The 139,094-nt window shown below is 51.8% G+C and overlaps 5 protein-coding genes across 13 annotated transcripts in view; 4 read left to right on the top strand and 1 right to left on the bottom strand.

The window, feature by feature from the left end:
• The first annotated feature begins 32,529 nt into the window (after positions 1-32,529).
• On the top strand, positions 32,530-36,205 carry CUNH1orf174 (chromosome unknown C1orf174 homolog). Its single transcript, XM_044452364.1, has 3 exons — positions 32,530-32,608; positions 34,171-34,689; positions 35,438-36,205. Exons 1-3 carry the CDS (start codon positions 32,594-32,596, stop codon positions 35,561-35,563), a joined length of 660 nt encoding a protein of 219 aa, XP_044308299.1. The 5' UTR covers positions 32,530-32,593; the 3' UTR covers positions 35,564-36,205.
• A 1,831-nt stretch (positions 36,206-38,036) lies between these two features.
• DFFB (DNA fragmentation factor subunit beta) lies at positions 38,037-48,943 on the bottom strand. 2 transcript variants are annotated; one of them, XM_044452362.1, is made up of 7 exons: positions 48,807-48,943; positions 46,496-46,622; positions 44,954-45,142; positions 44,670-44,749; positions 43,034-43,204; positions 40,768-40,946; positions 38,037-39,444 (listed from the first exon to the last, which is right to left on the bottom strand). In XM_044452362.1, exons 1-7 carry the CDS (start codon positions 48,939-48,941, stop codon positions 39,225-39,227), a joined length of 1,101 nt encoding a protein of 366 aa, XP_044308297.1. In that variant the 5' UTR covers positions 48,942-48,943; the 3' UTR covers positions 38,037-39,224. The 2 variants fall into 2 exon arrangements, with proteins under 2 accessions (XP_044308297.1, XP_044308298.1); XM_044452363.1 differs by having other exon boundaries at positions 40,846-40,946.
• A 2,161-nt stretch (positions 48,944-51,104) lies between these two features.
• On the top strand, positions 51,105-87,553 carry CEP104 (centrosomal protein 104). Of its 3 annotated transcripts, none has more exons than XM_044452332.1 (22): positions 51,105-51,173; positions 53,423-53,553; positions 54,956-55,129; positions 56,372-56,510; positions 57,610-57,672; positions 58,199-58,275; positions 58,389-58,557; positions 60,163-60,321; positions 61,886-62,122; positions 63,870-64,073; positions 66,699-66,866; positions 67,435-67,608; positions 69,278-69,454; positions 70,387-70,593; positions 71,680-71,796; positions 72,118-72,154; positions 73,582-73,663; positions 74,280-74,388; positions 79,555-79,693; positions 80,793-80,860; positions 81,746-81,842; positions 82,989-87,553. In XM_044452332.1, exons 2-22 carry the CDS (start codon positions 53,441-53,443, stop codon positions 83,123-83,125), a joined length of 2,847 nt encoding a protein of 948 aa, XP_044308267.1. In that variant the 5' UTR covers positions 51,105-51,173; positions 53,423-53,440; the 3' UTR covers positions 83,126-87,553. The 3 variants fall into 3 exon arrangements, with proteins under 3 accessions (XP_044308267.1, XP_044308268.1, XP_044308269.1); XM_044452333.1 differs by having other exon boundaries at positions 51,109-51,177; XM_044452334.1 differs by lacking the exon at positions 51,105-51,173 and having other exon boundaries at positions 53,429-53,558.
• Positions 87,554-90,103: 2,550 nt separating this feature from the next.
• LRRC47 (leucine rich repeat containing 47) lies at positions 90,104-100,262 on the top strand. Its single transcript, XM_044452313.1, has 7 exons — positions 90,104-90,793; positions 92,652-93,107; positions 93,550-93,666; positions 94,798-94,913; positions 96,016-96,118; positions 96,866-96,955; positions 98,649-100,262. Exons 1-7 carry the CDS (start codon positions 90,104-90,106, stop codon positions 98,883-98,885), a joined length of 1,809 nt encoding a protein of 602 aa, XP_044308248.1. The 3' UTR covers positions 98,886-100,262.
• Positions 100,263-121,039: 20,777 nt separating this feature from the next.
• The window catches only part of ZNF362 (zinc finger protein 362), a 38,580-nt gene continuing 20,525 nt past the window's right edge, over positions 121,040-139,094 (top strand). The window contains exons 1-2 of one of the 6 annotated variants that reach the window (XM_044452341.1): positions 122,673-123,283; positions 137,366-137,594. Coding sequence is in view for 1 of the 6 variants with exons in the window: in XM_044452340.1 (XP_044308275.1) it covers positions 122,823-122,836 (14 nt within the window). In the remaining 5 variants the exon portion in view is untranslated. The other 5 variants (XM_044452343.1, XM_044452345.1, XM_044452344.1 and 2 more) reach the window with 5 other exon arrangements.

Here is a 139,094-nt window from a genome sequence, read left to right as displayed (position 1 = left end):
AATTGCCAGCTGGAATGGAATGCAAACAGTTCAATGAAAGGAGGATCCAAAAGTGGATAATCTCCCCAAGAGTCCTGCTTCCCTTTACACCTTCTGCTTCATCCTCTGCCAGTGACAGTTGACAAGGGAAGGAACATGTGAGCACGGCGTTACTGCAGAGCAGAAGATGGTTCTGCTCCCTTCTCTGCACATCTGGACTGAGCTGCACTGCTTGTGGATGGGTGACAATGCACAGCAACTAATGTGCAGCCCTGGCAGTCCTTAAACCTGGGAGCAGGAAAGCAGTTTTGAAAATCCCTTCCCTGCAGAGCCCCATGTGTCTATCGCAGCCGCTGGGACATTTTTCCTCATTGTTCAATTGCCAGGAAGGGAGCCATTTCCGGGGGGGGGGGGGTTGCAACGGGAGAAGAAAGGGTTCCCTTTCCCCTTTCCACATACTCCAGTCTGTCCACTCTTCCCAAATGTCCCTCTGCATGGGAATTAAGCTGAAGGGGCACTTTTCCCCGTTGTTTTGGGATAGAAAATTAATTGAAGAATGGATTTTATTGTTGACAATTCAGATGAGAATTGGCTGGCTGTCCTTCCAGGGAAAATTCAAACGAGCCCGAGCCATGCTCCTCGATCAGCCCGTAGCTGTGCAAATGCGCATTTTAGGCAGATTCCGGGCCTGGACTTTTCAAGCGCCTGCCCACACCCGTCTGCAAAGCATTCGCCGATCGCTGCAGGCCTCGGTGGGCACAGCAGGAAAGGGGCCGCCCAAGCTGTGCCAGCTCCAGGAGGCCGCGGGGCCGCAGGAAAGGCCCGCTCGGGGTGGCGCTGCCTCCCATCCCCGTGGCCCCAGCTGCTCTCGCTCTTCCCGGCTCCCACCGGCTCGCTTGCCAGGCAGAGGCCGGGATCGAGGGGGGCAGGACCCCTCTGCGCCTCCCCCTCCCCACCCGTGTTGACTGGACCGAAGGAAGGGGCAGGTGAACCAGCAGCTTGCAATGGGGCAGAGGAGGGGCAACCCCGGGGGCTCTTGGGGCTCAGGCCATTGGCATGCTGCATGTTGTTGTTGTTTTTAATGTGTTGTGGCTTTCCCTGTGTTTTTATCTCGCAATGGTCAGCTGCCCAGGGGTGCTGTGGCACAATCGGGTGGCATACAAATGTTTCAAAGAAGTAAATGGCCAGGCCATGCGCACGCTTCCTGCCAGGCCTAGACCGAACTGCAAAGCGCCCTGGCTGGCTAGAACCCGGCATGCCCTGAATGCAGGCCCACAGATCCCAGCTGTCTTTAAAAAAGCAAAACAAGAGGAAGGAGGGAAGTTTGAATCAGGAATGCTGAGCCAGAGATAAGAGGAAGCTGTACTGCCATGAGATAGGTGAGAGAGAACTGCTTGAGGATGGTGGGTGGAGATGAGAGAGGAGAGGAAGAGAAAGACAGAGTTTACGGAAAAATCATACCAGAAAATAGTCTGAGAAGCTCTTCTAAAGAAAACTGTAGAAGTCAGGAGAAAGATACGACTGAGCATCAGAAGCCACTTGGTTCTAATTGCTATCAATTATGCCACTCTACAAACTTGTCAGAATACGATAAACAGGCTTATTTCCAGGGGAGAGTTTTCAAGATGCCCACAAACACATGGGAGGACTGAATATTCCAAATACAATTCTTTATTGCAGCAAAACAGTCTTGGTTACTCTGCTGGGCATTGTTGGAGAATTCGCCAGGAATAACTCCTGGGCTCTGGACTGAATAGATCTTGAAATAGCTGTTAGATGCTGGATTCTGTCAAAAAACAAACCACCCGAGTTTAAGAAATAAGCCATTTCTTCCAGCAGAAGTGTGCGTGGGAGAGAGTTTGTGCAATTTATTAGTCTCCTACTATCTCCAATGACACCCATGATCTATCATACCAATTTTAATTGGAATAGAGGCCTAGGAGATTTTTCAGATTTGGGCAAACCGGGGCCTTTATAGAATCCATGATTTATATCTAAGCACTGGGATTATTCTGTACAGAGAGACTGGGCTGCTGAAGGTTCGAATACATCTGCCAACACATGCGCATTAACCAATGTTTACAATTAAAACACCTTCTCAGCGGGAAAGCGTGGACCGAAATCCTCACACAGAATACGAGGCATAATGCCACAATAATACAGAGGGTTCTGGCTAGTATGATATGCCATATTTTAACATTAGTGCAGGCACAGGATAATTGAGAACTGGGATCAGAATTCTCATCACAGGCACACAGCAGAAATAAATGATTAGAGAGAAGGACAAGGGTTCCTTACTCCAGGTGTGAAAGAGACACCTATTAAGATGCTTGGCCGGGGCTCTCTAAGCCTCAAAAGTTGGAGCAGAACCTGCAGTGTAATCACTGAGGGTCATGGCAGATGCCCTTCAATGTTTAGATTCTGTTTCGATTCTGGATCCAGGGTGGACCTGTGCCCTCTTTTACAGGCACCCGTCCTCTGAAGGCCATCTTGACTGCACTCAGGCCAAGTCCATTCTGAAGATAAAGCTAAGAGGAGGCAGTAGATACTATCTCCACTGTATTTCTATACTGGCCAATAGCCAAAGCTCTGTGGGCCATTTGCAACCATTGATAAAATACAATATGCAATATAAAGAAGAGGAAAAACATCATAAAATTTCACTAGACGTTTACACTTAAGAAATTTAACTTCAATAGGTAAGATGGGTTCAGGCAGCTAGGCTGTTAAAAACAGCGGATAAGAGAGATATTTGGAGCTGTCGAATGCCTCAGCATAGAGGGCAGTCTTAGCCTCGTCCTGAAAGAATAGTAAAGTCATTCCATAATTTGGGGGCCACCACACAGGAGCCTCCCCTCCTTGTTGCCACCAACTCAGTCAGACTTGGAGTCAGCACTGAGAGAAGGGCTTCTGACATTGATTGCAGTGTCTGGGTAGATGGTGGTTGAAAGACGCATTCTGGTATTGTGGTCCCAAGCCACGTAGGGTTTTATAGGTTAAAACCAGAACTTTGAACTGGACTTGGAAGCATATAGGCAGCTAATGCAGGTGGGCCAGGATTGATGTTCTGTGCTCAGACCTTTGGGTCCCAGTTATTAATCCAGCTGCAGCATTTTGCACAAGCTGCAGCTTCGGAACAAACATCCAGGCAGTCCCATGCAGGCTGCATTGCAGTAGTCCAGCTCAGAGAGCACTAGAGTCTAGATGAAACTAGGCCACCTGTGTCCAGAGAGGCGCATAGCTGGGCCAGGGAACCCCAAGCGACAAATCTGCTTCATCGAGAGGCGTGCAACCCCCTCCAGGACAGGTCGGTCCAGTCAGAGGGGCACCCAGGCACAGAATGCCTGGACCGAGTGCCAGCTGGTTAGCCCTCCTCCAGTCCACAATCACAGCCACACGCTGGCTAAGCACATCCCAGCCCAGGCTGCCGGGGAGGAAAAAGAAAGACCATGCTGAGGGTGGCATACTCCAAAGCTCCAGGTGGTCCCACTCAGCAGCTTCATGTAGGTGTTGAGCAGCACAGGGGACAAGACGGACCCCAGAGGAGCCCCACCCTGCAGAGCCGAGGGCCGAGGGGGGCTTGCCAGCATCCCACGTGGGCAGCAGAGGGCTCTGGCCTTCACATGCAGTTGCAGACTGATGCCTGGCCCCCGCGAGAAAGAGGAGGCTGGACCTGCTGGCGTGACTCTTCTTGCATTCCCCTGCAAGACTCAGGCAGAGGCGCTGAGCTCTTTCCAGCCCGCAGTGGAATCCTTGGAGCGGCTCTCCACGAGTGGGCAGAGTGGGGACAACGGAGCCAGGCAAAAGGGACTTGCCTGGGGACCCTCGGATGGTCCGTGTGGAGCGCGCGCCTCAGCTCCCCAGTCCCCAGGGAGGAACCCCAGTTCCCAAACCTGCCTCATGTGAGGCGTTTTCATCTTCATCTCCTGATTAAATACCCCCATTCTTCTGGGCTCTTCAAACTAAATGTTTTATTTAAGTGTGTTTTAAACACACACCCATACACTGTCAAAAGTAATCCCAAATTGACTTCAAAGCCAGTTTCTCAAAACAAAATGAATTTCCTTCCCTCTGGATTAGAGCTGCCATCCATCAGATATTTTGCATGCTCATTCACTCTATTTTGCCTCAGGTTCAGTATTATAATGTATTATAATATGTGATAATGCTGAGCACTTTCAAGTATTCCAAGTGCTTCAAAGACATTATCCCACCATAATCCTTACAATGGTTTTTCTAAGAGCACCTGGTGAATTTATGAGAGGTAAGATTCGAACCAAGAAGTTGATGCCTAGATCAAGGATTCTGAGCGAGCAGTTGGGGGTTAAAGCATTTCATGGCCTCCACTTTGACCCACCAAGAGCTTCTAGGCTCAGCTTCCAAGCCACCTACACCATCTGTGCTGCCCATGGTTTATGGGACATCTCAGGTCCCAGAGGCAAGTAGAGACCCCTTGAATCACCAGAAAACCACATCCCCCAATGGCCCAAACTTCACTAGCTTTGCACAGTCCTAAAAGGCCAAAATGTCTTTCCAAGGTCTGAGCTACTGGCAGGAAATTCTTTGAACTAAAGTACACTCGTATCTTTTGCATGTTGGCCTCACCCCTTTGCTTTCAGCTGAACCTCCATGGGAATGAGACCCCTGGGAACTTCTCAGAAATCAAATGCAGCCCTTGAGATGAGACATCTTCCCCCTCCAGCCAGCCAAAGCCCCATTCCTGCCTCTACCCACCCAACAACTGTTTCTAAACTCAAAACTGGGCCATTCTCCTTTAGAATCTGCACATCATTATTTTTGCAAGTGAGCAGTAAATACACTAAAAGTTCAAACTGTTTGTAGTCTGCATGAATCTGTCTCCGTTAACGCATCTCCAGGAGCCTGGCTTGATTTTCTGACAGACTGGGGCACATCAATCTGCATCAGGGAGCTCCCTAAAGATGCTAAGAACCTGGGCTGCTCGCTTCAGCCATTCGCCGCCAGCAGTTTTAACCTAAACCGTTTAAAACAAATAAAGCCTCGTTCGCAATTCAGCTTGCATCGGAATAGAGTCTTCCTGAGCTCTTTGGGCTTCTCGCTTTGAATATATTGAATTTAACTATTTGAAATGTGAGCTTTAAGCAGGAATGAAAGTGGTCAGCAACAAGGTGGCCTTAGGGGTCTCGACCCAAAGGTGGGACAGAGGGCATTGGCCTCCTTAGCTGCCTAATCCTAGCCAGCCCTTCCTGCTTCTGCTGCTCTTCGGACTCCACACGTGCCTGATCGCTGGCCAGGCTTCGCGCTGTCTCTGTGGATCAGTCTTCGTGGGCAGCACAGGAGCCGAGGGAGGCGTGGCTGAGGCGTGGCAAGGGCCCCCCTGTGGCTCACAGGCAAGACCACCCGGAGCTGCGAGCACCTTGTCTACCTGCCATTCGCCCGGCCCAGAGAAGGCTGGTGGTGAGGAGGAGGGGAGCTGGGGAGCTGCATTCCGAAGACCAGGGAATTCTGGGTCTCTGGGGAGCAGGTTGATGCCCTCCCACAAGATGGGAACTCTGCTTCAGAGCCAAAGGCTGAGCAGCTGCCCAAGAGTCACACCAGAACAACCCCTGTGAGGAGGAATGCTGACACGCAAAAGAAGGCTCCTCATGAGTAAAAGATGCTTCCTCCTCCTGGGTCTTCTCAGGAAGAATTCCTCTTTGCAGTTGCAGAAAAGAGAAAGCATCCAGAGGAAGGCAGCAAACATGATCCAGGGCACTGCCTGCCACTGTGGCACAACCACATTGGCCAGAAGCTCGGATGGGGCAGGCAGACAGGCAGGGACCCTGAAGTCCGCTGAGCGGCGTGTCCACACCAGGCAGCAGCCCGAACGGTTAAGGAGCTGGAAATAGAGTGGGCTGCAGTTCAGCACCACAGATGGAGGCTGAAAGGGCGAGCTTGGGCTCCCCTTGCCAGGCACGCCCAAGGCCACAAGTGGATGCACCACCCCAGCCACGCATGATTTCCCCGAGTTTCACAGGAGCACATCAGGAAGAAGGTGAGCTAAAGATCAGGGTTGTGTCTGAGACCAAACATGGCAGCTCTTGGCACAACACGACAACAGGGGCTCCCCTGCCTGTGAGCTTCCTATGAGCATGGACAGAAGAAATGTGTGAGCCAGCTCAGCCTGGGCTTGTTCAGATTCTCCAAATTCCACCTGGAAGCTCATTCCAGCTCTTGCCTGCATCAGACTGTGATTGTTGTTGTTTTTCCCCTCTTGCACAAAAGTCTGTACATATTTCCATGTGTGTTTCTCCAAGTGCACAACTGTATCAATCATGCACATTTCTGGAGTGCAGTTTTCACCCATTGATCAAAGCATGTCTGTATGCATTTTTCACAAGCACACGTTTTCCAACCTATTTTTCAAAGGTACCCATTTTCCAGCACAATTTCTCATTGCTGTTTTTCAGAAATTAGCATGGTGCTCTTGATTAGCTATGGACTCCAAATGTGGGTTCTGTCCAGCGCTATGTGCGGTTCTGAAACAAGCAAACTGGATACCTTCTGGTCAGATCAAATTTCTGGACCAAATTCTCATGCCTCCCGAACAGAATGTTTTTAAGATGGTCCGGTTCAGCCTTCCCCAGCTTGGGATCCTGTTGTTGTTTGGTCCTCGTTATTATGTCAGTATTTGCCTTTTATCGTACCTGAGGAGCTAAACTTCTACAAAAGAACAAAGCACAAGGAAATCCTCCCCACGGGCTTTCAATCTAGTGATATAGATCAGCGGGTCTTTGGAGGAGGTCAAAGGGAGCAAGATCCCCTGCCTTTTTGCACTTCCCGGTCCCTTCTTGCCAGTAACCAAGCCATCCCTATTTGTTTGCTCACCTCTGACTGGAAACAAGAGGGTGAAGGGGGAAATTAAGTTTCAGGCTGAATCCATGGAGGAAGTAATGAAATTGCCAGAGGTGGAATAGAATAAAGCAAAAGCAGCAGTGTGCCTGGTTAGAGAATAAATGTTATTTGGAGCAGGTCGATCAGATCCTCTGCGGGTAGCTTTGCCTGCAGCTCTCTTTAAAAGTCCAGCATGACAACCAAGGTAACAAAAGCAGCACAGCCCTCACGCAGAACTCATCCCCTCCCCGTAATCGCCCGGCGACCATTTAAACTGCCAAATGCTGGATAGAAAGCCACAGGGGTGATGGAGGAAAATAAAATAAAATAAAATAAAATAAAATATACACACACATGAAGCCCTTGAAAATGTCTTGTTCTAAGAGCTGCTGATCTCTAAGCTGCAGTTACCGAGAGCTTAACAAATAGCATGATTTCACGCACCATGAAATTCCAAGGGGTTTTCCGCTCAATCCATTTCCTGAGGGATCTGCTTCCTCATTCTCTGTGCAATTAAGATCGGCTTCCTTTACACATACAGGGTTTTTCTTTCTCTGCCATCCTTGTTGTTCCATCACCGAACCTCTAGGTGGTGCTGCCGTGCAGCAGAGTTGCACAACTACACTAGCACTGCACTGTGCCCTTTCTAGATAGTACCACATTCTTCTCAGTCTAAGGAAAGTCACAGAAGTGGTTGCAAAGCACAGGGAAGGCTGTACAGGGCACCTACAAATGATGAAGAGCCAGAATCCCAAGCACACAATAAATACCTCAAATACAGAAGCCCTGTATGTGCCTTGCTATGGCCTGTGGAAGCTGCCGCCACTGCAAACCTATTCAGTGCATTTGGGCAACAACTCCACAGTCTCTGACTACTGGCTATGCTGGCTGGAATCCCGATGTGGGGAGTAGTCCAAAACTCTGGAAGGCACACTGTTGTCAGCTACACACATTTTCCTGGGAGTATCTTCCCCTCAATTCATCTGCGTAGATGCGGCTTATTTCTCCTTCGGGTTGCCTGGCACAAGGACAGGCCTCCCCAAGCTGGCATTGTTCTGCTGGGTTGCCACCCCCGCAATCCCCCACCAGAACGAGGCGCCCAGCACCACTGATACGAAAACCCAGACGAAAGACAGCACCTTCATTAAAAGGTAATATAAAAACATATGGATGAGAAACACAGTTCAAAGCACAAGCATAAGCGAAAGCACACCAGCCCGTTCATAAACCCTTCAGCAAGCCGTGTGCAGAACCTGGGAGCGGTCCCAAAGAGAAGGCCCTGCAGATCTGTTCTGCGGGTGGTTGGCTGCTGCATTTCTATCCCGCCTTGCCTCCGAGCCGCCCAGGGCAACCTGCGTGGTCCTTCTCCTTCTGCCATGTAATTCTCACAACAGCCACCTGAGCAAGGCGAGGCTGAGTGTCGGTGGCTGTCCTGAGCTCTCCCGGGGAGGTCCATGGCTGAGCAAAGACTAGAACCCAAGTCCCAGCCAGCAGGCTCACCCCCTCTGGCTCTTGCCCAAGCCCTAGGGCTGAGCGGGGCCTCTGCCCTGGCCCAGACACAGCCCAGCAGGCAGGCCTGATCCATCCTCCTTGGGAGAACATGTATTCCAGCAGATGGAAGCTCCCTTGGGCGGACCTGACTGTGCAAAAGGGAAAAGGACTTTCTGGCCAAGGAGAAGGTGGCTGCTGCCATCGGTCTTGGATCACATTCTAACCCTGCAAGAGCGTCCCAAGCATTATGTGGATGCGAATGCTCTCCTTCCACACAGGCACTGCAGCTGCCGACAGGGCCTCGTGCTCCCTGTGGTGCCTTCGCATAAAAAGGGGGCCATCTTGACCTTTCTGGGACAACAGCGAGAGAAAGGCAGTATGCTTGATAAATTTCCACACAGCCAAATGCATCTCATTTGACTTTATTGCCCTTCTTGTGAGGTCAGCGTGAGACCGGTCCCTCTGACCATGCTTAATGCAATGCTGCAAAGTTATCTCACACACCTTCTTCGAGGGAAAATGAAGGCGTGTTTGGACAAGTGCCAGCCACTCGAAGGAGAAATCGCTTTGCGGGGCTGCATTAAGCTCGCATCCGATTTGTTCTAGAGCCTTTCGCTTCAGCCGGAGAGTCTCTCCCAGAGGCTTACGGAGTTGCATAAGAAGACAATTCCTGCCTTCCCACTCGCTACCTAAAAGATGCGATGCAAAAAGGAAAGGTATTGGAAAATGGAGAGCGTTAGGCACCAGTCCTTGGTTTCAAGATTCTTCTGGCTTTGTTGGCTGTGGGATTGGAGAAGTTGTGCAACATGTCTTGGAGGAGGCAGGATGGAGAAAGACGCTCTGTTCTTTTCTGGCATGAACAAGAGTAAAATGGGAATGAGCCCTCAGCCAGCACGCTTGGGGGGACCCAACATGGCGCCTCCGCTGGCTCTTGCTTTCAGATGCCTCCATGCCCACAGCTGCGAGGGCCAGGCAGGGTGCGCTCTGCAGGCAGGTGTGGCTGCCAGGGGCGGCGCTGCTGCCGCGCTGTTTCCTGAAGAAACCCCAAGTCCGGTCCCAGCCTGAGGCTGCTGCCGCAGCTGCTGCACCTATTGGATCTCAACCTCTCCCCCAACCCCGTTGGCGCAATGAGGAGAAGCCGCTGGGCCCTGGGGGGGTGTGGGGACAAGGCAGCGTCTCAAAGCAGGAGGCAAGCAGCCGCTCAGCTGCGTGGGCCCAGACGAGGTGGGGAAGGAGGACCTTCTAAACCTCACGGATGACGCTGACCTGGGAGGAGCCGAGGTGTGCCGGATGGTTGCCAAGCCTGAAGGAGGCGGTGGGGTGGGGGCACAGGCCCGGCAAGCAGTGAGGGGGGCTCAGCTTGCTCCGTTGCCCCTCCCAGCCCGCCGCCTGAGACAAGAGGCTCCACGAACCTCCTGGCAGGGCCAGCCCTGCCCACGCTGCTGCGTTCGCCCTCTCCTTCCTTCGCTGGCGCTCGCTCACACATGCCTATACCTCCCCGAAACACAGACCTGTCCCAGTCCTTGCTCTTCACCCCTGGTCTCAGCAGAGGAGCCTGGTGCGAGCACAGACCCCGCCACACCCTCGTGTCAGGCGCTTCTGCCGGGGCTGCAAGAAGTCGCCAGAACTCCAGCCACCCCTCTGAGTTCCAGGCTCGCCCAGCTGCAGGCCTTCCGTTGGTCAGGGTCACCGGTTCAGAGGCAGGCCGACCAGGCGACCTCCTTCCTTGGCCTCCCGGGCTGCCCCCCGCCAGCCCCACAGAGCAGCAGGAGCGTGTGACTGGAAAGGGCTGTCTGGCAGCCCGGGTGCAAGGTGCTCCCCGTGCCCTTTGCCGCTCCACGGACTGGCAGGGGGCTGCACCCCCTCTCCCCCTCCCTCTTGTGCTCTGCCGCTGTTCTAAGCACCAGGCCCTCCTGGCAGCCCTCAGCAGCATCCTTCTCTCTCGCCTGACGCCCACCGCCCCTGGCTAGCCCATAGTGCAACCAGGGAAAGACTGTGCCGCCCTTTGCGGCCTGGGGCTGCTGGGAATCACGAGCAGACGTCACTCTCTCCCCACTTGGGGCCGGCTTCGATAGGCATAGCGGGAATCCGAATGGCGCCTCCCTCTCCAGGTGGGCTATCTCTTCCTGCTAGCAAAGACTATCTGGTTGACATGATATCCATGTGGACGTGTGTCACGGCATCGCACTGTGTGTGTTCCTGTTGGGCAGCAAGCCCTGTGGGCCCAGGCACGCCTGATAACGCCCCACAAGTCTTGACGGGGCAGGTTCCTTCATCTGCTGGCCTCCTCCTAAAAGACAGGTGGCGCCGTGGCAGGAGTTGGCTGTGAGTGAAAAGCGAGGCATTGGACTTGGTTCATTCTAGTTTCAGGTGTTTCTGCTTACTGTGCTCTTGCTTGCTTGCCTTTTTAAAAGCAACTGCCTAAGAGATCAACAGCAAGCTCCTTCCCTTTCTCTGGGTTTCCAAGGAAAGTTGCAGGGACTGAGTTGAGCACGGCTTTCTCAGAGCAGAGTTAATGCCATTTAATTGTGAAAGTGAAAAGATGCATGATTTCCTCTCATGTATTGCAGAGGTTCTGCTAAATTGCAGCACCACCTGGAGGTTATATAGCAGGAAAAGCAAGAAAGGAAACTGCACCTTTGGATCTCAGTTCTGTGACAAAACAAAACAGATCTGGTGGACTAACGGGCTCAGAACCAAATGCTTTCAGGATGCTGCTCCCTCCATTTCACCCACTCTGATTCCAGAGGCATGCTGGGAGTGGGGAAACGGGGCTGCTGGGCCTCCTGGCCCACTTACTGAAGCTGAAAATAGAGGGTGGCGAGAGGAAGATGCTCCCTGCAGTTCCCACAGAAATGGCAGCATTTAAAAGCAAAGAGAAAGAGCAGGAGAAGAAAAATTCCTCCTCACCATTAAGCTATTTGTGGTCCCAAAAAGCACACCCCCATTCTGGAGGCATGAAATGATCCCTCTGGGTGAACTCTGGAGGTGGGCAAAACTAGGCCAGGCCCGTCCTAAAGGTAGGCCCTTGCTGGCCTGCGTGGAGAAGGGCACACTGCCACGGTGAGAGCCAGTCACTACACGGCCGCTGACCCAGATATCCGCTCCCTCCTGCCGGGAAAGTGCCCTTCTCGCAGATGTCAGGGATGGATGCAGGCTTGGTTGAAATGTTCTCTCAAAGAAAATTGGATATTAGTGAGGAGAATCAAGGACCCTCAGCTGTGAAGGGCAGGGAGGGGAATGAAATCCTGTCCAAGAGGCCTCCTCTGGTCTGCAGAGTCCTTAAATTATGTGCCATAAAATGGAGAAGGCGATGTTCACCTGTCACGATTGAAGAACCAGCTGCCAAGGAGAGAGGGCGGCTGGCAGGCTCTGACAGCTGGAGGTGCATCTTGGCGGGTCAGAGAGACGTGGATCCACCTAGCACAGAGCGCCGTTTCCCAAGCGGATGGCCAGGAACCCCACACAAGGGGCAGACCGGCACCAGCCTCTCCACTTCTTTGTCTCGTGCGTCTAAGACAGAACCTACCTCGGGCATGGAACTCAGAGGAATACATTTTCTTGACGTGTTCTAGCACAGTGAGCTCCGTGGTCTCTTTGGCCACCGTGGCCCCCACAACACCCCCCTGGTGGTGCCATGAAGGACCCCTCAAGACAGAGCACTAGAGGCTGAGAATGCTTCTTCCTACAGTATTGTAAGACCGGTCTTCCGAGAAACCACTTCCACTTCCCTTGCTTAACTTCCATAAAGCAGGAAAATAATTCTAAGTGCATCAACCTCCGGGAATATGGAAGACCATTTCTGTTCAAAATTTATCTGTGTAATAACCTCCTCCCCCAAAGAAATGGCTACTGGACATGGCAAAACATTGGTTTAAAAGACCTATCCGACAGATTGCACCACCAGCAGTTAGACAAATTAGACAATCCCTCATTAAAGAGACGCCGTGATGTCCACTAGACGCAAAACGGGGTTTTGCTGCGTCAGATGCAGCGATGGCTCACCAAGGCAGTCGTGAGGCACCAAAGCAATGACCCCCTGATCGGGCACTTTGCGGTGGGGCCACGGCTGCTTCCCCATTCTCAGATTTGCCCGAAAGGAGAGAGGACCTCAGCACAGGTAACTGAGCCAATCCCGCCCCTGCAAGCAACACACATGTCCTTTCACACATTCACACATACCTGAGACGCCAAGGCTTCCTCTGTGCTTCCCCGTATCCTGTGCTCAGCTTTGCAAACATTAAGCCTTGCTCCCCAACTCCCTTGAAAAGTCCCCGGGCACGTGGAAGAACACACTGCCCTGAGACATTGTGAAGGGCAGGGTATAAAATACAATCAATAAATACATCTGCATTGTCTTATTTCTTATTATTCCTTGTGTGGCCAATTGGTGTGAATCGATCCCCACAGCAAAAGAAAGTCTACAACACCAAGGAGTCTGTGTGGCACAGCAAAAGCCAACCTTCTGCAGAATTTGCAGGTCACAATTATAGACATCTGACTGTGTTGGAACCCGTTGTGGAGCTTGCTGACATCCCGAGACGCAACCAAGGCACAGATCATTTCTACTCGGTGGGACCGATTGAGGAGCAATTCTGGCAGGTGGTGTGAGCAGCCCGGCGTGGCCTGCCAGTCAGACCCTGTCCACCCAGGCCTGCAGCGCAGAAGCCTCCCTCCTGCAGTCCACTGCAGGCCAGACCCACTGGCGCTGCACAGCGGCTGCCCCGGTGGGGCTGGGCGAGCCCCTGCAGAATCCATCCCTCCCGCATTCACAGGCATCCTCTCGTGCTCAGCCTGGTCTTGGGAAGGGGGCTGAGCTGAGACGCGTGGCAGGACGCTAGTGTAGCCGGCAACCTTTTTCCGCGTTGGGGGCAGGAGCACAAGCGACTGCTGTGGGTTACGTGGGGGAGGGATGTTCCTTGCATGGTTTGTGGGGTTCCCTGCCTGGAGGGCACCCCGTGAACCCTGAGCAGGCTCGCCAAGGACTGGGGCTCAGGGCTGCTGCAAAGTGGACCGGAGCCCGGGGAGCGAAGCCAGTGAATCCGATGCGTTCCCAGCCCAGGGCACATCGCTCGCACACCGGGTGCCATCCTGTGGGACAGCAAGCTGCCCAGGTGCCTAAACAATGGACAGCGGCGAAAGGAAAGACCATTCCTGGGCAGCCGACAGAAGGTGGGGCTGGGAGCACCTCCCACGGCCCCAGAGAAGTTTCTCTTCCAAGGCAAACAGCAGGCATGCTGGAGCCATTTGGGGTCAGGGTCAGGGCCACAGCAGGAAGAAAAGCAGCACTGGCTGCTTCTCCTTTGGAGTGCCGTCAGGCCCTGGGAGGCTCATCTGCCCTTCGCTCTCAGCCCTGGGCTGCTCCCCCTGGCCTCCCGCGTGCCAGCGCATCCCATGCACAGGCCCGGTGCAAAGCAGCTGAGCCAAAAATCCATGCCAAGCAAGCACCACGGTCCTTGCAGTGGTTGCCCCCTGCCCCTCCCCACTTGAAAACCAATGCAGAGCCCAGGGACAGAGAAGCGGGTAGGGGCTGGAGAGGCAGCCCCATTTTTCTGGCCCCTACCGCTTTGCTTTTCTGGCAAACCCAAATAATTTTGAAAGTTTACAATCTTGACCTTAAAAAGCCTGCAAACCAGATGAACCAGCCTCTCCTTTTTTGCCCCCCCCCCCAACTTTTGTCTTGTCTTTGGCTCTGATGAAGAGGAGAGAGCAGAGAAGGAGATACAGAGCCATTGACTGTCAAGAAAAATGACTCTCATTGTTCAACAATTTCACCTTGAAATTGCTCACTGAATACTTGAAGAGAGAAGAGCAAAGGAGATTTTCTTTCCTGGTGGCAGATGGTTACAGCCACCTCACTCTTCTGTTTGCAAATCCCCACACACCAAAAGACAGCAAAACTCACACCGGACCATCAACGGAGGAGGACGGCATAATGCTTGCAGAACAGGTTTTCCGGCACTCTCGCAGGCTCTGCTTCGCCTGCCCAGGACTGGGCCCTGATTACGAACGGCTCTGTGGGTCAGAATGAGCCTGGCTGGGGAGGGTGCTGGCTGGCCATCCCCTGCAGAGTCGCCATGACACAGCCATCCCCTAGTCCTTAAACTGATCCTGAAACTCTTTTTAAAAACATTTTCTTCACTCTCCCGAAGTGAAGGACGAATGTCCCAAGAGATAAACCCTAAATGGAGACCTCCTTCTTGTCATTCATGTTTGTTCCTCCGCATGTCGTGAGCAGAGCCGGCTGGGGCCGGGGGTCAGACTAGATGGCTCGGGAGACCCCTTACGACTCGCGCTGTTTCTATTTTTCTATGTTCCTCCACTCCCATCAAATGCATTCCTCCCCTTCTGCACGGATCTGGGGTAACCCTGACATGGGGCCACATCTCGTCCTGCCCAAAGTGTCCTCCGTCGTCTCCCTTGGCAAGAGACTGGGCAGACTGGGTGATTTGTGTAATTCGGGTACTACAACATTCCCTTTACAGGAAATTGCCCTTCCAAGGATCCCCTGCTCTGCACCCATTCTTTGCAGAGACAAAAGAAGGATGGAACAAAAGTCGGTACCCACGGATGTGGCTTTCCTCTCTTAAACGGACAAACATCAACCATTGGACAGACCATGAGTCCAGCTTGCCCTGCGATAAGCCAAGCAGCTGGTGGAAACAAGACCACCTTATGGGCAAGGGGAACTGCCTCTGGTTCTGGGGGAGACACTTCTGCACAGCCAGGGCCAGTGGAGCATGGATGTAAGATGATAAGCCCCATAGTCTGGCATCAGATCAAAAGAGTGGACCAACTGAGTAGCATCCATCATGCCTGCCATGTCCTGCCAGCAGATGGTACCTCCCTGAGGGTGGAGCTAGCTGTATTTGGTTGGGAAGAGAGGAGGAAGACGCTGTTTGGAAACGCTGTTATTTCCTTAATTCTCTACACTGATGAATACTCTTTTTGCATTAAAAGCTGGCCCAAGTGAACATAAGAAAGACTGTAGGCGGACACTTCTGGTTTTGGTTTATTTAGAAGAAGAAAAGTTTGGGGAAAGAGCAACTCCCGACACCTGCTGCCCTTGGGTCCAGTGGGGAACTCAGTCCCATTGTTGTCCTGAGGTAAGATTTCCGTGCCAGTCCAAGGGAATTCCCAGTGTGGAACGCTGAGGTGCTGTCTTGTCCTTCTCTTTTTCAAGCATCTTAGCAAGACTCATGGGTACGTTGGGGCTGCTGGGAAAGTTGCTGAAGGACAGGACTGAGAATAGTGGCCAAAGGCCAAGTGTCCAGTGCAGCAGTCTCAGAGACCGAGACGCAACGGGGCGCTCCAAGTGGCCCATCCCTTGACAGAAACAAGGCCCGGTAACCTGAACCACCAACATCTGGGAGGAACTCAGGGGAAAATATCTTCTCTAAAACAAGGATCAACTAAGAATGGTTCGTTGTGTCTGCTTTCAAGCGATAACATCCTTTGTCCACTCCAGTCAAACTTTCACTTGCCTAAAGAGAAACCAGACTGAAAAACTGAGGAAGAAATTCGGAAACTAGTATCTGCAGCTCAAGCAGCCATGCTTAAGACTTGCTTTAAAAAAAATCCATTCACCAGAATGTGCAAACGAAATGGAGCATGGAAGAAGCTGAAACCCGGGGTGTGGGGGGAGCAGGGGCATCCATCTTTTGCAGGGTAGGACCAGGATGGAGGGGAGGGCAGGGGAGAGGAGGGGCAAGGCAGAATTTGCAGGTTGGGAGGAAGCCTGGTGGAGACATCCCTGATGTCTCGTTTGACCTCCGTTCTGGCTAGCAGATATTTTTGGCTGATCAGGGGAATAAAATACGGACAGCTACGTACCTCTCCTGGAGGGCACATGAGAATGGAGAAGGGAGGCGGTCCTTCATATGGCATACCTGATGCAGGGGCCCCGACACCCCGTCATGGGGCAGGCTGAGTGCTGAATGCGAAGTGTCCCAGATCCACACAGGGCAATGCTGGGCAGGGCTGGAAAAGACACCGCGCCACCCAGCACCGACTCGTGCGTTGGACAGGCAGCGTCCCATGTTCATGCAGACGGGACATCTCTAGATCCACTGGAAAACACCTGCTCTGTGTGCCAAGGGGGCCTGATTCAAGCCCCGTCACTTCCGGGTGAGGCTAGGAGAGGGTCCCACTGGGAACGGTAGTCTCTGTCCATCAGTGCAGAGATAAGCCCTGAGCATCTGAGGGGGGTCCAGGGCAGCCCACTGGGGTGAGGCCTCGGGGCTTTTGCCTGAATCCCTGGGAGGTCCATCGCCCTGCAGCCCAGCAGGACTTTCCAAAGTAAAGGTCTGGGCTGGTGTTTTGCCCACAGGGGCTTCACTTCCCTTGAATCATTCTGCTCAAGGAGTTTTCCTCTGAAGTCAGACGCTCTGTGGTCCCTGTCCACACATCCCTTTTTACAAATGGGAGTGTCCCTAGGAAACAAGGCCCTTTGCAAACTTTAGCTTATATGCAAATATGGGAAGGTTGGGGTTTGGTTTGATTTATTAGTTTGGCTTGGTTTCATTTGATTTTTTCCCTGTGGGCCTGAGCTCACATTTTTTTAAGTTCAGCATCAAGGTTTGCCCCTGCTAAATACAATGACCTGGCACGCCACAAGGCACCGATAAAGTCCAGACTGAGAGTCAGAGTGGATACACTGCCCCACTGACATGGGCCACCTGCCACAGCGGGTCCCCTTCCCTATTTGACAGGTTAAAGTTATGTCAGGTCAAGGCCCCATAAGTACACCTGGAAAGGCAAAAGTCCTTTTACAGGACTGTGGCGAGCTCAGCACGAGCGTTGTTGCGGAAATTGTCTCATGGGAAGACGTTGTCTGAGCAGCGAGCCAAAGACCCTGCAGGCAGCCTTGCCTAAGCAGCCACACTGCTGGCCATGGGGCGAGTTCCACCCCTCCTGGAGGAGCTGGCTGGAATGCCAGCAGGCCTTCTCCGCATTCTGCAGACAGGCTGAGAAGGTGCTGGCTGTGCCGGGGCTCTTCTCTCCAGGCTGCTCTTTCTGCTCAGAGGAGGAAAGGGCACAGGGCTGACTGTCCTTCCCGGAAGGTAGCCTGCTCTTTGCCTTCATCAGGGTCCTACCCTGCTCCTACCAGCGCTCCGCGTGCACTAACCAAAAGTTTCCCAGCACAACCAGCGCCTCCTCAGCACGCTGGAATGTCAGGTGGGATGTGGAAAGAGAAGCCGCAGCAATTTCAACCCAGCACAAGGCTGGCTTCCAGCTGGCACGGCAACAGACATTCCAGGGATCGGAACACTGATTGAGACATTGAGATGGATTGGAGGATACCGAGCTCGTCACGCTGCAGGGACCATTGAGTCAACTGGCTTCTGCTGCAGACCTCTGGGGCCATTATTATCATTAATTATTGTTGTTGCAATTAAGTGAAACCACTAACATTGTTACTGGAAACTGTTGATAAAAGGCTGCAGAAAAGCGGCTGTTAATACATGAGCACAATTACATAACAATCGACGAATGACGCTCACGTAAAGAAAACCGTCCGCATGGCGCAAGGATCTTTGCCGCTTCCAGAGGCGCCCGGCTGCCTTCTCCTGCTGGCACAGCAAAGGGTTGCGGAGCACCAGCCGGGAATGTCCAGTGAAGCCTCTGCAAAGCCTCTGAGGGCAGCGCGAGCGCCCAGTGCACGTGGCAGGAGCTGAGCGAGAGTTGTGACAGGCACGCGGTCTTTGTCGCTCCCTCGGACTTCGCACGCAGGCGGGGGACCCAGCGGGAACCAGGGCCAGGGAGAAAAGGAGGCTGCGTGAGGTTTGCTGAAGGGCAACGGTCTTTTTGAAAAAGCAGAAGTGACAAAAATAAAGCCCTGGCCAGACCAGCAAGGGCCACGTTGGCCCTGCTGCTGTGGCATGTTTGCCCTTGGTTGGAAATGTGAAACAGCCCAAGAGGGCAGGCAGGGAGTCCAGGGTGAGACCCTCTCTGCCTACAGGATCCTGGCTAGCTGGTTTATCTGGCTAGCCGTGGCCATGGCCCCCAGGTCCGATCCCAGGCAGGAGCTAGCCCAGAAGAGCAGGCCTGTGGGCACATCAGGAAATCTGGGGATCTCCAGAGGGGACAATTCAAAAGTGGTAAAAAAGGGGGTGTGGAGAGGAATCGTGCAGCTGGAAGCCAGGAGCAAGAGGCAGGGAGGCAGCAGGCTCACAGCCAAGGTGGGGGCTGAAGGGGGGGCGCAGAGATGGAAACAGGGAGGCCAAAAGGAAGAGAGGGGAGGCTGCCCCAGCATTGTCCAAGGTTCGTGTTTATTCGTTTGTCTGGAAGAGAGCCAGTGGTGCGATTGCCGGGCTGGGGACCCGGGTGGTCTCACTGGGGGACTTTGGCCCAGTCCTTGACCCACAGCCCAACCTACCTCACAGAGCTGTTGTCCTGAGAACAGAATGGAGAGGAAGAAAACCTTGCAAGCGCTAAGTTTTCTTAGGTGCTTTGAAAGAGGAAGAATGGCAGGATATGGATGGGAGGGAGGGAGAAGGAGATGTCCCTGGTGCCAACCAGGGTGGCATCGTGGACCTCCAAGCTAAGGGATCCCATTAGCTCCTATCAGAGGACGTGGACCAGGAGGATAGGGACTGTGGTCCAGGAGAGCAAAACACCCCGTTGCTTGAATGAGTTGCATTTCCATCCTGCCTTCTCCTCTTGCAAAGAACCGAGGCCGCTTACATGGCCTCCTCCCCACTGCATCCTGGCAGCAACCTTGCCTAGCAGCCTGGGCCTAATCGTCAGAGCCTGACCCACGACCCCCGGGGGCGTCGGGATCGAGCTGGGTCCGGCACCTCCGTCTGGAGTCGCACCGCACGGCACACGCACACACCTCCGGGCTGGAAAGGTGCCTTTGAGCACAGCCGCCCGCTGGAAATGTTGCGCTGGCCTCCCTTCCTGGACCATCTCTTCTTCTTGCCACAGCCCCTCCGCCGCCGCTGACCTGTTAGGTGGAAGGAGACCCGGCTGGGAGAGCAAGAGGAAAGAGACCGGAGGCTGCGTGGAGGGAGGTAATTAATCTCGGGAGATCAGCCACAGAGATCAGATTGGGTGGATTTGCTTCAACTAATTAAGAGGAGGAGAAGTCGCCCTCCCTGGGGGCTGAGATGGTGCTGGCCCAGCGTGTCTGGCGTGAGGGTGCCTGGGGGAACCCATGCCTTCCTTTTGTCCAATGGGAGGGGCAGAAATTTGCCGGGCCGCACCACGTTTTTCCAGCTGCAGCTAGTCCTGAGTGTGGACTAGCCCAAAAGCTGCCACGTGTTTTTCAAGGGGGCAGGCAAAGCAACCCACGGGCGTGCCACATGGAATTGCTTGGCTCGTTTTTAGGGGAAAGGTTCCTGTGCAGTTCATGTGCACAGGAGGCTGCCTGGCACAGCTCTGCATGAGTTTCTGTTCTTTGCTTCCTGCCAAATAGCTTTTAACGAGGAGACCACTGTGTCTCTCTGCGCCGTATCAGTTGTACCTGGGTGCAGAGAAGCAGCTCTCCGAGGAGGAGGCTGTGTGCATGTCAGCACAGATCAGCTCTGACCCTCTTCAGGAGCATAGAAAGGTGGTTTTGATGGTCCTTCCTCCTTTGGAAAGAGGAAGGAGGACCAGCATTTGCTCAAACTGGGGGCAAGAACGGGGGGCCTGAGAGACAAAAGGGCCCATGCAAGTTCTTCCCCCATCTCAAAGTCCAAAGTCTCTCTCCTGAAGCTTTAGCTACTGGCAGTGATTGCTCGGAGCCAGCGTTCACTCTTACCTGGGCCGTCCTTCTGCCTTCAGCCCACCTTCCAGAGGCCTCTCAGAAGTACTCCACACCTGAATCTACACTGAAAGTCCATCTTTTCTGGTGTCACAGTTCAAAGTGCTGCTCCCTCTGACTTGGGGAAGGGGCCGTCTATCTGATCAATCGGGAAAGGCAGTGGACTCATGTGCCCAATGTCAGTGGGGCAGTGTAGCCACCCTGAGTTTCAGCCTGGAGATTAAGGGGGCTGTCCGTGGTGCTGATCCCTGTTTGAAGCGATTCCATACTGTAGACAGCTCCCGCAGACAATGGTGGCTCCAGCTCCACAGCTCACTGGCCTCGGCCTCTTGCCTTGGGCAGCACAAAATGAAAAAGCCCTCCATACGGCAGCTGTGCAGCCCATGCCTGGGGGGGGGGGGGCTGCAGGTCCCAGCCCCGCAGGAAACACACGCACACACGCACATACGTGAGAACGCTGATCTTGTACACCAGCGCAGGATGCTGCTCTCCTCCGTCTGAGCCTGCGCGTGTCAGAAGAATCTGCTGGGGAGGTATTAAGGCTGAAATATCGGAGTCTGTCCTTCTCCTGGAACATTTACGGGGTGGCTCCAGGCCCCAGTAAAGCTTTTAGATAAATTATTCATTATAGGATTCAGACAAAATGCCAAAGAAAACCACACCCACCGGGGGAACGCTTTTGCTTTATTACCCCTGAAGATTGCGTCTCGGCGAGCCAGAGCGCTATTAAGTTGGCATGCAGTTAATTAGGAATTGGGGGGAGGGGAGCAGGGGGACAAAGAGTCCCGAAGATGGACATTGATGTTCCCATGTTTTCCTTCCCCCAGTCCTGTTTCCCAGGGAGCGGGACTGCAGGAGCCTCCCCCTGATAAATCACTACCCCATTCACAGTAGCAGGAAACAGAAGAATCTTTCTGTAGCAGCAAGAGCTGCAACGTAATGTTGCAGCACGGAGCGTTCCTGTCCAGGCCACTCTTCCTCCTCTGTGCCCCAAATGCCATGCTTCTCCGCAAGGGCGAGGCTGCCTGTGGCGACCCGGAAGCACTCCCCATCCCTGCTGGGCTGCTGGGCTACTCTCCGCCCTCGAGGGCTTGGGGGAGGATGGCGCCTATAACTCCGCAAGCCCCTGGTTTGCCCCTTCCTCCCTCTTGGGTGCGACTGTGGCTGGTCTGCGCATCTGAGGAGCCCCGTAGCAGCAGGCTTTCCACGGCCGGCCGTCTCCTTGAATCTAAGCCACGGCCTGCGGGGCAGATGACCCTGAGAAATGGTTGCAGGAGCCGCAAGCTGAGAAGGGCCTGGAGGTCATCCAGCCGGACCCCTGTCTGGTTCAGAATCTGGGATACTGAGCTGCCCAAAAGGAGCTTCTTCTCAGGGGAGGGGCTGGACTCTGGGGTCCTGATCCTAGCAACACTCCGCTTTGGTGCATGGGCTTTCCCAACACGCCTGTGGGCATGCAGCCACGTGGAACCTCACCAAGGACGGTTCAGAAAACGTGGTAACCCGCATCGCAGGGCCGTGGGTGAAGCATGGGCTATCGTGAGGTCTGAACCCAGGCGAAAGAAAAAACCATGGTGAACAATCGCTGTTTACAGCCCGGTGGTGGACCAGGTTCCCCTCGTGCATCGTCTGTGGCTAACAAGCCAAGGGTTCTTAGTACAGCTGGAGCAGGCAACACGGGGGGGGGGGGGTCAGCAACAGCCCGCAGTGCGACAGGAACCCAGGGGTCAACAAGAGACCCCACACTCAGCTCCTCAATGTGGTCACACAGGTGCTCCCTAAACGTGCGGATGCGAGATTGCAGGGACGTCACCTTGCTGCATTCTTAAAGGCTTCATTTAGCAGCTTTTCCCAACTCTGGGTCCACAAGTGTTGTCAGACTACAACTCCCAACATCCCTGGCCATTCTGATGTTGTCAGGAAGGGTGCTGTAGCCCAACAGCCTCTGTGGGAATTCACAGGGTGGAAAGGCTGGTTTGGAGTGCGGACGGATCAAAAGGACCCCGCTGGAAAGAAACTTATCCCCTTATGTGGCTGGATGAGTCATAACTCCCAATGCTCCCGATCCTGATCTCCGAACCAGAACTCATGACAGAGATGCAACGGGCACCCTCCTTGGAGGAGGTAACTCTCCCACATCTCAGCATCAGGAGAGCTCAAACCGCACCACCAGTAGGGTCAGGGAAGCATGATCTGGCTGAGACTGGATGGAAGAAAGCAGTTCCAAAGCAAGTAATCATGCAAAGAGACAATGGATCTCCCAGCACCCATTAAAAACTCCCTGCCCTGTGAGGAGTACATTCTACCGCAAAGGAGACAACCAAGGAGCAAGAAGGGAAATGGAGATGGGGAGCAAAGAGGAAGGAAAGCAGGACTGCTTCTGTTTCCTGCACTCTGGTTTCGTTCTGGCCACTTTGTGCTGCGGGTAAGAGGAGCTCGGCTCTAGTCCACTTGCAAGACTCCAGGCTGCAGGTGTTTGTGGGAAGGCTGTGCAGTTTGTGGAGGAAGGATTTATCTCACAACCTCCCAGGCACCCCCCCACACACACACACAACTCCCTTGCAGGACTCCCTGTGCCAATTTGGATATTGCCAGGTTGCTACCGCTATTAGACTTCTGGGACGATTTCTTTATCGAAAGTGCTTTGATCCCTTCCTGTAGTCAACAGAAACAGCAAAGAAAATAGCTCTTGGGTCAGTGTACAATCAACCGAGATAAAATACAGCCCCTCCCTGCAGGCCTCCAATCTGCAAACTACGTGTGTTCATTTTAGCACTACGTAGCGGCTGCACAGCACAAAAAGGGACAGCAAACGCATGACTGCCGGAGGACATGACAAGCCACACGCAAGACCTGAAGCCAGCCACGCTAACACGCCGCGACTGGTTCACCATGAAAAACCGTGGCTTGTTGTTGCAGCTGGGATCGGATAAAATGATAACACACAAAAACAGCCTTTCATGTCCCGGAGGTGGCACCAGTGTTCCAGACACCTTGTAATCAGAGGAGAATGACTTGGAGAGAAGGGCTTGGAGTTGCACAGATAAGATCACAACTGACTCAGAATAGTTCTGTTTCTTGCAGGAATGCACAATGGTCCAATTGTCCCAGGTTGCAGAGCGTCTGCGAGATTTGCAAGCAGGGTTTTTTTTAATTTTGTGTATTTTTGTACAAATTTAGATGCTGAGAAGTATGCAAAATTTTTCAAAACACAGATAAAAATGTATCAATTTGCCAGACAGTAAAGCTGCTTGGGCAAGTGAGGCACCAATTTCTCTCTCCAAGCAGAGCATGAAAGACAATACCTCTTGCCACAGATTTTATAAAGTCTCCCTCTTCTGCTGCAGGGGCTGTTGTCTGCACACGGGTCCTAAGCACCACTCCTGGGAGCAAAGCCGTTTCAGTCGGGCAAACAGTTTTGTCCTCACAGTGAAAGCAGCCCTTCTCTATGGAAGGCCAGGGAAGGCAGCCGTATGGCACTTCCCAGACGCTGAAGGCTCCTGCCTTCAGGAAACTGTTCTGACTGTCGGATGCTGGGAAAGCTCATGACACGCTCTGGCCGCACCTCCTCTCCATTCTTCCAGTGTAGTCCATACAATACGCTGGTCTTCCAGCCTTTATGCCGGGGGGCCCAACCTTTGGGCTTCTCTGGACCACATTGGAAGAAGAATTGTCTTGGGACACACATTAAATACACAAACACTAACGAAAACTGATGAGCAAAAACAAAAAGTCTGTGCATGATTTTCATGATATCGGCCATCACAGGTAAGCAAAAAAGGCTTCACTTAATACTCCTAAGGGAGCACACATACATCTATTTTACGTGACATTGTGCCATGACATTGTCACCTACAAAGTTCATGCTCGAGAACCACACAATCAAGTTACCAAACAAATTGAAAAAAATCTCATGATGTTTTAAGTAAGTTTACCATTTTGTGTTGGGCAGCATTCATAGCCATCCTGGGCCGCATGTGGCCCGGGAGCCGCAGTTGGACACCCCTGCTTCAATCTGCATACTGTAGTGCTAACACAATACCTGTCTCAGAAGACAAAGCACACCCAGCAGCAGACTTGGGGGCACAGGCTGCCACTGGAGGAGCCAAAGGCAAACCGAGAGCCGCCATCACATCCCTCTGCAAGAATGGTCCCAATCCACAAAACTGCATCTCCCGTGCTGCCCCCTCCGGGCAGGTCAGCCTGGGTGGCTCTTGACTTGCTCAGATTGCCCCACCAAGGTGGAGCATCTCTTCCGAACTGTCTTGTGCTGCCTTGGCTGGCTGCGGGTGCTTTCTAGGAATGCGTCGCAATTTTGTGGTCCCCAGAGCACCATCCGTGGTGCATGGGTCCGGGGGGGGGGGGGTCCATATGCTGCCATTGCTTTGCTGAAAACAGTCCTGGAAGACCTTGAATGAAAGGGAGTCCTTGGAAAGGGGACTAAAGCAATGACATGGGCCCACGGCGTGGAAATGACACCAGAAAGAATGGATTGCTCAGATTTGCTACGCTTCAGGGGCCTCAGCAAGGCAGTCCAGTGATAGTTTTGGACACCTGCAACGGAGGATGTGCAGAGGAACCTCTCTGGCAAAAAGACGCTCACCAGCTTGGATAAGAAGGAAGGCTTCTGGCAAGTCGCCCTGGATGGGAAGTCTGCAGAATTACGTACTTTTGGCACCCCTTCGAACAGGCTGCCCTTTGGCATCAAGTCAGCCAGTGGGGTCTTTTAGCAGAAGAATTATGAGCATTTTGGGGACATCCCTGGCATCAGAGCGTTGCTGAGGACCGGATCACTGAAGCCTCCAGCAAAGAAGAGCATGGCAAGGAACTCCACAGCAATTTGGTAGAGCATGAAAGAGGGGTGTTGCATGTAACAAGGTCAAAATTCTGTTTTTAGCCTGTGCTGTCAAATTCAAGGGCCATGTTTTCTCTAAGAATGGCGTGCAGCCAGGGGTCAGCAAGCCCTAAGCAATCACCCAACCCGGGAAGTGTGGCAAATTTGCTTCGGAAGGTCATCATGAGGTGAATTTCACTCCCTAGATTCTGCTCCATCGACCCAGAGTTGGCATCGATGCTCTCCAACACTAATCACAGCACAGCTTTTAAACTGGGGTGCAATTTCTTTAAAAAATGGGAGTATTTTTAGGCAGGAAAATTTGTGCAAAATATGGCCAAAGTTCCTGCAATTTGCATAAAATGGGGCTACAAGTTGCTCAAATTGTGGCTGTATTTCAAGTGACCTCCTTTAAACAACCTTTGCAAATTGTAGGCTAATCTAAGAGCAGGAAGCTGCCAACCTCCCTCCCCAGCTGGACCCACTTTTGGCCAACCATGTGCCACGTTCTTCAGGGGCGTCCATTCTGTCAAAGCTAATGGTGAAGCGTGATGTGAGCCGTGGTCAAAAGATAGTATGAAACCAGTAATTTCTGCTTAATTATTTTCCCTCTGCTAATCTGGCATGCACACTTCAAACTTGACAGCCTCCTTATCACTGGGTATCCACCCTGGGTTTCCATCTGAACATTTAAGGTGCTCTCTGTAGTACTGACCCCCATCCCCAAAACAGCTTTGCGGGGATAAATAGCTCCTAGAAACTTTAGGCTGAAATTCAGAGTGGATACACCATCCCACTGGCACTGGAGTCACCATCCACAACTGACTAGCCCAATTTCTAATACTCAGAGCGGGGGAGAAAGCTTTCATCTCTGCTTTCTCCATGCTGTGCATTCAAGTGCAGGATTTTGACCCAGCCGAAGCAAGCTCCATTTTCACATTCTAAGGAGCTTCTGATAAAATAAAACACAAAGGTTTAATTTCAAGTTTTACAAACTGTGTCAAGAGTGGGGAAGACTCTAAAACATCCATTGTGATTCTGATAAGATAAAAATATACCATCATTTCTGTGCAGAAATTAACTGTAAGTGAGATCCAGAAAGGTCATTAAATCAGGGACCATTTTCAAAAGTCTTCAGCGGCTCTTGTGTTTCTGCACTGTAAAGGTTTTCATAAATGCGAAGCAAGAAATTGCGCAGCCGTTCCGTCGAGAGCAACTGCCAGGGCAAGACGGCTGCCGGCAACTGTTTTTGTTCGATGATTAGTTTCGTGTTGCATCTTGGCCAAGTGTAGCTGTACAAATAAAGAGCTGCTATTTCTGCTTTTATCCTGCTTTTTGTTAGAAGGATGCCTCTTTCTAGTGCTCTGGGGACTTTTTAAACCCGTCCTAGCCTAGGGCAGGGGTCTCCAACCACAGGTGCCCACGGCCGAATCCGAGAAGCCACCACAAAGTGCTTCCCGCGGATAATTTGGCTAGTCGTGCCGTGGAGCTGGCTAGCAGAGAGGGGAGAGAGATAGTGGGGCTCGAGCCCGGGAATAAGGGGGAGGTGAAAGGGCTCCCTCCCTCCCAGCCAGCCCACTCCTTTCCCGTCAGCACCGTCCTTTGTTCCGGCTCTCTCTGCCTCTCCTCCCCCCCAGCCTCAGCCTCATTTTCTCTCTCGCTTCCACCTTCCTAGCCACCTTTTGCTCCTTCCAAGCATCCGCCGTCCCCATCCTAGGCTGGTCCTCCCCCTTCTAGCTTTGCTTGCGCCCTCCTCTTTCCACCGTTGCTGCTGTCTCTCCTCCCTCTTGCTGAGCAGCTGAACAGCAACAAGAGTTCGGTGCCTTGATGTTTTCCACGTTCTGCAGAGGGCGTGGATTGAAGGTCTGGATGGGCACCGTGTTGGGGCTGGCAGTTCGGCATGTCAGAATCTGTCCCCGCTGCATCATTTTAATTCCCCTTCATCCTCTTTAAATAAACTCCCAACAGGCACCTAGCGCCACTGAGCTGCCTTTCCAAGGATCTGTGCACATTTCATGTCAGTTTGATGTTGGTAGACATTTAATAAACTTGAGCATCAAATATTCATTCTGGTACAGCAGCTTAAGTAATTTTAACTTGCCAAAATCAACATTGCCCGTTCATTTTTAATGAGACTTCTGTAAAACAGGTTTCTTGGTCATTGTCAAGTGTGTGTGGCAGAAGGATACGCTTGCGCAAAGCAGAGGTGCGCTTGTCGAATTCCCCAAAGGAATCGAGCTCAATAATGCACGATGTTTACCAAGAGGCCCTCTGCCTCTGGAAATGGCCGCTCTCCAGGCCGGGCTGCATGGACGCGGTGCACGTTTGAGGGGGGCCCTTTGCTTTCCCAGCCTCTTGGCGGACGACCAGTCAGGCGAGGAGGCAGAGCAACTCAAGCCATCGCTACACTCTCGTTGCAGCACCCACAGAAGGAGCAAGCCAGGTGACCCCGGGGCTGCAGCAGGGGAGAGCTGACAGCACCTGGGCCGGCTTCGCCTGGAAAAGAGGCAGTTAAGGAGGGGCGCGACAGAGGGGCACCCAGGGCGGAGAAGGTGGAGAGGGGGGCTGGCCTCTGCCTCTCACCACACTCGGAGCCGAAGGGGGCATCCTGGGAAAGGGAACGGCGCAGGGGCCCAGAGAGGCAAAGGAAGGCCTTCTTCTCACAGCACAGAGTCGAACTATGGGACTCACTTCGATGAGGTTTGGTGATAGCCACCAATTTGGGGGGCTTTAAAAGGGCATTGGACAAATTCATGAGGAGGTGGCAGTCCATGATTACTTCCCTTGCCGGGCATCTTGTGTGGACCGTGCCGGACCAGGTGGCCCCTAGTCTGACCCAAAGGGGCTCTTCTGACATTGTTACAAGGAAGCCTACGTTCCTCCCATAATTTAGCACACTGATGTTTTCCACTAGATGACAGCAAGAGTCCCTTCCAAGGACACAACTCCCCTGGGAGTTTAGTTAACAAAGGAGCTTGTTTCTGGGAAGACCCACCCCTTTTTAAAACACCATGAATCTTCTGGGTTCCAGGTTTCTTGTTTTCCATTTTCTAGTAACAAAATGAAGACAGGCTGTGTCCTCTTTGCCAGCATCAGCTGCTCCTTGAAAAGAATCATTTTCCCTGTGGATGATGGATATCGGAAATGGGTCACTGGGTTGCCTTCCCTTTTAGATTTCTGGCATGGGCCAAAGACTGGGGGCATTTTAACCCTTCCTCCTGGGTCAGGCCCTTCAGCTTGTCCTGCCTCTGCCTCTGCTGTTCCAGACAGACATTGGCAAGAAAGTACATTAGTAAAGCTTTGTAGGAGACGATGATGACGAGGGACGGTTTAAACTGAAAAGCAGCTGCGGGGAGCATCAAGCACGCCGCCCCTTTCCCTCTACTCAGAGTCGCAGCCTCTGGGGCTGCTTCTAGCTGCCAGGACTTCATGACACGCTCTGTGAATCTGCCTGTCTTTCCTCAACTTTTTCCAGTGCTGAGCCATCATCTTCTCCCCATCACTTCCCAGCTCCACAGCCGTCTCCGCAAGCGGCTCTTCCATGCCAGTGCAGCCTGGAGAAGGCGCTACTGAGCTGAAAGGCCGTTGATGGAGGAGGAGGGTTTTTCCTGCCTGGATTCATACCCGGACCTCACAAGCCCAACACACCGCGGAGGCTTTGGTCCCAGCCACGGGCTTCTTTGCCAGGCAGCGGGACGGCATTGAAGCGACCTCATTTGGCCTGGCCTAGACTCCAGCCCACGGGAAAGCAGCCACGAAGACGCAGCCCAGTCAGGTGTGAAAGCCTACCCTGCACAATGTGGAGGGAGCCCTGGCCTGGGCGCACCCTCAAGCCGGCTGCTCTCATTCTTGGCGTGCAGCTGCCCCCAAGCGGCCAAGAGGAAGAAAACGGAGAGCGCAGCTGAGTCGCCCGCTCTGAGCTGGTGCCCGGCATCCATTTCAAGGCGGAAGCAGGGCAGCACGCGGAGGGACGCAAACCACAGACAGATCCACCCGCCTAGTTACATGGGTGCTCCCTAAACGTGCGGATGCGAGATTGCAGGGACGGCACCTTGCTGCATTCTCAAAGGCTTCATTGAGCAGCTTTTCCCAGCTCTGGGTCCACAAGTGTTGTCAGACTACAACTCCCAACATCGCCGGCCATTCTGATGTTGTCAGGAAGGGTGCTGTAGCCCAACAGCCTCTGTGGGAATTCACAGGGTGGAAAGGCTGGTTTGGAGTGCGGACGGATCAAAAGGACCCCGCTGGAAAGAAACCTATCCCCTTATGTGGCTGGATGAGTCATAGCTCCCAATGCTCCTGATCCTGATCTCCGAACCAGAACTCATGACAGAAATGCAACGGGCACCCTCCTTGGAGGAGGTAACTCTCCCACATCTCAGCATCGGGAGAGCTCAAACCGCACCACCAGTAGTGGCAGGGAAGCATGATCCAGCTGAGAATGGTTGGAAGAACGTAGTTCCATAGCAAGTGATCATGCAGAGAGGACTTTTTAATATATTTTTATTTGTTTGTTGGATTTGTATCACACTTTTTTCCAGTGAGCTCAAGGCAACTTATATCATTCTCCTCCTGCTGCTCCCAACCTTATCCCGCAACAACCCTGTGAGGCAGGATGTGCTGAGAGCCTGTGACTGGCCCAAGTCGCCCCCAGGCTCTGAGGCTGAGCAGGGACTCGAACCCGGGTCCCCCAAGTCCCAGCCCCATGCTCTTAACCACGACCCCACCCTGGCTCTCTTAAGGCTGTGGGCTCCTGCTGGCATGGGAATTCTATCAGGCAGAACTAGCAATGAATTCTCAGCACACTTGCCAAACACAATTCCCCTGGAAGTTTTTGAAGAAAGGATGAAGTGGATAAACCAAGATGAAGGTGTGTCCAGACGGTAGTGAGAATGGAGTCCCTACGCTTGAAGGGGGAAGCTGGCCAAGGGCCCTTGGGGTGGGGTGCCAGGAATACGTTGGAGCACCGACCAGTTGCATAACTGAGTCCAACTGAGTGGAGACATTCTCTTTGTGACACCCTGTTCAAGTGCCTCGTATTAAGAAAAATGAAAGCGAGTTTGGAACAGTGGTGCACAATAAAATTGTGTGAAATTGGGTAAAAGTGCACCAGAAGCTTTGGAAATGGTGAGGAAAGCTTACGGAGAAGCTGCGCTATCATCTGCACGAGCGCACCGACGGCACAAGGTGAGAGATGCTCAACCTGGACCCTTCATCTCGACAACGCACCGAGCCACAGTGCTTTGGCTGTCAGAGGGTTTGGCTGAGAAACGCACCACGGGGCTTCCCCACCCACCCGACAGCCCCGGCTGGGCTCCTTGCGACTTTTTCATCTCCCCAACGATGAAGAATGAGTTGAAAGGACGCCGTTTTGGTCGTGTGGATGACATCCAAAGAGCCACGATGCAGGCTCTGAACGCCGTCCCACCTGAGGACTTCCAGGGATGCTCTGAAGAAGGGAAAAATCGCTGGGTGCATTGTGTATGCTCACAAGGTGCGTACTTCGAAGTAGACGATGTTCAATTGTAAAATGGTTCAGTACAAGAATTTTAAAGATATCATTCTCATCACTTTCCGGACACACCTTGTACGTTCACTTGTTTCCAGGTGGGGAACCTCTGGCCCCCAGGTTGCATGCAGATGACCAGCCTCCCCATCCAAACCAAAGGATTTCCCCAGGCTCTGCCCCCCACCAAGTTATTTCCATTCTGCACTCAGTCCGGCTCTGTTGGAGCGAGCTGAGCGGAAGCTGAGGAAGGGGGATGGCTGGATGCCAGCAGCTAGCCTAGCAGGGAATGATAGGAGTTGCAGTCCCATGGATCTGGAAGGCCCCCGACTGGGGACAGGTGGTGGAATGTATGTGCCCATGCTCAGGGCAGGCAAGCTGAGAGGGAAGAGTGGCTTCTGTGTCTCATTTTAATTTCTTACCTTGATCAGGAAAATCACATCAATCTGATTATTCATACTTCTTTTGAATAATGTAGTTTTTATATCTCAGACTTTGCTCCACACATACCACACGTACGTCATTTTCTCTTTTGTGCTGTAGCAATCAATTTTAGGTATGTTATAATGAAATGAATGGACGGATGCATAAATGTCTCTTATGAGAGAATGGCTGCTTTTTCTTAAAAGGGGACAGGGCGATTCTTAACAACCGTAATGAGAAGAAAAGAAAAGCACTGCAGATAAAGGCTATCATCAATCAACTTCTCTCCTTCGTCCTTCAGAAAGAATAACCTGGCCAATGCAAATCCACCGCTTTATCCCTGTTTTGGAGAGAGCAGCTTATGACAGCCCCAAAGTGCCGTTCACTGCGGCTGTTGCAGGCTGGTTGCCCATCCTGGAGAGCACTGTGCAACTGCCAGGTAATACCATCCAGTACTGTCATCCTCTTAGTGAAGGTGGGAAGGCTGGGTTGTGGCGGGGGCTCACGACAGCCCTGTAAGGTAGCTCAGTGCTAATCCTTCAGGCCAGAGAAGGCTGACATGGAATGCCAGCCAAGGTTCCCCTCTCCGTGAACATTCAGGGAACGTATCTCAAAATGCAGTGAGGATCAACCTCCTTCAGAAGCCCACCTTGGAATCCTTCCCAGTCCAGCAACAGTGCTAAGTTGATGCAAAAGCCATCAAGGGATGGTTTGCTCTTTAATAATGAGTGTGGGAGGCTTTCAGAAAAATTAAATACTAATAAATGATATTTAAATGAGCTTTCCCAACCCTCCAGATGTTTTGGACCAACCCCGACCAGCTCCAGCCAGCAAGCCAATGTTCAGGAATGCTAGGAGATGTGGTCCAGAACTTTGGAAGCACACCAAGCGGTGTGGGGAAAGTCGCTTTTAAATAAATGAATAAATGCGAATTTTCAAGGGGGTCGCCATCTTCATCTGTTACAGTACATCAACCAAACTTCTAAAATTTAGAAGTGCAGTTCTATACATGTTTGCATAGGGAGTTCCTGAGAATGCCTGGGAGTTGCTGAAGTTTTTGCCGTTCAAAAATGTATAGGGCTACATCCTGCGGAAGTGTAGGAACCCCTCTTTGTAGTTTCTTTCTTTCTTGGAAGGAGAGCCCACGCCCCTCCTAAAATGTTGGATTTCTTCCACTGATTTCCATGAATTGCTTTCCTTTGGAGTGGAGGGGTGTCGAAGGATAAGGTCCTGTTGAGTCTATGGTGTCCCTCTACAATTTCATGACTCTGTGTTCCATACTGTTAACAAACGTCAATTGCCCTCTACAAGGATGCCCTCTCTGCCCTCAGTGCAAGCAGTCAATGGTCTTGTCTATTGGTTAAAAGTCCGAGGAGAACGAGACAAAATGCTTTTTATTCCAATGACAAGGTTCCTAACTGGAGTCACAGCACGAGAGGAAGCAAAGGACAGCTTCTCGACCGAAGAGGTGCGTCAATTTTCGTCCCTGAAAGGCGTGCCCTGAACAAAGATGGCCGCACGCTTCGCCTCTCGCACCGGCGCAGACGCCATTTTTCGCAGGGAGGGGGCGGCGTCACTTGCCACGCAGAAAAATGGTGGCTTTGGCGTCACAAAGAGGCAGCCGCTGCTCCCCATTCCTCGTTTTGATTGACCATCTTCGGCGGAAGCGCCGCAAGGGACGCGGAAGTGGCTTTGCGAGCAGCCGGAAGTAGGTGATGGTGCCTGGTGGACCCGACCTGGTTGGGGACCAGCCGCCTATTCCATGCGGGCCCGGAGGGTGAGTCGCTACCAACCCCGTCCTAATTTGCATATGCTAATACAGTGAAATCCATACAGATTGGCACCCTTTAATGGGGCGGGGCTGCTGGTGACGTCGACGCTTGCGTATGTCGATCTAGGCAAATATATGCAAAGTGCGTGCAAATTGTTTATGGGGCGAAATAGTAATTATTCTTAGCGTTTACTTACTCCGTTCGATTCCTTTCTCTTTCCCTTCTCTCCATCCCTCCCTCCCTTCCAAGAAGTGCAGGGTAATCACATGGGACACACAACAACCCTGTGAGGTAGCTTGAGGGAAAGCGTGGCTGGGCAAAAGCTTTCCTGCTGAGTCAGGATCCGAATGCGGGTCTTCCTGGGCCAAGTTCAGTGCCCTTAACTGATCCTCACACAAGCACATTGAATTACAACTCCCACCATCCCCAAGCACAGCCATTGGAAGGCACCATGCTTGGGGGAAGGTTTTAGTGGCTCTGCTGACTGGGTGGTGGCAGTATTAGTCCAATGTGTTTGGAAGGTTCCACATTTGGGGAAAGGACTACAATTCCCACCACCCACAATCAGTATAGCAGTTGCTGGCTGGAGCATGCAGGGAGTTGTAAGTCTTTTTTCCTGTCTAAGACTGCACCCTTACAAACACCAATTCAGAAAATCAGAGCCAAAGTTAGTGCAAAGCATAATCAGTGCAATTGTACTGATAAAAATGAAACATAACTTAAACACAAGAGAATACAAAGTTTATGTTATGTAGCCTTACATGGCAATTGGAGAAGGCCCAAGAAGGGAAGCCAAAGGCAAAATAATGTGGGTGGGAGTGTGCTGATGTGGTTGCATGGCTTCCTTTTGTGGCCAGCAAAGCTCCAGAAGCAAAGCCCTCGAGACCAACAGGGAAGACCTGTGGCAGGACAGTTTGTGGCCTTCCAGATTTTCTGGTCTAACACTTCCATCAGTTCTAATCAGTGCAGGCAGCAGTGAGGGGCCTGGGAGCGGGGGGGCAAAACAACTGGAGGGCCGCAAGCCGTGCACCTTTGGGCTAGCCCAATGGCACCTTGCGGGTTGGAGAACCAAGCCAAACCGAGTCCTTTCTATGCCAGCTTCACACACTGGAGACATTCAGAAAGAACCTGGACAGCCATCTGAGGTGGTGTGACTTGGTGTCCTGCAACAGCAGGGGGTTCGACTCGACGGCCTTCATGGCCCCTTCTTCTATTCTATGATTCTTTGTTCCTGTAGTGGCCTGCCGGATGCATTTGTGAAGCCCCCAGGAAGGATGCAAGCGCAGTAGTGGAGAGGGATGATGGTGTCACCCCCGTGTCACAGATGGTAGCGGTGAAGCAGCTGAGAAGGGAGTGGTTAATGATGTGGGGAGAATTCTCCCATCTGTTCCAAACGATTAGCTAAATTTTCAGTGAACCTCCTGAGGAAGTGAGAAGCAGCCACCACCTTGGCACATGGTACCTCCCTGTTTTGTCCTTGCTGCATGGAGGGTGCTAGAAGGTGCACTTTCTGTGGTTCAGCTTGGCTTGAAGTAGCAGCTGGAGGTTCTGTTGTTCCTTTCAACAGGGTCTCTCCCACAAAACAACTGAGAAACGCCCTTCCAAGAAGCTGAAATGTGAGAAGAGAGGTCTGGCAAAGGTAGAGCTCCAAGGAGCTGACATTCGTGGGAGCACCAGCTGTGCCCTCCTCTTCAAGGAGCCCACTGAACCACCTCCCTTGGAAGCGAGTTTGCCGGAGCGCCAGACAATGCTGCAGAATGAAGGGAAAGTGATTCCCAAAGCGATGGAAGAGGCGCTGGGCAACCAAGGCAGTCCCTGCACGAAGCCGCTGGAGCCGGGTGCCAGTGGCCGCTTCCCAAAGGCTGGTGGGGAGCCGCTCTGTGTCCAGAATGCAGCGGAGCAGGAGGAAGAGGAGGAGGAAGATGAAGAGGAGGAGGATGGGGCTGGATTGTCTGATGACTCGGAGATGGAACCGGAGGACGTGCAGCGCCAGGTGATCGAGGTCGACAACAGCGCCTTCTTGAACGAGGACAGCAACCAGCCACTGCCAGTGGACCGGTTCTTTGGCAGCGTGGCATTCATGCAGGTAGAGTTGCTGGAAGAAAGGCTGGGAGGACAGGGCCGCCTTTCGCAGCCTGGGGCCCACCAGGTGTGGCAGGGCAGAGGTGACGGGGCAGGATATCTGGAGGAAACCAAGTTGAAGAGGCTTCCTAGAGAAGGCACTCCAGTGACCACCCCAAGGCTTGCTTCCAAGTAAGCCTCTACCAGAGCAGTGCTCTTCCTTCCTTACATGCGCAGCAGTTGTTTTGCTGGTATTGCTGGGCTTAGAAGGCACCCCGTATGCAGAGAAAGATGCCATTACTATATCCTGAAGATCCTATGAAACTAGGTGTCTCCTGCCTTTATAGCACAGGGCCATGAGGGCTAGAATGCTGCTGCTCTTCTTCAAATGAAAATTGAGATGTTTAGAGTAGTTGGGGTTTGCGCCTGAAGCAGACAGCATGTAGAGCAGCCCACGAGGTATGCTGGCTTTGTTTGGATCTCCAGAAGGGTTGGGACAGCATACGCCACTCTCTCCCCCCTCCCCGCTTTATTCCCTTTACAACAACCATGTGAGGTAAACTAGGCTGAGAGAGCATGAAGTGTTGTCTGAGCCCCACTGAAGTCCAGGCCTCTTAAACCCCAGTCGCCCTGAGAGCAGGGCAGTGCAGTTGTTTGAAGCAAATTTGCTCCGTGTGGAAGGGCTACTAGCTGTAGGCTTAATCCTTGCGGTAAGAAGTCCTGAGTCTTCTTTAGAGCAACTGATTGTCGTCATCAGGTTGTTTCTTTTCCAGGACCTCCCAGCTGCTCCTCTGACACGGGCTCTTACCAGTAGGCGGGAGTTCAGGAAGGCACACTTCATAGCCAAGGAGGAGGAGGAGGAGGAAGAGGAAGAGGAGGAGGAGGAGGTGGTCCTTTGAGGACCAAGCATACCTTGTCACCTTTCCTGTTGCTGTATCTGCTTTCCCAGCACAATGACAACCACCTCCGTCTCTCATTGCCATGGCATCTTCTGGAGGAGTATTTCCTTCCTGGACAGGTAACCATCCCAGTCTGGCACTCAGGGAACCGGCAAGGTCCAGGAGCCAAAGACAACAGGAGAGGACCCCTCGCCCCCCCACACACACGCACGCACCCCATGCCTGGCTCATGGGAAGGCTGCCCAAGTCACGGTTGCTCACAGTGGGAAAGGAGACGCCAGCAGCTGCCAAAGGCAGTGCGAATTCTCCTCAGATTCTTCCCTGCGACTTCTTCTTGGACCTGGAAGTGCATTGCCGACTTGGCCCCTCCTTGTCAACCGGCTGTGTGAACTTAGTCTGCACCTGTCATAATCTGGAGCAGCCTGCGGGCTTTGGGACCACTGGCATTCGGTCGCGCTCATAAACCTTCTCACGGGGCACCGGAGAGATCCTTCGCCAGGATGTGCTGGCTGCAGTTCCCGGCCCCACAGCCCTTCTTTCCAAAGCAGCAGTGATCCTTTTCAGTTCTTGGACTGCTAGTTGTCAGGTGAGCGCTCACGAACCTTTGTAGAAGACTAATTAAAAAGACGGAATGCGACTGTCGTTCACGACCCAAGATAATTCTTTCCTTGGTTTCTGGCCTTCCTTGAGGCACCTGGTTTAGTTGGTTTTCCTTAGCTAAAGGTAGTGGTTGGACAATTCTCAGGTAGTTTTCATTTGTATGCTGCCTTCGAATTTGCAGAAATTAACAAAGAGGAAGCATATGATGAACCCATCATAGGTCAGGGGGTTTCAAATTCTCCCCCTCCAAGGAGAGCAGTCCCAGTTGATCCACCATGGAACCCGAGCATTTCACTGAGCACTGCGAGAAGTGAAGGCCTCAGGAGAGTCCTTGGTGAAATCAAAGGTGCATCAGCTCAGAGTGGCCCAGCCTCAGGCCCTCCAGATGGTTTGGACCCCTTTAAAAATCACTGAATCATCTATTAACTACAGTGTTCCATGAGTTGAACAGTATATTAAAACAGGACACACAAATATGAAAATGCAAAATAACCATGCAGAATTAAACCAGCTACAAAGAAAGAGCTACTACTTGAAAAGGTGGCTTTTAAAATGGGACTACAGTTCTCCTCCTTGTTGACTTTTGGCCATGCTGGTTGGGACTGATGGGTGCTGCAGTCCACACCTCAAGAACAGCAGGCTGGGGGCGGCTGCCTCTCCTTTTCCCCGTCCAGTCCTTGCAGCATGGGGGTTTCCTCACAGGCAGGAGCCAAGAGGCGCCCAAAGGCGTGGGGACTGCAAGACCCCATCCAAGCAAACAGGCAGGACTTTCTTCTCCCCGCCACCCTCAGTCCACACGCATGGAGTGCCAGCATTAGGATCCACACGCTGTGGGGGAACAGGTGGGGGCGGCAGCACAGAGAAACCCAGCACTGTGGCTCGCAGGTGTGGCGCACACCTTCATCTGCCCTCTGCTCGACAGCCAAGATGCGGCAGAACAGGTGCTAGTTGGGCCTGGGTGAGGAGTCTGTTAGCCTTCGAGTTGGTGCTGGATTCCATCAGCCACAGCCAGCATGGCCAATGATCAGGTTTGGGCCTCCCCTCCCAGCAGCAGCCCTCACTCTGAAATCTCTCCTCCCCAGAAGTAGGCATTTAAAAGGCCTCCCTTGGCACCGTTTCTTCTCCCATCCATGTTTTAGAGAACTAGTCTGGTTCAGACAACACTTCAGGCCACGGTGGTTTGTTTTACCATTGTTGTCTGTCATGTTGTCTGTACCTAGTCATGACGTTTTGCCATGATAAATTTGGTCTTTAGAAACCATGGTATGATACAATGGTTTGCCCATGGCTTACCATGCTGTCTGAACCCAGAATCATGGTTTCCATGGTCCCAAAAAGTCCCCTGCAAAGAGTGGTAACTGCAGGAACCACTTCAGCCACCTAGCCTCTCTGTGTGGACCAGTGAGGAAGAGGCAGGTGGCACACGCAGAGAGCACCTTGGGGCTGAATTTCAGCCGCAGTGGTTGATGGGATACCTGCCACAGAAGGCGGGAACCATGATAAACTCCTTGATTTGTCAGACTGTGGTGAAGAAAACACAAACCTGTGAATGCTGCCAACCTAGGAGGTGGTCTCTGCAGCATCCGTCCCCATCTTCTCCTCAGACCTATTTGCACGGAGACCAACCAAAGGACGGATGAGATACTCAAGGCCCTGGAGCTACTGTGACCTGTGGCAAAACTTGGGAGCCGCCGCCCTAGTTGCGCATCGGAGGGAGGGAGGGAGGGAGGTCAGGATTCCGCTTCTGAGCACGAGGTACAAAGAATTTTTGCCATCCATGCTTAGATTTCCATTAGAATTTGTAGATTTTTACGTTGTGCTTGTTTGCATTTCACCATCTACGTTGCAAGCATAAAGTCCAGACATCTCGAGAGACTGCAAAAACACTTTAATAAAATGTAAAACATCTTCAGTTCCTGAGGACAAAACTGGTGTGAGACCAGTGAATTCCATTTACTTACTCTTTGGTAAGGAAGCCCTCGTTGGCCATTCCACAGCCAACCTGGGACTCTCCGTCTGCGCAGAATACAATTTTCACCATTTCTAGACAGCAGAATCACTGAATGGGCTGGCCGGGGATGATAGGAGCTTGAGGGGAACCACGGCATGCCACTGTGTCAGCAACAGCTTAAGTTCTGCCCATCAGACAAGTTCTGGGGCAAGAACAGCACAACCGCAGGTGCACTTGTGAATGCCCTTCAGCTCACTGGGGGTTCAAGCTTCTGGCTGGGAGGCCCAGAAGATGCTGATACGACAGTGCATGCCAAACCAGCAGTACGTGTCCACGCGGAGGCACCAGGCGCTTCTCGTTAACACATTCCGAAAGGCGACCGCACTGCATTATAAAATTACTAAACTGCCTTTGGAAGCCCAAGAATATGGCTGTTTTCTCCTCCACACGGAAAAAGGTTTCTGTGAAGTCACTGTTTTCAGAAACGAAGATGGAGAACCACGGCGTCCAAATAACCATGATCGGTTCTCCCCGCTGAGAGGAACGGAGCCCCCAGGGCACCCCTCTCTGGGGGAAGATGAGCAGCCGCACTTGCAAACGCCGCACGCAGAGCAGGGGATCCACCACAGAGCAGGACTGACCTGGCAGCAGGGCCCCCCACCGCTTCCCTGGGCACCCACCGCTTCCGCCAGGCGTGTGAAGCACTGCCCTGAACTGAGAGCGGGAGGGTGGCCCGTCATCGCATCGGCTGTGAGGGAAGTTTGGCCTTCATGGAGAGCACAGGAGGCGAGCCGGGCTTTGCGAGAGGTAGAAAGGCAAAGTCAGGGTCCGGCGGCTTCTGCATTCTCCGAGGTGGGCGATGGCCGCCGCCGCCACTAACACAGGTAGCAACATACTGATGCGAGGATCAAAACCGTAACGCTGGAAGGCCTCACCGGGGAATGCGTTGCTTGACACGTGGGTGACGGCAAAGGCGCAGAGGGCTGGCGAGGGTAAGGGGCAAGAACGCCTGGACACCCACCCGGCCCCCCACGTGAGGGGCCTGCAGAGCTGGCCAGCCCACCTCACCTGTCACCAGCCCAGAACCCGTTGTGCGGCCTCCCGGAGGCATCACTTCCGGATCCGGCGGGCCTGCTTCTGTTTGCGGTAGATCCTCTTTTTGTCACAGCTGAGGTTGTGGGTGCCTTTCTTGTGGCAGGCGACGTGAACAAGTTTCAAGTTCTCTACAGTGAACAGCAGGCGGTAGAAATATTCCCAGTCCACTTCCCTGCCCTCGCAGCCCTCAATGGCTTTGGCTAATGTTGGGAGAACCATCCGTTTTTTTTCGATTCTGAAACGGAAACAGAAAGCAAGGCTGGAGCCCTAGGAGAATTTGGAAAAGCAAAACTATTTCCCTGAGACCAGAGAAATGCTTATTCCGTGGAAAGTTGGGTAGGAGGACTGTAATAATCCATATCCTGTGGATATTGTGCTGCAAGTGTTTTTAAGCAAGTTTCTAGTCCTCACAGCTTCAAGCAGTCTTTAAAATGTGTGCCTAACACCTAGTTTATATTCCTGGTGGCAGAGGAGAGGTTGGTGGGATTTCCAGCAATCAGAAGGCTTAGTTAAGGCCACTTTGCCAAAACTACCAGAAGCGAGTCAGTTACAAAAACGAAAGGAATATGGGCACCTCTGCAACAGGCTAAACATCACGTCAAACTGCCCAGCTGTGGACTCACCTGACAGTCTCCCTTGGAGACAGAATTGCCCATTTGTGGCTACAGCCTTAGGAAGAACTCAGCTAGTCCGTAAACAGGTATTCCCATTTCTTCTGATGATGGAAACTCCATCAGAATATCGTGACTAGTAATCGCTCCAAAATCTAACTCCCCCGCCATTGCGGCATCTTGCTGCAGAAAGTTCCCTTAAAGGCGCAATCTGCTTCTTCAGACAGAGCAAAGCCACTCCCAGAATTTCCTTCCCAGGATCTCTTTCTCTAAAGGCTTTAAAATATCAAACAAAGGGCTGAATATCCACAATTAAGTCTGGGACATGCCAAGCGATATAAACCCTCCCCTGCAAATGGAAAACGGAGATGGCCGCTCCCTTGCCTCATAACATTTACCCTTTTACACTTCAGGCCGCAAGCGCATGCGTGCCTAGGCAGAGAAAGGGCCTCCGACTCGCAGCGTGGCCAGGGACCGTCCTGTTTTGGCACCTTATGGGCGCGCAGCATTTTCTGGCTGAGGAGCACAATTTAAAATAAATGAGAGGAAAATGCACTGGGTCCACGCCTTGCCTGATTTTACCAGCCCTTTGTTTTCCCTCGCTAGGAAGGCGCTCAGCACCATTGGGTTGTCCCGGTTTCCCCTCCGTGCTCGCGTGTTGCTAACACGGTGCAGGACCATCGGAGGGACACATCAGGGTCCCTCCAAGACGGGGATAGGCCGGCAGGCACGTGCAGTCCCCCACGCCGCACATCCATGTTTTGAAATGGGCTCCGCCCTGGCCACAGCCAAATTTGGCCTTTTGGGCATACCCAGCTGCAGTAGGGAACCAAAAGCTTGCGAGCCATGTGGGGCTCCCCCCCCCCTTGATTTTAGGGCCCCCAAATGCAGCCTGCAGCAGGGCTCCAGGACCTGAAATGGGCCCCTGAGCTCCAGCGCTTGCCTACCCCTGCTCCACGACAAGGGAAAGGTTCATTTGCTCAATCCAAAGGTGACGCCCTGTTGGCTCAGGCCCTGCAACATACATGTGATCGAGGTTCCAGGTGCTGAAAAGGATGCGGCTTTCTTTGTTCCCATAGGGATTGATGGAGTGTCTGCCCTGGCAGCCGGCAGCGTCAAAAGGCCCCTGGGGAGACACAAAAGCAGGCAGCCAATGCTGAAAGCACACTGCGGAGGAGGAGGAGGTGTGGGAACACACAGGTGCTGCCGGTGTGTGCGCGCGCATGCATGCACTATTTTTCTATACTTAGTCCATTTTATTTTGTAAATCCCTGTAAGCAATAAAGTAGCTCATCAGGAAGTGTGCTGGATTTCCAGCTGCAGGGAGTTTTGTTCAGGTGTGGCACATGCAAGGGCTCTTTTACCCAAGGGTCAGCATATCAGGTAGCTTCCCCATCCTGGTGCTTTCCTGATGGTTTGGATTCTAACTCCAGGCATGCTGGCTGGACTGAGGCAACATTCTCTGGAGGTTACCGCCCAGTCCCTACGGAGTGGACATTTCTCTCAGTGACTCTTCAAATGCTTCATAAGTTCCCATCAGCAGATTTTCCTTATTTATTTATTAGATTTATATCCCATCTTTTTTTTTTTTACAAAGAATTCAGCAGCTTACGTAATTCTCTTCCTGCTACTCTCCTTCACCAACAACAACCCTGTGAGGTAGGTTGGGCTGAGAGTGACTGGTCCAAAGTCACCCAGTTGACTCCATGGCTGAGTGGGGACTCAGACCCTGTTCTCTGGGGTCCCCCGTCCTGCAGCCCTAACCACTGCACCACATTGTCTGTCCTTATGGCCACCACCCGTGGGCCTGTCACCATGCAAAAATGGTGGATATGCACACTTTAAAAACAAATTGTTTACATTTTTATTATTTATTTATTTAAGATATTTATATGCCCTCCTGTCCTAATTTCTCAGCCCTCCGTGAGAGAAATTAGGAGGGTGGCTACTCGGAGAAGGGCTTTCTCAGCGGTGGCGCCTAAGTTATGGAATGCGCTCCCCAGAGAGGTCCGCCTGGCGCCGTCGTTATTTGTTTTTCGGCGCCAGGCTAAGACCTTTTTATTTAAGCAACATTTTAAATGCTAAATACAATTGAATTTTATCTGGCCAGGGCGGCTTATTTTATAATGTGTGTTTTAATTAAGATTATTTTATATGGATATTTTAACTTATTGTTTTATCTATGTTGTAAGCCGCCCTGAGGCTTCGGCGAATGGGGCGGCATAAAAATGTTTTAATAAATAAATAAATAAATAAATAAATAAAAGCCTCAAGACGGCTTACATAAAATATAACATAAATAAATTCCCGACCCACACTGGCTACAGTTAAAAACATAGAAAAGACAATATTAAAACTTATTAAAATGTTGCTAGAATAAAAAGGTCTTAACCTGGCGCCGAAAAAAAAATAACGACAGTGCCAGGCGGATTTTTGATTATGACTTTCAAAAATCAAAACAAAACCAGACATAAAATTAAAAAATCAAAACTTAGTTGTCTTACACGGTATTGCATGAATCTGTTCTTGTGAATACATATGTAAGGCTTATGTCTATTTTAGGTAATATGCTACTAATCTTAGTAATAATTATGCATAATTTCAACAAAGGCAATCCAAATATCCCTGTATTTTTTCCACCTGTAAATTTCATCTAAAAAACCACCTGTTCAAAAATGGAAAGCTTCATGAGAGAGAAAGCTTTTTTTTTAATGATGCGAGAGGCCTGCAGTCTTAACCAGTGTAGGCCAGAAGCCTTACCCTTGCAGGGGAAGGGAAACAGTCTTCTGGTGGGTTTTTTTTTTTAATGGGCAAAACCAGTCAGTGGAAATTCTGAAAAAGCAGGTTTGGGTCGAACAGTCGCAGAAACTTCCTAATGGTCAGCAGAACAGATTGCTGAGGGGGGCAGCAGGTTTTCCTTCACTGGGACCAGGTGGCCCTCGATCTCTGAGAGGCTGGACAAGAAGATCTCTGAGGTGCCCTTCACCTCCAGGATTCCGCGGCTGCACACTGCAAGCGCACTTCTGACTGCGCAAGCACTTTCCGCTGGTCCAGAAATGGCACATACTGGCCAGAAGTGACTGGATTTGGGAGGGGTTGTTCTTTGTCTCACACAGGAACACTCTGTGCAAGGACTCCTTTTGTAGCTCTCCCCACAGCACACAGAGCATTGCTTTTCCTGGGAATCAAAGCTTTGTGCACCTTAAAACTTACCTGACAAGAGAACCAGCCCTCAGGTGTGCAAAGGCAGACCTTCTTGCTCTCACTTCTGTCGAAATAGCAGCCATTGTACCTCTCCAGCTTCAACTTCTCCAGCATTGTTTGCACAATCTGTTTGAATTTTGCTTGGACGGGAGGGTGGATGGCCGAAGCGTAGCTGCTGACCTTTGGGGAAACAAAGGCAGGTACTGAGTGCTGGGAGGTTCCAGCCCCCTGCACTGCCCTAAGCCAGCATGCGCCCACCCTCTGCCCTCCAGGGCCCCTGGGAAGCCCCCAGGATTGCTGACTTCCAACAGCGCCGGCTGGGAGCTGAAGTCCAAAACATCAGGGTGAAAAGGCTGTCCTAGCAGGCCTGCAAGCTGGCTTTTAAGAGCTTGACTGGGGCATCAGACTTGTAACCCGAACACAATGCCACAAGTGCCAAGTCCTCCACGCAGGAAAACGACACCAAAGGCATCGATACAAGATGGGGAATACATGGCTCAACAGAACTGAAAAAAGAAAAAGACCTTGGAGTAATTGTGGTCAATAGGCTAAACATGAGCCAACGATGCGATGCAGCTGCCAAGGGGGCAAATGCTATTTTGGGGTGCATTAGCAGAAGCATTACTTCCAAATCACAAGTAGTAGTAGTTCCCCTATACTCCTCACTAGTCTGACCTCGCCTGGAGCACTGTGTCCACTTCTGGGCATCAAGATTTAAGAAAGATGCAGGCAAATTAGAAAGGGCCCAGGGGAGGGCAACAAAAATGACCCAGAGTATGGAAACCATGCCCTGTGAGGAGGGACTGAGAGAACTGGGCATGTTCAGCCTTGAGAAGGGAAGGCTGAGGGGGGACATGAGATCCTTCTAGAAGGACCTCGAAGGCTGTCTCAAAGAGGAAGGTCAAGGTCTCTTCTTGCTGACAGCAGAGTGTAGGACACGGAAGAATCAAGTCAAGTTGCGACAACTCAGATTCAGGCTGGACATCAGGAAAAGCTTCCTCGCTGTCAGAGCAGCACGACAGTGGGACCAGCTGCCTAGAGAGGTGGGGGGCTCTCCCACACTGGAGACAATCAAGGCAAAACTGGGCAGCCACCTGAGTGGGGTGGTGGGACTTGGTGTCCTGCAACAGCAGCGGGGTGGACCCAATGGCCTTCATGGCCCCTTCCAACTAAACTATTCTATGAATCCATGAAATCAAGTCATCAATAAAGGCAACCAAAATCAGAACAAACTGTTCCCTTGGATAAGAAATCGGACTCCCCAAAGCCTTGCTGAGAAAGAACTCCCTTGGCCAAGCTTCAGGCCAGCAGGGATGAGGAAACAGAGCAAGCTTCTCCAGGGAGGTCTTTCTGGGGGGGGGGGTGCCCCCCCAGCAAGGCTCCATCCTGGAGAAGCACCTGCCCTATTCCAGATGCTAAAGAAACTCAGAAAAACAACTGTCATGGAAGATCACAAAGGTTCTGAAGTGCAGGAATCAGATTCGCTGCAGCTCCTTGTCTCCTCAAGGAGCAAATAGCAACGGATCGACGTACAGACCGGAACAGCCAAAAGGGAGCCTTGAGCCACGCGACCGTTTAAAGCCTTCCAAACACAAGGCTGAAGCAAACTGGCAGTGGCACCAGCCCTTGGCGCCAAGAGCATTACCTCTTGCACGTAAGCACGGATCCGGCTCTCACAGCTGTAGCGCATATAACTGGACTTCGTCTTGAAGCGAGATTCGACCCCTAGAAGAGACAGACATGCCATCAGTCACCCTCAGACTTCAGCACCCCTGCTCTAGACCAGAGTTCCTCAGCAGAGATGGAGACTCTTCCAAACTCTGAGAGCAGGAGAGACCCAGCTTGAGCTCCTTCAAGTCTCTAGTCCTTATGGAGGTCATTCCTGAAGTCCTGACAAACTGGAACACGAGGGGTGCCTCTGGTACTTGCCTTCAAACCAGCTCTCATCTTCATCTCTGGTTTCTGCAGAAATATTTTCACTGAGATTCTGAATAAGGTCTGCCAGCAGCTTCTGCCTCCCAGGGGCTTCCTCAGAGGAAAGCAGTCCCCGAGCCGCTTGAATAACGGCGTCCGCCTGGGTGGAAAACGCGTGAAGAAAGCGCTGGATCTCACTCACATCTGCAGAATGGGGGGGTAGGGAGGGATTCAAGATGGCAGAGTTTTTAATTATTGCTTTATTTATTAGATCTGTATCTCGCCTTTTTTCTTGTAAGGAACTCAACATGGCTTGCATCGTTCTCCTCCTCCTGCTTAGTCGTATCACCAAAAAACAACCCTGTGAGGCAGGCTGGGCTGAGAGTCTGTGACTGGCCCAAAGGTACCCAACTGGCTCCATGGCTGAGCTGGATCGCCTGAGCCCCAGCACATGACACCACAGTGGCTCTCTATTATTATTCAGCAACAGCTATGATTATAATTAGCAATAGATCCAAAGCATTTCAGGTAAATGTTATTTTTAATAACATTTCGCTTGTTAACTTGTTCTTCAATAGGGCTACTGGGGAAAAATGGCATTTTCATTCTGCTGTGCTTCATGTTTCTATAAACTGTCGTGAACAGCCCAGAGGGACTCAACTGTTGGGCAGTGTAGAAATGAAATGAATTAATAAATAATCTAGCCATAATCCTTCCAACAACCCCGTAACAGAAATCAGAATGATGTCCTTTAGACAGAGAGCAGGCGGATTTCCCGTGTGGGCACGTTCATGGCGCAGGTGACAGTCAAACTGGAACCAACCCACTCCTCAGTTCGGACTCCAAACCACTGCGCTGCACCAGCAATATGATTTTTTGAAAATTAAGTAAGTGAATTTCACTGGGACACAGCAGGCGCCCATCACAAGAAAACACCTCAAGTCAAGTCTAAAACATGTTTGTGCTTTCCACACACCTGCAGCTCACCCCTTCCTGCTCAGAAGTAGATCCTACAGAATCTTTTCCATCTTTGCCTTTAAGGCCACAATCCCATGCTAGGTGAGAGAGAACTTCCCTGCAGTTCCCAGAATACTCAGCCATCACGGCTGGCTGGCAAATGCTAGAAGTTACGCAGACAGAAAGGAGTCCTGCACGCATTGCATTGCAACTTAAATCCCCTTTAAACAAGTAACAGAAGAAAATACCTAGAATTCAGCCCACTTGTGCTAAATTAGAAAGAGGGTCCTTGTCATTTTGAGCTGACCTTCCACTGGCTACTGCGCAGCGATGCCGTGGCATGATCACGAATATTCTGACAAATGGGAGGGCTCACGGGAAGGAAACCTGAACATGTAGAGCTGATGGGTACCTCCGAGATGGCAGAGAAGCACAGGCCACTGAAGGGGAAGGACTGGATGCTATCGCTAGAAAAAGGCCGGAGGACGTCTGCGCCCTCTTCCGGCAGTATGGCCCCGGTAACAATTTGGTGTCATTCCTGACGAGAACCGTGAACCATTTGCAAGTAACAGGACAGAGAAAACCCTCTGGCGTACTTACACCCATGCCAGTCCTCTCCTGGGGCTAACAAGACCAGCTCTGAATTCTCTGGAATTTTCTGGAAATAGTCTTCCGTCACCTCTGTGCCGTCCTCGTACAGACACAACCGAGAGCCAGGAAGAGGCAGCTGTTGGGGGAGTCACGCACGGAGTCAGGTGCTGGGAAGACCCCGGGCTCATCAGAAGTGGGCCCACCGACCTGCCCGACAGACCACCTTAACTGAGAGCACGGTGGCACCCTGCAAGTTTCGCTCTGAACCGGGGGTGGCAAGCCGCAGGCCCCCCCGGCTTCCCAGGTGGCCCTCCATGGGTCTCCCCAGGGCTCCATCCCCCTTTTCTCCATGCTGCCTCCCACCCTTTACACAGCTTCCCCCTGCTTCTAGAGGTTGAAACGCCCCTCCTAAGCCTTTGTTTCTGGCAGGAAGAACCGGAAGCTGCAGTGGGCTGCCATCGGTGGTGTACCGGCCCCAGCCCTTTGGCCTTCGGCTCCCCCTCCATGGGGGCGCAGGCCCCAAGAACTCCGCCAAAGCCCTTGGGCTGTAGGGGAGCCCCTAGCTCTGCTCTGAGCCACATCTGCAGAAGCAATGTCGGAACCAGTGCTTTTTTTGTCATAGAACGCACCGCAACAGAGTTCCGGCACCTTTTTTCGACAGATTTTCCAAGTTTTAAAAGTAACTTTTGAAAATTTGATGTTTGGTCCACACGGATTTGAATCGCCCTGTAAAGCATAGCAGGTTGGGGGCAAAATCATTAAAACGGTGCATGCGGGCTGCTTGTGTGTCGAAGCCGATGCATCCATATTTCGTCTGCGCTGGTTGTGATGGTGCTGCTCAGCTTGTGATTGGTCATGTGGTCACACGATGAGTGTTTACTGCGGGTGGCAACTGTTACGTTTCGTTACACAACTGATGTGTGTGGGTGTGTGTACTGTAATTGACTACGTGCAAAAGGTAAATAATTTCATGAGTTCCAGCACCTTTTTTCTTACAAAAAAAGCACTAGTTGGAACTGATGGCCAGAGGTCAGTAGTAAAACGAGTTTTTTCGGTGCCAGCTTGCAGGGTGAGCCCAAAGGTCCAAGGGAAAGGTTCCTGCTGCATCTCTGGACCGCCTCTCCCAGCCGGTGCAAATAATTCTGAGCTGCACTGCATAACGGATGGTAATGGGCGATTGCAATGGCTACCAGTTGCTCCCCAGGCCCAATTCAAGGTGCTTGCTATGACAAAGTCCTAAATAGCTTAGGGCCTGGCTACCTGAAGGTCCATCTCCTCCCATATGAACCTGCCCATCCCTTAAGATCAGATCAAGAGGCCCTATTAAAGTATTTATTGTTTATTTACTGTTATATGTATTTATACCTTTTATTGTAAGCCACCTGGAGACCTTTGGGTAGTAGGCGACTGATAAATGGAAATAGCGCACCTGCCTAAGCGTGCACAAGGCTGCATCGCAACAACCTTGCAAAACGTGGCTCGGGACAAGCTGGGCAACCTTTCCGGGCCCTGGGCCTGATCGCGAAGGGTCTCGGAGATGCAGCAGCGTGCAGAACTGAGGTCCCGTCGTGGCATTTTCTGCCTGGCGTAAAAAGCAGCTCAGTTCCGTGCCCGCTCTCCCAGGAGTGAAGCCCAGCGTCCTGCCTGCGCGGCCAGCAAAAGCGCACCCTCGGGATAATTAAATCGGTGCTGAAGCTCTCTGTTGCACGCAATGGATAAAAACCATGATCAGAATGTTTCTACAGGAGAGGAATGTGTACAAGATGCCGCGCTGGAGGAAAAACGGGAGCCGATCCGCTTCGCCGCGTTTGCACGAGCGGCGCCGCTTCGGCCTGAGCGGCGGCGGTGCCGGGAACGGTCCGTGCTGTGCAAGGGCTGCGGGCAAGGCGAGCCACGCACCGGCACAGGCGCTGGGGAGGCTCGCGGTCACGGCCAAGGCCGCCGCTCCTGCGGAGACGCGGCGGGAGCCTCCTCCGCGAGGGCAGCTCCGCCGTCCATTAAGACCCGCGCTCAGGCTCCTGCAGACAGGCCCCCTGGGGGCGGGGGGAGCTCATTGGGGCTGCCACCCAGCATTTAGCAGTTTTAAATCTATTAGAATTAAATTTATTTGCATAATAAATTGCGTTTTTTACTCGGGTTCTACAGTTCCCGGCCGGCGCGACCAGCAGCAACCGCAGCAGGGACACCCCCCCGCCCCTGCTTTGCTCCCAAGCACGCGCGCGCCCCCGCCCCCCGCCCGGCCTCCCGGCCATGCAGTACCGTGCCGCGCCGCCAGGGGGCGAAGGCCGCGCGAACTCGGCACTGCGCGCCCCCAGCCCACCTGCAGGAGGAGGCAAGCCTTGGAAAGCAACTCCCTCAGGCCCCTCGCCGCCACCCCGTATTTTCGGCCCGCGCTGGGTCGGCGGATTTTGAACCCCTTGGGCGCCATAGCGCCGCCAGCGAGACTCGAACCCATGTCGATCGATGCCGTCCTCAGCCTGACAGTCGCGGGCGCTTATTGGTCGCTGGTGGGGTCCATCAAAAGGAGGCACCGCCTCCGTGGGCTTAAAGGAACAGTGCCTCATTTTTAGTGTTCAGTATTTATTCCGGTCATGAAGAAGGAAAAGCTGAAAAAAATATATATTTCTTTACTCTCTGTTTGGCGGCGCGGCACATTTGTATCTTACGGAGACGCCTAGCTTTTTTGCCCGTTTTCATTTTCTAAGCGCATGCGTAGAAGCTGGATTTTGTCGCTTCCGAGAGAAACCTTTCCGGAGTCTTGAGTGCGCAAGCTCAGGAAATCCTTGCTGTCGCCCTGTTGGCGCATGCGTACTAAGCCATTCCGGAAACAAGCAGTACCAAAGGACAAGGGCAAAGAAAAGTCCGCACCCAGCTGCACGTAGAGATATAACATGTAGAGTGATATATCCTCAACCTTGGAATTGTCAGTGGCAGTCAAAAGACGGAGTTTTGTTTTCCATATACAAGAATAAAATTAAGTGGTCATCTAACTGCCTGGTTAAGGCAAATTAAGGGTATAGTAGTGGAAGCCAATGTAGAGTAACAGTGTGGCAGCAACTGGAGAGCCTCAGACAAAATCTATGAGGCTTACTGGCTAGGTAGCTTAACCTGCTTCACAAGGTTATTACGATTAAAAAAAATGGAAGCAGGAAAGAACTGCCCAAACCACTGTGAACTTCGTGGTGGGCTTTCACCTCACCTCCTAGGAAGTGAGAGTGACTTGCACATTCTAGATTTGTCCAATACTTTCTGCAAGTGTCTACCCGCAAGGAAAAATAAGGAGCAACAAGATGGATCCACGCTCTTCCTAACCCTTTTGCTGTTCTACACATTGTCAGTCTCCTTATCAATGGCGGGAATGGACACTCGGACCCGCAGGGAAGACTGAATCGCCTTGAACCCCAGCAGTTTTAATGCTGAGTTCACTTAGGCCCCTTGCAGTTTACTTAGAACACCGGGTAGTGGTCCTCAAGCCAGCTACAAGGTTTTAGAACATACACAGAGGGTTTTATAGGTTCCGAGTCACATGTACAAGCAGGGCAGGTGGTGATGAAATAAGGGGTATACAGTGAAAAAGAATGTGAGAGCTCTGCAGAGGAGATTTAATACAATAGCATTGATTACAAGAGATTGACTTAACGATTCAGGAAGGCAAGGATTATTGTAACTCTTAGCTGTGAGTCTGAGCATGCAAATTATGGTGATTGCAGTGACACTTTAAAAAAACTTCTCTGGCCTTATAGGTTTTGTTGCTGTTAGCACAAGAATAGATGCTCTCAGGCTGTGAGTTCCAGTCTCTTAAAGTAACAGCAGTGCTAAAAGGTAACCTGGCCTGGAATTCTGCTACTTTCTGAGAAAGGAGCACAGGTTTGATTTTATAACAAAGGCACATATAAGCAACCTTTTTCTACCAGGTTTTACTCACAATTTCCCAATAATATAAAGAGTTTTCATGTTTTCTGTTTTTAAAACATTATTTTTAAAATGAAAAGTAATGTTTTAAAATGAAAAATGGAATGCACTGATGCCATATTGCAGCATGAAGAGGGAGGCAGCTGCAGCTGACAGAAAATGGTTTATGACAGTCCTGCAGGAGTGTCCACCAGAAGCAGGAGTGATGCTGGAAAGCTGGCTTAAATTTTCAGCCTAAAAAATTACCTTACCGAGCCTCAAAGATCATTCTCCTTAAATTACCCCCATCCCAACCCAAAACTGCGGCCAGTTTCTCAATATTCTTACATTCCATCTCTTAATGCCTGTTTAGACAGAAATGACAGCTACGTTGGAAGCTGTAGACCTTTCTTCTATCTAAACATATAAAGAATTGCAGTCTAAGTTCACCAAAAATGAAACTATGATTTCATATGAAAGACCCAACTCGACATATCGCAAACCGCACGTCTAATTGCTACGTTTTACTTTCTCTGTATATTCTTATAGTCCCCCGGAGATAAGGAGCAGAAAGTGGGCGGGGAAGCACCATAGATGAAGGGAAGCCTAGAGCGACAGAGTCTGGCGGCGATCCCCTCCTTACCGGAAGTTAGGCTTCCGTACGTTGGCTGCTCTAGGCAAGGAATTGTTTTGTTCCTTCCGCTTCCTGTCACTACGCCGCTCTGAAGGCGCTTGCGCAGTAGTATCCAAGCGGTTGCTAGGGGAGCAGTGGCCTTAGTGATGGAGCCGGAATGAAGTAGGTAGGAGGGATGGATGATGGAAGAGCGAGAGAGAGGCCGAGAAGGGGGAACAGGGAAGGGGGGGCGCTTTCCCCTCCCCAGCTGCCCACGATGGGGGAGGAGTGCCTGCGCCGCCTTGCTCTGCGCAAACAGCGCCCCTCCCCCATCCTTAACGTGGGCGAAATTGAGGCCAAGCGGGCGGGGCCATAATCGGGGGTCGTGGTGGGGGCGGAGAGAAGCGACCTTCTCCCATCGAATGAAGCGCAAGCCCTTATTTCAGGCTTTCCCCAGATCTGATCGGCCGCCCTCCAAGTCTTGGGAGTCCAACTCCCATCATCCCCAGGCAGTATGACCAGTGGTCGGAGTGGCGATTGTTGAAGCCCCAGAACATCTGGAGGGCCACGGAAGGCTTCTTTATATATATAAGTTCACATATTGTCTTCTGTATTTTCTCAGAAGTCCTGTTGAGTTAAATGGGACTCGCTGCCAAGTAAGTAGGTCCTGGATTGCAGCCTACGGACACAGCCGTAAGCAATTTACCCAGAAAATGCCTGTAACGCCCATTAGCCTCAGCCAGCATCAGCAGGGGTCAGAGTGATGGGAACTGTGGTCCTGAGGCACCTGGAGGACCAGCAGGTTGGGCCAGCCTAATTTGTGCACACACTGCATGATTAATGCCGCGCCCTGTCTATTTCCACTCCAGAGTAAAGCCCCACTGATATTGTTCTTTTTTTGCCTGTCAAAACTTGCATGGAATTGCACTTTAATTTGTGAAAGTGTTTGCTACAAGGCATAGCTATTCTGGTCCTTTGGTTGATAGATTGCTTTCAAAACATCTTCTGTTTGTATGGTCAGTGTTTGACAAATGAGTACATGAAAAACGAAGAGGAAGAGCCCTGCTCTGCCCAGAGCAACTATCTCAGCTTCTCTCACTGCCAGGGACTGACAAAATTGCCTACTAGTGTGGAGGTGCCTGTAGTTCCCCATCCTGGGGTAGGCAAGAGCCCCCATCTCTTACGGTGTGTGGGGAGGATGAGGGCTAGTGTTAGGGAGAATTCATAGAGCAGCAAGGGGAGGAAAGTGAGTGAGTGCGGAGCGATGGGAATCCCCTGAGCAACCTGTGACCCTCCAGGTGTTTTGGCACAACATTTTCACCATCCCTAGTCAGCAGGGCCCCTGATGGGGGCTGATGGCAGTTGTGGGCCAAAGTATCTGGAGGAACACAGGCTGCCCGTCCTTGAATTAAACAAATGCCACCTTATAAGAGGTATAAGCAAAGAGGAGACTAGCCTGTTGTCCCTTTTCTGCTGACTGGGACTGGATGGAAGCCCCTGCCCCAACCCCCATTTGTATAACATCCAGTAGTTGAAAGATTCCGCCCCTTTCCTACAACGAGAGATGCCCCCCACCCTTCCTTAGCACCCGAGAAGCCCATTGTGGCTTTAGGTTGGGTTTAAAGCATGATTAGGCAAATCTGTCCTTGGAAGTAGATAAAAACTTGAGTCCTGCTAATTCTGAAACAAGGACCTATGAATGACAGCCTCCCCCAACCTGGAGCTTTCTAAATGTACTGAATATAGTTCCCATAATCCCGCAGCCAGCATAACATGTCTGGGATTGGGGTAGGGTGAAAATTGCAGATTCAAAGGGCACCAAGTTGGGTAAGGCTGATTTATGGCCTATTTCTCATCGGGCATGAAGATTGTGGTCACTCTCATGCCTTGTGTGTTGTGTTTGCTGGTTTGTTTGAGAGGGGAGTTGTTTTGATCCCAGTATCTGCTCCTTGGAAATCATGAATGTAGAAGACAAGACTGTCAGTGGCTACTAGTTCCCATAGCTGTATGCTACCAGTACTATGCCTGTGTAGACCAGGTGCTGGGGAACATGGGCAACAGGGTGCTGTTGCATCCATGCCCTACCTACCTCTGGGTTTCCTGCTTGGCGACTGTGTGAACAGAATGCTGGATTAGAACAAGAGAGCAGGAAACCTCATTTTCAGGAACAATTGCTGCCACTGGATTTTGATGGGAAATACAGTGACCAGAGTGCAGGCCATAGAGGTGGTCTGTTGCCCGCTCCCCCTGCAGTCCATCTAAGTTGCTCGCCTCTGGACTAGATGGGCTTTTGGTCTGATGCAGCTGCACTGCTCTCGTGTTATTAATTGTGCCAGTAACCACTGCAGTCTTTACTTTTTAGAAATCTGTAATTTTGCAAAACACACCGTGTGTCCTAAAAGAACACTGGGCTGCTTTTCTTTCTCCACCAGTTAGTTCAAGAGGGCAGGATGCCGCACAAGATTGGGTTTATTGTTATAAGTTCATCAGGACACGAGGATGGCTTCAGTGCAAAAGAACTGATGGTCCACGCACCAACCGTCAACGGATGGAGGTCACCAAGGTACTGTAAGTGAAAGAAATTTTGGGGCGGGTTTATCCTGTTGTGGATACTGGCAGGGTCATGTCCCTGCAGTGGCATCTGTAAGTGGTCATGTAGGATGGGAATTACAGAAGTTCTGGTCCAGCATACCTGAACTTCGGGGAAGGCGGCTTTGCAGTCTTCTCCCAGTCACCGTTCTCCTTTGCTGGCTCTACTACAACCCCCAACTGCATCTCCTGACAGTGTGGTATAGTGGTTAAGAGCATGGGACTGGGACTCAGAGGATCTGGGTTCGAGTCCCCACTCGGCCATGGAGCCAACTGGGTGACTATTGGGCCAGTCACAGTCTCTCAGCCCAACCTACCTCACAGGGTTGTTGTTGCGGGGTTAAGATGGAGGAGGAGAGATAATGTAAGCTGCCTTGAGCCCTTTGTAGGAAAAAGGCAGGATATAAATCGAAAAAATAATGAAATAATAATAAAATAATAGTTTTGGTAGGCACAGACCATCAGTACATGTTCATTGCTCATTGGAAGACCCGCCTCTTCTCCCTGGTCTTCTCTTAAATATAGACCATCAGTGGTAATATGTAGGGCTTGTTTCTGTTGATTGTAATCAGCAAACTATTTTTATGGATTTTATTGAAACATTTTAATGGGTTTAAAAAAAAACATTTCCACTTTAGGTGGCTTTTATCTTGTACTCCACTTGACAGTGTACTGCCCTTAACAGTGGCCTAGGAATAATTTTTGATGGATGGATAGCTAGGCAACTAAAAAGATGTGTGCTCTAGAACTGTTGAAAGCCATTCAGCCAGCTGGTCCTCAGTGACCATTTGCAGGCAATCTCTTCCAGCAAAAGTTGGCAGTTGCTTCACTTTGACCTGCAAAAGCATTTTCTGGAGCGTTCTTCTCACCTGAAGGCATTACCATTGTTGGATATTCATCAAAATAATATGTACATCATGTTTTTTATAGGAAACCATTGATACCTTTTCCAAGATGGTGCTTTGTTCTTGACCAGTTGTCTCCAACTTCTTGTTTCTGGAGTTAATATGTAGACAGTTAAATGAGGAGACATTCTGGGACTTGCAAGTGGGAAATGAGTATAAGGAGTATAACTCCTTTAAGCCTGGGCTCAATTGGATTATCTTGATCAAGTTATAATTTGTATGGTAGCCTGCTTAACAGGGCTGTTTTGTTTGCAAATGTATAAGCAGTTTTGCACAGTATTTTTCTTTCATTCCATCTCTGTTTCTTTGTGAAATCCTCACATGAGAAATAAGTTCAGTACAGTAGTGCATTTAGTTAACAGAATTAAAAGCAAAGTCTGTCTCTCTGCATACTCCTAACTGATTATCGTGTTCAACATGCAGCATAAAGAAGCAAATTCTGATTTGGGAAGCTTACTTCTTTCGTTCCAGACTCTGCCAGTATCCCCAGGAAATCGTCCTTCAGATGGTGGAGCGATGCAGAATTCGGAAGCTGCAGTTGCTGGCACACCAGTATATGATCTCCAGCAAAATTGAATTCTATATCAGCGAAAACCTGCCCGAGTACTTTGCACCGTACAAGTCAGAAAGGTTCCGACGGCTGGGGTGAGCATTTGGACGTTAGTTGGGACCTAGCTGTGGTGAGCTGTTCTTGTGATGCTCATTCTAAGCTGTAAGCACTGAGGGATTTTGTGAATTTGCAATTGAACACTTTCCGTATTGTGTTGTTTCTATCACTGTATTATTGTTCTATGGTTTATATTGATTTTGCAATGTACAAAACCCCAATAGAACAGGTCTTTTCCTGTTACAAATATAATGAAAAATATAGTACAATATAATGTATTCCACCGTTTTTCCCCTAAGAAACCCAAGGCAGCTGGAGTCACTTTAAGGCTGGAGCTCCCCCAGCCCTCGTGCAAGTCACTTTTTGCTGTGGGAAACAATTGGTAATGTTTATTGTTGTTATTAGTGGGGCACATAATGCATCCCCTTCCTCGTTCATTTGAATCAGATAAAGCTCCACCCTTGGAGCTGGGAATCAGAACTCTGATCTGCTGCTCCCACAGCATGAACGGTGCTAGCTGCTCTCTGATGTCAGGAAAGCGGCCTCCGAGCGCAGCTGAAGGGGGCACCTCGGGGCTGGAGCGGAAGGCCTTGGAGCAGCCAGGGCATGAGGCGTCCTGCAGCCGCTCCAGGCTCTTTCCCTTCCAAAGCAGCACTGCTGGATGGCGGAGTGGGAGGAGCAGGGAAGGGAAGGTTGCCTGCAGCGCTTCCTGCTCTGCACTGGACGTGCAGGAGCCTCGGCATTCAGCAGCCCCTGCTCCTCTAGCCAAAGGAAATGTTGGCTGATGGAGAGCATAACCCGAGCGGTGTTCTGTGCGTTGCCCCAGCCAGGCAGGCCTCAGCACAGGTGTTTCCAGGCTGCTTTGCCTAGGATAGTGCATGAAGGTGTCTGCAACGGAAAAGGCCATTTCTACCGTAGCACCTTAGAGGTGCTAGCAGCATGGAATAGACCGAATGTGTTTGTACTCTTTTTGTTCTACTCCACAGCCACCCTGCCTGCCCCCAGAAGACCGTTCCTAGGGCAATTTCATGCAGTCAAAAAAAAACAAACCAGCCAACCCATGGGATCTTCCCACACGCTTACAATTTAAAAATGCCAAAAGGGCTTTAGATGATTTAATGTATGTTCACATGTTCTGTCTTCCTTGTAAACTGCCTTTAGATTTATTGAGTGAGAAGGAGTATATAAATATTACTACTAATAGCCACAGCCTTGTAATGTCAGGGTCTGTTTATATGTAACATTTCCTCCTCTCTCCCCACCCCACCCCTGCTTCCCAGTTATGTGTCTCTCTCAGATAACGAGAAGACTGGCTACAAAGCTCGAGAACTGAAATCGGTTTACGTGGATGCTGTTGGCCAGTACCTAAAACTGACATTCCACAAAAACTATGTCAATAGATACAACTTGTACAGCCAGGTAAGCCACCTGGAAATGTTGCAGGAGGTGCTAGATGCAGGTGGTTCACCTGTCCAAGGCATGGCTTCCATGGAGCATTCCACCCTGCTTTGCATTCCAGGTCAAGCTGCGTTGCACACCCCTTGAGGCTGACGCTTGCTCTAGGCTGCTTATGTATGTAAGCAAGACCTCCCCTGCCCGCACCACACCTATTCAGCAAGGCCTTTAGTGCTCGCCTGACCCACAAAGCTGCCATCCGGAATTTTCTGGCGTGGCCTTTTCTTTGCTCGCTTCACCATCAACCTGAGGAGACCTTCATGATCAGGGCCGCATTTCGAAGGACTTGTGGCTTGTCAAAAACAGGGCTGTTTTCATAGGATGAAAACAACACAATGGCACCCGTCCTTTCCTTGTCGGATGATCTAGCTTTGTACAATTTTACTGGTTTTTGGTGAGGCAGTTTGGGTGTAGGCCTTACAGAAAGGTGGGGCATACATTGTAAACAAGCCGTCCAGAGACTTTTTTTTAGTAATGGGCGGCATAGAAAAAGTTTAAAAAATAAAATAAAATGAATATGACCATATGAAATAGGTTAACTGGAGGAAGCTACATGAACGGGGAGCAAAAAATAAAAACGAGCGAGTGAGCATAGTTTGGAAATTCTGGCAATCCACATTTTTAATGTTATGCATCTCCAGTATACTTCATTGTTGGAAAATTCAGAAAAGGAAAAAGTTCTTGAACATGTTTGTTAATGTATGTATTTTTGCTGGTGCTGTGCATGGAGGGGAGGGAAATACTGACTGGAATCATTACTGAACCGTTTCCTTCCCTGTGGATTGTCCGCCAATCACTACAAGGCAGATTCTTCTGTTTTGAGGAAGGCTTTCACTATCCTTTCCCCGGGTAAAATCAAAATGAATTCCACAAAATAGTTAAGGATGGTAGAATTATTCTACATAAGAACTGTAAGTGAAAAATTGGGGTTCTTTTGCATGGCTAATTCTTCTCACAAAGGCAAGCTTGCCTTGGTGTGGAAGTTGATCTATTCTTTTTTTAACCTCAGGAGTGCAAAGAACCTTGCTCCTCTCTCTCTTCATTTCTCATTCTTTATTTTTAGGTGGCTCTTGTAGCAATAAACATCATTGGTGAGCCTGCAGACCTCAGCAATGAGAGTACTCACGTAAGTGCGTGAACACAGGGGCGCTTGATCCTGGCTTGGCATCCCAGCGCAAGCTGCCACTTTAACTCAGGATGGCAGGAATAGATCCTTTTATAGGAAGGGAGTGGGCCGGCCTGGAACTCCTTGACTGCGCCTTTGTGTAGTTCCACCTACCCGAGCCTGGAGGCATCCCAGCTTGTAGTGCAGCTCCCCTAATCCCTGGCCAAGCGGACTGGGATGCTGGTGCTCCTCAAGGAGAAGCTCCATTGTGGCAGACCAGGGCATCTTCCCCAGCCACTCCCAGCCTTCCCCGGTGCCGGCATCTGCCAAGGGCATCCGTGTATTCGCAGACATGCCCTTGGCTGCTACAGCACAACGGGGAGGCCCATGATCTGAGCATGCTCAGCAGAACAGGACCCAGGATCCTTTGCAGTGCGCAGGGATTCTGTGAGCGTGAGGGCAGACGTCATGCAAGTAACCAGTGTTCTAAGTGGCTGCTCAGTGTTCGTAGAGCAAACTGTGTGCCGTTCCCTCGCTCTTTTGACAGTCTTCCAGGGAGAAGCTGATTGACCACTACCTTCGGAACAACCCTGATGACTCAGCCTTAGATGGAACCACCAGCGGGTAAGCAGGTCCCCTTGTCCTTGTGGCCGCGCTTGCACCCCCGCCCCCAAGCGTGCATTTGCTGGGAACGTGCCACATCGTAGCACAACTTCCCTTGCCGCTGACTTTCCCAGGAAGCCAGATTCCATTTCCCCCCTGGACGACCTGGCGTTCGACATGTACCAAGACCCAGAGGTGGCCCAAATAATCCGTAAACTGGATGAGAGAAAGCACGAAGCAGTGCGCCAGGAACATTACGATCACGCCAAGAAACTCAAGCAAGCCATTGCAGACCTGCAGAAGGTAACGCGAAGCTGTGGCGAGGCAGCCTCCCCCCCGGCCCCTGGGGAAGGGCTCGCCGGTGCAGCAGAGCAGCAGTGAGCTCTGTGGACTTTGCCGTGGGGGACCCAGTGATTCTGGGAGGAAAGGGAGGCGGTGTCCTAGGAGGGATGATTTGAAGCACCATCGCGTAGATCATCGCGTAGCAATAGGGTGGATCAGTGCCCCCTGCCGCTCTGGTTCTTTGGCTTGGCAAGTCCAAATTTCCCAGAGTTCCAGTAGACGGGGAAATGAAGCCTGAAAGAGATTCAGTTCAGAAAGTATTCCGCATTATGACGAGTGATCATTCACAGTTCAGTTGTTGCCGATAACAGAAACAGCACAGCAGTAAGTAAGCCGATTAACAGATGCATTGTAAGAAAAATCCTTCATCCTAATTCAGGCCTCTGGCAATAAACTTAATCAGGAAGGTTGATTCTGTTGCCAGAGGCTTGTATTTAATTTTCCTGAGACCTCACTGTTTGCAATTCATTTTCCCCATCCCCACTGTATATAAATATATGTATGTAATTCCGCATAATATAAATTGTTCTTGTATCAGATGGCAAGCTATTGTCAAAGAAAGACAAGATTTCGTTGCACCGGAATAGTCTTTCAAGTGCCACAGATTCTTTGTTGTCTTGCCTACAACAAGGCAAGTAGCTGTGATGTTCCGTGGCAGCAAGAGCAGTCCTCACCTTGGTCACTGCTGGAGTCGCTCCATAGCCGAAAAAGAAGCCTTTTTTCTAAACTGGAGAAAGTTGGTTAAGGGGTATGAGTGATGTTTGTTTCTTGTTTTGATTAGTCCTTTCACATTCTGCAGTAGGACCCTTGCTGTCTACGGAACGGTCGGCATAGGCACCACCCTGTGGCATCTTCAGGACTCTCAGATGTTGTGTGGCCGAGGTTTTCACATCAGCCACCCATCCTTCATGCCCCTGACGGGATGGTGCCTGGCCCACGACGGCTTATGTTAGTCTCTGAGGTGTCACAAGGCCCTTGGTTGTCCTTGTGTTTAGTCCTAACCACAGAAGCCCTCCTAGGGAAGGAGGAAAGCTAAAGCAAGAGCAAGGGGAAGCAGGAAGCAAATGGCCCTCGGCACCCTAAATTAATTTCCTCTCGTTTAGAAAAGGGTGGGACAGGGGCTTCTCCAGCTTGGGGGCTTATCTGGGAGTGGGGAAAACACCATGGAACTCCGCAGCCTTCCCTGTCTCGGCACTTCAGGTGCTCTCAGGAAGAGAGACAGGTGGAGAAATGGGCAGATTGCAGAACCTTCCTGCGCTTGACTCTTTCCTCCTCTGCTCTCCAGAGAAGGGTTAAACTATTAAGAGAGTCTTATGACTAGTGGGGCGGGTTAGAAATTTAATGAAATAAATACATGATAATATAAATATTATCCGGGTTTTTCTTCCCTGAGCAAAGAGGTGAACTGAGGGTGGAACAAAAGTGCCTCCATTTCACCCTCTTCTCACTCAGTGGGGATGGGATGGGTCTGCAACCCCTACCTGCTGTGCAGGGAAGGGCATTCCTGAAGAGCTGGTGGCTCCTGTCCCGGGGCCAGCCGTGACCTTTGAGGCTGCCGTGTTTCAGGTGGGCGAGCGGCTGGGCCGCTACGAGGTGGAGAAGCGCTGCGCGGTCGAGAGGGAGGATTACGACCTCGCCAAGCAGAAGAAGCAGCAGATGGAGGAGTACCGCCTCAAGGTGTACCAGCAGCTGGAACTGCACAATCTCCTCGAGCCGGATCTGATGGTGGGTGACATCCACGGCCGTAGCGGCCATATAGGTGCCTGGCTATTAGGGCCACTTGGAGTGGGGGAGGGCTTCTCCTGTTCTGTCATGTGGCTTAAAATCCGGCCTGGCTGGAGAGACCACGGAACTGTCCAGGGGGCAGGGGTCCAGCAGGGGAGATGCTGAGAGAGAGAAGAGCACAAAGAAGTGCTGTTGGGGCCCTGGCCAGGCCGCAGCTGAGCAGCCGTATCATCATAATTAGGGTGATTACTATACTCCGTTCATATCTCACCTTTTTTCTTCTTGTGAGTGGCCCAAAGCAGCTTATTTTTATTTTTATTTTCATTTTTTTATTTTGCATGCATTAATAGGCCGCCTATAGCTGCTAAGGCCTTCCTAGGCAGCTTGGAAGAGGTACTTGAGAGCTTACATACTTCTCCCCTCCATGTTTATGCTCACAAGAACCCTGTGAGGTAGATCAGGCTTGTTGTGTGGGACTGCTCCGAAGTCACCTGGGGAGCTTCGGGGCCAGGGAGCCTCGCCCAGACCCTCCGCTCAGCACTCCTGCAACAGCCCCATCTCCTGGCCGGCCATTAGAGCCCCGATGCAGACCTTGAGGGGTGCCTGACTTCGGAGAAGGGCTCGAGGCTTCCCAGCTTCGATGTAAGGCCCCCATCTGGACTTGGAGGCTTGAGCTGCCTGGCGCTCTTGAACTTATGGCCTCCTCAGGGGAACAGCTTCACAGGCAGAAGTGTGCTTGTGTTGTGCTGTGTTGTGTTGTGTTGTGTTGTTTTGCAGGGGGTTGAGGGAATCAATATTTGCTGACTTCCCTTGAACTTTGTAATACTAGACTGCAGGAAGTTCACTCTAGTTCTGGGATAGTCCTGCCAGGAGCATGATGGGACATGATATCCCTTCTAAAGAGAGGGGAAACACTTTCAGAAATGAGTTGGGGATTATGGGTGTTGCAGTCCAACCTATTTGGAGAGCAGGGGAGGCTGGCTTGATGTGTTGGTTGTTTTTAGGTGAGTTGTTCTGTTAATGGCAGTTTTATTTTGCTTGCCTTTTTTCACACTGGAATGTTTTGCCACCTTGGAGACTTGGTGTGGTCAAAAAACAAGATAAAAATATTTAAATGAAAAGTGCTGAATCCACACCATCTCACAATTTTGGGGGAAGAAAGAGCTCTTAACCCACCTCAGCATTTGGTGAGATACGCTGCATGCAGAAGTCACCTGGGTTGTCACCCACACCTGTGTAATCCTTACCAAAATAAGACAGGCTGGGTTGATGTAAATGCAGTGATTTGAAGTTCTGAAAAAGTACAGGGGGAAGCCAGTTTTTTCCACAGCAAAAAGAGAAAAGATCCCCTAGGGGGCAGAGAAAAAATGAACAAACGGACGTTTTTCCAGGTCTTTACCTCTCCAGCTAAATCTTAGTGATTTTACAGTCATGATTCATACTACCAAGAAAAGGACCGATTTAAGTTGCCAATTTAAATCAGAATTGCCCTTTTATTATGTGGACATCTCTTAATTTACGGAAAGTCCTCTCGTGATGCAGTTTCCCCCTCTTGCGACCACAGATTCGACGGCCTCCTGATCTGCCCCTTGAGCCTCTGGCTTACCCTGCAGCTTCTCCTCAGCAAAAGAAATCCTTGCTTCCTTCCCGGTGGGACAAAACAGAGGGGGAGTCCTTCGAGCCTTCGCCTCCTGAAAAGCCACCAGAAGCATCTTCTCCCGAGGCTGCCCCAACCCAGCCCTCCTCTCCACCTGCAGCCCAGGTGGCACCCATCTCAGCTGAGGCGTTTCCAAAGGTCAACGTAAGTTTGGTTTTCCCAGACAGTTCAGACAGTTGAATAATGGAGCGTGCACAGTTCCAAAAGAAAAGGGGATTGAGAGGGGAGGAGAGGGGGGAGGAAAGAAAAGGCTGGGCATGGCTCTCAGTTCCAGAGTTCTTATAGGTTAGCTGTATGGCAGGAAAAGGTGAAAACGAGCTCCCTGCAGCTTCTCTGATACCATTCACCCTGTGAGCACATCCTTTGGGGAGTTAGGATGTCCCAGCACTGTTCTGGGGGCAGGTTGTTGCCAAGAACTTCTGCCTAGGAGAGGGATCTGGGGCCATGTGGTGCATGGAGGCTTTGAGGTGATACACCCTTAAGAATCATCAGCATCATTCCATTTTTACATTGCCTACTACCCAAAGGTCTCAAGGTGCCTTACAGTAAAAATAGCAGTACATAAAGTAATAATAAAATACATCAAAATCAAAGTTTAAAGCCGTATCATGATAACAACATAAGAAAACAATGGACAGGAGAATAGGATCGGTTATTTAAAAAATTGCTGAAAAGGAAGATGTTTGTCTGGAGCTGAAACCATAATACAGACAGTGCCAGGCAGACATCCCTAGCGAGGCTATTCCAAAGGCCGAGTGGCCGCCAGGACCACCCTTCTTGTCTTCTCAAAGAGGTGAGAGGGATGGCAGCCGCAGAAGCCTCCTGGCCTGATCTTAGGGGATGGGGGGCTCATGTGGGAGGAGGTGGTCCTTCAGGTAGCCAGGCCCTAAGCCTTTTAAGGATCTACATGGCATAACAAGCGAGAAGACTGTGGCTCCCTGAGTGCGCAGGAATAGCCTTGACCCCTGTCTGCTGCCCTGCTTCCAGTGACACTCCAGCCGCTCGTTTTCATTGAGCCTGTATATATTATCAGGCAACCGATGGGGAAAAGATACATAAAAGCTCCCAAGCCCAAGCTTGCAGTCTAAAAATCTGGCATAAGTGCTTCCTGTGTGATGGCTGGGATTCCACAGAACATGGTGTCTGGTACAAAATTCAGCTTCCGGTGAACCCTACCTTTCACTTGCGTGAGAAAAGAATGTGTTTCTAGTCCTTATGATTGTGAAGGGTGTGTAACCAATGCCATCTGGAATCTTGAAGGTCCGAAAGTATTATTTTTTCCTGAACCCACTTGCAAATGTATATTGCAGAATTAAAAAATACATCGCAAGTGTTAGCTCTCTTCCTCCGATCACTGCAGAATGTAATTTTCTTTTCTTAGGGCTGAGGGGCAGGAGTTTCTGTGAACAGTTGAAGCAGGGTAATGTGCCAAGTCTGCAAATGTTAGAGCGGTGAATCCACGGCAAGCCCGGTGCTTTCCAGATGTTTTGGACTTGAGCATGTGTAGTTCTCCAGCCAGCACTGGGAGTTGCAGCCCAACACGTCTGGGGAGCACCTGGGTTCTGAGATGCCCGCTTGCACAGCTCCACGTTCACTTTTCCCCGCAGTTTGAAATGCAGTCCTTTCTCTCCCAAGAGCTCCAGGTAGCTAACCGCAGGCGTAAACTGTGTGCAGCGGCCCATGTTCTGTCCCTTCAAGGGACTCCCGGGGGGGGGGGGGGGGAAACTAGCGGCCAAAAAAAAGGCCCCGGGGGGGGGGGAGCGTGTTATGGCATGCACAGAGCTTGTATTCGCCTCTGCTCTCGCAGCTGCTGCTGGCCACGTGAACCTCTGCAGTCAGTCAGGGGCGATGCAGGCACTGCTGCTTTGACAGCCACTCATTTCTCTGCTAGGTTGAGTTCTTGCCGTATGACGAGAGGCCTCTGCCAACCGTTCGGAAGCAGCAGGAGGAAGGCTTTGCCTGCTTGGATCCCGAGATGAGTGAGGAAGACCCTGGCGACACGCCAAGGAGTGGCACTGTTGGAGAGCCAGAGCCACTGACAGAAAAAGCCCTGCGGGAGGCCAGCCCGGCCATAGAAGTGTTTGGGGAAAGCCTGGTAAAGACCTAGGGCCGTAGTGGTGGCCAGGCATGTGTCCTGCAGGCAGGAGGGGCCAGGCTTCTGCCCCCTGTGGATTTGCAGGTGGGGTCCCTGGCTGAGGACTGCTTCCCAGGGGACACTTTTCGCTCTCCAGAAGCTTGGATCAAGCAAAGAATAGAGGTGGGGCTCCCAGCCTGGGGATGCTTTCCTGGCCCTCCTGGTGCCCCCAAGCAGCCACACTCCTTTCCCCACGTCACCAGGTGATTTCCCACTTTCCTTTCCCATCCTTTACCACACTTGCTTGGAGGTTTTCCAGCTTTGGTGCTGTTTTTATTCCCCCACCTTAAAAGATTGAAATGCCTTTTCTAAGCCTTGATTGCTGGCAGTGAGAGCTTTAAACCCCCATGGGCCAGGATTTCTTTGTCCCCACCCCCTTACTTGCAGCACCATCCTTTGCTGGATTTCTGCCCTGCAGAGTTTCTGAAAAAAATGCGTCTGCCCCTCAGGTTAGAAGAGATTCTGTGCTTCTGCTGTACAGGCAAAAGCGTGAAATTCAGGTCAACAGACTGCCTCCTCCTGTTTCTTGCACCTTTCCGTCTGCAGCTCCCTGGGTTCATGTGCTTGTTACTGGTTTTAATGGGCCTCCTACAAACAGAGTTCTCAGGAGCAGCTTACATCAAGAGATAAAGCCACGTTAAAACCCGCTAGCCCTAAAAGGAAGTGACAATAAAAATAGCCTGCAGCTTCAGAAATAGAAGCAGTGGAGGGTGTCACCATTTAAAGCTAAAGCTGCTTGCATGTGCAGTTCCTTCTGCACATCCCACACCCTGGAGGGAAGATTCTGGTAGTGGGGTTGTGTCTCACCATTGCCAAGGACCTGAAGAGGCTGCGCCTCACTCCCCGAAATGCACAGCACGTTCACCCTGGTGTACTCCTGACCACATTTAACCAGGAAGGCATTTTAATTGCAACCTGCTTTAGAGCCAGCCTAAAGCATAATAAAGAATTTGAACTGCTGCAGTTACCAGCCAGTCGGTGTACAGAAGGACCGAAATGGAGATGGCACCGGTAACTCCTGTGCCTGCTGACAGGCCAGCGTGCACGCAGCTGCAGCCTGCGACTGTTGCAGGATGGCCCCTGTCCGATCTGCTAGTGACCTTTGCCCCCAGCAGCCCCCTCTGCCCAAACACAGGTCAGCAAACCCGTTCCAGTTCCCTGCTTCAAAGATCTCGGGGGATGTCTTGCTTCCAGTCAAGGCACCTGCAGGTAACACCACTGGGCTGCAGTTTAGGTTGTCTGCTGCAAAGAGCATGCTTTTGTGTTTGCACCAAGAGGGTAACAGCTCGCTAGAATGCCAGCCAGGATGCACTCCCATTTCAAGGGGCAGGGGCGGGCGGGCTCCTGCCTTCCTCTTGCACCCGCTCTTTTGTAGCTGGACCGTCCCGCCTCACCAGCTCTCACCCAGCCGTCTCCAGGGCCTCACCCTCCTGGGCCCCGGTGTCGCGTGTGTGCGCAGATGTTTGGGAGTCAGCTCGTGTATATTACCCATGCGTGTGCTTAGGAGCATCTCTTCACACGGCACTTTGCGAAGAATAAGCTGGTCGAGCCTCTTCCTTGCGCTTGCCCTTTGAAACACAACGGGAAGCAGGAGAGGGTTGGGGTGCAGACCTTGGGCAAGCAAGGGAACGATATGCAATTATTTCAATTAAACATAGTTTGGTTTGGTTGCAGGAAGGTAAATGCAATAAAGACTAGAGTGGGGTGCAGATCCCCCACCTCAAGGCCCTAATCCAGCTCTCTGGATCTCCCCAGAAGCCACCGCCTCCCCTTCCCAACCGATTGTTTGACTCTTTCTGGCTTCTGTGCACTTTCCCCCTATTCTAAACAGTTAAAATGCCCCTCTGAAGGCTTGGCTCCTGGAAGCACACACTTTGAGCTACATTATGATGGCACTGGCAGGGCAGGTGGGGGGGATCCTCCCTTCGTGCTGTTGGCTGCTGTAATGCGGCCCCTGAAAGCTTATCTAAGGTGGAATTCCGCCCTCGGTCAAAGAGGACCCCAGCCTGCAGCGGATGGGTGGTCCAGGCTCTTCCCAGGAAAGATGAGCACTGAGGAAGGCCTTGAAGGCACTGAGGCAAGGGGTTGCCAAGAGGTGTTCTGGGAAGTGGTTGCAAGCCTACGAGGCACGAAGGGAGAACGGACAGGGTAGTTTCTGGGGCAGGAGAGCTGGGGACAGGTGAGGGGTGCAGCTGGATGACTGAGAGCGAGTCAGGATGCCAGAGCCGTGTGTGATGGTGAGTGGCAGCACTGGGGAAGGGATGGCTGAGAAGACTGGGCGGGATCTGGGCCTGGAGAGGAAACCAGCACGGGCTTGGGAAGGGGCTTTCCACAGCCGGAGCAACAAGATCTGTGTGAGGAATGGAGGAGAGCAAGCAGGGAGGGCCCTTCCGCCCAGGGGCTGAGCCTGCTCACTGCTCTGGTGTCCATCGCATGTCAGGCCTGCTCCAGCCTGCGCTGTCTTGGCCTGTGCTCTTCTCTGGGTCACCTTTCAGTGTGGCAGAATAAGGGGCACTCGCTGCTGCTTGCTGCTTACAGGTGTGGGTTCTTTGGACCGCTTCAGCTGCTTAATGTTTGCTCCATCAGGTTGCTGGCGCCTATTCCAAGACATGGTCGTACCGCGAAGACTCGTTGCTTGCAATCTATAAAAAGATGATGGAGATTTCCACAAGCACTCCAAAGGAAGACCTGAAGAACCTGCTTCGAGGTGCCATCTTTCTCATTGTGAGAGCCATAAAAGACATCGTCTCTTCAGTGAGTAACACTAGAGGGGAGTGCGGGGGGGGGGGGCGCCTCTAACTTTGGGCAACTCCCGTGGGCACCACCTCTATAATCCCATTATTTGAACTGAGGCTCTGGTGGGCTTTTAGCAGTGGCAGCCGATAATCCATCCCACTTTCCATGGCCGGGGAAGGCGTTCTTCTCTCCTCCGGCACAGCTACAAGGAAGACCATGGGAACGCCGCCTCCGCTTTGCAGCTGCTTCCCATTTAGTACCATGTCTGAGATGTACGCACTCTCAGTCGTTCCCGTACAACTGCCCTGCTGCAGGTTGGTTCCCACAAGACGCTTGTCAGGAACTCGGGGGGTCATCACATCCGATGAACCCCTGTAACCAGTTGCTGGAATTCACCAAGATCCATGAACTGATGTACAGAATCCAGGGTCAGCCATTAAGCCAGGGCCCTTCTCTCCGCTACCACTTGGCGATCTTGCATCCTGGTCTCTTTCTGCCGATTTTGGAAAGTTGGTTTGGGACCACTGCAAACCAGTTTAACAAGTCCTGTTGACTGCTCATTGTGGGTTTGTCTCTTCTATGCCAGGTTTTTCAAACTTCCTTAAAGCTCCTAAAAATGATCATCACGCAGTACATCCCCAAGCATAAGCTGGGGAAGCAGGAGACGGCACACTGTGTGGAGAGGACCTTGCCCAACCTACTCTCCAGGACGGGGGATTCCTCTGCCCGCCTTCGCACAGCAGCCGCCAACTTCATCCAGGTAAGGCTGTGGAAGATGCGCCGTGCAGGGTTCCGGCAGGTTCTCAGCTCAGAGCCACTTGTGCTCCCAAAGGGTCCAGCGTTCTATAAGAAATCGGGCGAGTCAAATCTCCTAGGAGCCTGCCAAAAAGATGGCTGGGGGACATACGGGGGTGCAAGCCACGGTGTCTCTCAGAGATCTGTGAAGGGACAGCGCAGTGATAATGACGCTCGCGTGGACCTGAGAGGAGCCGTGCTGGACCCCACCCTCCAGACACGTTGGGCCGCAGTTCCTGCAGTTCTCAGCCAGCATGGCCACTGCTGGCTAAGAACTGTGGGAGTTGTAGTCCAACACATTTGGGTGACGCGAGGTTAATGGAGGCTGATCTGGTTCAGCATTCTTAACATCCACTGGCTAGAGAAATCCGCAAGCAGGGCGGGTGCAGCAGCACCCTCTCACCTCTGCTCCCCAGCAGGTGGTGCACCGAGACGCACGGCCTCCGGTGCAGGAGGCTGCATGTGGCCCCCGGGCTGGCGGGCACCAAAGGCCTCACCCTCTTCTGTGAGCTCGCAGGCGCCAAGACGTAGGCCCGTTGAGGCGGGGAAGGTCAGAACAGGCAGAGGAAGCAACAACCCGCGTCGCGCCTGACGTTGGAGCGGGTCGGGCTGCTGGTGCGCGTGGCACGGCACGGGGAGGTTCCAGCAGGAGGCGGGTGCGAGCGCCCTCGTGCGGAAAGCGCTTCCTCGCGGTCGCGCCTGCCCTCCCCGGGCCCCGTGCTGCCGCCCGGCTGCACCTGCTCGAGGCTGCCGCCCTGCACACGACGGGGCGGCTTCCCCATTGCGAGAGGGTGACAAATGTGCTGGCAGCCGGGCAGTGGCGGGCGCAGAGGTTCCTCCTCTGCACATTCAGAGCCACAGACCTTTTCCTTGCAGAGCATTTTTTATTGGCCAAATGCCCAGAACACCCAGGGTGAATTTCCCAGCATGAGCACAGCAGTTTGTTGAACCCATTCTAGTGTTCACCTGCAGGAACTCTCCTTATGGGCATGCCTGTCCCCCGTCTTTTTGTGAGAGGCCCCCTGAAAGCAAGGGCGCCTCCTCACTGCACGCCAGTCCTGTAATCGGGCTGCCCTCCTCTGCTGCCATGAGGTCAGGAGCCATACGCAGCTCGTCCGTGGCTGAGACACTGCCCTCTCCGCGTCCCCTCTGCTGGCTGTGCATCTGGGTTCTTCCAGAGACTGCGGGCCCACCTGGGGAGCCTGGCCTTGAGGCGAGGATCTCCATCTCTCTCATCCTGGAGTGTTGGGATGGCCCACTTTCCCGGCTGCCCCCTGCCCCTCCCCCCTGCCCCTCCTCCTGGTTTGGAGTCTTTGGAAGCCAGCCAGCAGGCCTTGGAAACACGCACCCGGAGCAGCCATCCTTCTTGTCCCCTCGGGCAGGAGGGCAGGAATGGGCACAGTCTCCCCTCCTGAAGTGCTTCCTCCACTGGGATGTCCCGTTTTAGCACCGCTGCAGGTCCCTGTGTCTTCGCAGAGTTCCTGGAGGTGCGCCTCTTCAGCAGGGGTGCCTCTAATGAGCCCTTTTAACGATGACGAATCTTGCAGGGTTCAGGAGAACGTCCCTTGGCCGTGCCTTTGTGAGCTGCTTGTGAATTACCGCCCTGTGTGCACTGTGTGTGTCTCTCTCCCCAGGAAATGGCCCTCTGCAATGAAGTGAAGCCTCTTCAGATCGTACCTGCGCACCTGCTGCAGCCCCTCAAGCCAAATGCCCCCACACATCTCGCCATGAGCCAGGTGGAGCTGGTGGAGCGCTTGCTGAAAGACCTTGGAACAGAGAACAGTGGTTTTTCTGTCGATAATATCATGCGGGTAGGGAGCCGGCCGCTGGTACTCCTCCATTTGTCTGGATCGTGTGGCCGGGTGGCAGGACGTCTCCTGAAACAGTGCAAAACGAGCAACCTTCATGCTGGCCTGACTAGCGTTATGTAGATGGCCTTCAGCCCCCTCCAGGGAGCTTTCTCCCACTGGCTGTTGGTTAGGGCAGCAAAGGGGACCCTTGGGACAGGAGAGACGTTAAAACTTCTTCCTTCCCTCCTGCCCCTTCAGATCTGAGGTGGAGGTCCTTCTTTGGGACCCCTCCTTGAAAAACATTATGAGGGTGGCTACCTCGAGAAGGGCCTTCTCTGCCGTGGTGCCCCAACTGTGGAATACGCTCCCCATGGAGGTTCATCTGGTGCCAGCGCTTCTTTCTTTTTGGTGCCAGGCAAAAGCCTTTTTATTTTCCCATTATTTTAATTGTTAATTGGTTTTAATTGTGGTTTTAATATTTAATCACAGGATGCTGTGCCATTTTTATTTTATTTGTGCTTGTTGTAAACCATCCTGAGATGCCAGTAATGGGACGGTCTATAAAAGCTTTCAGTCAATCAATCAATCAAATTTTGCCGAGACAGAAAGAACAAAAGGACAAAAGACCATTGACAGCCCTGAAGCAGGCCTAGATCTTAAGTGAGCTGGCACCCTCCAGGCTACCATGCCCACAACTCCGCTGCCTGGGGATTGTAGGCACTGTAGGCCCAACACAGCTGGTGGAAACCAGCTCGGAGGGGGCTGCCTTCAGCAGCAGGAGCCGCTCTGGTATCATCCTGGGCTTTGGCCAGAGAGATCCTGCTCAGCTAGCAAGTCTGTTTGCTCCCTGAGCCAGGTGCTCTCTCACAGCTTCAACTGCAGGGCACCAGGTGCTTCTCAAGCCCCCTCTTATGCCACACTGAAAAAACCGCCATGCCTCTTCTCCTCCTCAGTTTGCAGCAGGCGCTCTGGAGCACCGTGTCTATGAGGTCAGAGAAACAGCCCTCCGGATCATCCTGGACATGTATCGGCAGCATCGAGCCGCCATCTTTGATTACTTGCCCCCTGATGACAGCAACACACGCAAGAATGTGCTGTACAAGACACTCTTTGATGGGTTTGCCAAAATAGACGGCAAGCTCACAGAAGTGGAAACCAGGGTCAGTAAGAGGGGGGTTCCAGTTGCCGTGTCTGGTGGGTTTTGTGGGTTGACTGGTCAGTGGGGCAGGGAAGCCCTGAAAACCCATCCAGACGATCATCTGAGTAAGACTTTTATACATGGTCGACTCATGGAAGCCTGCCTCTCCTTTCTTGGACACCTGTGCATCAGAGGCCTGCATGGATGGAGCCCCAAAATTTAGGACATCCATCTAGTCCGGCTTTCCACAGTATTTTTTCAATTTATTTGCTTGTGCAGAATGCACCAGCGTTGGGGGAGGGGGGAGTCTTATTCTTCCCAAGCGGAGTACAGCTATTGGTTGCAGGATGGCCCCTGGCCTTGGGGTTGCAGCATAAAAGAGGTGCACACATAAGGCAAAGTGGATCGGGGAGGGGGAAGGAGAAAAGACTGATCAAGCACTGCTTCTAAAAGTAACCATTCTTGCAATGCCTAGCTGGGATGCAAACCATCTGGGTTGCCTGATGAAACGGCTTCTGCTGGTTGTGGAGAGCCAAAGGCAGCTGGTGTCTCAGCAGAGGCGATGGAATAGCACTGTTCTCTTCTCTCCCTCTGCTCTGACAGCCAGCTAGATGCCTCCAAGAAGCTCACAAGCAAGCCATGAAAGCAGCAGGCTTCCTCCTGCTGCTGCTTGTCCCTAGCACCAGGTATTAAGAGGTAAACAGGCTGTATTCATGGACACGCTACCCATCTGTCATGGCTGGACAGCCTCCCAGCCTCCATGAGTTGGCCAGATCCCCCTTTTGAAGCCACTCAAGGCACCGCCTATCGCTACATGCTGTGGCAGAGAGTCTCGTGGACTAATGATGTGCCGTGTTCCCATCTGCTTCTGCTTCTGCTCCTGCTTCATGGCAGAATCAGCTAAACAAGCGGTTCTGCGCATTCCGTTCTTTTGCCTGCGTGTGCTCATTGTGCGCACTTTGGTCACTGTGCAAGCTGCCATCATTCTGTGGCAAGTAGCAACATTCCAGATGCTGGCATTTCAGAAAACCAGGCAAGTCAGCCCTGGTTGTGATTCCAGTCCAGGAGCTGGTGACCTTTCATTGTGTATGTGTTGTATATTTGTCAGACCCAGAAAAAGATGGCTGCCGAAGAAGCTGAGAAACAAAAGAAAGATGAAATCAAAGCGTTGCAAAGCCAACTGGCCACTCTGAAAGAGATGCAAACAGAAGCGCAGGCAGCAAAGGTACTGGGTGATGCTATTCGCTGACTTTGTTCTTATGGGCTGCAGGGTACCCATTCATTCAAGAAGACTGGGGGCATCTGTCTGTTTCTTGGGCTACATCTTGAACCATGATGGTTTTTGCAAATACACCAACTATGAAACGGAGCTTTTTCAATGGTGTCAACAGCTTTTTTTCTGGCTATTTCATTTTGATTTCGAGTTGGTTCCCAGCCCCCTCTGCTGTCTTCCTCAGAACCTCAGCAGCCAAATGAAGATTGGGGTGGGGGGTGCTGTTAGTCTCTCTGATTGCATTTGTTCATTAAATTTTTTCTTTCTTTTCAGGAGAAAGAGAGTGATTTTCAGAAGTCTAAGAATCACGGTAGGTAAAAAGAATGGTATGTATCTTTAGAATATGCTAAGAATTTTTAAGGTGATGAAACACAGAATTATCAGGCCAATGTGTTCAGGACTATGTACTCAAAAAGGGGCAGTGTCCAGATCCTTCACTGGAGTAACTCTGGAGAAAGGGAATTCACTGCCTTCATATAAGCAACTTGTAAACTGTGTGGAATTGTATTCCGCTTCTGCTTGCAATGGGAGGAGACAAGGAGATATGTGCAGCGCTAAAACTCTGTCCTGTAGATCACGAGGGATTTCACACACCTTCTGAAATGTACTGTAATCCTGTATGAATACAAGAACCTGGAGAAGGAGTCCCAATTTTTGTTTAATGGAACCGTGACTCTATAATAAACGTTGACAGGTAGAGCAATCATTTTGCTGGTTCTCATTTCACAGATGCATCAGTGTAACTGGTTGCTGTGATTACAGTGTTCCAATGCTACCCGTGTGGCTACAGCTCTTCAGGAAACCAAGTCAGATACTGGTGGGACTGTGTAGGAGCCCTTCTTTGTGCGTGCCACTTATCTTTGTTCCCAAAGAGTTTCCAGTGGCTAGTCAGATCCGTTCGTTATCATCCTCAGTGGGCAGGTTATATATGTACCTACATACGCACATGTGCAAAAACAGAGAGAGTGGGGAAATGCTGGTCCAGACAGCCATGATAGGCAAAAGGAGCAGCACAGGAAAATTCCATCCGTGGAGTCCGTCTGTACAAGATGAATACAGTGAGGATTCACAGCGGCAGGAGCTGGTGAAAATGCAGCACCTGAGCTCTCTTGTATGAATCAGCACCTGCACTGGGGCAAGTGCCCCTCTCTGTTCGAGCCTGGATAGATCATGCCAGACCTCTCAGTGAGCTCCAGATCTGCTGTTTCATGCCGGAACCTCCCCCCACCCCACCCGTGAAATTCCTTTCCTTGGCGAATGGCACCTTCTCCATGAGGGTGAGCTGCAAGGACTCCTGAGAGACTGGACTATTTCCCCAGTGGATTCTGAACATGGCTGTTACTGGGGTTGGCTTTGTACCGTTTCCTCCTTTTTTGGAGACAGTCTGGCCTGTTTGTCCCACACAACAGAGCATCGCAGGGCCTCATCAGAGCAGCCAGAACATCCAAAACAGCTGTTCACCCGATCCCTTGCTAGTGCAATATATTCCACCTCCTGAGGGCAAGACCTAGCTTCCTCCAACAGTAATCAGTGGTTGAGCCTGATCACAAACATGTGTTTCATCAAGCAACAAAATCGACCCAAGGCAGAGTGCTTGGGATAACAGTCCTCTTCTCAGGATCACGTGGGCCCTTTCCTCCCCCTCCCCACAAAAGAGTACACTTTCCCTGTGGAAGGATGCCATCACATAGAGCGTTAATGACCTGTCTGTCTTTTCCCCCCTTCCTTTTTTTAAAGGTGAAACCTTCAAAAAAGCATCACAGCCTGCAGCAGCAGAAATGCCAGATGACCATTCCTCCGTTGCAAACTACCTTGACAAGTAAGCAAAAAAGCTGTCAGTGAGCAGTTGGCACAGGGAACAAACCTGTGGATCAAAGCTGCTCGCCTCTGTAAGCAAGAGGTGCTAAGTGGGAGGCAGGATTCTGCCCCGCCCCAGAAAGCAGTAGAACTGACTGGAATGTGTGAACGGTGTGGTCAGTTTTTCAGTTCGCACACACACGTTCTCATCAGAGTTCCGGGATTAAGCTCTGTTCCCAAGCATCACTCTGCCACGTGAATTTTTCTGATGTGCTTTTGTTGCCACCAGCCTCTCTGTGGGTGACCTTCAGCAAGGCTTCAGGGAGGGAAGGAGAGAAAGCTGGGGGTGCCAGAGTTCAATATAATGTGGCTGGAATTCACTGCTTGAAAGGGGAGGAGGTCAGTGGGTAGAAACCCACTTTAAGCTGCCAGGGGTGCCTGGCACAATCTAGGATGGGCTTGTGTTGATTGTTGCCAGAAGCCCTGGAACGTTGCCATCAGCCCATTGGTCCCGAGCCAGGGGGAGCATGCTTTGGCTGCAGGAAAGCTTTCTGCACTCCTAAAGGCAGGGAGCATGGATGCCTCCCTGCAGGGCCTGTTTCTTAACCTCTGCATTCACTGTTTTTCCTCTGCTCCAGTCTCTGTATTTTCTGTGGTGAAAGAGATGAATCCTTCACAGAGGAAGGGCTGGACCTCCACTACTGGAAACGCTGCCCCATGCTGACCAGATGTGATTTCTGCAAACAGGTGAGCTTCTGTCCTTTGGCCAGGCTGCTGTGGACATTGCTACATTTACAGGGGCACAGAGAACTACAACCTGCACAACAGACACCGTACCGTGCTTTAAAAGCAATAGGTACATTGATTTGTGTTTAGGTTCATTCACTAAATGAACCTCCTCCTCTTTTTAAAAAAAGTTTTATTGGAAACATGCAAGGTGACAACAATACAGCAACAAAAGCAACACATTCAGCTTGTCCTATTACGCATTTCAGGTCCCTGCAGACAACCTCACTGGATTGATTTATTTATTTATCTATTATGGTCATAAACCAATGTGGACCTGCACAATGAATTAAGCAATGCTTTTCCATTACCCCAGCTAAAATAGCAGTTTAAAATAAACTTAAAAACAAAAACAAAAAAAGTAATGGACACCAAAAAATCAAATCAAAATAGCCTAGGCCACATAACTAAAATACATAATGCCACAAACTATTATCAGTACAATAACAGTAGTACTGATACAGTCTTTGTTAAAATCCACTGCAGTTTAGTTGTATGAAATGTATAAATTTATGACTAAATAGCATAAGTTTTTCATAACCTAAGTATTGCCCTGCAGAAACTGGCTACTTGATATGTGATCTTAGCATCTTTATCTGTTAGAAGAAACTCAGGTGCCTTAAAGTATACATTTTAATCTTTGTTAACAGCGACAAAATAATCACTTTTCAATTCTTCGCCTTATCTTTCATTTTTAAAAAGACAAATTGAAAAATCGCTACCGGAATTGTAAGGATAGTGAGAGGTGCAGTCGCAATATCACAGTCATTAGCCAATCAGTCCTCTGCACACCTAGCCTTTAAAACCAGCTTCCAGAATGAGTTTTTCTTTGGCTCAAATCCTGGAGATTGATAAGTATATCTCACCAGAACATGGCAAGTGTACACCCAAAGTGCAGCAAGTCCTGTTTCCTTGCCCCCCTGGGCCCTTCCAGACAAGGCATTAATCGTGCCATCATCATGGTTCATTTGCTTTTCTTTCATGCTGGGGGCAAGGCAAAGCAGCAGTGGTGTGTTTGCTCTTTGCACTGCCATCTCCTTTTAACCCGGACCCCAGGGAGCTGCTGCACACTTTCTTGTGTGGGAAAACCCCACTGGATAGGAGAGTCACTCCGTGGCATCAGCAGGAAACTCCCATGGCTTGTCCTAAAGCAGCATGAAACGGCATGGCTCTTTTAAAGGGCAGTTTTCTTCTGCCCACTCATTTTCAGTATTGGGGCTGGTAGGGATGAACTCACTCAAAGCTCTGAGCAGAGCCAGCTGCGGTGTGAGACGGGGCAGTATAAAATGTTGGGGCCCTCCCCAGCTCTGCTGTATAGATGGCATTTTCCTGTTTGTATTCTGGCAGAGCCTCTCTGCAGACACAGCAAGTTCCCATCACACTGGTGCAAGGAGAACATTGCAGAATATAGTCACCCAAAATGAGCATGTGTGGAGCAGGTCTGGCGCTATCCTGACGTCATTGTGCCGCACGCAGAATCACAGAATAGTAGAGTTGGAAGGGGCCAAGAAGGCCATCAGGCCAAGCCCCCGCTGTCACAGGACACCAAGTTACACCTCCCCACTCAGATGGCTGTCCAGAGGTTTTTTGAATGTGTGTGGATCACAACAAATTGTGGCAAGTTCTTAAAGAGATGGGAGTACCAGACCATCTTATTTGTCTCTTGAGAAACCTGCATGTGGATCAAGAAGCAACAGTGAGAACTGGACACGGAACCACTGATTGGTTCAAAATAGAGAAAGGAGTTCGGCCAGGCTGTATACTGTCGCCCTGCCTATTTAACTTATATGCAGAGCACATCATGAGAAAGGCGGGGCTAGATGAATCACCAGTTGGAATTAAGATTGCTGGGAGAAATATCAACAACCTCAGATAGCAAGATGATACTGCTCTAATGGCAGAAAGTGAAGAGGAACTAAAGAGCCTCTTGATTCATATGAAAGAGGAGAGCGCAAAAGTTGGTTTGAAACTCAACGTTAAGAAAACTAAGATCATGGCATCTGGTCCTCTCACTTCCTGGCAAATAGATGGGGAAGAAATGGACATAGTGACAGATTTTATTTACCTGGGCTCCAAGATCACCACAGATGGGGACTGCAGCCAAGAAATTAAAAGACGCTTGCTCCTGAGGAGGAAAGCTATGGCAAATCTAGACAGCATACTAAAAAGCAGGGACATCACGCTGACAACAAAAGTGCGTATAGTCAAGGCGATGGTTTTCCCAGTTGCAATGTATGGCTGTGAAAGCTGGACCATAAGGAAGGCTGAGCACCGAAGAATTGAGGCCTTTGAATTGTGGTGCTGGAGGAGACTCCTGCGAGTCCCTTGGACTGCAAGGAGATCAAACCAGTCAGTCTTAGAGGAGATCAACCCTGACTGCTCTTTAGAAGGCCAGATACTGAAGGTGAAACTGAAGGAAGGACTCCCTGGAGAAGAGCCTGATGCTGGGAACAATTGATGGCAAAAGGAGAAGGGGACGGCAGAGAATGAGGTGACTGGATGGAGTCACTGAAGCAGTTGGTGTGAGCTTAAGTGGACTCTGGGAGATGGTGGATGACAGGAAGGCCTGGAGGAGTGTTGTCCATGGGGTCGCGATGGGTCGTACACAACTTTGAAATTAGCAAGCAAGCAAGTGAAGAAGATCCCCAGCTTCCCCAGGCTATAGGTTCCATTGTCATACTGTTCTGACAGTGAGGAAATTCTTCCCAGTGTCTAGTCTAAATCTGGTTTTCTTTAACTTAAGTCCCTTATTCTGCATCCTGCACTCAGGAATGGATGAGATCTTGACTTTCCTCTTTCTGACAGCCTTTCAAGTACTTGTAGGGTGCTATCATATCTCCCCACAGTCTTCTCTTTTTGAGGCTGAACACGCCCAGTTCTCTCAGTCTCTCCTCAGAGGGCTTTGCCTCCAGTTCCTGAATCATCCCTGTTGCCCTCCTCTGTCCCCTTTCGAGCTTTTCTGTGTCCTTTTTAAACTTAGGTGCCCAGAACTGGACACAGTACTCCAGGTAAAGTCTGACTAGTGCTCAGTATAGTAGAACTAGTACTTCACGTATTTTGGAAGTGATGCTTCTGTTAATGCAACCCAAAATAGTGTTTGCCCTTTTTACAACATCAAGAAGCTTCTTTAAGACTCATTCAGGCCTTTGGGGAAAGGGGGTGTCCTCCTCTTTGTTAAATGTTTTAACACTGAGAGCCACTGTGGTGCAGTGGTTAAGCACATGGGACTGCAACGGGGACTCGGGCAATCTGAGTTCCTCTCCCCTTGCAGCCGTGATATCAACTGGGTGACTTTGGGCCAGCCACAGGCTCTCAGTGCAACGTACCTCACAGGGTTGTTGTTGGGAGAAAGCACCAGGAGGATAATTATGTAAGCCGCTTTGGGTTTGTTGTAAGAAAAAAGGCAGGATATAATTCTAACAAACAAACACTTCCCCACCCAGTACAGTCCACACATCTGTTTGTAGCAGCAAAGAGCGAGCAAACAGTTATGCAGCATGCGCAGCTGTTTTCCCCAGTGTTGAGGAGGATGTTTAGTTTAAGTCCTGCAGTCAGGAGCCAAACAGCTCATGGGGGCAAGAGCTGGGAGTGGCCTTTCTCATTCTTGCCACCATCCCCTCCCATTTGGGCAGTCCTCTCAGTGGGCAAGTCTGTCTGATCACAAAGTGGCATCCAGATCAGAGCCCGGGGAGTCCTCTGCATTTGGGTGCCGCCACCTTCTGCTGCCTGAGAGGCTGGGCAACCCAGAGAAGCAGCTCTGGAGACTTCAGTGGACAGGCAAGCACAGAGTTGACAAGGGGTCCTTTCGGCATCCCAGTTCCCAGCTGTTAAGGGTTTCCAGGTCAACATCCAGAGGCAACTTGAATTCATATCACTGCTCCCACCCCCACAGCTTCTATCGCACTCTGGTCTCCAACAAGGAAGGTTCTGCATTTTCTTCTGCTGTCCCAAAACATGCTTCTCAGCAGTTTACAAAGCAGTATTTCATTTTTAAATGCACAGCTTCCCTTCAGTTCATATCTCAGCATAGTTTTCTCTGGACAGTTTTCTTTTTTGGAGAGAGACCCTAACCAGCAAATGCTTGCCTGCTAACCGAGGCCAAATCAGTCAACAGATCAATCAAGGAGCCTTTCAACAAAGCCTTGGCGTTGATGTTTGTATGTTACTTTGTATGGTTGTACAACATTTTATGAAAGATGCAAGCTTAATAAAAACGTGGAAGTGAACCTGCCCGACCGGGAGCAGCAGTGAGCCAAAAGACATGCGCCTTCATCATGGGGCAGGGATGCCTCACAAAAGCCACTTGCGGTCTCTGAAGAGCAACATCTCCAGGCGATGCAGCAAAGTCTCCCACGAGCAGAAGAAGAGCCCGACGTGGGATCGGTGCACGGACCGGTCTCACCTGGCATTGTGCCTGCATGGCAGCCAGCCAGCCAGCCGCCCAGGGGAAGCCACACATGTGACAACACCATCCTGCCCATGTTCCCCAGCAAGCGAACAAGTACGCTTGCTATCTGAACGGTAGTGGCGTCAGGCATCGGGACTCATAGGCATTGGCAGCATTCTCCTCCAGGAATTTCTCCAGTCCCCTTTGAAAGTCACCCACAACATGGCAGTGTTGTGATGTTCCACAACCTGAGGAAGTGCACTTCACAGTTTTAACTCATTGCTGTGAGAGGAAGTCCCTCCTTTGATCAGTCCAGAATCCCCTGCTGTTGAGCATCATGCCGTGACTGCTGTAGATCATGAGCAAGGGAGAAAAATGTCTCCTCCTCCACGCCATGCCTGCCTTGCATTTTTCCTAGGCTAAACAAGGACAGATGTGACCTTCCCTTGCAGGGAACATCTCTGTGCCCCCCAGCTGCCCGTGTCTGCCTGCCTGCTTCCTCCTGGGGCTGCAGCACGCCCTTCCTTGGCTGGATGCCCTCTAGGCAAGCTGGGCAGCTCTCTGGTAAGGAGGGGCACCAGGTTAGGAAAGGCTGCCTAGAACACAGCTTTCTCTTCTGCTGGCAAAGCCATGGGGGCAGCCAGGGTGCAAGGAGAAAGGCCGAGGCCGGTGCCCAGGGGAAGGAGGCCCTCGCTGCAGCAGTCCCCCCCCCCCACGGCTGTCACCTCCTTCCCCCACAGGTTGTGGAGATCGCCAGCCTGACCGAGCACTTGCTGACCGAGTGTGACAAGAAGGACACCTTCGGCAAGTGCCTGCGCTGCTGTGAAGCCCTGCCGAAGGAAGAGCTGCCCAGGCATGTCAAGGGGAAGGCCTGCAACCGTAAGTGCCACGCTCCGTCCTGCAGGGGGTGCTGGGTGGACCAGGTAGCGCGCCCTGCGGCTCGTCCCGGAAAAGCTGCTGCTGTGAGGCTCGTCCTGGCTTTTGCCTCCGGGCTTTTAGCCAGCAGAGGTACGCAGAGGCCAGCGAGTGATCCAGTCACGGAATGCACCTGACTGTTGGCCATGAGCCCCAGGCAGCCCTGTGTAAAAGCGAATTCTCGCATATGGCTTGACACTGAATCCAGATTGCTGCAGGGAGAGACACATCTGTGTTCTTCCAGCAGAGGCACAGGACCAACGGAATAGCTCAGAAGCTGGCTCCCGTCCTGGAAAGTCGCCCTGTGGCGCTCATGCACTTGACAAGACAGGTGGGAGTGGGGAGAATGGCTTCGGCCGCATGTGGCATGCTGTTCCTTCCCTGCAGGATTTAACGGAGCCAGCCGCCATGCATCCGCTGGCCACGAGCAGGCTCGGCGTCTTTTGTTTTCTTGATCAAGCCGAGCGTGGGCAGCTTCCGTGGATTGGGGCTCTGCATTGCCTGCCCACCCTGCTCCACTGAAGGCCCTCCAGGGGCATCGCCACCAAAGTTGCTGCTGAAATGCGGTCACAGTAGAAGTGTGGCAGGAAAAAGGGCTTCTTTTAAAGCAAAATACTGCGAGGTGACTGAGAAAAGGAGCTCTTTTGCTTTGAAGCCCCAGCATTTGGCAGCAAACTATGACTCTGCTTTTAAAGGGACTTTTTTCCCTGGTGTTGCCACTTTCCTCTAAATTCCAGCTATTTACCAGGGCACGGGGAGGGGGAGTGCAAAAACGACGTGGGGCACAAGCTATCCAGCCCTGAATTGAGCACCTCAGGAATTCTGGTATCCAGACGGGTGACGTTTTCCAGCTGCTGGTATCTGTTCTCAGCTCATGCGTTAAAGAAATCACAAAACAACCCCTTGTGTAAGGCTGAAAAGAAGGGCCATCCAAAGATGTTGGCTGTGTGGGAGGTGTCGGAGCAGGGCTGTGTCCTTGGCCACTGATGGAAAGGTACCCCCTTTGTGCAGGGGCCAGTGGCTTCTTCCAAACTCCTCTGATGTCTCACCCTCTTCTTCCCAGCTGCCAAGCCTGAAAAAGTGGCCAATCACTGTCCGTTATGCCATGAGAATTTCACGCCTGGCGAGGAGGTGAGTGTGGCCACCCCCACTTGTCTGAAGGGACCGGTCCCTTTGTATGAGAGGCCCTGATTCACCACTGCTAACAAGAATTGGCCGGAGCTGCTCAGAAGGAGCTGGTTGGCCACCCGGGAAAGCCCAGCTTCCAGCCTGGGTGGGCAAAGGAAACCTTGGGCAGGCTCCCTTACAGGATTGTTGTGAGGTCAACTGCAGCGGAAATAGCACTGTGCCTTGCAAGTCCCTTGCACAACAGAGGGAACACAAACCTCAGCAGTGGCCGTGGAAGGGCGGCCGCTTCCTAGCAGAAGTGAAACTACAGCATCTGTTTGGAATGAATTGTCTGCCTCTTGGGATCCAGCTCCATTTTCAATCTGCCTCTCTTCATGTCAGGAGCACCGATGGTTTTCCCCAATCCCTTCTTGTTTTAGCAGCCCTGTGAGGTGGGTGGAAATCAGAGCTTACAGGAAGTGCACAGCTGCTACAGAAAGCAGAGACATCCCAGCTCACCTCACAACAATGCCATCATGCCACTCCCCAGGGCAGAGCAGGGGGTTGTCCATCCCAATCTGCTTCACTGTCCGTGGGGAAGAGCTGGTCCCTGAGCACAGAATGTTAGAGTTGGAAGGGGCCAAGAAGGCCTTCGGTCCAACCCCTGCTGTTGCAGGACACCAGTTCATACTATCCCACTTGGATGATGGTCCAGTTTCGCCTTGAATGTCCCCAGTGTGGGAGAGCCCCCCACCTCTCCAGGCAGCTGGTTCCACTGTCGTCTTGCTCTGACATTGAGGAAGCTTTTCCTGATGTCCAGCCTGGATCTGGGTTGTTGCCGCTTGAGCTGATTGTTCCATGTCCCACACTCTGGTCCTCCTCACTTCTCCCCTTCTTCCCCAACTGCAGGCCTGGAAGGTGCACCTGATGGGCAAAGACGGATGCCGCATGAACCTGAGGCGGGGGCACTCTTTGAACAAGAGCTTGCCAACGCAGTCCGTGGCTGGTACAACCCCCCTTGTGTGGGTGTTGGGGGGTGGGGTGCCCTGATTCCCCTGAGAATGGTGTGTGGGCAGAAAATTTGTGGTGGTGTGAGTTTTCCCAGCACAAGCCAACTTGCATCCACCGTAACTCAAACCTATAACTTTTAGAACAACAGGAAGCCCCTGCGAGGAAGGAAGCCTCTTACGGCTGTGGGGCCAGACCCAGGGGGCAACTTGGAATGGATTTTTCTGGGAGAGCCTCCTCTGAACGGGCACATGGGGCACAGCAGGGGATGGGTGCGCAAGGCAGCCTTCCCTTCCCCAGCGTCCCCAACCAGCTGGCTGAGCTTGACGGACCTTGTAGGCCAACACTTCTGGGTTCAGGGAGCCTGGTTCAAACCGTATCCCTTGTACATGGAAGCTGATCCTGCAAGAAGCAGTTCTTGGACTGGGAACTGACTCTGTGTCTTGGGTCTGATCCAGCAGGGCTCTTCCTAGGTGTTTGTAGAAGTAGATGTAAACATTTAGAAGATTTATATCCCATATTTTATATATACATCATATTTATATCCCACATCTTGACCGGAGTCCTGAAAATGGCTAATCATATTTATAAAATACAGGAGGAACAGCAGGAATCAAATGCTTTGTGGCTAAAGGAAGAAAGAAGCCCCAGCTGGCTCCCGTGGGGCAGGAGCCAACACTGGAGCATCCTGCCCGCGGAGCAGCAGGTCTCCCAACAGCCCACCGCAAGCAGGCCCCCCTGCCCACTCTGTCCTTTTCTCGCCCAAGCAGCTTGTGCCAGCGAGCCCCGGGGAGATGACTGCCTACTTCATGAACTGGCCACCACACAATGTGCAGTCAGTCCTCGCGGGGTCTCAGAGGCAGCCAGGTCGAGTCCCGGAGGAGGCTCCAAGCCACATCCGGCCCGTGTGGCCCGAGGCAAACTACCAAGGCAGGAGAGCTTGCAGCCCCCGCAGGCTCCCAGGTTCTCCTCCTCTGTTGTGAATCCCACAAGCACCCGCTTGCTTGCCTGGGGTACCTGTGTGTGTGGAGCGGGAGGGTGCCCGCTGGAGCCTGAGCGGCAGCGAGTCCCTCCCTGGGCTTGCGTCGGGGGCCACACGAGTCTGTCCAGACACGAACTGTGTTCTCTGTTCTCCCGGTTGCAGGCAGGCCTGCCGGAACAGCGCTCAATCGATCCGGGCCAACGGGAGTTAAGCTGCGTTCCCCCTCGGTTGGAAGCAAGATCCCCACCCCACGCGCAGGCATGAATAAAAGCACTGGCAGAACGTATGCGAAGCGATGATGCGGAGCTCTTCTTTCTTTGGCGGTGCATCTGGCCACACCTGCAGTATTTTCCTCTGAGGTTTGGCTTGCCGGTGGGGGCAGCACCTCAACCCTTACTTTGCCCGAGCCGACACCCTGCCTGGTGGTGGCCGGCCAGCCGCCTTCCTCCGTATCAGTCTTTTGGTTCTGGTAGGCTTGTTTGCTGTGCCCCACGGACTGCATCCTGTCTGCCTCAGCGCTTTTGCATGGAGACTTTGTGCATCAAAACCTCCACCTGCCACTCCAAGGCTTTAAGCCAAAAGGGCTGCTTTTGCCCCTTGCCAGCTGCCCCTGGTTGGCCAGGTACAGATTAGCTTTCAGCCCCTCTGGGGTGGCAAAAGCAGGACACAGAGGAATCCAGCCATGCCCTGCCGCTCCCTTTGACCTCCAGCTCATTTTCTCTGCCCTAGCACAAGAGCTTCATGCAGGCTGCCTGGTTTTAGTAGGATTCGCAGCAATAGGCATAGCCAAACTCAAGCATCTTCTCAAGGACGTCTCTAGGCAGAGCGAATGGCCATCTAGGCATAGCTGGAGGATTAACAAGGCAATTTTGACATGTGAGATTGCATGGTTTTCCCCCTGCTGCTCTTGCAGGACTTTCACTAGAGATCCTCCCGGGGAATTGTGACCCGCAGGACCTGACCTGTTTATCTCCCTTCCTGCAGCCCTTACAGGATCCCAGGGATTATCACTGGTGGTAGCTCCCCTCAGCTTGCCTTGAAAGCAGGGTCCTCTCTTTCCTTTGTTGATAGAGGTGCCCGAAGGGGCGGTTTAAGCACCCTAAGCGGGGCAGCAAGGCTGTCTTTGCCGGGGCAGTTCAAAGGTACCTTTCCCCCACACTGTGTCCATTGCTTTCTGTGTAGCTGCCCTGATCCAGCCTTGCCCACAGCCCTTCTCTAAAGACGAGTGAAGGTTCCGCCTAAGAAACAGTAACGCTTTTGCTTGCTTTACCATCCCTTGCTAGTAGAGCAGCCGAATGCATTCTGAATGCTTGCAGTTTACAAAACTAAGAAGTCCAAGGAAAGAGCAGTCTCCCGGCTCTCTCCCCACTAAATGCTGAGTGGGGATGATGGCTGTTACAACCCCAACACATCTGAAGGGTAGCAGGAAGGGGGAAGCTGTGTCCCTTTCTTTGTGTACAGGAAAGTTTTTGCTTGAAGCATTTGCCTCTCTTCTGTGGTCTTAACTGTTACTACCCAGTGAAACCTGAGCAGAACCACTTCTCTGATCGTGGGCTTTGGTCCCAAGGAGAAGAGATGGACAAGTGACCCCTTTCCTGCCAAGCGCAAGGGCCAGGACTGTGAGCCCTGCCTGTGTGAACACGAAATGAGGGCGAGAGCTGAGGATGTGTGTTCCACTGAGGGAATCCAGACTCTCACAACATGGGCAGTGGCACATACCACAGTGATTACAAATCCTGAAGAAAACATAGCTCTTTGAGGACAAGTTCCCAAAGGGAATTTGCCCTACACACCCAACACGCAGACACACCCAGATAGTGCCTTGTCTCTTCAGCCCCCGAGAGCTAGCTGGGTGGGTTACACATGATGGCACCATCCTAATGCCAAGGTTGCTCAGGAATGATACTCTCCCTCATGGTGCATAGCTCCAGAGAGGCCCTGTTCGTCTCCTCTCCTTATGCCAGTCAAGGGCCTGGCTGGTGTGCAGAATAAATCAGGCAGGCGCCATAGAAGAATCTCCCCTGAGGTGGTGCCCTCTGGAATCCTCCAGCCAATGATGCCCCATAGACCGGGGGAAATAGCCCCAAACTTCTCAGCAGTGCACAGGGTCCTGTGGCAAAGAAGGGGATACAGAAAGAGCTCCCTGGCAAGGACAAGTCTGAAAACTCCTCAAGGTGGCGACTGAAAATCCTGAGTCGCTACAGGGTGCAACCCATGCAGTGAAAGGGGTTGGCTTCCATGCCATCCCAGGAACCCCCCCCCCCCAATGAACCTCTTTCAGCTTCTGAGAGGACGTACAATGGCTGGAGCGGTATGAGCAGGCACTGGGATTGTGCAGAATCCCGCTGCAGGCAGGAACAGAAAGGCACCTAGGAGGCGTGGCTGCATAGTGCTGCGAGCCCCCGTCAGTTCAGACCACGCTCCTGCGCAGGTTCAGACAGGAAAAAGACTCCCAGCATGGAGCAGCCCAGCAGCACCGGAAGCGGTGGGCTTTGCTGCTGCCTAAACTTGCATAGGGTTGCACCGCCAAACTCTGAAAGCAGCCGTGATTTCCTCCCTTTGCCTCTGGCTCAAGCCTTGCTAGAGCAAGGCCAAAAGAAAAAGGAGAAAAAATCGGCCAGGGAGGGGAGTTGAAAATTGTGTGGTTTTGACAAAGGCATTGCATTTTTCCTTCTCTCTTCAGGAGTCAATATCAGCATGGGGGGAAAAGATAGTCCACTGAACTTTCCACAGCCACTGCTTCAAAGAAGTCCAGCTAAAGGGAGAACCACCATTCCCTCCCCGAGCGCAGCAGCAGCAGCAGCAGTCATTGGGGGTGGGGGGTGAGCATGGATGCAGCTGGTTGGCCAGCATTTCCCCAGCAGCAGCACTAGCCACAGGCCCCATAGCCAAGGGGAAATGGGGGGGGGGGCAAGAACAGGGCAGTCCATTGTGTGCAGGTTATCAGTTAATGCACATCCTACAATGGGACAAGCACTTGTCTGGGTTTAGCCCCTGCCCCCAGCACTGTTTTTTCTTGATTTCTGGACTCTCCAGAGAAGCTGGTCCCTCTGAGTGCGATGAGCATCCTTCCAGCAGGTGTGCCTGGCCTCCCTTTGCAGGTGCCACAGGCAAGTGACAGAACAGCCCAGTCAAGCGGACGTCAGGGTTCTTACCCAGTGTTAACATTGTCTTAATGCCCCTGGCATGATTTGCTCTCCTCCTCACAGCTGCAGAAGTTTGGCCCCAACTTTCAACATCTTCACTTTTTGCCGTTTCCCCCTCCTACCCAATCTCATTAACAGGCTGAGAGTGGATGGGTAAGGGAATTTTTAAATTAGAAAATACTGATCTCTAGGTAGCCTTAGCGAGGTTAAAGTCTTCAGAGGCAAGAATTTTCTGGTCCCAACCCAGGAGACTCCCAGCCACAAGATGCAGAGGTGGCACCCTGGTGTCCTGCGGATGTGTTGGAGTGCTCCGCCCAGCATGCTGGGCTAGATGGGCCCTGCTTGAGCAGGCGGGGCTCTCGCCGCGCCACCGCCTCTTCCTCTTCTGACACTGTTCAGTGGGAACTGCAGGCCCGGCCAAGCAGACGGTGGGGCGGGGGATCGCGCTGGACTGTTCCCAGAGCCGCACCACCAACCCGCGGGACGCTTGCTTCCTGGCACAGAAGAGACAGGCAGGCTAATGGGCCCACACGCCTCTTGCTGTGCTTCAGACTAGGTTTCATTCAGTAGACAAGCAGAGTAGAGCACACAGGGTTAGAGGCTGGAGGGCCCTGCCCTCGCTCTCCTGCACTGCCAGCCTCGAAATGCATGCGCTCTGCCCCTGCTCTGCTTAGCAGCAGCGGCTTCTTCCGCTGAGCAGCCACTTAGGACGCCTGGACTCCTCACCTGACCTGCTCCTGCCCGGCCCGGCTCTGCTTCCCTTCTGCCTGGTGCTTCTCCCAAGAAGCTCTTTCAAGCACTGACTCCCCTGCCCCGAGCCCTTCACAGCTTGCTGGTTGCAAGGCTGGCAGCTGTGCCCAAAGAAACAGCTGCTTTTGAGGGGCAGACGGGAACACGGGGTGAAGGGAGGGATTCTGTGAACAGAACAGCACGTTGGGAATGCTTGTTGGCTGGCTTAGGGCAGAAGTAAGTGCTTTGGTGGCGAGCGAGAGTTCCCAGGGGTGGCCAAGGGAGGCGTTTTCAGGATGGTGTGGCAGGGAGGCTCAGACACCCCCCCCCCCAAGGTACTGAGAACCCCTTTTCCAGGCTGTTTGGATCCCACTCGGACTTGCAGCTTGGAGAGCGGTGGGGAAAGGAAGGGCGAGAAAAGGGTCGAATCCCCCCATTTTACCTCTGAAAATTACCCCCACCCTGCCCATGTACAGAGCTGATCATGCAATGAAGGGTTCTTAGGGACTGTGGTTAGAAATTACAGGCCTGTCTCTAAGGACCCTTCCAGAAGAGCAGTCTGTGCTCATTCCACGTGGCTGGGGTTCTCCACTTTGGGTTCCATGCCATGAGGACACTGATCCAAGACTCCTGAACCCCGTCGGGCAACCAGCTCCCATGGGGATTTCCAGGTGACATGAACCCTCCCTCAAGCCGTTCCAGCTTAGCGATGGCAGGGCTTGGACTTTATTATAGCAGTGAGCAAATTGCTGGATAGCAGGCCTGATTCCAGAGTTTTGCAGTCTTTTGTTACTGTAGATCCAAGTTACGCACATATTTGTACCAATCTGATAATAAAGTTCTATATTTCAACGAGGAGTGTTGCAGAGGCTGTTTGACAAATGTGTCTTATCAATCTAGATGTGGATTTCTAGTCCACCCAGTGGTCAGCTGCACCTGTGTCGCTTTATCATTATGCATAACCTGCTGGAACAGAATATGGAGAGACAGAATGGTTTTCTATAGGTGAAGGGTGTATGTTATCTCCCAATCTGTTCAGTCTGTACACAGAACTTACCATAAAGAAAGCTGGATTAGGATCAGAGGAAGTGTGTGCAAACTGGTGCACATCTTAAAATCTCAACAATTTAAGATATGCAGATGATACCATATTACTGGCAGAAAATGGAGATGAATTGAAGTTATTCCAGAGGAAGGTAAAAGAAGAAAGGGCAGCAGAACATTAAGAAAACAAGGCTTGATTACATATCAACAATGAAGAAATTGAAACTGAATGCTTTTCCATATTGTGGCTCAATCATCAATTCAAGCAGAGAGTGCAGCCAAGAAATTAGAAGATGGCCGAAACTAGGAAGGAACTAAGCAATGAAAGAGCCAGAAGAAAAATCTAGAAAAAGTAAGGCCATTGCCCTGGAGACCAAGGCCAAGAGCATCCATTCTATTGTATTCCCAATCACTGTATGGGTGTGAAAGCCAGTCAGCAAAGAAAGCTGGCAGAAAGAAAATGGATGCATTCAAAACACGGTGCTGGGGGAGAGCTTTGCCAATACCCTGGACCCACAGAAAGACGAACAAGGGGGTCCTAGATCAAATCAAGCCAGAACCCTCCCTGGAGCAACGCTGATGCAACTGAAGTTGCTGTACTTTGAGTACATTATGAGAAGGCAAGACTCACTGGAAGAGGTGCCTTAATCGTACTAGGGAAAGTCAGAGCAGAAGATGACAGATCTGTGGGACGGAGCAATTCCATCAAGGACACCACAGCCTGGGCTTCATAATGGTTGAGCACAGCTGTCGAGGACAAGATGTTTTGGAGGGTGTGCACTCATAATGCTGCACAGAACAACAAAACTCCTTGACCGCCGTTTTGTTTTTAAATGCTTTAGACTGTTCCCAGAATACATAGCAGCTCTGCTCAGAGTCCCCGGGGGAAGATAAATTCTCAGAAAGGCGAGCTGAGAACGACGTCCTGCTTAGCCTTGTCTGCCTGATTTGTGCATGGCTTCCATCTCAAAGCCGTCACTCGACAGCTTTGGATCACCATCGCTTGAATTCGTAGCTCGTGTTAAAAAGGTCAGAGAAAGGCCTCTGTTCCAACATAAATCATGCCGGATGAGATGGGCAGGGGTGGAGGCCCTCCCTTTGCCAGCATTAGGCCCTGGGGATACCAGCACTTCGAACAAGAGCGAAATGCAGCAGGGAGCCCAGTGGGACTAGCCTTCATTGGACTTCCGACTTCTAAAACCAAACTAAATAGATACATATTTCAAAAGCTTGCAAATGAAGGCTTCTGAAGGGCATAGGAGCAGGACTGGTACTGCTTTTTTCAATGTCCTTAAATGTATGCAAGCCAGTCTCCAAATAAAGGTGGGGGAGGGGTAGAATTTTTCCAGCTGGGAAGACTGCAGCTCCTTTTTGCTACTGAATCCATCATGCCAAGTCTCCAAAACCAAACCATTCCAGAAGCAACATACACATTTTTTAACAAGCAATGTATGGGTTGCTTTCTTTGGATGTTTATATCCTCCGGCTTTGGAGCCCGCCAGAGGCCTTTCCAAGGTGGAAAAAACATACTGGCCCAGAGGTTCAGCCCTTAAAACCTTGCAAATGAATGAAAAACGATACATTATGCAGGAATAAGAAACAGAGTCTCTTTTAAATTCAGTTCAATGAAAAATTTTTGAGTACTGCAAAATACGCAAACGCTTTATAGGGTAACGAAGGGCCATGTGGCCTGGTTGGAAGAAAATGGGGAGCGCGGCTCCGTGGACGTGCCGGGCCAGGAGTACCTCAGGGCCGCTCGCCTTGCGCGAGAAGGGGTTAACTGACGTCACAGGAGGGGCGGGACCTGAGCCCCGACGTCACTCGCCCCTCCCGGCTTGGTTTACCCCTCTGCCCAGGCCCGGCTCATCTCTACGCTTGTGCGTCAGCTGCGTCCGCTCTCGGCTTAATATAGTTCAACGGCTTCTATTCCTCGTAACCTAGGCAACAGGAAAGGATTCGGTGTGATTGGCAGCTGCCCTTCCAGCCGGAAGAGGCGACAGGCGGAGTGAAAAGGGAAAAGTCCACAAAGCCATTCATTGGCTAGAGCAGCAACACTTCGGGTGGGCGGGGCGGTCATTCGACAGCGCCGATAGCCATTGGGTGAAGCGCACGGGCACGAGAGGGCGGGGCCACACTGGGCCCCGGAAGCGACGTGCTTTCCGCCTCTAGACAGCGCCTCTCTAGCCACGCTCCTCGCACGTCCATTCCTCTGCCTCTTGTGCGCCTCACAAAGGCCGGCCAGAGATTTCAAATGCCCGTGGCCGTCTCAGCGTCACCGCAGGCGTGGCCGCCCCGGAAGCGGAAGCCCCCTCTTTCCCGCCAGACGCCGGAAGAGGCGCGGCGGCAGAGGCAAGAGCCATGGAGCCGGCGGAGTCGCAGGCGGCCGAGGGCGAGCCGTGGCCGGAGGTGGCGGCCTGCGGCCGGCGTGAGCTGAGCCTGGAGGCTGGCGAGGCGCTGGAGCGGCGCGTGCGAGCGGCCGGGGGACGCCTGCCGGCGGCGGTGGGGGCGCTAGGCGCGGCCCTGCGCTCGCTGGAGGTGCGCGGCGGCTGCGCGGCGCTGCGGGAACCCGGGCCGGCCCTGGGGCGCCTGGCGGGGCTGCAGACGCTGGCGCTGCCGGGCTGCGGGCTGGGCCCGGCCGGGCTGGCCCACGCCGGGCGCCTGCTGCCGGCCACGCTGCGCACGCTCGACCTCTCCGGCAACGCGCTGGAGCAGCTGCCGACCGAGCTGGGCGGAGCCGGCGCGCCGCAGCCCGAGGCGGCCGCGGGAGCGAGGGACGGCACGGCCGCCCTGCCCGAGCTGCGGCTGCTCAACTTGCGCCGCAACCGCCTGCGTGAGCTGGGCCCCGGCCTGGCCCGCCACGCGCCGGCCCTGCAGGAGCTGCTGCTGGGCGGCAATCGGCTGCGCAGCCTCCCGGGAGGCCTCGTGCCTGCGCCTGGCGACGGCGACCGCCGCGCCGCAGCCCCGCTGCCGCTTCTGGGCGTCCTTGAGGCCGCCGGCAACGACTTGGAGGAGCTGGGACCCCACATCGCCCGCCTGTCTGGGCTCAAGGTGAGGAGACAGTGGTGGCACCCTCGCTGCCCGGTTGCCCCCGCTTGCGCTTTGCTTTGCCCTCGACGCGCGTTGCAGAAGTCAGTGCAATGGCTCTGCAAGATAGGCCGGTGCCATTCCCATTTGGCAGAGTTTCAAGACTGCTAGCTGCCGACCACAAACGTCCCAGGGACTAAATCCTGGAAGGTCGTGTTACTTTTAGCTAGTTCCATTGTCCGACTACTTCGATTAGAAAATAAGTGAGCTTTAACTTAAAATGAATGCTTTCGTTTTTTTGTGTTTGGCCCTATAAGACACTGGAATGTGTCCTTCTGGGCCTCTCTGAAATGAATGTCAGCCTTCTGGCCATTCTGTACCCTTGCACTATCTTAGTGGGCCAATTGATGACCAAGCAAGAGCTCATAGTTGGTTTATTGTTAAGATCATATTCTAGAGGTTCTCCAACTAAAAATATTGCATCCTGACCTTTCAATTTAATTTTATATTGTTTTTGTGCTTCAGTGTTGATGATAATGTCACATCAAGAAAGGAGAGACTACGTTTAGAGCAGTCTTGTGGTTCCAACCCATCATGCACATGACCATAGCACCATTCAGATTTCTAACTCTGAGTTTGAAAAAGTCTTCTTACTCTGTAGCTGAGGGCCTGCAACTGGTGTGGAAAGGACCGCTGCTGGCTGTTTCTCTGAGGCTGTAAAAGTGAGCTCAGAGTGGGCCAGGGCAAGGGAGGTGAGAAGAGTGGTGCTGTCAATTTATTCTGTGTCCTGGTCATATCTCACCCTCTTTTTTTCTCCTCCAAAAAGCTGTAGTTTGGCCACCTAATTTGACTGTTAAGCTGTTTGGCAGGGTGGGGAGAGCACAGATGCCACCTTTGCCTTTACACATCAGATGCCTCCCTACAGCTTTTCCAAAGGAGTCATGTAAGGTTAAAAGCCCACTTGATTCACTTCCCTCTTCCAGCTCTGACCACACAGGTGCCAAGCTTAGTTTCTGGTTCACTGCACGATTGCAGTTTTCATAAAGGTGAGGCATGTGCTGTGTGAACCAGAGCATTCTGTGTAGAATTTCGCTTGGCATAAAAAAAAAAGTTCTGTGACGGATAGCTTTCTCTCCTGTGTTAGCATTTCCTGTCCTAAAAAATTCAGATAACATAAATCTCCATTACCTTTCTTATTTCTGCTTGTTTTAGCATAACAAAATGGTTGCTGTTGTAGCTGTGGCCAGACCTTTCCTGTGTGGGGATTTTGCCAGTTTGGGAAGGGGACAGAGATGAGAGCGGTTCTGCAGGTTATCAGAATCCATTTGCTTTGGCCTGGGAGCTTTGGAGCCTTTGGTAGTCTGAGATGGTCCTTGTTCAGCAGTGGAGTACTCAGTTCTCATGCAAAAGGCCCCAGGTACATTTTCCAGGTGGGGCTGGGGGAATTTCTGCCTGAACTCCTGGAGATGCCTGGCCAGTTTAGGTTGACCACACTGGATTCACTCCCTGTAAGGCAGTTTCTGATGTTGGTGTTACATACGAGGACATGAAGCTGCAGCCCTGCTATGTTTAGAAAGTGTGCTTGCCTTACTGAAAGGCTCAGGAGGTTTTCTTCATTACCTGAGGGCCCCGATCCTAGTGCTCAAACATAGTTGGTTTCTTTAGTCTTTTATACTACTTGAGAGCCTGCGTTCTTAGGATGGTTCTGCGTTACATGCAAAACAGTCCAGTTCCATTCCCATACCATGTCCTGTTCAAAGGACTTCACATAGTATGGCCAGGCAAGATACTCTGTCTGAAACTTGGAAAACTGCTTCCACTCAGAACATCGTCTGAGTGGGCCATTATTTGTATCAGAAAAGTTTATATGTTTTCTTTCTAGAGTCTGGATGTTTCCAATAACAAATTATCTGAAATCCCTGTGGAGCTGGCCGACTGTCCAAAGCTGAAGGATGTCAACTTGAAAGGAAATGCTCTCAAGGACAAACGACTGGAAAAGATGGTGAATGGCTGCCAGACAAAGTCCATCTTGGAGTATTTGCGTGTTGGAGGCCGAGGGGGCGGCAAAGGGAAAGGCAAGCAGGACAGTGCTGAAAGAGAAGAGCCAAGGAAGAAAAAGAGAGAGAAGAACAGGAAGAAAGGCAGTGATTCTGAAGAAGAGGCGGAAGAGAGCCGGAAGCTGCTGCTGAAAGTTCTCCACATCTCCGAGAATCCAGCACCATTGGTCATAAAAGCCAGTCCCAATGTCAAAGACATCCGTCCATATATTGTATGTTGTGTGGTGAAAGGCATGAAATTCAACCCAGGCAATGCTTTGAAGAGGTTTCTTTCTGTTCAGGTAGGTCTCAAAAGGTGTGCTTGGTGGGTTATGGGCACAGCTGAGCTAGGAAGGGCCAGAATTCTTGTCTGCTGGCAGTTCTGGAACCGATCTGGTTTATCATGCAAACAGCTACAAGACAAAAGAAGGCAGCAGTTTTCCTCTGCTGCATGAAAGAGCAAGACTAGATCTAATGGGCACAAATTACAGGCAGGTTGGACATTAGGCGAAACTTCTTGAAAGCAGGAGCAGTTCAGTCGTGTGGCTTAGTGGTGGGCAGAAGGTAGACAGCCAGGTGCTGGGGATGCTTTTGCCCTGGAGTTCCTGCATTGAGCTGAGGTTGGACTAGATGGCCTCCGGCTGTATTGTTTTAGGACAAAGTGGTGAAGAATTTTGGGAAACAGTTAACAGGCCAGGAGTCGCTAACATAGCTCTTTAAACAAAGAACTGATTTCAACTTCAGACTAAACTCCATGAGGACATTTGTGAGAAACGAACAGCAGCCACTATTGCCACGCATGACTTACGACTGGTGAAAGGTCCTCTTCTTTACGATGCCCGTTCTCCAGACAATCTCAAGGTAGAGTATGCCATAACAACCGGCTGGTAGCGAGTTGAACTCGGAGCTGGTTTCCTTGGGCAGGTAAGGGAAAGGCACAGCAGTGGGGTTTTGGCTGCTTTTGCCTTTGTTTTCTTGAGAAGACACTGGGCTACCTAAAGCAGATGAGTGGGTTGAAGCTTTGAAAAGTTTGCCTCTTTTGCGCCTTCTGCAGCAGTTACCTTTAATTTTCTTTGTCTGCACCCCATACGAATGAATAATTATTTATCTTAAATGGAGCTGAAAGGCATGACAGTTCCAGACTATTGTGCCTTTCTGTTCTTTTAAGAGTCAGGCTGTTGCTGTCCATTCTGTTAAGATAAAGTACTATTCTTATTTTTACAGATTTGTTGTTTTTGGTTTGATGGGCACAAATTCTTAATAAACTCATTAACTTGTCCATCCCAGTTAAATGCGCTGCAGAAGCTCATTTCAGGCTCTATGCTAAACTCTGCTTAAGGAAGCACTAACTTTGGTTTTGCATGATGTTTGAATTGACAAACAGACTTCTGCAGTCAGCTAGTAAAATGTATAGGGACCATGGTTTGATTGGGCTTCCAAACTTGCAGATTTAAGTGATTTTTTAAAATAGAGAATCCAGGGTTATAGCTCTTACTCCACCCTTAGAAGCTACTGTGCCATGGAGATGGGAGGGCTGAGCAGGTCGAGATTGGCTCAGAGCCACAGATCGATTGCAAGGTCAAACCATAGTTTGGGCTTTTGGCTATGGCTAGCACAGGCAGATTTAGCGCAACATCTGAATTTAGCCTCTTATGTAACTTGAGGTATTTTATTTGCACCTGAGAAGTGTGGCTTTGTATTTTGTGAACTGGCTTAACATAGCATGCAAAATCTTCCAAGCAGTCTTTCACAAAATTACAATGAGATTCTGTATTTTTAAGATCAGTTGTATTGTTACTATTACTTAAGCAAATGATTTTGAGGAAATCAGAATCTTAATATAGCAAAATTAGAATGGTGTCCTAAAGAAGAATTGCAACGTATCGTTTGGAGGCTCTTAGAAACTGGTCCTGATGTGAGAACTTGTTAATGGACTCCAGAGTCCTTTTTGTTCATGTTGTTTATTTACTGAATCTGTTTGAAACGTTACAGATCGTTCCCTTGGGCCGGAAGGAAATTAAAGCAAAGGATCTCCTCCGGCAGCTACAGGCAGAAGCTGAGGAGCAGCGAAAACAGAAGAAAAGGCAGAATATCTCTGGACTGCACAAGTTAGTGTTAACCTTGGAGCGGAGCGTGACTCCCGGAAGTTTGCAGAGTCCACAAACAATTAGGTTCTCTAGAACCATGAGCATAGCCTTTTTGTGGTGGCCCCGTATGTTTGGAGCTTTCTCCATCAAACTCCTTTTGCCCCCCTCTCATTTCAGAGTTTTAAGCAAGGCCCTAAATATTTGTGCTTTACTAGGCCTCTGGGTGACGTGCTGTCTGCTCCTATTAATCCTTTATGTCCAGTGACATGCTGCTTTTAGTCATCTACGATGCATGTTCATTGTGTTGATTTTTAAACTTTTGTTGTACATCACACTGAGAATGCTCGGTCGGAAAGCTAGCTGGTACGTTTAAATAGATCGACCTTTAAAAGCCCAGTGCTAGAGATGAGCAGAAGCCCGCAGACTGGGAGGCGCACGCTCATCCAATGCAGAGCAGAAGGTGTGTGGGGGGCAGTATCTACCTCCCACTCTGCGTTGCTGCTGAAAGGCCCTTTTCAGCTGTCTTGTGACAGTGTTTCCAAGGGGGAAATAAACTGAAATAAACTGGTCTTTACCTGGCACCAAAAAGAGTAAAAGAGGCACCCGGAGAGCCCCTCTGGGAAGCTCATGCCAGAGTCAGGGTGCTGCTCCCGAAAGGCCCTTCTTCCTGCTGCGACCCTCCTGATCTGGCCGTTGTGCAACTGAGTAACAGTTGAGGATAATGGGGTTGGTCTGGCCTGCTTCGTGCCCCACTTCACTGGTGCTGGGGCAGGTGCTTGTGCTTGCCCTTCCCATGAGCCCAAGGCCGCTGCCACATTGGCTTGTCCTCATTGAATTCGGAAGGATTCGCTTTTGAAAAGCCATCTATAGAAATGAGCTATAAGTAGCTCTCTTGGTCCCTGCTTATGTGTGAAGGGTCAATGCTTGGAAGTTTTCGTGATGAAGATCAAAATTATCAAAACAGCATTCAGTGTTATTTTTTGATATTGGCTCTCAGTTTTCTTGCAAACAGAAGTCCCTAAAGTTTAAAGTTTTAAAGTTACTCTTCTCATTTGTGTATCAGTTTCTTACTTCCCTGTCAAGTGCCATGGTAATTTCTGCCCCCTTTTTCACTCCTTATCAGGTACCTCCAGTTATTGGATGGGAAAGAGAATTACCCTTGCCTGGTGGATGCTGAAGATGCTGTCATTTCTTTCCCACCGATTACAAATAGTGACAAGACAAAGGTAGGAACGCTGTGGTGTGATCAGGGCTGTTCTTTCCCTTAGATTTGTAGAAAAGATGAACTCCTGCACCAAGCAGGTGCCTGTACTGAGATTTGTACACTGCAGGCACACGCGTGTGCTTTTATTTTGCATGGGCTTCCACAAGAGGTCGTTGAGGCCCCATCGGTGTGGGTGTTCAAGGATGGGCTGGACATGCACATGGTGGGCTTGTCATGAGTGGAGCTGACTGGAACCGGGGTCAGACTAGATGGCCCGGGAGGCCCCTTCTGACTTGCTATGTTTCTGTAACTCTGGTTTTGATAGTCCTGGGAGGAGCAGGGGATCGAATCCTCTGCCCCGCAGCCATTTCTTGGACAGAGCAGAAGCCTTTGATGCTGATATTGTGGCAAAAAAAGCTCCTCCCGCAGTTTCTGAACCTTCTCAGAGAAGCATGAGGGTTCAGCGGAGGTCTGAGGCCAGAGCCTGGATCTCTGCAGAACAGCAGCTGAGTCCAAGAGGCGAGGAGCCGGGCGCTGGGTGTTCTCAGCCAAGCCAGTGGAGCAGGCCTCCCTGTTGCAGCCAGATGGAGCTCCTGAAATGGCGCATGAAGAGGGAGCTGTGGGCAGGCAGCCTGCTGATTCCTAAAGAGCCCATCACTTTTCTTGCAGTAAATCCCGCTCTTGCTGCAGTTGGGGCCTAAGGCTGCAGACGCAGCTGGCAAAGTTCTTAATTCCCATGAGTGCTTCTCTTTTTTTCCTTGTTGTTAAGCTGGGAAAAACAACCTCTGACGTCCTTCTGGAAGTCACAAGTGCTACCAGCCTGCAGATCTGCAAGGATGTGATGGACAGCCTCATTCTAGTAAGACTTGTTTGGACTTCTGTTTAACTGTAGACATCCAACAGCAATAGAAAGCTGAAAATCACTGCTAAAAAAGCGGCTGTTTGGAAGCAAAGCTCATTGCATAAAACAAGCTCACTTGGGCAGCCGGCAGCCTACTTCATTCGAGTGGCCCCCCTTCGCACAGAGCTGCCCATCTGCCAGGGGTGTCCGTAGTCTGCTGTTGCCTGCGTGGGATGCAGCAGCTCAGTTTGAACACAACAGCTGGCCACATGAAAGTGCCTGCTTGCCCCTGTTCATTTTGCTGCCACGCCTTTTCAGTCAGGTCTCAGCTGGAATGCCTCCCAGGAGGCACCGGTTCCTCCACGGCATCCCTGGAATCCTGGCTCAAGTTCTTGTTGCGTTGGTGGCTTCTGTGGAGCTGCGTGCTGAGCAGTCAGCAGATGGTCCATCAAGCCCGGGGCTGGTCTGCTGTGTCAGGGCAGGTGTTCTCTCGGTTCTGGCGAAGGAGGCCTTCCCTGTCCGTTTGCAAGAGACCCTTCTTAAGCAAAGAGGCCAGAGGCTCTCCTGGGACTGTCAGCAGAACGCGGGAGGGCTTGGTTCTGTGCACTGAAGAAGACCCTGGTGGAGCGGGCTCTGCTCGAACCCTGCTGCAAGCCAGAGGTGATGCAAGCATTGCTTCACACGCAGCCCACAGTGAGCAGGTGTGGGCAGCACACCACAACCCCCGTGGGGCTGCATGTTCGTAAGGGTGGGTGCAGAAGCCCAGGATCCACTGTGGCGGGTGGTGGGTTGAACAACTGAGGATGAGCTTGGCATGGCGTGCAGACCGAATCCTTACACACTCAGGAAATGGCACGCGCTATTTCTTGTCTGCAAAAAATCACCCTTCTCTTTTAGAAATCAGTTAACAGGCTGATGAATGCAACTCCTGATTTGAAGTTGATCACGGAAAGGGTGCAGATCTGTCCAGTTTTTACCGTATTTTGCAGGGGCTGCATGCCAGCAATTTAAGCCCAAGGTCTTGGCTTAAATACGCCAAGATGTGCGTGAGCCGCTTGTGTTTGGGCACAGCCCCCCATTCCTCCTGTTGTGAACAAGGGGTCCAGCCAAGAGGTGCCGTTCACCTCTACTTCCCATCACATGCAGACTGGGTGCTCTCAGACATGCCAGGATTTGTGAGTCCGTTCCAAGCCGTCATTTTAAACTGGCTTACAGTCCTGGCAAACTTTTGTTTTGGCAACAGGGAACCATCGTTTCCAGTTTGTCTTGGTGGGAAGTCGTGACCAGTGGCAGCTCCCGCCCTGAGTTGGCAGGTGGTGGGGCAAGCCAGGAGTTCTGTGCAGCGCTCAAGCTTTGTCTGTTTGTCTGATGGGATCCCACACATTCCTTGATCTTTGGAAACTTCACATCCTCTCCAAAACTTACTGATTAGAAATGGGGATGGGGGTGTTCTTCTCCCATGGAAAAGAGATTGAGATTCTAACGTGTTCCTCTTTTATGGCTTTTCTGTGTGTCTTTGGGATTACGGCATACCCAAAGCCCTCCGTATTCCCTCCAGCAAAATGCCCATCTGCCTCACAAGTGACTTTGCAGGCCTTTGACCAGTGGCTTTGCCTCAGTTAGCGTTTTTCCTGGGTCACGGTGTGAAAACCCGCTCAGCTTTATTGAAGAACGCCTACTTACACATGGAAATCGGTTCCTTTTATTGCAGAAAATGGCAGAGCTGAACAAGTCTACTTTGGAGAATAATGATGTGGAGCTGGGTTCTGAAGAGGAATGCAATGAGGCTGTTCGGCATGAAAATTCGAGCCCCAGAGGTCCTTCCCAGAACTCTCCCCTGATGTTGGAGCAGGTTCGGGTCGTGGACATGGATGGGAATTTAAAAGTCCTTTATCCTTCGAAAACAGATCTCGGCGCGTTCTCCTCCCTCGTGACTATTGTTCATTAGGCGCCCTTAGCGTCCTCCGCTTGTCCTGGGGCGTGTTCTGTGACATTTGTAGCCAGCAGCCCCACTGGGTGACTTTTCCAGTGTACAGGCACCAAGGCGCCCTGCTTTGAGGCATGGGGCGGTTGACTGCTAACTATGCAGGGCTCTTTGGTCAAGAGAGACTCAGGCATCCGTGTGGTTAATGACATGGAACCCCCTAGCCAAGGCTGCGCTTGCTCCAGGCTGACATTGGATGAGGGCGCCGAACACTATTTATTTTAATGAGATAGGGTGGTACCTGTGCCGTGTGTGAGCAGGAGTCTCCTGAGCGTAGCCGCGCTCTGGCTGTGATCAGCAGCTGCGTGGGGTGCGGTCTCTGGAGGGCCAGCAGCACTGCCTCCACAGACACAACCTCAGCTTGTTCCGGCGGTCGCGGGAGGGCAGGCGAGGAGGGTGTCTCGCAGCTCCTTCCTCTCCCCGGTGTTCAGGTGCCGGCTCTCTGGCCGCATGAACTGCTTATTCCCACAGTTTGGGGGGCAGCCCATTCCTCCGGGGCTGTGCCCAGGGTCAGTGGAGAAAGGCCCCTTTGTCTGATCCACCGGTGTTGGTGAAACGATGTGGCGGGAAATGCCCATGCGCCAGGGAACTGTACAAAATGTCTGAATTGGAGCTTGTACCCCAGACAAGTTTTTCCAACTGGAGGCCCTCCAGCTCTCTGGGATTCCACCCTCCATCAGCCTCGTCTGGAATGAGAGAGTCAGGCATGCTGGAGTCAGAGTGCCGTGTGGCAGCAAAACGTCGCATGAGGGAAGAGGCCCCCAAGCCAAGGGTGGTGCTCCAGCCCGCGGGGTGGGCGCTCTTGCCAGGGCTCGAGGCCTCGATCGGAGCCTTCCCAGCTCTTCACATCATCTCAGTGGTTTGCAGCGCGTTGTGTCATTGCGGTAGTAAAATCACCCCTGCGCATCACATGCCACACTGGCTGGGGCGGCAGCACTGGTCAAGGGGCACGTGGTGAAACCACACCAGAGTGGTCACTTAGATGGGATTGGTGCTCGTCTGCCCTCAGTCTTGGTCCCCTCCACACTGCAGTGCCCGTGATCCTTGGCTGTTGGCCATACAGGTGGGCACTGGTGGGAGTTGTAATCCAAAATATGTGGAGAGCACCAGATAGTGGCCTTTCCAGAACCGGTGGTGTTTGTGGGAGGGGGTGTGATGCTGTTCCAGGAGAATAAAGGCAGAAATCCCACTGGATGTGCTTGAGCCCTGTGGCTCCAGCTAAAGGTACCCTCTTGCAGCATGGTCTAACTTTCTAGCCCTCAGTGATCACAGAGAAGGACTTAAATGATAGCAGCCACTCATGCCAAAAGAGTACAAATAAAGCGGAAAGAACATTTCTGAGCTTGGATTGGTCATTCGAGTTCTTACATTGTGCCTTCAGATGAAATGTTCCACTTTGCATAACAATTTCTGAACATCGCAGCCGGCCGCCGGAAGCTCCATGCCACGGCCCTTCACTTGCCTGGCTGCAGCTCTCTTGAACCTGCCCACCCTCGGGCTGAGAGGAGGTGTGTGCACTCTTTCCCTTCAGAATGTTCCCTGGGGTGCAATCCTGCACCAGCTTAGACAGAAAAGGGGCCTGCAGCTCCATGCTGCCTGGGGGGAATAGAAGCAGCAGCCCTTGTTTCCACCTAGACTGGGTGTACCCGATCACTGCATGACTTGAGCTCTGACAGAAGGTTCCCGTGCTGATTTGGATGCTCAGCGCGGCATCTGGTTAGCCACTGCTGAACCCCCATCGCTTGGCGCAAGGGCTGGTACGGTTGCAGTCAGAGCTCCTTCAGTGGTGCGCTGGGGTGGGAAGAAGGGAGTGCCCTCGTGACAGAGCCCTCCTCTTGAAGACACGCTTTTCTGGAACACCTGCAGAGCGCTCCAGCCACCCGCACATGGGACAGGCGCACAGAGCACCTGCGTTTCGGTGCAAGAGAGGCCAACCTGTTCGGCCACTGGCTGGCCTACAGAAAGCTGGCTGATTCGAAGGTGCGTAGCTGCAGTCTGTTCATGCATAGCTGCTTGCGCAACGTGTATTTTGGGGAGGCCTTCAGATTAGCAACATCATCCTTTAAAAAAACATTGGAATGGAGGGTGGGAGGACGTATGCTAAATTTAATGTGTGCCAAGCTGAGCCTTTCAAAAAGACGATCAAAGCATTTTTCTTTGGCCTCTTGGGATTGCAGCAGGAGCAGCCAAATTCATCTTGCTCTGACAGAACAGCTCTGGGGTCTCTTGAAGTGAGCCCACCCTTGGTGCATCCTGTGTTGAGGTTTGCGAGGCCGCCTCCCCAGGCCCGTGTAGCCGACTTCCTGCACCAGCCTGCGGCCTCCACAGCAGCTCCTGGCAATCCTGGTCAGCGGCTATGCAAGAGTCCAGTCTCCAGGTTTTCCTGTGGCTTAATTAGCCTGCCTTGTGTTGCTCAAGGACTTAGAAAGCTACTTACGGGATCACAGTAGGCTCCTGCGAGCCCCGCATTCATTAAAGATCCCCAGCAACTGCTCAAGAGTTCTCCAGAAATTGCCCAGTTAGCCACCGGCAGCTGGCAACTGCGTCTGTATCTCAAGTACAAGCTTAATAAGCGGTGGAGTTGTCATCTTCGTTGGAGCCTGCGCCAAAGCAGCAAAAGGTCGAGTGCAGAGCAGAGGCGGCGGCTTCGCCCGACCATTGCCCTGCCCAGCTCTGTACTGGCTGCACCAGCCAAGGGAATGCCAGGAGCTGCAGCCCAGAGCACCTGGTTTGGAGAGGGTGGTCCTACGTGGCTGGTGGCAACCCTCCGAGAGCCCAAGCAAGGACCCTGCCTGGAGGTCCCAAAGATCAAAGCTGGGGGATGTGAGCAGGCAAAGCCGGTGTTTGGGCTCTTCGTTTGAAAGGGCACGGCCTGAGCCCACCTGTAGGAACTGGGCCTGAAGGCCTCCTAAGCCCTTGCTGGCCTGCCGCGTCCTCAGCACAGCCAGGACCCGCTGCCGTTGCCCCCCTGAGTGGCTGTGAGTTCCACAGGCCAGCCATGCAGCAAGCTGTAAGGTCACTTGCAGGGGCTTCATTAGAGCACACTCCTTTTGGTAAAGGAAGAAAAAACGGTCTTGATTTTCTCCAGCAGGAACTGATAGCCTTCTCCTGACTGAGGCACTGTCCCTCATGAGTAAACACTGGCTGGAAAGGCCCAAGCGATCCGTTCATTCACACAGCCACTAGAGTTAGTGCAGTAGTGGTTAAGCACACAGGACGGGCTGAGGTGGTCTGGATCCCAGTCCTGCTCGGCTCAGTCATGGAGCCAACTGGGTGACTCTGGGCCAGTCATGACCTGCCTTACACAGTCGGGATAGGATGGAGAGCAGCAGGAAGAGAATGATGTAAGCTGTGTTGAGTTCTTTGTAAGAAGGAGGGATATAAATCTAATAATTAAATGTCACCACCCCCATTAACTCACTTCTTCCCCAATCCCAGCTGGGAGGAGGAATCTGGCATTTAAAAACTTCCATGTCCCACTGGGAAGCAATTTTGGGACGTTTTCCACCCTGATCTGCACAATGGATAGATGTCTCTACAGTGTCCCTTTTTGGTGGTCTTTTTCTCCTAAATGAAAATGTAGCAGATGCTGCGGCCTTGTAGGGAAGGCGTTCCAGAATCCCTGATAGTTTTAGTTGCCCTTCTTTGTATCTCTTGCATGGAATGTGCGAATGTTACGGGGATCCTTAGCTCCGGAGAGCAGGGTGATGCCCCCCTCCTCTGCAGAACCTCAGAACACAATTCCGTAGCGCTCTCTTCGATGGGATGCGAAGAACCCTGCAGCTGTGCACCTGAATTCAGCACGGATGTCAGTCCAGAAGCCAAATTCCAGTCTGGCAGAGTTCCTGTGAGCCGCATTCCCTCTCTGAGTGCAGCCAAAATGATTCTTAAAGATTTTAAGCCTGCTGAGAAATACGCACAACTAAATCACTCAAGAACACGTTGATATGGAATGCCAAACAGCATAGACGACGGCCATTTTATTTTGAGTACCTTTCCTCATTACGCTGCGCGTGCAGTTTGCCCTTTCCACAGCAGCCATGCTCAGGGCCGCCATTTTCATCGGACCCTCCCCCACAGCCCACCACATTTCTGTTCAGAAGGTAGCACGTGATTTGCAAGTAGCCAGGACCTAACTAGCAAGACAGAATCGCTGCGGCAACTTTCTTTTCAGCTGCTGCCACCGCCACTCTCCTCACCGTGAAAAAGCTCTTACCTCCCATCAGGATTTGATTGAAGATAAGAGCTGTGGTGCTTAGAAAAGGCCGCCTTTTCCATGCTCTGCAGGAAAGAGCTCTTCTGCAATTAGCTGCTAATTACAGATAAGCTTTTCCTGCCAGGAAAGTTTGGCAGAAGATGGCAAGCCAGAAGGGGAAACTCTTCCCTGTTTCTGCTGGTTTTAAGAATGAGGGAAACTTCACAAGTAATTTGGGAACCAGTCAAAAATCCTGTGGGAACACCCCCAACTTTTTAAGCATAACAACACGAGCCCATGGACAATTGCTTTGATGCAAGTCCCGCTGTTAGTTATAAGTCTGTGCAGAATTGACACTGTGGATCCTTCCATCCCGGATCTGTGTGCCCACGAGGATTTAAACCGTGGCTTTGTTTGGGTGCCTCATAAATGCTGAAATTCAGAGCTGGAATGTAATGGCTGCTATGCTGGTAGTCAAATGGAGAAGATGTTCGAAATTTTTCACTTCCTTGAGACTGAAACATTAAACATGTCCCCCACCAGCGCTCGCTCAATCGCGTGCTCGCTCTCTCTCTCTCTCTCTCTCTCTCTCTCTCTCTCTCTCTCTCTCGCTCTCGCTCTCGCTCTCGCTCTCGCTCTCGCTCTCGCTCTCTCTCTCTCTCTCTCTCTCACACACACACACACACACACACACACACACACACACACACACACACAGCTTCCTCTGCATTGTGGCCAGCAACTGCGTAACCAAGCTGGCGGCATAACGAAAGGCCCAGCCGGTCAGGTGTCATTTTTCAGCCACATGATTGTCCTGAAGTCCTGTAACCCGACAAGTCTCTGCAAGTACAGCTGTGTCGTCCAAGGGGCCCATCACCTTCTCAGCTTATCGGCAGCTTAATACATTTCCAAGAGCTTAGCTGAGGCTTTCCTGAGAGAGGTTCCCTCTTGGAAGGCTTAGGAGAAAAGGGTGATGTGGTCGACAGGGTCAGCCAGCCGGGCTCTCGGGTTTCTCCCTCTGGCCCTCACAGCTGCGCCTCGGGAACTGGAGCAGAAGCCAAGAGCAGCTGCAGGCCGGCTGGCCAAGGGGGCTGCATAGCCATGCCCACGGGAAGCCGGGCAGCTCTCCGCCTCCGCTGCAGGGAGATCCCTCGCCTCTGCATCGCGCAGGGGCAGCTGGGGACCCCGGCCCCATGGCTTTCTGGGCGCCAGAATCTCTCAGCAGCCCGCACTAGGCCCGGGTGGAGCAGGGGGGGGCATGCCGCAACCCCCAGGCTCACAGCACAGCGCAGCTTCTCATCCCGCTGCCGGTGGAGCCCCTGGGAAGGGTGCGCTGTGCGCTCCCCTTGCCCCCGCTGCCCAGAGGCCACAGGAGCCACGGTGAGATCAGCCCAGAGGAGGCGGAGAGCAGCCGCCCTCGGGAGGAGGCGCCCCTTCTGACTCGCAAACAGAGCAGCGCATCCTGGTGTGGCTGGAGCAGGTGAACAGGAGCTGCTTCGCCCCACTGAGCTGCGGCTTCAGGCCCCACCTGGAAGCCATCAAAATTGTCTACTGGGGGAGGGAGCACCTGGCTGCCTCGTTGAAGCCGTCCTTGAGATGACTCGGGCACAGCCTGCGTGGGAAGCCAGGCTCGCGAGGCCACTTAGTCTCTCGCCCCTGCAGCCTCTCTTTCTGGGTTCGCTTCAGAGCGGGTGGCCCCCCACCCCGCCCCACCAGGACTTTCCCATTGCTCGCCACCCCACGCCACTCTCCTCCTGCCCTCTGCATCCACGTGTGCTGGAAAAGAAAGCTGTGGGTTTTCTCCCTCTCGTCGTACGTGGGGCTCACCTGGTGAGATGGTTTGAGAGCACGTCCAGGACATACTTCCTAAACTTGCTGTAAGATGCAGTGGTGGCCGTGGGCTGAGATGTCTCCAGAAAGAGAATAGACAGACTGGCAGTGTGGAAGAGGCCTCTCCGTGGCTACTGAGATGAACCCCTGGCGGCAGTTGAGCTGGTCTGAGTTTGCTTTGCTCTTCCTCCTGCCCGAAGCTTGTTTCCTTTTGTGTTGTGACTTTTACACTGTAAGCTTGTGGACAAGGTTGGCCGCTGTGGAAGCCTTTCCTAGCTGGAGAGTGGGGACAGTGTGCATTCCCTAAATGGAAACCTCAGAGGCACCCTGATGCTAATGCGGCTGCTGGAGAGCAGCACCAGAGAAGGCTGGGCTCCTGCATCGCCATGTGCCACATTTGGCCCTGTGCTGGCCTCGCTGCTTTGCCCTTCATCCACCCGCCACTGCAGAGCAGCTCCCGAGACTTTCTCCAACCCCAAATTTGGCCCTTGGGTTGCGATTAGTCAGCCCCACTTCTTTACCCACTTGGCTTCAGGGATAACCGGCAACTGGCATCTGTGTTGCCAATGTCCAAACCGAAATGCTGTGCCCCCGACACCGGGAAAGGTGGTGGAGAGACCCTGTGGCCCCCCTACTCATGGGCTGCCCCATATGGAGTCAGTGGCTGGGGGAGGGCTGGGGTGGGGGCCCCGGCACTTGCAGCCCCGCACCGCGGAGGGCAGCTTCCACGCCAGAGCCAGCAAAACACGGCTGAACTCCAGACCCTGCATCCAGCCAGAGGCCGTGGCCCACTCGCTGTGCTCCTGCTTGGGAGGAATGTGGTGCTCAGCTCCACGGAGGGAGGGGACCCATCCTGCCGGCTCCCTGCCCCAACATTCCAGCCGCACAAAGGACGCTGTCTAAACACACGGTGCAGCTGTGCCGTGGGGCCCGTGGCAACAGCATTCCTGGCGCCGCGTTCAAAGCTCCGCAGAGAAGTCTCCCCGCTCTGCCTGCCCAGCATCCGAGGGTGGGCGGCCTGGAGGGCCTCCGTGCTTCGCTTGGCCTGCAGCCAGCCTCCCCTGCTGTTTACTTTGGCTGCAGCGAAGCCTTCGGATCAGAAAGGCTGAATTTGTTCGCCTTCGGAATTGGGGGTGGGGAGGAAAGGGGGAGAAATATGGTCTTTCTTTCCTCTCTCCTCTTGTTCTCCGTCTCCTCTCCTTGGCTGTGATGTGGGTTGGCCATCCTTCCTGCGAAAATGGGGCTGGGGAATCACGCCACATTTTTGCCTTCCGGATGTTGGTGTGAATTGCTCGAGTTCTGAGTTCGGGGAGTGCTGGCCATCTCCTGCTTTCCTTGATGCTGCATCTCTGAGATGGGAATGGGAGCAACAGATGGCACCACCGGATGTGCGAATCAGCAGAACTTCAGCTGTGTGAAGTTCTCTGAATTCCATCCCAGGGTGCAATCTGACTTGAGTCTGTATCGGATGACAAGCACTGTTTTTCACATGGAAATGTGTGTATTTCTCCAAATATATGCCTCAGTTGTGTGCATTTTAAAATGTGGGTATTCCTTCTCCCACTGATTGAATGCATTTGTGTGCGTTTTTTAAAAATTTGCATTTTCACCGTGTTTTTCAAATGCATGCATGCATGCTATCAATCGCATTGTTTTATAATTGTTAATATTAATGCATCACATTTATGCCCCCTTTCTTCCTCTTTTAAGGAACCCAAGGAGGCCTGTGAGGTTCCCCTCCTCTCCATTTTATCCCCAAAACCCTGTGCGGTGGGGAGGCCAACAGGTGATGATTGGCCTAGAGTCACCTGTGGAGCTTCATGGCCAAGTGGGAACCAGAACCTGAATCTCCCAAGTCCCAATTTTGGTACTCTAACCACTAGATCACACTACTTCTCACAACGACCCTATGAGGTAGGTTGGGTTGAAGCTCAGTGACCAGCCTCCCCTGGAGGAACCCTTCTCAGAGGTGAATTTGGAGCTCCCTGGGCCAGAGAGCAGCTTGTGTGAGAGGCCGGAAGGGCTCTGAAGAGAGGCCAGGGGTCTGTCCCCGTAAGAGACGGGGCGAGGGCTGAGCGGTTCCTGATCTCCCGAGAGCACCTCCAGAAGCATCTCGGAGCACCCCTGTGAGGAGGGTGCCCCTCTGCTGGAGAAGTAAAGGGTGGCCCGTGAGGGGACTCCTGTGAGCCGCACGCCCGGGCTCCCCTTCGCACTGCCCTGGCCAGGCCCGTAGGCACCGTGCACGCGAGCTGCCCCAAGGCTGAGCGACAGCGAGGTGCCTCCCTCCGAGAGACAACTGGCTCGTGCGGGGCGGGTGCCGGGCGCTGCGGGAGCCACCGTGCCCCAGACGGAAGCCACCTGGGGGCCCAGTGGGAGACCGGAGCGGTGCTCAGGCCGGCCCAGCCACCAAAGGCGCTCCGCCAGGCACACGCCCCCATTGGCTGCCTGGGCCTGGGTCCATCCCTGTCCCCAGACACCCGAGCCGGGTTGTTGCTGGGCTGAGTCACCTACCCGGCTCCTCGCGGCAGCAACCCGAGGTACCTGCTGGTGCAGACGGGGGCTGCGTTGGCCCTTTTAGCCACGGCTCAAGGTTTGCTCACGCTTTGCTCGCTCGTGCTTCAGGGGCAGGTTCCTGAAAGGCCGGCAGAAGGCGGCGAGGGTCATCCCCAGACCCTTGGCAGTCCTGTCCCTGTGCTATTAATTGTTGGAATCTGAAAATCATACATTCACCCCAGGCTGGAGTCATAATCACAAATGACATCATTCTGGTTTTGCTTCTAATTTTGACTTTCTGTTCATTAAGGTGCACTTTGATCTGCTCTTAATAGTAAAAGCAGAAGCAGAAGTAATATTTTACTTATTGATTAACCTCTTTAAATACATGTGTATGCTGAACTTCCAAAAGCATGAGCATTTGTGGCAGCTGGCCCAGCTGCCGTGGGAGAATGCTGTGTGTCTTTACTACTCTCCGATGGGACCGAAGGCTGGCAGGGGTCAAGAAAGGGGTCTGTGGCCCAAGGCTGCCTACAGGCCTTCTCCTGCCTTGTTTTCTAATTCTCTGCTGGTCTTAGAATTCACTTTCCAGCTTTCCACACAACCACGAGGGCTAGAAACCTGGTCCAAATAATAAAAGCTGCCATGCTAAGACCACAAAGCATTGCACTGGTACAGGGAGCCCATATGAGAACAGTCTTGGGAATACAGAAAGGAGCTATAGGGGTTTTAGCTTCTTTTAGGATGCGTAACCCTTTCTTCAGTACAGCCTTTGGCTGCAAAGCCATGCTTCTGAGCAAGCAATGCTCAGAGTGCTTCTTTACATGCCATTAAAGGAGTCCAGCTACTGACAGCAGCCTCCCCCGTTTTCCCACTGGTTCTTTCATCTGTTTAACTCCTGGAAAAATATATGTTAAGTAAGAGGTGATGGAATACCTATAGACTGCCTGTGGATCAGTAGCACCAATAGCCCTCCGTCTAGCATCACCTACATGGCACAAAGGACCATGGGAACCCACACGCTTGCCTCCAGCGAGCAGACAAGATACGCTGCTTCCATTGCATTCACCCTTCCAACCTGGGCCAACATCAGCGCCTCCCAAAAGCGTGATCCTTCCTGCTTGTTTATTTCTTTCCTTGTTCAAAACATTTCCCTCCCAGTCCCCAGTCAAAAAGAATGGCTCCTGAAGTGGCAATCAATCGAGCAACGGAAAAGACGGGCTTCCAGCCTCAAAAGGGCACAGCACACAAGGAGACGAGGGATGGGGAGGGAAGAGGAAAAGCCAAGCAAAGTGCCACCAGGTTTGCTGGCATGGTTCTGCTCCCCCTTTTTTTTTGGGGGGGCGGGGGGGAGAGCGGTCCAGCTGATGTGTCCTTTGCCTGCTTCTGTCTCCCTCCTTTTGAAGCCCTAATTTTGCGGCAGCACCAGCAGATGAGGAAGGCGGGTCCCCGGACACGTCAGCGTTGCATGTTGTCTCCCTCCCGCCCCAGTATTTTCAAAATAAACAGGGCTCTGGCAGGACATCCTTCTCCCTTCCCAACGGCCTCGGCGCCTGGTTCCCCACCCCAGGGGCCCTTCTGCAAACGGAGCAGCCAGTTGACCCAAGCGCAGCGAGACCCAAGCCATCGGGTGGGGAACTGGAACCCCCCCCCCTTTTGCCTGCAGCAGAGCCAAAGGCCGCAAAAATCCCTCCGACCCAAGTGGGTAGCCTCTGCGGGGGCTGCAAGGCCCTCTTTTTTCGGTTTCCCAAAACACGCAACTTCTTTCAACTTCTCCTTCAATGGGTAACACTTGCTGATTTCTGTTTTTGCTTTTAAATCAGTGCCCTGTGCTTTTATTGGACATTTAAGGAATGGGTTTAGGGGCAGAAAAGAGGCAGGGGCTCTTTTTTCAAAGCAAGGCATACTCTTTGAGGGAGACGTGGTGGATGTGGCTTACCTGGATTTCAGCAGGGCCTTTGACAAGGTCCTCCACGACATCCTGGTTGAGAAATTAAGGTGTTTTGGGATAGATTAATCCATTGGACAACCATGTCCAATGGATGAGGGCATGGTTGACGAACCAAAAGCAGAGGGTGGGTGAGTGTTAGTGGGGAATCATCAGGATGGTGGCCAGTGACAAGCCGGGTCCCCCAGGGCTCTGTCCTGGGACTGATCCTGTCAAATTTAATCTCATTATTTGACTGGGTAACCTCCCAAATGGACAAAGGGAACACTGTGGACATAATCTACCCAGACTTTAGCAAAGCTTTCGACATAGTGCCACATGACATTCTGATAAGCAAATTAGCAAACACTGGACTACGTAGATGGAAAAACTATTAGGTGGATCCAAAATCTGCTGCTAGATCAGGCACAAAGAGTGCTCATCAAGGGCACCTACCCAAATTGGATGGAGGTAATGAGTGGGGTGCCACAGGGTTCAGTCCTGGGCCCAGTGCTCTTCAACATCCTTATTAATGATTTGGATGAGGAAATACAAGGAAAGAGAATCAGCTTTGCAGATGATACAAAACTGGGCGGAATACCAAATACCCTAGAAGACAGAATGAAGATTCAGGGAGATCTTGATAAACTTGAACACAGGGCTGGAAGCAACAGAATGAAATTCAATAAGGACAAGTGCCAAGTCCCCCACCAAGGGAAAAGAAACCAAAGGCATCGATAAAAGATGGGGGAATATGTGGTTCAACAGAACTGAATAAGAAAAAGATCTTGGAGTAATTGTGGACAAAAGGCTAAACATGAGCCAACAATGCAATGCAGCCACCAAAAGGGCAAATGCTATTTTGGGAGGCATTAACTTCCAAATCACAAGAAGTAGTAGGAGTAGTTGTTGTTAGTCGCGAAGTCGTGTCCGACCCATCGCGACCCCATGGACAACACTCCTCCAGGCCTCCCTGTCCTCCACCATCCCCCGGAGTCCGCTCAAGCTCACACCAACTGCTTCAGTGACTCCATCCAGCCACCTCCTCCTCTGCCGTCCCCTCCTTCTTTTGCCATCTATGGTTCCCAGCATGAGGCTCTTCTCCAGGGAGTCCTTCCTGCTAATTTGGTGGCCAAAGTATTTGAGTTTCATCTTCAGGATCTGACCTTCTAAAGAGCAGTCAGGGTTGATCTCCTCTAGGACTGACCGGTTTGATCTCCTTGCAGTCCAAGGGACTCGCAGGAGTCTCCTCCAGCACCACAATTCAAAGACCTCAATTCTTCGGTGCTCAGTCTTCCTTATGGTCCAGCTTTCACAGCCATACATTGCAACTGGGAAAACCATGGCCTTGACTATACACACTTTTGTTGGCAGGGTGATGTCTCTGCTTTTTAGTATGCTGTCTAGATTTGCCATAGCTTTCCTCCCAAGGAGCAAGTGTCTTTTAATTTCTTGGCTGCAGTCCCCATCTGTGGTGATCTTGGAGCCCAGGTAAATAAAATCTGTCACTTCCTCCATTTCTTCCCCATCTATTTACCAGGACATGAGAGGACCGGATGCCATGGTCTTAGTTTTCTTAATGCTGAGTTTCAAGCCATCTTTTGCACTCTCCTCTTTCACCTGCATCAAGAGGCTCTTTAGTTCCTCTTCACTTTCTGCCATTAGAGTGATATCATCTGCATATCTGAGGTTGTTGGTATTTCTCCCAGCAATCTTAATTCCAACTGGTGATTCATCCAGCCCCGCCTTTCTCATGATGTACTCTGCATATAAGTTAAATAGGCAGGGCGACAGTATACAGCCTTGCCAAACTCCTTTCTCAATTTTGAACCAATCAGTGGTTCCGTGTCCAGTTCTCACTGTTGCTTCTTGACCTGCATATAGGTTTCAAGAGACAAATAAGATGGTCTGGTACTCCCATCTCTTTAAGAACTTGCCACAATTTGTTGTGATCCACACAATCAAAGGCCTTAGCATAGTCAATGAAGCAGAAGCAGATGTTTCTCTGGAACTCCCTAGCTTTCTCCATGATCCAGCGTATGTTGGCAATTTGATCTCTAGTTCCTCTGCCTCTTTGAAATCCTGCCTGTACTTCTGGTAGTTCTCGGTCCACATACTGCTGGAGCCGAGCTTGTAGGATTTTGAGCATAACTTTGCTGGCATGTGAAATGAGTGCAAGGGTGCGGTAGTTCCTCTATGCTCCTCACTAGTCAGACCTCACCTGGAATACTGTGTCTAGTTCTGGGCACCAAGATTGAAGAAAGATGCAGGTAAATTAGAAAGGGCGCAGAGGAGGGCAACAAAAATGACCCACGGTTTGGAAACACTGCCCTGTGAGGAGGGACTGAGAAAACTGGGCATGTTCGGCCTTGAGAAGAGAAGACTGAGGGGGGACATGATATCCCTCTGTAAGTACCTCAAGGGCTGTGACAAAGAGGAAGGTCAAGGTCTCTTCTTGCTGATGCCGGAGTGCAGGACTCAAAAGAATCATGTCAAGCTGTGACAACCCAGATTGAGGCTGGACGTCAGGAAAAGCTTCCTCACTGTCAGAGCAATGTGACAGCAGAACCAGCTGCCTGGAGAGGTGGGGGGCTCTCCCACATGAGAGATGTTCAAAAGAACCTGGGCAGCCACCTGAGTGGGATGATGTGACTTGGTGTCCTGCAACAGCAGGAGCTGGACCCATGGCCTTCATGGCCCCTTCCAACTCTACTATTCTTTTGAATATTTTCATCAATGACCTCAAAGAAGGGGTGACCAATCTACTAATCCAATTTGCAGATGATACTAAAACCAGAGCAGTGGCCACAACTGAGGATCAGGTACTCTGGATCCAGAAGGATCTGGTTGGGCTGTGGAAGTGGGCAGGGGACCACAGGATGGTGTTCAATGCAGGTAAGTGCAAGGAAGGGGTGTCATAAGGACAGGTGAGGGGACTAGTGGCTGGGGAGCAGCACTTGCGAAAGGGACCTCGGGGTGCTGGTCGGCTGCAGGCTGAACGTGCGCCAGCACAGTGGCATGGAGGTTAACAGGGCAAACGCCACCCTTGGCTGTGTAGCCAGACGCGTGGCCCCCAGCTCTAGGAGGCACTGACACTGCTCTGCACGACTCTGGCAGGCCCACAGCTGGAGTGCCGTGTCCAGTTCTGGGCTCCACATTACCGGAGGGACAGGGCAGGGTTGGCATCCGTCCAGCACAGGGTCACAAGGATGGAAGCCGGCTGGGGGGATGTCGCGTGAGATGAGATTGAGGGACCTGGAGGAGGAGACTCCAAAGGGATCTTATCGTGACATGTGGGTGTGTGAAGGGGTCTCCCATGGCGGAGGGGCATGACCTGTTCTTCCCAGTGGTGGAGGAAAGCACGCAATCCAATGGGCAAAGCCCAAGGAACTGGATGCCAGGAGGGGGGCCCATAGAGCCGGGGGTCAGACTAGATTGCCAGGGAGACCCCTTCAGACTCGCTCTGTTTCTGCAGGTTCTCACTAGCTAGGCAATGCTAAAGAGCCATGAAAGCTTTTACATACCCCTCTCCAACCTGGCACCCGGCAGATGTCTTGGACTACAACTCCCAGAATCCCCTGACCCATAAAATGATTTTTAGGGAGCCTGTACATTAATAAAACAGCTACACGGCCTGCAAAATGCCTCCTTCGTGGAAGCACCGCCTTGCATGCTGTTCTCTGGCCATGAATAGGTTAATGTTCATTTTTGGGGAGCATCCTGGACAAGCTTTGAGCTTTGGTGCATGCTCCGGGGATGGTGAGGCGGGAGGGAGCTGTGCCAGTGGGCCTGATCCAGCCTCTCCTTGTGCACTCTTCTGTCCACAGCTCCAGCGTCGCTGCGAGGGCACCGTGCTGGACCCCCAAGATGGCCCAAAGGGCTAGCGGGTTGAGCCACCTTGTGGCTTGCAGTCTGCAGCTCACTGGGAAGCGGCCCCCACCCAGCACCCTTTCGGGGTTGGAATCCTCAGGGGGGATTTCACCGAGATCCACGCCCAGCACAGTCTCCCTCCGAAAAAAATATGCCTGCCAAAGGAGCCCCACACAAAGCAAAAAGTAATGCCCAGGCAAGACACAACTTCTGCAGGCTGCTGCGAGTGCACGTTCCCTCGACTTGGTTTCCTTAGCCAGTCGCTCCCCCTTGTGGTTCTCCCCATCCCGTCCCCTCCCCTCCCAGAGTTGCCGTATCGCCTCCCGAGACACCCACCCCTCCGGCTCACCCGGTGTCTGATTTCCTTGAGGGCAGCGACTTGCCCCAGTGAGTCATGGCTCGAATCGGTTCCCTGGCTGCCACCCTGGAACCTCACGCCTATGACTCTGTCAGCCTGCACGGCCGAAGTTACCTGAACTGACTTAGTCATTCCATTTCTAGACAGCCCAGGCACTTAAGCGCTCCAGGAGGGTTCTTCAAACAAGGCCTAAAGCCATAAAATACACTAACAGACAGCAGCTCTTGCACGTAAAACAGCATAAAATCAGAGTAAAAGTCAGCACCGACGCAAAAATCTACAGATGCATGGAGCGTGCAATCCAATTTAGGGTTCCCCAGATGGCAATGCCTTTTCTTCCCTTTTGCTCTAACACAATAAAATGAGGGCTAAAAGGCCTTGGGAAATAATAAGCTTTTCACCAAAAAGGCTACAAGGTAGGTACCAGGTGGGACACCATGGAGAGGGCATTCGATAACGGGGGTGCCACCAATAACTGCCCACTTCACCTCATTTGGTGGAGGCACCAGCAGAGAAATTCAGCAGGTGATCTCGGGATCCAGGCATGCATGGAACCAGATGGACCCTTCAGATGAGCTGCCCCCAAACCGTTGGGAGCTTTGCCTGTTAAAAACTAGCGCTTTAAGTCAAGCAACGGACTGGCGGCCATTGCAGATCCACAAACACCGGCCTAGTGCAGTCACTCTTCCCTGACCATTAACAGCCTGGCCTAGCTGGAGTCCCTGGCCATTTCCAAAGGCAGTCCCATGCAAAGCATCACAGCAGTTCAGACAAGAGGTCGCCAGAGCACACGCGACTGGAACTGGGCTCTCTCTGTACAGCCGGAACTGCTCAGAGCTGCTCCATTCCACCAGCACTGGCTCTGAGAGTGCTCCTAAGACACAAACCAAGGACAAGTCACCCTCTGTAAAACAGGCCAAGCGTTTTGCTGGGCAGATGACCCACCCGGTAAGAGGGTCTCCTCGTCTGGACTGAGCCTCGGTTCAGCAGCCCTCGTCCGGCCAATTCCTGTGCCCGGGCACCAGGTGGGAACAGACGCTGCCTCTCCTGGACCGGATGAAAAGCAGAGGCAGCGATGGTGTCGTCCGCAAATCGATGGCCTCTCGGCCCAGGCCTCTGGAGAGCTTCCCTCAGTGGCTTCATGGAGACGCTGAAGCACAAAGGGGGCAGAGCAGGGCCAGGGGAACACCACGGCACGGCTGCCACGGGACCAGCTTCGCTTTAGGGAACCAGCCATCCAAGCAGGAGCAAGTCGCCAAAGCACAGCGCCTCCCACACCCAGCCCTGGTCTCCTGTCCATGGAGCAGCGAACGGGCCCGGGAGGTCCGAGAGCATCAAAGCGCCTGGCAACTGTTTGGGATGCATTTAATTTCTGTTTGCAAATCGTGCAAGTGTCTTTCTTGTAATCCCAACATGGAAGCCAGCAGGAGCGCTTTTGGGGGGGAAATGCTTGCAAAGTCCCACATTTGCCATCCCATTTGCAGAATTTTTGAAAGCCCCCTTTGAAGCAAGCATTTGTCCCAAAATACGCATTTCACATGTTAGATGGTGGGGGAGGGAAATGTGGACTTTTGAAAAATAGCCCCAGTTGACCGCCCCTCCCCAAAAATAATAATAAAACAGCTTGAAGACAAAAATGGGAGGAAGCTGAAACGAACTTCAAAGTGATTTTCAGAGGAGTTCAGCTAGCTGCTGCTTCCGTCCCTGGGGGCTGCAGTGAGGGGCATATGCTCCAATTTCTTTTCTGTAAAGAAAATGCTGTGCCATGTTTATGAAGTGGTTTTGCGAAGCTGCTCTTGCCCTGTGCAACCCGAACACACAATGCAGACTTTGAGTAGCTCTGGCTTGCTCAGCCACTTGGATGGGAGACAATTTGGGAACTGCGGCCCCAGCAATCTCCTTTCTCACGCTCTCGGCCGAGGGACCACGATGCCCAGCGCCTGAGCAGGGAAGGACTGCTTCATCACTCCCTGCTTCCTGCCCCAGGATTAATCAACCATGCATCAGTCATATGGTAATTCATCAGTGCAAACGAGAATGTGATGAAATGCAACTACAGGTAGCATCTCTAGCAGAGTAAAGCATTTATTGAACGCATCCATCTTGCTTATGGGCAAAGGGTTGTGCTTGCCCTGGAGGGTGCAGAGCCTTCTCTAGCTCGGGCCCAGCCGATGCGCTGGACTGCGACTCCCAGAATCCCCCAGCCAGCATAGATGTTCCTGCACCCAGGAACTGTTGATGTGGCACACCCTCAGGAGAGAAACTACTGGCTAACACGGGAAGTCCTGGATTCGAATCCAGAGCAGCCCTGCCCACACTTAGGAGGCTGCTGACAAAATCCTGCTCTCTCAGCCGCCATCACCCCCTCCTCTGCAGCAGCGGGAAGGCACCATCGGGGGAGCTGCTAATGCGATGCCCATCCAAGGTACTGACCCGCAAATGCCCTCACACTCCCTTGAAGAGGGGAAAAGACACAAAGGGCCTGACAGCAAGGGCTAAACCACCCCCCTGCAAGGTTTGTGGTGGTTCTGAACAGCTAAAAAATCCCAAATGTCGTGGTCTGCTAAGCGGCAATCTTTTGGCCGCCCGAGACCAGGGGGCACTGGCTAGCTCGCTAGCTCTGCCCTTCTGGGGCTGGCGTGGGGGCTCTGAGGAGGGCCCTTGCCCTCCCTCACAGCTGGGGTGGCTCGTTCCTACTAGCCGGGCCCTGAAGACAGGAGACTCCAGACAGAAGGTCTTCAGAACTGGCATGGCAGAGCAGGGAGGAGAGGCCTGGCATCACCCTCCTCCAACGAGTCCCAGCCGCCCTTGGCTTCTCCTTCTCCTTCTGAGCAGGGACGAGCATTTAGATGGCCAAAACCAGCCGCCCAAAGTATTTGAGGGGTCGGGGGAGCGCGGAAGAAGCCCCCGTCTCTGCCTTCCTCCCACCCTCTGTTGGATGGCACAAGGTTCCTGTGCTTGGAAGGCTGGATTGCCCCCCCTCCCCCCGCAATTCAGTTTAGGATCCCCTATGCCAGGAAGTGCCTAGCAGAGGAAAGAGCTTCAACCTGGTGCCAAAAGGATGACAGTGTTGGCACCTCGTGAATTTAACTGGGGAGCGTTCCGGAATGGGGAACCCTTGAATAACAGGCAAGCTTGGCCTTGGGGTGCAAAAGAAAGCAGGGCACAGGCTGGCAGAGTTTTGTCAAAAGAACACGCTGGCCACAGCAAACACTCTTTTCCACAAACCCAACAGGCGACTCTACACATGGACATCACCAGAGAGTCAACACCAAAATCGTTCAGGGTTTCAATTGACTATGTGCTCTGCAGTCAAAGATGGAGAAGCTCTACACAGTCAGTCAAAACAAGACCAGGAGCTGACTGTGGCTCAGATCATGAGCTTCTTATTGCAGAATTCAGACTTTAATTGAAGAAAGTAGAGAAAAGCACTAGGCCACTCAGATATGACCTAAATTATATTCCTTATGTGAATATACAGTGGAGGTGACAAATAGATTTAAGGGAACAGATCTGGTAGACAGAATGTCTGAAGAACTATGGATGGTAGCAACTAAAACCATCTCAAAGTAAAAGAAGCACAAGAAAGCAAAGAGACTGTCTGAGGAAACTTTACAAACAGCTGAGGAAGGAAGGAAAAAGGCAAGGGAGAAAGATACACCCAACTGAATGCAGAATTCCAGAGAATACCTAGAAAAGAGAAGAAGGCCTTCTTAAATGAATAGTGCAAAGAAATAGAGGAAAACAATGGAATGGGAAAGACTAGAGATCTCTTCAAAGAAAATTGGAGCTATCAATGGAACATTTCATGCAAAGATGGGCATGGCAAAGGACAAGAATGGCAGGCACCTAGCAGAGGCAGAAGAAATTAAGACGAGGTGGCAAGATTACACAGAAGAACTATACAAGAAAGATCTTAATGTCCTTGATAATCCTGTGGTTGCTAACCTCAAGCCAGACATCTTGGAGTGTGAAGTCAAATGGATCTTAGGAAGCCTTAGCAACGACAAAGCTAGCAGAGGTTATGGTATTCCAGCTGAGCTACTCAAAATCCTAAAAGATGCTGCAGTTAAAGTGCTACACTCAATATGCCAGCAAATTTGGAAAACTCAACAGTGGCCACAGGATTGGAAAAGGTCAGTTTACGTTCCAATCGCAAAGAAGGGCAATGCCAAAGAATGTTCAAACTACCGCACCTCTGCGCTCATTTCACATGCTAGCAAAGTTATGCTCAGAATCCTTCAAGCTAGGCTCCAGCAGTATGTGGACCGAGAACTACCAGAAGTACAGGCAGGATTTCAAAGAGGGAGAGGAACTAGAGATCAAATTGCCAACATACGCTGGATTATGGAGAAAGCTAGGGAGTTCCAGAAAAACATCTACCACTGCTTCATTGATTACACTAAAGCCTTTGATTGTGTGGATCACAACAAATTGTTGCAAGTTCTTAAAGAGATGGGAGTACCAGACCATCTTATTTGTCTCTTGAGAAACCTGCATGTGGGTCAAGAAGCAACAGGAGAACTGGACACGGAACCACTGCTTGGTTCAAAATTGAGAAAGGAGTTCGGCAAGGCTGTATACTGTCGCCCTGCCTATTTAACTTATATGCAGAGCACATCATGAGAAAGGCGGGGCTGGATGAATCACCAGATGGAATTAAGATTGCTGGGAGAAATACCAACAACCTCAGATATGCAGATGATATCACTCTAATGGCAGAAAGTGAAGAGGAACTAAAGAGCCTCTTGATGCAGGTGAAAGAGGAGAGTGCAAAAGATGGCTTGAAACTCAGCATTAAGAAAACTAAGATCATGGCATCCGGTCCTCTCATATCCTGGCAAATAGATGGGGAAGAAATGGAGGAAGTGACAGATTTTATTTTCCTGGGCTCCAAGATCACCACAGATGGGGACTGCAGCCAAGAAATTAAAAGACGCTTGCTCCTTGGGAGGAAAGCTATGGCAAATCTAGACAGCATACTAAAAAGCAGAGACATCACCCTGCCAACAAAAGTGTGTATAGTCAAGGCCATGGTTTTCCCAGTTGCAATGTATGGCTGTGAAAGCTGGACCATAAGGAAGACTGAGCACCGAAGAATTGAGGTCTTTGAATTGTGGTGCTGGAGGAGACTCCTGCGAGTCCCTTGGACTGCAAGGAGATCAAACCAGTCAGTCTTAGAGGAGATCAACCCTGACTGCTCTTTAGAAGGCCAGATACTGAAGATGAAACTCAAATACTTTGGCCACCAAATTAGCAGGAAGGACTCCCTGGAGAAGAGCCTGATGTTGGGAACCATCAAAGGCAAAAGGAGAAGGGGCGGCAGAGGTTGAAGTGGCTGGATGGGGTTACTGGGGAGGTGGGAGTGGGCTTGGATGGACTCCGGGGGATGGTGGAGGACAGGAGAGCCTGTTGTCCATGGGGTCGTGATGGGTCGGACACGACTTTGTGACTGAACAAGACACGCCAACTCTGCGTGTTGCCCTCCTTGTTCCCGCCTCCATGGTGGCGAACTGTGTGAGATGCGGTGTTGTGGCACTCCAAGTTTCCCTAGTCTTGTGAGTTGCAATGTAGCAGCCGGATGGGGCGAGGGCTTTCCGCAAACCGCCACTGTGTCCCACATTTTTGAAACAGGAGGACAAGGGCTGCAGGCAGCATCCGTGCCCCACAACTTCTGGTTCTGCATTCCTCAGATTCCAGGGGTGTGAAGCCACATCAGGAGCATGTGGGCTTTTTGGCCTCTCCAGCCCGAAGCCTTCCACTGGAGGGTTTTCTGCAGCCAGCGAGGCGCACTGGATTCCAGGAGGCGCTTGCAGAGGTCCATCTGAAAAACAAAAATTAGGATCCTTTTTTGATGGTTGGCTGCTCTTGAGTCAGCAAATCCCTTTTTTATTTTATTGTTTTATTTTATCTTAAAGCTTTTATTTCCCTCCCTTGACAGTGTCTCAGGGGGTTCATTTCACTTTTCACTTGTTGAGTGAGCTGGTGCGGGTTCGCAAGCTCGGCTCCTTCGCTCTTAGGTGGACCCAAAATTCCTCGTCTCCTGCACCTCACCCCCGCTCCTGTTCACCCAGGTGATGGATCCTGCACAGGTGAGAGCGGCTCTTTCTGGAAGATCTTTTGCCAAGGCCTCTGTTGCCGGCGCTCTGCAGAGGCAGGGCTAATGCGCCCTTTGCTAACATACAGAAAGCTTTACCAGACTGAGCCGCAACAGAAGATTCCAAGACTTCAAAACCCCCAAGCCAAGATTGTGGCTGATATAGAGCAAAGAGCCCTTTGCAGCAACCTGAGATTCATGGGGGGGGGGCGTATTTAGGATCAGAGCTCTTTCTTACCAAAGCATTATGCACAAGACCTGCATCCTGCTTCCAACAGTGGCCAGCCAGAAGCCTTCCAGAAGCTAACTGGCAAGGCACAAATCCAGTTCTTGTTACCAACAGGAAGACTGCCTCTACACCAGGAGGTTCGATGGAGTCTCAGTGGTTCACAGCCGCTGACGGACTCTATGGCCAAAGGATCCTAAGAAGGCCCACTGTGTTTCCTTGGCCGTTCACCCTCCATGTGCCGCTTGATCCGGGTGTGTCGGCTCAGAAGTAAGGCCCCCGGCATTCAGCCGTGCTCCCCCCTCCCAGGAAAATGGTCCATGATTTGACCTGCAGAAGAGGTGCCTGTGAATTTATCTTGGTGCCAGGCCAGGAAATTGGGGGATGGGGTGTGCAAGGGGCAGCGGGGGGGGGGGCATTATCAGAAATCTTTAAAAAAATGCACGCACTTATTTCCCCCCTCCCAGGACACAGGGTGGAGGAAAGCGGCTTGCAAGGCAACCCACTCCTTGCTCTGTGCCTTTTGCCAGAAATGCCTGGGCACATGCTGCAGCCGGCCAAGCCCACAAGCCCCCTCCTCCCCACCACAAGGTTTTCTTTTCCACAGGCTCCCACCCCCTCTTTCTCCTCCCCTTCCCCCCATCTTTCATGCGAATACTGTATCTGCCCATTTTGGAAATTCTTTCAAAAGAAGTGAATGTTTTGAAGGGAGGCAAAAAATCCCCTGCCAAGTAAGGAAGGAAAAAGATTAAACTCTGGGAGGAAGAGAGGAGGAAGAGGGTGGGAGGAGATTCTCCAAAACCTTCCACTAGTCGGGCCTTATTTTTTATTTTGGAGAGGTGCGGGGAATGGCAAGCAAAGGGGGCTTTTCTTGTGCAAGCACAAGCTGCCGTTTTGGGGCTTGCAGAAACCAGAAGTGAACTGCGAGGCGACCCGGAAGACTTGCACTAAACCTTCCAAGAGAGGAGGGAAAAAACGAGAAAGGGAAAAGAGAAAGGGAAAGAAAGACGGGGGGGGGGGGCTCCCTTGAGCTAGACAGACCATCCCAAGACCTCCTTGGGCAGGGAGGGGTTTCTTAGGGGGCTGGAGGTAAAGCAGCAGTGCTCCCCCCCGCTAAACTTGAGTGGCATGATGGCATTTTTTAAAAACAATTTTTCTCCCGTGCTCCCACCCGCACCCCATGTCTGTTTGCGAGCGCGAAGCCCCCAAGCCCGCTCTTTGCAAAACTCTGCAATTTAAGGTGTGTATTCGCAGGACTCAGGGAGAAGGGCTGCACTCCCAGGCCAGGTTTAGGCAGGGGCCGGGAGCTGGGCCGGGGGCGTCCAGGCGGCGGTGGGGGAGGCAGGGAGCCGGCCACGGATCGCGGGGCCCTCGGAGCGAAGTTGCATGCCCGACGCCTCGCCTCGCCCGGCCGCCCGCGCGCGCGCCCGCTCCCCCTGCCAATGCATGTCCGCTCCAGCGGCGCTTCCCCACAGCAGAGAGGCGCGCGGGGGGAGCGCCTTTTGGTGCCTGCAAATTCCATGCATGCGTGCATGCGTTTGCAGCCGATCGGGATCGGAGGAAGAAAGGGGGGTGCTTTCCCGGTGCCCCCTCCTCCTCCTCCTCCTCCTCCGCCGCCGCTCCCCCCCACGACGTACAGAAGGTTGGGCGGGTGGAGAATGAGGAGGAGGAGGAGGAAGAGGAAGCGCAAGGGGGGTGCCCATTTTCTTCCTTTGCGGACGGATCGCTGGCTGGGGTTGCGATTCGCAAGTGGAGCATGTGTATTGGTATAGGAAGTGTCTTTTTTTAAATAAATAAAAGCCGGGCTATTCAAATAGGGAAAAAATTCAAAATAAAAAGACCCCTTTTGGTGCAATCTTCCTGCCCAGAACCCTTGAATGCAAATAAAGGCGAGGGCAGAAGGAGCTTAATTTTTCCCCCCTCCGACTTTGCACTTTTGTGGTTGCCTGAAAAAAAATTTTTTTTTTCTTCTTCCCCTCTCGGAGTAGAGCTTCAATTTCTCCCCCCACTTTTTTTTTTTTTTTTTTTTTTTGCAGATCTGCAGAATATGGCGGCCCCGTTCTGTTTTAAAAATAAGCGCGGCTGCCATTTTTGTTTTCCTTTTGTCTGAAAATTTTAATAAAAACTCTGAGAATGTGGGAGAGGCAACTGGGACGGGCAAACGAAGGCACCTAAAAGGGGTGTTTTGTTCTCTTATTTTTTTAAATCTATATTTTCTGATGATGCTGATTTGTAATCTTCCTTGCTTTGCCTTGCTGTGTGTGTAGGAGCTTTTTGCACGGTTGTTGGATCAGGGCTTTCTTTTGCTTTCTTTCTTGCACTGAGAATTGCATGCGAATTGCACTTTTATGAAAATAGCAATAGCTCTGCAAAACCTCTGTGGAAGATCTGAAGTTTAACTCATGCAAAAGTTGACCAGGGAAATATTTTGTCGGATGCCCCTCTGCAAGCTAACCTGATGTGTATTTTTTTCTTCTTCCTCCCCCGCTTCTTTTGGTGTGTTGAATTGTCTGTGTGGGGAGAGCTCATGGAATCGGGGGTTTTGCTTTTCTCTTTTTGCAAGCTCCTTTTGGTTTACGATGACGGAAAATGGTGTGCTTTTTCTTCCTTCCTTCCTTCCTAAAACTGAGAGGGCTTTTCGTTTTGCTTTTTTTAGCAGTGCCAGGTTTGCTGAGAAATAGTTTGGAAAGCTCTTTGGACGCGAATGTGTTGTGCTCATAGTGTGGAATCTGCCTCTTTAAAAAACATGGTGAGATTTCGCTTTTCCCTGCGCTTCTCCGGAGTGCCAGGTCTGTCCTTCGTGGCATTTTGTCCATGTGTCTGTGTCGTGCTCCCCTGAACCGATTCGCAGCCCTTTCCGGATTGGCATCCGCGCCGCAGCCCGGATTCGCCGTCGCAGCGCTGGATGCAGGCGGCTCGGTGCGCCCCGGGACCGGGATGCGCGCTTTTTTGGCGAGCGGGGCAGGGCGCCGCAATGGTGGCTAGCGAATGTGCGGGTCGGGGTGCCCCCCCGGTCTGCCGAGTCTCCATGGGTAGCTCACGAAGGGCATTTTCTTTTGTTCACGTCTGCTTTGCGATGCACCCTCCGGAGGCTGCCCGCCCGAAATGCCAGACCTCCAGCCGGGGAGGAAGTTGGATGTGTGGCTGGTTGTGAGCTGGGCCGGCAGGGAGGCCTCGGGAAGGTGGAGACATTTTTGAGAGTCGGCGCACAAGTTTTGGCCATCGTGGGGCAGGTCCTGACGACCCTTCTCCCGGCTGTGCGCCCAGCCTCGTGCGCGCGTGTGAGCGTGCGGACGTGTCCGGCTTGCTCGTTCGTTTCTTGAGGCTTTGGTTGCTTTGTTGGTGGCAGAGGAGGAGAAGTTCCAGGTAAGCCTCTCTGTCTGTAGAACGTTTCTTTCTGATTTGGCCAACTTGGGCTGGTGATCCAGAGAGGCAAGCTTTTGGGCAACACAGAACGCTTCTGTCTGATGCCAAATGGCGTGCCAAGGGGTATTGGGCTAGCCTGGGATGCCACGTTCTCTATGCTGTGTTCATTTGGCTGATAAGTCGTGCTAAGTTTTTTTCCTGAATTTTGGGGGTGGGCGAAATGGGTTTTCCTTCGTGCAGAGTGAGGGGGGAGCGCTGGGTCCAGCTCCTTGCTCGCAAGCAGATCTGGGCTTGATCCTGAAGTTGTGGGAGTGGTGAAGGAAGAAACCGCATGTGACAAGCGCATCGTTCAGCTGTGGCATTTCTTGGCACAAGACGCAGGGATGGCCACCAACTTGGCTGGCTTTAAAACGAAATTATGGAAGAGAAAGCTCCCAAGGGCTACTTGATATTTCCAGTATCATGCCGTACCAGGGAAAACTTGTGGAGGAGCATGGTTTTGCTCATGTCTTGTCTTTGGCTTTTCATGGGCTGTTGATAGGCCACCATGGGAACAGAATGGTGTATTAGGTTCATCCTGGCTTTTTACAAACCCCATCTGTATCTGAGGTTGGATTTTGGGGCAATGTATTGGCCCATGTGGTTTGTGCATTCCTATGGTAGCGAAGCATTTTGGAAAGGCACCAAAAGGAAGGGGAAGCCATACTGGTCTCGTAGCACTATAATTCCTAAATCATGTGCTGTTTGAGAATTGGTCCTGTGTTGCTAGAAAAGCAGAAGCCCGTCAGCTGGTCTAGAGAGGCTGACTGTTGCATCTCTGTGTGATACCCCGCCCTGGTCTTACTTCTTGCTGGTCAGACAGTAGTGGGGACAGGGAATCTTCCCATGTTTTTTCATTGTGTGTGCTAGCATCACAGGTCTGCTCCCAACAGAGGTACCCACTTGCACTCAATGGAGCTTGGCTGTTGTGTCTCTGCTCTGGAATCTGCCTCTTTCCAATGAGGAGTTGTTCCCAGAACAGCGACTCATGCCAAAGCGCTAAACTCCTCCTAGGTGGGTGATTCTGATCTGCTCGCATGCTTAAATCTAAGCTCTTCTGGGTGTGAAGTATGTCACTGGACGTGATTTAAAAGGAAGAAAAGCAGTGCCTCGTGCATCAGGATTTTGGAAACATGGCTTCATTGAAAGAAATGTGCCTGCCTCCAGTAGATCCGAAAAATGGTATAGTCACCTAAAGCTGTGCATTAAACTTTGGCACACACCCTGAGCAGCAGAACACCAGTGAAAGTCAGAAATTGGGAGTGGATGCTTGGCAGTGTTCTTGAGAACAGAGATTATTTCTCCTGTTCCCAGTGCAAGAGATTGACGACCTGGGTTCCCAAAGGCCAAGGGCCTGCAAGATGCATGCAAAGGGTGCCTTTTGCCGTCCTCTAACAGAGGCCTCGACAGAATCCAGCCCTCAGTGGCTCACACCTGTGCACATGCCAAGACATGCCAACCAGGTATGATTGGTTGGCGGACGTGCGTACGAGAGAAACTCCCTTGCTGTTGGCTCTGGGGTGAGGGAATGCTTGGAGGTCTCTGCTTGAAAGAGGGTGCTAAAGTTCCCTTTGCAGGAATCTCGCGTTGCGGCTCGGTCGGGTGAACCAAGGCACTCCGCATCAGCTGTCTAAAACTGCCCTTGCTGACCAGCCCCTTGGGCTCACGGGGGGAGGAAGTGGTGACCCAGAGGAGGCCAGCCTTGGGCCCTTTGGTCGGCCGTACGGTGCTGCTCTGCTCAGCCACTTGATTCAGTGATGCAGCAGAGGAAGGAAAGAACAAGCAAGCCGCCTCTTCCCCCCTTGGTCCGGTTGAGGAGAAGTCCTGGTTTGGGCTGTGGGGAGTGTATGGCTTGCCCCACCGTGTGTGGCTTGGTTCCCTTTATTTAAGCTTGGAGCAGGGGAATTTGGGGCAGCGGAGAAGCAGTCTAGTTCCCTGTGACAGAAATTATAATGTCTGGCATTTATGACGCGTGTGTGAAGGCTCAGCGAGCTTCTGCTGTGTGATCATGGCCAGCCTTGCAACAACCCTGTAAGGTAGGCCTGTAGTGTTATTTACAGATGGGGCCGGGATAGTCTTAAAATGGGCACAAACAAGGACAGACTGGATGCAGGGATTGCTCATTTCAGCCAGTGATTCGGGGAGGAGAAGGCCCCAGCGTTGACTTAAGCCTACCAGGTGCCCATCCAGGATATCAGGCCTGATGGCAACACACCCATCTGTGTGGGGGCACTGAAAAAGCAAAGTAAATATATAAACAAGCACTTTCTACTCAGTTGAGCAGAGCCTATGGGAATCGGGCGGTCTATAAATATTAAGATCAATCAATCATTAATTCCCTGAATGTTGGAAATCCAGCTCATCAGGGACTAGGCTATGCAAACAGACTTTTCCTTGCTGTGCCAGCTTTCTGCATGCAGGGGTTTATTCACACGGGCAGTGTTTAAGGATATGCACCTTTCCTTTCTCTTCCCACCCTTCCGCCAGTCTGAGGAAGCAGAGGCTGTGCCCAGAGAGCCGCCTGCCCCCTTCACCCGAGCATTTTCCAGCTCTGTCGGGCAAACACAACGGGAGGGCTACTCTGAGGAATGGCTTATTTTGCCTCTATCTTGCAGCCCTCCACTGCCAGCCATGCAGGGCAAGAGCAAAATGCATTCAGTGTTGCTTCTCCTAGCCTGCCTCCAGCCGTGCCTTCCTGATGTTTTGGATTTCAACCCTTTGCTTTCCTGACCGCTGGCCCTGCTGCCTGGGGCTGATGGGGGTTGAAATCCCAGGCGTCTGCAGTCCCACGCTAGGGAGGGTTGCCCTGTACAGTCTCGAGCACTGTTCTTGTTTGCTCCTGAGATCCACTTTCGGGCGGCTGCTGGGCTTCCCTCGAAGCTTTTTTGGTTCAGAACATGGCAGCCCATCTGCTAAGCGGAATGCTTTCTTCTGAACATACGTCAGCCGTGCCGGAATATCTCCCTGTGTTAATAGGCACAATTTTGGGTCCTGCTTTTGAAGATGAGCCCTGAGTGGCTAGGGAGCCGGCGCTTCTCCCATGTGGGCCTGCCTCATAACCAGGATCTTGTTTGGAAGTCCTCCTTCGTTGGCCCTCTGTGTCACAAGATTACAGACCAGTGAGCGGACTGTTCTGGCGGTGCTGCCCCATTTATGGAAGATGCTCCCCAGACACACCCGTGAGCCACCAGGTTTGGAATCCTCCAGAGGGTCACTTTTAATTCTCTGTAGATTTCTAACAGGGTGATTTTGCTGAATTAATTGGCTGTATCAATTGAGTGTGCAGTTGCATTGTCCTTCAAAAAAGTCTTTAGAAAAGTGGGATATAAATGTTATTAAAAGAATAAGTAATGCTTTCAGCATGGTAATATAGCTGGAGATCAGACATCCTGGAAAAGTCTGAGTCCTGGAAAAACCACATTTCTAATTGCTACATCTGTAGAGTTCAACTGTGAGGAACCCCTGGATATTGAGAAGTCCTGGTACTCCAGCACCCATCATTCCTGACTATGCTGGTTAATGCTTATGGGTGCTAGCATTCGGCACCACATGGATGGCTGAGGGTTCCCACCACTGCTGTCATTTTTTTTGTAAGCAGTGCTTTCTGGAGCAAGACGTTCACCGCTTGTTGCCAGAAATGTTCCTTCTCTGACTGGTCTCCCTCGAAAAGTTCTGGACTGCTGTCCTCATCCATGCTGGCCAACAGAAATGGTGAGATCGGCAGCCAACACACCTGGAGAGGGCACCTGGCTTAGGCTGCTGCCATAAGTCGTTCTAAGCGTGTGGCTGTTGCCACGCCGTGTGGCCACGCATGATATGCATTGCATTACGTGTTTCATTGATCTTCGAGGGCGCAAAAAGCCACGGGGAGTTTTGGGAAGAGATTTAGGACAGTCCACCAGGGTCACACTTTTATCTGGTAATGGGCCACTCACATGAACCAAAAGCACATGGGTGCGCCACTAATGTGCAAAACTGCTTTTGATTGACTCGCATGTCCCATTGCCGGATCGAGTTAAATAACCAGGGTAGTGTCTTCCTGCTTTGGGTGGACTAAAGAGGGCTTCCCCATGATGGAGACAGACCTGTCGTTTAGAGTAAGCATTTAAGAAGGTCTCTTCTTGTGTCTTTGGTGTCTGAGTTGGTGCACGCTTTCTGGGCAGCTTTCTCAGAGCGCTTTAACAGATGCAAAGGAAGGGAAGAATCTTTGCATGGGAGCGTTCAGGAGGGCCAAGAGGTCTGTAGGGTTGGGCTGCCCGTTGGTCAGAAGCTCTTTCTACTGGCCAGGGACGTGAGGTTTGCCACATCTATCACTTGTCTCTTCAGGCCTGGAGGACAGAAACGCAGGGTGTCGGAAGGTTCTCCTGGGCCATCTAGTCTGACCCCAGGCTCCAGCCAGCTCTGCTCATGTAATACCCAAAATGTGCCATTCCATGGATCTCTTCCCTGGCACTGTCTGCTGCCTGGCCCGCTGGGCAATAGCTCCGGTGGCCAGTTCCAGGTCCGCTGTGAGCCCCGCAGGCCGTGGGCCATTTGAGCCCAGAAGTGAATGGAAAGCCAGTGTGGACAGTGGCACGTTGCTCTTGCGGGCCCCCTGAACATTGGCTGAGGTCGCCTCTGCACTGTGGAGAGGCCACGGATGCCCTTCTGAGGCAACAAACATCTGTAAACTGGAAGAGATGCCCCTTCCTGTTGATAGGTTGTTATTTATAATTTTATGAATTGGTGTCAGTGGTGCAAAGTGTCTGGGGTGTTCATGGCACCTTGCAAAGTTGAGGAGTGTAGCTCCTTGTTCCCGGCTTCAGTCTGCAGTGACTTTCACTGGCTGAAAAATTTTCCTTTTTTCTGTTTTCTGCGTGTCTGGCAAGACTCGGGGCTGAGGAGGCATAACCTACAGCCACCCAATTTCCTGTTTGCTGAGGAAGGCACGGACCTGTGCCCACCTTCTGGACTCTTGACCGTTAGGTGCAAAAGCTGTTGGAGAGAGGGAGTTTTTAAGAACGCATCCAATAAAGATGCTCCATTCTGTGCAGTCTTACTGGAGTTCTTTCTGCCCAATTGTGCATAGAAAGGTGCCTTTGAATGATATGTTCTTCAGTGGAAATAACCAATAGTGTTAAAGGACATTATAATTTGAACCTGTCAAGGTTTTCTTTAGGTTTTGCTGTTTTAAGGTAGATTTATGATGTAGATTTAGCGCTTGTTTCTACTCAGGTTGTTCCCCAACACTAGCCTTCTATGCAGGCTGTCCACATTTCTGTTAGCTAAGCAGTCAGTTGGGTTTTCTGAAAATGTTTGAATCTCTTTCCCTGGTTTTTCTTCCTTGCTGCCTTATATCAATAGAGATGTGATTTGGCATGTTTACTTCATGTATGTTTATCAAGCAGACCTTTAAAGTAGTGCGTGCTGCAAATCTAAAAAGTTTTTCCACTAGTTCAACAGAGCTGAAGGAAAATATTTAAGTAGCGGTGCAGAAATGTGCATTATCTGTGCTGGGATAAAGTGTTATACTGGAAGTTTGTTTGGAAATTATTTTTACTGGAATGCTTACAGATATTTTCAGATGTTGCAACTCAATGGTGCGTATTTCCATTCCATTATTTAAATTTTTAGGACCGGTGGGGACTATGTTTTGGATGCCCTGAACTCTTCATGTGTTTCTAAGCAATAGACACCTTAGAAAAAGTGTATTACAACTTTGTTTTCAGAGTTGGCAGCTAATATAGCATTTCATGTTGCCCTCTTTGCTGTATGTATATAATTTGCTGTATGTATATCCTTCCAAGTAACCCTCTGCTTCCTGTCCATTTCCCCTCACAACAACAACCCTGTGAGGTAGGCCAGGCTAAGTGTCTGTAAGAGGCCCAAACTCAACCAATGGCTTCATGAATAAGTGGGGATTAGCACCAGGTTTCCCCAGGCCACTTACGCCACCAGGGCTTTTGCATAGGGTTTCTTTGCAATGTTAGTTGTTAGTTTCGTTCAAGCGGTGCAAAGTCAAAACACTTTCTTGGTGACTGTGGAAAATGCCCAACTCTGCATCACCATAGATTAGAAAAACATTTTCTTGAATTAAAGCTGGAGTCACTCTGTTCTTACCCAGGCAGGTTTTCATTGAATATGTGGAAGAGTGCAGAGTTGTCCACCCCCTGTGAAAATCACCCCACCCTGTTTTCACATGAGTTGCTGAACAGGTGAGCTTCCCAACTGGAAGGTGCTGAGGGCAGAGCAGTAACTCATGCAGAGATGCAGCCTGCTCTGCAGGTGAGCACTGAGCTCACGGGCTCATGACTGTTCCTCCACTGAAAATCTGGAAGCTTGAGCAGGTTTTGGAAGCTCGCCTGTGATGAACCCAACTTACCCACAGGTGACTAGGCAAAGAAAGTTGGGGGACTGGGAAAAAGTTTTGGTTCCCACTGGGCAGCTTGTCAGTGGACTAGTGACAGAGCCCATGAAAATCTTTATGGCCTATAACTTAGTCTTGGATTTATTTGCAGCGTGGCCCAGAGAATCTTTTAGGAGCGGTCAGCAACTCTACTTGGTTTCTTAGCATCTTAAATCTTTTCCCCAAAAAATCTACACATAATATTTAGTCCAGTAATATAGTCCATTCTATAATTTAGTCCAGCATATTGAGTACATTTGTAATCCAGTCTGATACATGTTTGCTTGGAAGTAAGACCCACTGTTTCTCCCAGCAACTGGCACTCCAAGGTACACAATGCCTATAGTTGAAGGCTCAGTTTAGCTGTCTCGATTAATATCCTTATTATGTCATAGACATTAATGGCATGATTAATATCTGACCTTATCTATGGATACACCGAAGTCCCTTAAAAACCCCCTGTAATGAGAGAAAGCATGGCTAAAAGTAGAAATGGGTGAATATAGGCTTTAGGGGACAAAAATGTATAGGTTCTTATAGGGTAAGAGTTTGGAAGTTGTGGGAGCTGCAAATTTCCCATGTTTCCAACAGCTGAGGAATGCTTTTGTCCCCTTAAATTAAAATCTGAAGACATATTTCATCCTTATACCCCAAAAGTATATTTACTGAATGGGGAGCCTGCGAAATGTGTCCTTGAGAAGAATATTTATTTATTTAAAGCTTTTTTATACCGTTCTTCACTAAAAGTCCCAGGACAGTAGTGAAATGAAAGAAAAGTACAGCATCAGAGGACAAAATTCAAATAAAACCCCATATTAAAGCACTTTAATACTTAAACTATCAGGAAAATAAAAAGGTTTTGGCATTTCCCTTGGCACCAGGCGCATCTCTCTAAGGAACATGTTCCAAAGCCAGGGCACCACCGCAGAGAAGGCCCTGATCTCCTTCAAAGAGGGCTCCTGGGGAAGGACCTCCAACCCAGATCTTAGGGGGTGGGCAGGTGTGTTTAGAAGGAGGTGCTGCTCCAAATACCCAGGTTCTAAGCCATGCAGGGTTTTATAAGTCATCACCAGCACCTTAAATTGTGCCCAGACTTCAGATGGTACAGGACTGGAGTTATATGTGCTCGTTTGCCAGTCCCTGTTAACAACCTGGCTGCTCTGTTCTGAACCAATGGAGAATGGAGTACACTTTGACTGCACTCCACACAGACCTATGGCAGAATTAGCCAATCAGTGGCTTCCAGTGCGCAGTAAGCATGGCCAGGTCAGGATATCATGCAGAGATGAGGCAGTCACACTCCCTTATGGGTGGACATGCTGTTATTTCTTATGCTGTCATTGATGCTCAAGAGGGAATTGGAGATTTTTCACGGAGATGTGAGAATCGGCAGGCACTGTTTGCCGAATGGGCACTGCTAAAGAGCACGCTTACTTCTGTGGTCATTTCTGGCATCCATTTGCATTGGAAGGGAAACGGGAGTTAAAATGCTTTCTGGATCATGGATCTGGTTGCTGCAGGACAGGTAGCGCCAAATATGAGATCACGAAGAAAATCTGGTATAAATCAGAGTAACTTTGGTTTGTTTCCAAAAATGGTTACCTGTAGTGACATTTTTAAAAACCTAGTTTCTCTGTGAAGCACTGTCTGTGCAGACAAAATACTGGGAGATGGTAGCCTTGGAAGTGGCTAGAACAGGGGTAGGGGAGCGATGCCCTGTCTCCAGAATATAGAAAGGGGCTGCACGGAGGCCTGAATTGGGCTTCGTGAGGCCACGAGATGGTTCGCATGTCGCACCAAAGGACGTTGAGGCAGGGATGGAAATACGGGTGGGGGAAGCCCTCTTCCAGCTGAAGGGCGCCCTTGGAGAGCCGACCTCACAGGTTGCCTTCCCCGTCATACCTTGCGCTTGCGGAGGCTGGCAGTGAAGTGCAGGCGGTTGCATCGCACTCTCCCCACTCTGCCTCCACTTCAGACAGGAGGGAGTGGCTCGCTTCTGCCGAAAAGCTGCCCCCTTCAGCCCGTGGCGGAGGCAGAGGAAATGCAGGCCTGCCTCGCTTTGGCAAGGAGCCGCTCTGCAGGTTGGTGACCTGCGACTGGAGCAGCAGGCAGCCAGCTTCAGCTCCCTGCCGTTTTGAAATTATGTGTTCTGTTTCTAACTGATCGGGGGGGAATGGTTGAAAAACACTGGTGCAAGAGCCAGAAAAACGAAGAAGCAAGAGGTCTGAATGGATGGGTAGATTGCCAGGGTTCCAAGAGCAGCAAACAAGACACCCCCCGCCATGGCTAAATCAGTTTTATTCATAAAGAAAGGCTGTGGCTTGTAATAATGTGAAGTCCATGTGTCCATTCATAGTGAGCTGTTTTTGAGCACAAGGGGCGTTATATCTGTGCAACCGTGGCATGGTGGTGGATTGTGACCTTGCCGTTGGTGTTGCGTATGTACACCCACATGCCTTGGGGTTGTAAGAGGGAACCTGCATTACCAGGACAGACGTGTTTCCTTCTTGTGTCTCTGCTGGTGTTGTCGGAAAGGGCTGGTTGTAGGGAGAAGGGGCGAAGCACTGCTTTCCCACCAAGGGACGGTCTCCTGTCCCCGCACTACCATTAGGAGAAAAGTACATGTGTGGGATCCAGGCCTTTCTTCCATTGTAGGATGTACCTCTGTCCTTACAACTTTGGTTTAGGGAGCACCTGTACCCTTCCAGGTGGGCCCTGTGGAAGGTTTCCCTTTGGAGCTGAAAAGGCAAGTAGTTTTTCCAAAGATGGGGATGAAAAGCGGTGAGCCTCTTTGATACGTTCAGCTGCGCCGTTTAAGAATGGAACTTTTCAGGAGTGGAAGCTGGCAGAGCAAATGGAGTGGAGAAATTGGCCTCCAGAGGGAGGGAGGGAGGAGAACGGAGGACGGGCCCCTTCAGCCAGTGTGGTGTGGTGGTTAAGAGCATGGGACTGGGACTCAGAGGATCTAAACTGAGTATTCCTAAACTGGGGCTGAAATCATATGGCAGTAGGGTGATGGAATCACCGTGCTGGAAGGGCTAAGAAGGATATCGGCTCCAAGCCCTGGTCCCTACATCCCTCCCAGAGGGCTGCCTGGCTGCCCCTTGAAGGCCTCCAGTGTGGGAGAGCCCACCACCTCCGTAGGTCACTGGTTCCACTGTCGTATTGCTCTCAAGTCAGGAAATTTGTCCTGCTACCCAGCTGGAATCTGGCTTCCTGGAACTGGATCCCATTATTCCATGTCCTGCCTTCTGGAATAACCAAAAGAGACCCTGTCCTTCCTCTTTGTGGCAGCCTTTCAAGTACTTCTGGGGTCCTATCCTATCTCCCCTCAGTCTTCTCTTCCCAAGGCTAAACATGCCCATTTTTTTCAGTCTCTCCTGTCTCCAGTCCCCGGATCGTCCCTGCTGCCCTCCTCCGAACCCTTCCCAGCTTGCCTGCATCTTTCTGAACTGTGGTGCCCAGAACTGGACCCAGCGCTCCGAATGAGGCCTCACCTGTGCAGAGTGAAGTGGATCTAGTACTTAATGGGGTTCGGAAATGGGACTTCTGTTAATTCAGCCTAAAACAGCATTTGCCCTTTTGGGAGCCACATCACTTCGCTGGCTCATATTTAGCTTGTTATCTAGGAGCACTGCAGGATCCTTCTCACACGCAGCACTGCCGAGCCAAGTGTTCCCTGTCTTGCAATGATGCATTTGATTTCCTTTTTCTGGGTGCAGGACTTGGCGTTTGTCCAAGTGGCTCTGCTGTTGTCAGCCCAGTGTTCCAAACTATCAAGACCGCCTTGAATCTTCTTTCTGTCTTCCAGGAAATTAGCTCTGCCACCCAGTTTTGTGTCATCTGCGAATTTGGTGTTTGTTCCCTGCAAATAGTTGCAAATCAACACGTTTTTGTGGTCAGATTTGCACCATTGTTTGGAAAATGATATTAAATGTTTCTGTGGGAACATTGATTTTAACGAGTGATTTTAAGTCATCCCACTTGGTGGTTCCTCGTTGCAGGAAGATCACAGTAGAGAATCCTTTTGCGGCGCGTGTGTAGGCAGAAAACAGGCCTACCGCTCTCGGCCTTAAGGTGTGCTCCTGCGGCCAGGAGATGCCGCCTGCCCTGCAGGAGGGAAGCTCCGAGTCCCAGCTCCTTTCCTCCTCGGAAGTGCGCTCCGAGGCCAGAGCCACGAGATCTTTCCGACCTCAGAGCCGGTGCTGGGTGGAGCGTACAGAGGGGTGGGGAGGGATCTCTTGGGATCATCTGGGGGATGCTCTCTTCCTAAACATTAGCTGGCCAAGATTTTTGTGGGGTGGGAGAGCATCAGAGGTGATCTTCCCTTCTGTGCACCCCCGTCCTTGACAGGATAATCCTTGACATAATCCTAAGATATTAGCTGGCGGCAGACGCCCCCTTCAGATTGCACCCAAATGAGTCCTCGATTCCATGAGTGTAGATAGCTGAACATTCTGGGTGACCCCAAGAAGCGTCCCTCCCCCAAATTCCCCCAAGAGTGGGGGACTTCCCATCTGACTCTCTCTTGAGCTCCGTGAAGGATCGAGAGCGTAAGCTCACTTACGTCTGTTGCACCGGCAGACTGATCCCTTTTGAGCCTTATTCGGGGTGGTGGTTCTGACCCATAAAGCCCCAAACCAACTCAGACCAGGACTTGAGATCTTCCACAGAGGATCCACTAATAGGCACAGTTAAGCTGAGATGGTCTTTTTGGGGGTGGCTCTAAGAAAGGGACGCATAACTGATGCATTCAGCCTGGAAGATATTTATGGTTCAGTTTCCTTTGATGTGGGGTTGATTTAATGTGGTCACTTTGGGGAGTAGTTTGGACTGGTGGGTAGGGTGATGTCTGCTTATTTTTTGCTGCTTTTTTAGCTTTTAGGGATATGGATCATTTTAATACTGTTTTTGGTTTATAATTGTACATTTTATTGCCTCTTCATTTCTCGTTTCCTGGTTGAAGAAGTGCATTGAGAGGACTGTTTGGTTCCAAGTAGTGGTATAAAAAATTGTTTAAAAAAGAAGGTTTAGAATCAGTATTAAGATTTCTCCTGACAGCAAAAATGATACTGTCCTTTTGTTAAGATCTCCATGTTCTTAAGAGAAGTGGGTTTGTAAAATGTAAATGGTTTTACGGATTTGGCTGTTTTGTTGAGATTGACACCTTGTGGCTGCATGAGGTTGTATTATCTGCAACCTTGGTTCTCATTTGCCACAGCTGGAATCATGCTGCTGCTTTTTGCTCAAAGGGGCGTACTTCTAATGTGCTTATCTGTTTATTTTATTATACTTACATCCCTCCTGTTTCCTCTTACATAATTGCATAATCCTCCTGCACCACTCCATTTTATCCTCACAGCAACAACCCTGTGAGGTAGGTCAGGCTGAAAGCCCGTGAGTGGCCCAAAGTCACCCCGTGAGCCTCATGGCTGAGAAGGGAGGAGACCCCGATTTCCTGAGGCCCAGGCCAACACCCTACTTCGTATGACCCCCAGGTATCCGGCCCTTTCTTCCTTGAGCGGCACTATAAATATACGTCATTCCAGGCAGCCTGCGCTTTTGTCCTGTGCATTCGGCAGTGCGTCCCCGAACTCCTGCCCTGCCCGTCACAGCTTTTCTGCCTGCCGTACTGCTGCAGTTTCATGAGTATCCCCGTGTGCAGACGGCACCTTGCCATACCCAAGTGAGAAGGGGGCTCTGGATAGCCACCTCCTGCAGGGGGAGGTTCCAGGCTACCCCGTCTCTGCTTAGAAGGTCGAGACCGTCGGTTCACGGCACGCCCAGGCTAACCGAGCTGCGAGTTGTGGGGTATATTTCCGCCTAAACATGCATGGGAATTTTTGTTGTCATCAGGTTAGCTCCGACTTAGGCAACCTTGTGAAAAATGCCTCCAGAACTCCCTGTCCTTAGCAGCCCTGCTCAGTTCAGAGACGATTATCAAGTAATACACAGGAAAACATGCTCAACTTCAGCTCCTCGGATCCATTTCTGAAACGGCCTTGCTTTTGGTACAGAACCTGTGAGTGAGAAAGCTTCTGTAGGCATGGCTTCGGGTGTGAGCGCATGGCCCTGTGCAAAGATGGCAGAATTTATTTACTTTTTGAATTAATTGAATTATTTTTAGGTTGCATTTAAGGATGGAACCGTCGCATTCACCTGATTTTAAAATGTGGCTAATGCTTCCCTGAGGCTGCAGAGGGAGATGTGTTGAGCGCTGGGCAACCCGCCATCCAGGGCAGATTACCTCTAATTGCTAATCTTTTCATTGAAGGAGCACCCGATAAAACAGCCGAGTTTGAGAATGTTGCCGCTTTCAGTGCGGGAAGCCGTGCCGCTGCTCTGCATGTGCTGCTGAAGCCGGTCGGCAGGGCAAGGGTCTAATATCGCCCGAACCAGCGTTGAGGTCGAAGTCGTTTGGCTTCAAGATCCCTGCTCAGGATTGCATTGAAATGTCGTGGAAACCCTTCTGCATAGTGAAATCTTATGAATCGTTCAGAGTGCGACAGCCCAAATGCAGTCGAGTCCGCCAGCATGGCCAGAATCCTTACTTAACAGTGATAGAATTGTTCTGGGGAGGTAGAATCAGCTACTTAGTATATATTTTATTATTATTACTTCTGAGACAATTTGCATTGAAAGAAAAAAAGTGCAGCTAAGCTGCTCAGACTCTGTTGGGTGTTCCCAGGCAGTAGGATAATTTCAAAACTCGGGTACTGTCTCTCTGATCCTTAAAGCGGTTTTGTAACCCTCATATTATGTTTGAGTGCTTGTCAAGTGCATTTTCTGGTGGTCTGTCCGTCCGCCTGTCCATCCTTATTTATTTCTTTAATTTGTATCCTGCTTTTTCTTACAAAGAACTCAAAGCGGCTTAGATCACTCTCCTCCTGCTGCTCTCAGCCTTATTCCCACAACAACAGCCCTGTGAGGTAGGTTGCACTGAGAGTCTGTGCCTGGCCCAGAGTCAGTCAGTTGGCTCCCAGCTGGCTGTGCGGGGACTAGAGCCCAGATTGCCTGAGTCCCAGTCCTGCACGCTTAACCACTGCGCTGCTTCTAGCAGCAGCTAAACTGGAGTTGGTCCAGCCCCATTGGCAAAGGGATAGAAAGCCATTTTCCAGGCTCAGGTCTCTAGTTCAGCCCCAAGGAAGGAAGCTGAGGTGCAGGCTGCTTCTGGGTCCCTGGGTCCTTGGGGGCCCACATGTTCTTTGCTTTGTGCCTGTTCCCTCCCTGGTACACCGATGCAGCGCCGACCCCGCGGATCTCTCCGTCCTGCAGCGCCGCGCATTTTGTGCAGGAGGGCCGAAACGCGAGCCTCGCTCCCCTTCCCGCCCTGCCTGTGCAGAGCTTGGCTCCGCGTGGTGGCGGCCTCAGCGGCCCTTCCTCACCCCCCCCCCGGCACGAGCTCCATCAATCCGCCCTCCTCGCCCGGGTCCCGCTCGCAGGACCTGCCACAGCGGGAGGGCAGAGTGCGTGCTGCCGGCAGGGCTGCTGGCCCCATGGGGCGCCCGGTGGAGGCGGCCCTGCGGGCGCCCACGGAGGCCCAGATCCCGTGTCCCCGAGCGCCGCTCCCCAGCCTGCTCTCGGTCAGCGCGTCCCCTTCCGTGCATGACGGGTGGCCGCCATTTCTGTGTGAAACACGTCTTATTTCTTTCTTGCAGCCGGGCGAGACAGAGCGGGCCTCCCAGGCAAAGCCGTCCCGCCAGGGCCCTAGCTTGTATTAGCAGCACTTGGGTAGGAGCTGGCGAAGGCCCGCGCGCCCCCCAGCCGTGGGGACTGGTGCCCGCCCCCGCCTGCCCCCGCGGGGGACCGTCTGCCACCCGCCAGCCTGGAGCATCGTCTTCACGCCCCCTCGGGCAGCTGCGGCCACCGGGCTTCCGAGGCCCGCCTGTGAGTACCAAACCGTGGCACCGCTAACACCTTACCTTTCGCAGGGCCGCAGCGCGGAGCTTGGGCGGACCCCGCCAGGTGTACGAACTCGCGTGGGGCCTTGCGGGACTGGACCGCTAGCCGCCTGCTCCGCATGGCTAGCCAGACCGGATGCTTAGAAGAGCCGCCATGCTGGTCCGTTCCCGCATCCGGCTCTCACAGTGGCCCACAAGCAGGACCTGGGTCCATCGGCTCCCCGCTGCCCAAGTCCCGGCAGCCGGTGTACAGAGACGCACGGCCGCAGTCCCGAAGCAGCGACGGCCTCCCTTGCACCAAGTTGCCTAGCCCCCTTTTAGAGCCGTCCAAAATGGTGGGCGGCCCAGCATGCTCTGCCAGCGATGTGCCCCTCCCTAAGTGATTGCCCGCGTGGGATGAGAGTGGCGGCCTCCCCGCCGCGAGCAGAGATATCCTGCGTCCGCCTGTGGAGGCTCAGCCGAGGCTGCAAATTGTGGAAGTGCCTTTTCCCGCAGCTGTAGCATGCCGCATGGACGTTCCCCCCGGTATTCCCTATTTCTTTTTGTCTTTTGCAGCAAAGTTTACCTGGGAGAGATTGAGGGGTGGGTGCCCTTAGGGGTTGCCCTTGCTCCTTAGTTCCCCATCCATCCCGAATCTGACATTTCCTTCCCAGATTGTGTGCATGCGCCCACCTGGCGTCCCAGATCAGCCCCCCAGGACGCTACAGAGGGCCACCTCCCCTGCCACAGCCCAGCCCTCTTTCCCTTGCTGCTGAGGGACCGCTGGCTCCCCGGCCTTGGTGCATTTCGGACTCGCTTTTCTCAAGGCTGACCTAGCGGCAGCGACAGTGTGATGGCCTTTCTCGTCCTTGTTGCCCCACCTGCCCCAGAAAATGGCTCCCCAGAAATAGACTTTGGACCACTGGCTGACAGAAGGACTCCCCCCTGATGTCGCAAGGGTGTGCTTCCCCCACATCCGCCAGCCCCTCACCCTGCGTTCTCTCGCGCCTGCCTCCTCTCCCCCCCACGTGCTCTGCATTCATGCCCACCCTGCGGGATCAGTGAAGGGGTGCTCCCCTTGTGCCAGAGGCCATGGGGTGAGCAGAAGGAAAGGCAAAAACGGCCTCCTGGCATTTCAGCAGGGCCCCATCCTCAGGAATTACGAGATGTGTGGAGAAGCATGACCCCTTCCGCTCCAGGACCTGTTTGGGGTTCCCCATCCATCCCGCCTCGCCCAAACTGGCCAGTCACAGCTGTGGCACAGATTGTCAACGTTTCCTTTATCCCATCTTTCTCATAGGTTAGAATGTGTGTGGCTATTCCATGGCAATGGGTCCATTCCCACGACTGAGTAGTCCCATCTGGCTTATGGAAGCCACAGTGGGCCATGACCCGGGGAGGGGGCTGTTTTGGATGTTCAGGTCGCGATCGTGGCTTGCCGTTCCATCCAAACCCAGTGAGGAGATTTTGTTGGCGTGGTTTGCTCCGAAACAGCCTGTGGGTTTTG

The sequence above is a fragment of the Varanus komodoensis genome, unplaced genomic scaffold (genome assembly GCF_004798865.1).
Source record: "Varanus komodoensis strain SLA01 unplaced genomic scaffold, ASM479886v1 scaffold71, whole genome shotgun sequence".
Taxonomy (NCBI): domain Eukaryota; kingdom Metazoa; phylum Chordata; class Lepidosauria; order Squamata; family Varanidae; genus Varanus; species Varanus komodoensis.
Note: the sequence above shows the minus strand (reverse complement) of the source record. Positions and strands in the feature narration are given on the sequence as shown.

Excerpts from the sequence above, each read along its gene's own strand:
- DFFB (XM_044452362.1), bottom strand. The coding sequence starts at position 48,941 with ATGGGTTCGAGTCTCGCTGGCGGCGCTATGGCGCCCAAGGGGTTCAAA. Across the intron at positions 45,143-46,495 it reads AGGAGAGGACTGGCATGGGT|ATGTGAGTGAGATCCAGCGC; the intron begins GTAAGTACGCCA and ends CCCATTCTGCAG. Across the intron at positions 44,750-44,953 it reads AGATGAGAGCTGGTTTGAAG|GGGTCGAATCTCGCTTCAAG; the intron begins GCAAGTACCAGA and ends TGTCTCTTCTAG.
- LRRC47 (XM_044452313.1), top strand. The coding sequence starts at position 90,104 with ATGGAGCCGGCGGAGTCGCAGGCGGCCGAGGGCGAGCCGTGGCCGGAG. Across the intron at positions 96,119-96,865 it reads CAAATAGTGACAAGACAAAG|CTGGGAAAAACAACCTCTGA; the intron begins GTAGGAACGCTG and ends CTTGTTGTTAAG. Across the intron at positions 96,956-98,648 it reads TGATGGACAGCCTCATTCTA|AAAATGGCAGAGCTGAACAA; the intron begins GTAAGACTTGTT and ends CTTTTATTGCAG.
- CUNH1orf174 (XM_044452364.1), top strand. Across the intron at positions 34,690-35,437 it reads GCAGCGTGGCATTCATGCAG|GACCTCCCAGCTGCTCCTCT; the intron begins GTAGAGTTGCTG and ends TTTCTTTTCCAG.
- CEP104 (XM_044452332.1), top strand. The coding sequence starts at position 53,441 with ATGCCGCACAAGATTGGGTTTATTGTTATAAGTTCATCAGGACACGAG. Across the intron at positions 62,123-63,869 it reads AGGCGTTTCCAAAGGTCAAC|GTTGAGTTCTTGCCGTATGA; the intron begins GTAAGTTTGGTT and ends TTTCTCTGCTAG. Across the intron at positions 74,389-79,554 it reads GATGTGATTTCTGCAAACAG|GTTGTGGAGATCGCCAGCCT; the intron begins GTGAGCTTCTGT and ends CTTCCCCCACAG.